The sequence below is a fragment of the Manihot esculenta genome, chromosome 6 (assembly GCF_001659605.2).
Source record: "Manihot esculenta cultivar AM560-2 chromosome 6, M.esculenta_v8, whole genome shotgun sequence".
Classification (NCBI taxonomy): domain Eukaryota; kingdom Viridiplantae; phylum Streptophyta; class Magnoliopsida; order Malpighiales; family Euphorbiaceae; genus Manihot; species Manihot esculenta.
Genome location: NC_035166.2, coordinates 944,145 through 1,088,323, shown reverse-complemented (window position 1 = coordinate 1,088,323; position 144,179 = coordinate 944,145). Strand labels below are relative to the sequence as shown.

Below are 144,179 nucleotides of genomic sequence, written 5' to 3'. Positions count from 1 at the left end.
TACTACTGCTGAATGTCGCAAATTGGCTCGCTTTCTTAAGGAGAATAATATGTCTTTGAAGACTGATACCTCTCATTCTTCAGCACCGATACCTGCAGTTAATGTTACTTCTGCTATGGCTGCTTCTTCTCCACAACAATGGTTGTTTGATAGCGGAGCTTCTCATCATGTTGTGTCGAATTCAGCTTCTTTGCAAAGTTATTCTGACTATGGAGGTCCTAAGGAAGTACAACTTGGTGATGGTAAAACGCTTGATGTATCACATACTGGTTTTGTGCAAATTCTTGCTTACTCTAAGAATTTATCATTGCCTAATGTGTTATGTGTGCCTCATCTGCGCAAGAATTTGGTTTCAATTGCTAAGTTATGTCGCACTAATCATGTTTCTGTGGAATTTTTTCCATCTTATTTTGTTGTGAAGGATCTGTACACGAGGGCGTCTCTGCTACGGGGAGAGAACATTGATGATATCTACTGTGCAAGTTTTTCCAGAGTTAATTCTCAACGTCCTCAACTGAATGTTACTACTCGGTGTCTGTCTTTGCTTTCTGAATGGCATCACAAGCTTGGTCATCCCAACAATAAAGTCTTTTTGTTAGTACTTTGAAATATTGGTCTTCAGTCTATGTCTAAATATGTTTCTAGTTTTCATTGTACTTCCTGCTCTATGAGCAAGAGTCATAAATTACCGTTTTCTGAGAACTCTCTTATTAGTAATAAGCCTTTGCAACTTGTTTATTCCGATGTTTGGGGTCCTACACAAAAATCTATTGATAGCTATGAGTATTACGTTACATTTATTGATCACTATTCTAAGTATGTTTAGCTATATCCCATGAAGAAGAAATCTGATACTCATGATTTGTTTATCCACTTTCAGAAATTGGTTGAAAATTATTTTCACACTAAAATTGTTTCTGTGTTCACTGATAATGGAGGGGAGTATCAAAAGCTTAAGAATCATTTTTTGACTTGTGGCATTTCACATTATACAACACCTCCACATACGCTAGAGCATAATGGTACTGTTGAACGTCGTCATCGATCAATAGTTGAAACAGGTCTTGCTATGTTACAATTTTCGTCTTTACCTTCTAATTATTGGTCTTATGCTTTCCAGGTTGCTGTTTATTTGCTCAATTGGTTGCCTTCGTCCGCTATTTCGTTTCAAATACCTTTCTCTAGATTGTTTGGTATGTCTCATAATTTTAAGAGATTGAAATCTTTTGGTTGTCTTTGTTTTCCATGGCTAAGGCCATATAATAATTCTAAACTTCAGTGTCGTTCATTGCCTTGTATTTTTCTTGGATATTCTCCAACTCAATCTGCATACAAATGTTACGATCCAAAGGCTAATCGTTTGTATTTGTCTCATCATGTTCAATTTGTTGAGCATATTTTTCCATCTGAAACTTGCACTAGTTCTCATCAATTTACAGATTATTTTCGAGATGCTTCTTGTACAGGTTCGGCACAACAACAAAATTCATCACCTGTTGCACCAACTGCAGTTGCTTCGGTTCCATTGGCAATTTCTATTCCAAGTGATTCTGATTTGTTGATTTCGAGTACTGGTTCAGAATCTATTACAGCATTATCAGTAGAATCTGATCAATCTGCCATGCCATTAATTAGTACTGAGCCTCAACAAGTTGAACCTTTGATGACTGAATCTTCTACTGCTGATTTAGATTTGCCACTACTACTGATTGTTTCACAAGCCTTAGTTCCAGCTCCTGTACAACGGCAGCAGCGACAAAGGAAGCCTAACTCAAAGTATTTTAATTCTTCTTTTGTTAATCTTACAACTAAATATCCTTTACAGGATACACTCGAGCCAAGAACAGTTAAACAAGCTCTGGCAAGTTCACTTTGGCGGCAGGCGATGGATTCAGAGTACAATGCTCTTTTGCAAAATAAAACTTGGGAGCTGGTTTCGAGAGACAAACATCATCTTATTAGTTGCAAATGGGTGTTTCGGATTAAGCGTAACTCGGATGGTACTATTGATAAGTACAAGGCACGTTTGGTTGCCAAAGGATTTCTTCAGGAACCTGGGCGTGATTATTTTGAGACATTTAGTCCGGTTACAAAACCGGTTACAATTCGGGTAGTTCTTACTCTTGCAATTTCTAAAGGATGGCAGTTAAGGCAATTGGATGTAAATAATGCCTTTTTACATGGCACACTTTATGAAAATGTCTACATGCAGCAACCTCCAGGATATGTGCAACCTGAATTTTCTGATTATGTTTGCAAACCGAAGAAGTCTCTTTATGGTTTGAAACAGGCTCCACGAGCTTGGTATCTTAAACTTACTTCTTTTTTGCTCAAACTTGATTTTCGCAAATCAAATGCTGATGCGTCCTTGTTTATTTTTTCCTCCAATGGGATTACTGCATATTTTCTAGTATATGTTGATGATATTGTACTTACAGATAATAATAATCATTTTCTGAATACCTATGTACAGAAGCTATCTGCTCAATTCTCTATCAAATATTTGGGAATATTAAATCATTTTTTGGGGGTTGAAGTGATTTCTACAGCTGCAGGATTATTTCTTTCGCAACATCGACATATTGCTGATTTGTTAGACCGATTTGATATAGCTAGAGCTAAAGAGGTGAATACTCCTATGTCTACAGGAGACAAGCTGATCTTAAATGATGGTTCTAGTTCGACTGATTCCACCGTATATCGCCAAATTGTTGGATCTCTTCAATATTTGGCAATTACGCGTCCTGATGTTTCTTTTGCAGTGAATCGGCTGTCACAGTTTATGCATGCAGCGACGCAAACTCATCTTCAAGCACTGAAACGTGTTTTGCGATATCTCAAAGCAACCATACATTATGGCTTATTTCTCAATCGAAATTCCACTCATACTCTGTCTGCCTTCTCTGATTCTGATTGGGGTGATGTCCTTAATAATGGGCGGTCTACAACTGCTTATGTTCTATATCTTGATTCTAATATTATCTCCTGGAAATCTAGTCAGCAAAAGACTGTCTCACGATCTTTTACAGAGGCTGAGTATAAAGCCTTAGCCAATGCTGCAGCAGAGGTATTTTGGGTTCAAAGTTTATTACAAGATTTGGGAGTACCAATATCACAACCACCAGTCCTTCATTGTGATAATCTTGGTGCGACTTACTTCTGCGTCAATCCAATCTATCATACTAGGATGAAGCATCTTGCACTGGATTACCATTTTGTTCGCGAGAAAATTAATGTTGGACAGTTAAGGGTTCTTCACATAAGTTCAAAAGATCAAGTTGCTGATGTGCTTACAAAGGCTTTGAGAAGAACTCAGTTTTGTTACTTTAGAACCAAGATTGGAGTCTCCGATGGCGCCTCAATCTTGCGGAGGCGTATTAAGGATAAAGACTAACTATAACAGTTTTATCTATTTGTAACTTGAGTTATAGCTGTATACTTATCTTGTATTTAGTTAGTTGTAGACTTGTATTATATAAGTTTCTGTAATACATTCAGTAAATATAACAAAAAACCCTTTTCTCTATAACCTCGACAAAAAAAAAGGTGAAAGAAAAAACTACACAAAACTCATACTGTTTTAAGAAAAACACGAGATTGCGCCCTTGTTGAACGTCAATCAAATCCACGCTGTGAGAGTTAAAGAGCACAATCCTCTCATTAGGCAGAGGGGCTCTGATTTTAAAAATAGTTGTATCGATCAAATCTCAAGATATAAACTTGAATAAAGAGGAAGTGGTGACTGAGAAGGGATGCCTTCCACTAATGGACGATAAAGCGGAGCTATGGGGCAAGGACGTAACTTTGAACAACAAGAAAAAAAATGAGATGCCAAGAAAGTGATAGCACTCGAGATTAGAATTGTCTATACTAAACTCCAAGGAAGACGGAGTGTTTTAAAATCGAAAGAAAGTGATTTAGGGTCTTTCAATTTCCTTCTTAATGAGTAAGACGTTTTGAATAGTTTTAAAATTTACCCCTTGCTCTTTATCATAAATAATCTCAAAGAGGGATAAAGTGTAAATTGATAATTCGGTGGGCTCTATATTGAGCCATCACAAATGCAGGACCAAATATAATGGGTAAGATCGACTTTAAGAAAACAAAAAAATCCAAAGATGAAGAGACCTTCGGAGGGGTCGAATAAAAGAAAATGGACTAAGTCCACTCAAAGACCTAAAATAAAAGAGAGGTCGAATAACGACTAATTCTCTCATAGTGCACGTCGAATCAGTCTTTGAATTGCAATTAATGCGCAATATATAAGGGCACGCCATTTATCGAAATTATTTTCGAAATAACGGATAAAATAAAATATTTTTAAGGACTTATTTCACTAAAAAATAAAATATTCCTTAATAGAAATAAGGAACGAAAGAACGCAAAAGGGATGAAAAACATCAATCACTAAAAAGCCTAGGCTAAACCCTTTTCGGTTATCAAACAGTAATTAGCTAGTGGTAAATTGTCTCTTTCTGCTTGTTTCATCCATTCCCATTTCTTCATTATTTCACATTTATGCAACTGGACCAATTATTAATTATTAATATTAGATATATCAACTAAACTGATAAATAAAATGTAATTTTTATTAAATTTAGTAAGATATAATTAAAGATTTCTAGATTTGATCAATTATACATGAATAGTTTTCCATGAAAGAATACAGAGTCTAAAATGAATGGGAAATTACTTGTGACGGATCAATTGGATAATTTTATTTATTTTCTGTCAAATTTTGAAAAAATTAAAAAAATTGATTTTTTTTAAATTTTTATATTTGGCAAAACCAATAGTATAAGAATTCAATTCTCTAAAATTGATTTTGAATTAAAAATAAATCTTACTAAAATTGTTAAAATTTTGTAAAAAATGATTTTACTAAGATTATTTACATCAAAATTACTTAATTAGCTCTTGAAAATTCTTTTTGTTAATTTAATAGTCACTACTAATATTTAATATATTTATAATTAATATTAAAATTTTATTATATTATTTTGTTAATTTAAAAAAAATAATTTTTATATTTTTAATGGTAAAAAATTATATAAAATTCAGATTTTAAATGTCAATGAATGTAATAAAAATAATTGTTATTTATAAGAATAAATATTTATATTTAGTTTAAAAATAATAAGAATGATGATTAAATTAAATCAATTTGAAATTTTATTATTAATTTCTCTAATATAAAAGATTTTAATTGAATTCTATTACATTTAAATTGATTCCAAATAAATGAATTTTATTATGAATAAAATTGAATTAAATTCTATTGATAGAATTTAATTTCTTTCTTAGAAGAATTACATACCAAACAAGGGCAAAATAATTTTAATTTTAATTCAATTGATGTACATAAAATGATTTTAATTTTAATTAAATTTAATCATGTACAGTGTACATAAGATGAACTGATTTTAAGCTAATTTACTCACTTTATCACACTAAAAGAAAGAGCAAAATTACTAACTGAAAATATTTCGTTACTGACAATAACAAAATTATTAACTGAGTTGAAAATTTATTTTATACATTAACGGAATAAATTTCAAAAATTGATACTGAATATATATATTAATAATTGATATTTATATCTACAATAAATTCATTAATGGATTTTTTATTGTTATAAAGCTCCTATTTTTATTTTTAAAGTTTAAAACGGATATTTCGTGAGTTAATATGGCTAACGAGTATATCAGTTATCTCAAAATATCACATGAATTCTACCTATTTCATAATTCTTTTCCAATTTTACCGATCCTCTTTCAATCACTTTATCCCTGCTACCGTCACTAACACAAGTTTTTTGCCGGTCTATCTGCCATCATCACTGTCACTGTATCATCAGTTGCAAGTTCCTTGCTTGACATTTCTCACACGATCGATTGAGGACTTATTCCCTGTCCTTGGACAGCTGCGTTCCCTGTCATCAGTGGCCAATTATTTCTTCTTTCACTCCTGCGACTGAAGGTAAGCTTTTTGCAGTTGTATAAGACTGAATTGGACATTGTTATGGGTTTTGGTGTCAATGTTGCGAATGTATTTGCTTTCCTTATTGTTTATTGAGTCTTTACTTAACAATGCCTCATTCGATTACTTGTCTATTTCTCCTTTTTAAATTTTTAAGCCTCATTGTATGGACACGTTTGCTGAGTCTTTACTTAACAATGTTGCAGATCTATTTTATCTGTTGTCTGAATACTTTGAGGCTTCTGTACAAGTCAAGTTGTTCCAGTGGGTTTCATGATGGCTAGTACTACGATGAATGATCTCTTTCTTTGTGTGAAGTTTCATGATGGCTAGGCTTCTGTACAAGCCAAGTTGTCGAGGATTTTGACTTGTTAACATATTTTTTAGCAGAAGTGATGAATTTACAGAAGCAGCTGTAAAAGGTGGCACTCATATTAAATCAAACAAGTTTCTAAGAGACATGGTATTTGAGCTATTGGCAGCTGGGAAAGACAACATAGGTGTTGGCCTTGTTGGCCTCTTATGACTCATTAGAAACACACCCGTCTTTGAAAAAAGATTTTGGAAGAGATCAAAGAAAATTTAGGAGAAAAAACTTTTTGCATTTGATCACAATTTGATCCATGAAAAAATATACTAAAATCTAAGCCACATAAATAATATTATTTTCCTTAGTTTGAATTCCCTTTAGTATCACAAATCATCTCATAACTCTTTCTTGCCAAAATACACTCGCAAGGACACAAATCTGCAGAATGGTTAAGCTCAAATTCATTTAATTAAATCAGATAAAATTTTGGTTGGTTTTATTTTTAAATTTGTTTTATTTATGGATTATGAGGAGCAAGATGGAGTAATTTATGGATCAAGCCCAATTCAAAGTTCAAGATAAAAATTAACGGGCCTTAAAGAATTTATAGTAGTTGGATTTTTTTAGAAATATTATTTTCTGTATTTTAAAAAATATATATTAAAATATTATATTAATTAATTTTTTTGCAAATTTTAAGTTAAAAAAAATTTTAAAATATTTTTAATATAAAAAAATATTAAAAATTCATAATTTTTAGTGCATCGCATCGCGTACATTTAAGAAATCTCAAATTCTATTTTTTCGATTTTCAATTTTATTTTTAAAAAAAAATTAAAATATTTTGAATATAAAAAAATTAATTAATATATATTTTTAAAAATTAAATAATTATTTATTAAATTTTTTTATAATATAGAAATTAAAATTGATCGGATAGATTTTGCACTCCGAAATTTAAAAATCTATAACTAAAACATCCTTTTTAAGATAATTAAACTGAAGTAATTCAATTTAATTTGTTAACGATAAATTGGATTCCTTATCTGGAAAATACCATGATGGTTAATATATTAAAATTATTTTAAAATAATAAAATTTAAATTGCTTAAATTTAGTAAATATATCTTACATTTTCAGTCTTAATTATCTTTTTATTTTATTATTTATTAGTATTAACAAAAATTTTAAAATATTATAAAATTTTACTTTGTTTTTAATCTATGTTACATCATATTACGACTTATAAGTAATTATTTTTTAAAAAATGAATATAAATATGTATAAAATATTTATAAAAAATAAAAAAATAAAATATTTAGTTAAATTATAATTATAAAATTTTTATTTGTATAAATATATAGTAAATTTGTTGAGCTAATTATAACAATATAAAATTATTAGCACCCCATTTATTTTACTGAAAATATTTTTTAGAGAGATATTTATTATGTTTTTTAACATTTAAAACTTTTAAAAAATTTAATCAATAAAAAAATTATTTTAAAGAAATTAATTTTTTAAAAAAATAAATCATTCTCCCCACTTGATATTTTTATTAAGATTTATATATAAAATTACTAATAAATTTTATTTTTTAAATTAAAATTAAATAATAAAAAATAAATTATCTCATTAAAAAATATTTTTCACAGAAAATATTTTTTAAATTAATTTTCATAAATAAATGGAGATTAAAAGTTTGAATTTCTTTAAGTTTTTAAAATATAATAGTTTTAAATTATGAAAAGTAAAAATAGTATTGAAAAATAATATTTTTATTATTATTTATCATAATATTAAAAAAACCTATTTAATTTATCAAATAAATGTTCTTCACTATAATTTATAACAGAGGATCATTTATCCTAAATGTTTTAGTGACCTAATAATCATTAATCACAGTCATATTGCCGCTGAATCTTATGGTGATGAAGAGTTGTGTACAAAGCAATAAAGAACCCTTAATTTATACTCTACATCCATAACTACTAATGACAATTCCATCTAAACCAATCAAACAAAGTATCACATAACACCCAATTACAGAATTTTCCAATTTATACTATAAATATTCAAGTACTGCTCTAAGCAAAAAGATCGTACTTGCTTTCTACAATATATAATTAATACTACGCTGAATTAACGATTGGTCCACCAAACTTTCAATCTAATATAAATTGTCAACTTTAATATCGATGTAAAATCTAATGTTATGAGCAATAGGAGGTTGATCCATCATAGTTTCCGCTCAATTAAACGTTAAGGGGAAAATATATTAGCCACTAAGCTACTTGCAAATTATAGAGAGTATTAAAAAAAATAAATTTTCACGTCTCATTATTTTAATTATTAATTCATTTTTCTTTAATAAGACGTTTCATTTCTTTTTCGTTATGAAATAACTATAAATTTTTTCTATGACGAAAAATATACAACCGACTTACGTTTTGTGATCAAAATTGACGAATTGATTTATTATTGTTATAGTTACTTTCACTGGAACAACATACCAAATGGATCACTATATATATATTTCAATATTATGATTTGAAATACTCCCACTATAAAAATAATTCCTTGTAAGTTTTATAGTAGAAGCAATATACCTATCTCACCTATTTAGGAATTCATTTTCTAAGAAAGTGATATTTTGTAATTTAAATTCAATTATTGTGGTACTATTTTATTCACTAATAAAAAATTATCCTTTTGACTATCATAATATTTTATATCATAATATCTTATAAAGATACACCTCTTTCACTTTGGACTTAATTTTCTATGTTTATGAGAAGAATTGAGAACAAAAATACCACAGCTCTAAGATTTTAAAACATTTAAGTTGAGTTTTTTTTATTTGTCCATAAGTCTTTCTTTCTGCCTAATTAGTCTTTTCTTTTGCAAAGTTTTCATCTGATTACTTATAGGAATTATCGACATTGTGATCCAATTTGTATCACAATATATCAAGTATTCCCTTTTATTGGATATTAGTAAAAGGACTATTTAGACTCCGTCAGGAGTTTCAACCAATGTCGTTTGGTTAAGACGAAATAAGAGAAAATATAAGATAAAAGACTAAAAGTCTTATTGAAATTCCTCAAAGATTGAAAAGTTGCTTTCTAATAGTTAAGGGAGGCTATTTATAATAGAAATAAAATCCTAATGTGCAAAATTATGAAAATATCCAAAATATCCAAAATATTCAAAAATAATAATTAAAATACAAAAGTTAGTACCGGTCAAAGTCTACCGTAAAATCCAAGACTAGTTGCTCAATGTCAGTTTTCATATGATTACTTATAGAAATTATCGACATTGATCCAATTTGTGTCACAATATATCAAGTATTCCCTTTTCTTAGATGTTAGTAAAACTAAACTTAATAACTTTATACATCTCTATATTTGCTTCACAAAGTAATTTAGGTTATTTCTTAATAATCAGAACCAACGGTAGATTAATCAAACTATAATTATTTTGAATCACTCTAAACAATTATTAAAGTGCATATCATCATTGGTATCTTTATAAGTATTGCCAAAATTTTTTATATCATATATAAAAAAATTAAATGCCAATAAAATAACTTGATTATATAAAATAAATAATTTTAAAGTAATATGGTGACTAAAAAAATTTTAAAAATAGTTAAAATAAATTTTGGGCAATTTATATAATTTTTTACAATAAAAATAAAAAAATAATTTTATTTATTTTTACAAAAATAAATAATATAAAAATATAAAGTATCCAAAACTTTATTTAAGGTCACCCAAAATTTTTTCATTAAAGAAAATTTTTAACTATGACATGTACCCTAGTATGGAATGCTAGCATTTTGAATTAATTTATTCTTTATTCTTTATTGCATTATTTTTATTTATTTATTTTAAATATCAATATTAAATAAATATTTTAAGTAGATAAAATATTTAAATTATTTTTAATTATGGTAGCTTATAATAATTATAATATTAAAATAATATAATATTTAACAAAATAAAATTGAAATTAAAATTAATAATATTTAATAATTTTTGAATTACTACAATTTAGTTAATATTTGAATATTTATTTATTATTCAATTTTATGAAAAAATATATAAATAAGAAGAGTAAAAAATTTAGATCTATTTAAAATAATTAAAAAGTTTATATTTAATAATTAGAAATAATCAAATTAATTTTATATATAATGTTGGTACTGTAAATATATTTATTAATTAAGATATTTAAAATCTATTAAATTTTGATTAGAAAATATGAAATTATATTAAAAAAATAAAAAAAAAATAATATTTTAATTAAATTAACATGAAAATCTGCAATAAGAAGTAAGAGAGAATTTAATGATATTTAAATCAAAATTAAATATTGAAAGATTGTGAATAAAAATCTCAATCGAAAGAGTATGTCTGTTCGATTGAAATGATATATTTTTTAAATTAAAATAATATATTTTTTCACTTGAACGACACATCCATTCAATTGAAATAACAATTTTTCAATTGAAAGGATGCCACTCTTTAAGCGAAACAATACATCCTTTTGAATAAAAGTACTTGCTATTTTACTTAAAGGTCATGTTGCTTCATGTGACCGACAAATCATTTCAAATAAAAAAATACATCATTTCATATTAAAATCACGATCTTTCAAATTTACTTTTAATATTTGTGACTTGTACGATCTTTTTACTGCTAGAATTGTTCTAATATAGGTTTCTATAGGGTGGAATTTTGAGATTTATTTTCAAATTTAGGGAGCAGTATCTCTCTCATTGAAAAATTTAATATTTTAATTACTTTTTAATAGCACAAATTTAAAGAAATACAAAATTCTCAAATAACATATAATTATGTTATCGTTATCAAAAAGTCTTGAAATAATTTTAATTTAATTTAATTTAAATATAAATATGTTAAATACATATAAAAGACTAAAAAATAAATATTAGGGCTTTAATACTAAAAAAAAATTATAAATTATCCAATATATATATTTTTTTATATGAATTTTAATTCATATATATGTATATAATACCCTAAAATCAATATCTGTAATACGAGTTTATAATATAATCACATGTATTTAATACGAAGTATCAAAAATTTCACTATCTAAATGTATATCTTAAATACTACATAGTTATTCGATAAGAGTTTCAAAAGCCAAACACTAAAACTTTTTCTTTTTTTAATTTAAATACACTCATACGTATGTAAAACAATAATTTAGATCCGTAATATATAGAATTCAATAGCTATATTAAAAAGATGTAATATTTTTATATTTAGCCTAACGACACATCCCTTGATTAGGGTATGTCTGTTGGTGGAATTGGATTAATTTACATGGGTGATTTATTTCAATTTCTAACAAGACAATATTTTATTTCAATTAATTATTATTACAAAGAGGAGGTGAAGTTGCTGATGGAAAGAAAGAGAAGTTGCTAGAAGAGAAAATAAAATAAAAAATAAAAAAATAATTTCCACATTCTAAAAATTTGAAAGTGCCACTCCTTTACTTTTATAAATAATAATTAAAAAATGAATGGGTACATATGGTATTGGAGTAATTCTTATCCAAACAAGAGTCCATATGAATGTGTGGTCTAAATATATGGGGGGATTTATATGAAATATCGTACATTTGTATTATAGATTAATATGGATCCATAGATAAATATTTGAAAAAAAGTACATTTTAATTATTTGTACTTTTGCGCTTTTACACTTTAAAGACTAAAATAATTTTTATTGCACTTTAAGGTCTGAACTTTTATATTGTTAGCAATTTGAGGATTTAGTGACTAATGGCGTTAAATATACTGATGTAACATGTTGACCTCATCGCCATGTTTGACATGGTATACTAACATCATCGCCAGATCTGACATGGAATGTTGGCATTATCGCCACATCGTTAACTGTTTTTTCTTTACGACCTTAGAGCAAAATTTTAAAAATATAAATTTTTGAATTGTAAATAAAATAAAGTTTTAATTTTTAATGGCAAAAGTGTGTAATTTTCAAAATGCATGAAAAAAAAAATAGGAAAGAAAGTAAGAGAGGGAGAGAAGAGAGAGTAGTGAAATAGGAAGGCAAAAGCTGACAAAGATAAAAGATCCTCTTGTTTTTTCTTTTGTACCTCTTTATCTCAAATTACTTTCGATGTAATTTTTTTTTTTTACTATTTTTATAATATTTATATTCAACTCTTTTATTTCATCATTTATTTATAAAAATAAATAAGAAATTTTGATAAAAACATAACGTGATATATTTCTCTTTCTTTCTTGCAATTGTCTCATTTTCCCTCCATCTCACTATATTTCTCTCTTCTCTCCCTCTCTCTTTTTCTGGCTCTCTTTTATTTTTTTCTCATGCATTTTAAAAGTTATACAATTTTACTATTAAGAATTAAAATTTTATTTAATTTACGATTAAAAGACTTTTACTTTTAAATTTTTACATTTAGAAAAGGTTTATAATATAGCGATTTCCACTTTAGACGTAATAATGACGTCAACATTACATATTAAATATAGCATTAGCCATTAACGTTAATATGTCACGTTTGTATATTTGACGTCATTAGCGAATGAATTCTTAAATTATTAACTGTGTAAAAGTTAATATTTTGAAATACGACAAAAGTTACTTTTAGCCTCTGAAATGTAAAAATAAAAAATAGTGTACAATTTCTTAAATATTTCAATGTGGTACGGTATCTTTATTGCATCATAAATTATGAGTTTTAATTTTTAGTTGGCTTCTCAACTGACGCAATAAATTAGGTTAGATCTTGGATTCAAAAAGCAAATAATGCATTATCCAAAGGTGAAATTATAACGTAATTTATATTATATTACGTTATATTATAATAAAAATATATATATTATGTAAAAGTTATTTTCTTTCATGTGGAAGAGTAAATATTTTTAATTATTTATTACGTCATAGAAATTATACATATTTTATCATTGGTTAGTAAAAAATAAGGTACGCTGTCAGAAGAAATTTAATAAAGAAAAAAGTGTAGGATGAGAAAAATTTTACTTTTAAAATTTTTATAATTATTAAGAGTAGATATGACCTTTTATATTTGATTGGTTGGACTAAAATGAAATTGTACGATCAATCATCTACCACAAACAGATTTGTGAGAAGTACTCATCAACATTTAGAATCTATTTGTACTTTTTTTGTTTTTAATGGTAATGGAAAATTGAAAAATAAAATTTAAAATTTTTTAAATTTATTTGGATGTATTTATTATTAAATTAAATATATGAGTACATATATTATTAAAAATTTAATTTTTATTTGTATAGATATTTTCTAAATATAAGTTATTTTTTATTTTTAATTAAAATATATACATTCTCAAAATTTTTATTAATAAATAATATTTTTAATCGTTGTGCATATATTTTGGAATTTTAAATAGATATAATATAAATATAAAATTTTTATATTAAAAATAACGAGTTTAAAATATTTTTTTAATTTATAATCTAATAAAAAAACAATGAAAAAAGAATAAATAACATAAAAAAATGAGAGTGATTTTTATTTTAAAATGTAAGTTATTTATAATAAAAAAATTAACCGTTATAAATTATTATAAAAATTTTAAAATAATATAATTAAATTTATATAAAATTTAATATTAAACTTACAATAATAAAAAAATTTTCACAAATAAAATTTTTAATAATAAAACTTATTTAATTTAAAAAAAATAGTATGAAAGCTTAACTTTTTCGTCTTCCTTACTAGAATATGGCTTTGAGGTGAAAGAGGTAAAGCTCAGAATAACTACAGAAAATCTAAAGATTTGAGTGCCACTCATCACATGAATACCAAAACAAGCTGAGTTGGTCAAAAGGACAACTCATTTATTTTCCAACAGGAAAACAAGATGAATAGGTATGTTGTCTTTTGCGTCATAATTTATGAATTCTAATTAGGTGACTTTCCAACTGACATAATTAATTTTTCCATTAATTTTTATTTGATTTAATTATATATATATATATATATTACGAATTAATCATTATTTTAAGATTAATTAATTTAAAAAAATTAATATTTATACATATTTATATTTTAATTTTAATTTTTTAATTTTAATTTAATTAATCTGTGATAATTTTATAATCTAATTAATATGCTACGTATATTATTATTATTATTATTAACTAAATGATTGAAAAAAATTTAATATTTATATTATTTTAATTCAAATGTTAAAATTTTTATTTAATTGGTCTAATATTTATATTTAAATATAATTTTAATTAATTTTTAAAAATTAAAATATAAGACTTTAAATAGAATGTTAAAAATATTTTAATATCTTTTAAATATAAATAAATTTTATATATGAAAATAATATTAACTCATACTAAACTATAGTTAAATGACATATTTAATTTTAAAGATAATGGTAATTTAACTATTAAATATATCGTCAACAGCTTTAATTAGAGATAGATTTTATTTTGTATTAATAATTATGAAAATTTTATAATAAATATATTATTTTTAATTATTATATATATACTATTATTTTTAATTAAATAATATATTTACTATAAAATATTCATAATTAAAATAAAATTTATTACGATTAAATATATAAACTATATATTTAACAATTAGATGATTTATATTTAATTTTAATAAAAATTTAAAAAAATTATATTTAAATGTTAAACTAATTTATTTAAAATTTAAATGTTGAAATTAAAATATAAAATAATATAAACATTAGCCCTTTTCGACCAATTGATAAATTAAAAATAATTATAAAAGACAATCAACTTGTTACATATACTATCAAATTTAAAATTTTATTATTCATTAAAATTATACTAAATTATAAAAATAAATTAATTAAATTAAAATTAAAATATTCAAATTAAAATGCAAATACATATTAAGTGTTTTGAATCAATTGACTTTATTTAGTTTTAAAAAATGAAAATTTTCTATTAACTTTCCTATATACCCATTTTCTAAAATTTATGTAAAAGTAGATAGAAGAAAAATAATAGGATTTTCATATTTGTCTTTACATATATTGGATGATTACAATTTTATTTTATTTTATTTTGTTTAAAATTTTAAATTTAATTAGTTAATTGTATTAATATACTATTTAAATTCAAATTAATTGAAAAATGATTTTTCACATTTAAATTCTACATTATTAAAATTTATTATTAATCTAAAACAAAATCTTATAAAAAAATTATTAAAATTTAAAAATGTGTACTTCAAAATTTTAAAATAATAGTTTTGTGATGAATATTTGAATTTGTCGCTAATAATCAGTTTTAGCGACAACCTAACTATTAGTAATACTATTGGAACCCTATTTATATTTATTTTATTTTCAAAAAATCTTCTAAAATATCTTTTAATATTTAATAAAATTTAATATATTTAAAATTGATATAACTAGAAAATTAATAAAAAATTATATTTTTTTAATATATGAATAAAGTGAAAAAAATTATGAAACAGTAAGAGTATTAATTTATTAAAAAAATTTTAAAATTCACAAGTTCATAATAAATTATACTTCTAAGGGAAGTCTATATGAGGGATCAAATTGTTTAATTTTTAAAATATAAGGATTAAATGGTAATTAGCTAGTGGTGAATTGCTTCTTTCTGCTTCCACTTATCCATTCCCATTCTTCATTATTTCTTATACAACTGGACCAATTATTGACACCATATAAATTCAACCAACCTAATAAATGATGCCATACAAAACAAATTGCTACTTTTAGTAAAGAAATTTTAAACACTAGAAAAAGTTTTTTTTAACAAAAAAAAATTAGCCACTAAATTATTTTTTTTATATTTGTCCAAATTTTTTAGCTATCGAATCTAATTTATTAAATTTTTCTAAGATAAAATTAATTAAAATTAAGTTTAAATAAAAATTTTTTAACACTCACATACTTAACCCGGTGATAAATGTATCTAAATAAATTTTACTCTTTTAATCTCTAATCTTCATTTAAAATAAAATTAAAAAAAAATTTCCATAATACGAACGAATAACCTCGTCAAGAAGCAACTCAAAGCGTAATTATAATGAAAATTAAACTATTTTCTAGATATAATAAGTATTTTTTTCTCATTTATTATACAATTAACTTATTAAGTAATTTAGGTTTATTTTAATTTAATTATTATAATTAATATTAAAATTATTTTAAATTAAAAAATTATGAGGAGTTAGTGAGTGTAAAAAAAGAAAAATTATATTTTCCCAATTCCTTCATCAATGCGTGCAACTTGACGAATTAATGCATACCATATCCACCTACACTAATTAAATGATGCCCCACAAACTTATTGCACACCATATTCACTAACCAATAAATGATGTCCACGTAAAAAAAATAGATATATTTTTTTAATCCTAATAAATACATATTCCTTTTTATATTTTTTATTAATAGGTAAACAAATTTATTTTAATTTTATAATTAAATAATTATATAAATTTATATTAAGGTGTTTTAGATTTTAGCATATTAAAATTTTTTTAATAATAGAATATAATTTTTACAATTTTTAAATATTATTTTTAATTAAAATAATATTATTGTGGCTTATTTTTATTTATTTTCTAATAATTAATATGATTAATTTTCATCATTAATTATAAATAAATATTTCATTAAATAATTATCTACTTTCAGTTATAAATTACAAAAAAAAAAAAGAGAGTATTTTTCTTAATGGTAATACATTCCTTATTTTTAGTTTTTAATTTAAAAAAATTAACTGTTTCAAATTCCCTTTAGAAAATTTGCTAAGAATTCACAAGTGAAGGTCCCAACATTTGGAGGAGGATTTTTCATTAATTGCATGCTTTTCATAAAAGGGATCACTTAAGAAAAATATAAAAAATAATAATAATAATAATAATATAAAGAAAAAGGAAAAAACATTTATCTATAAATAACTATAGGCCTAAAGACCATCGTAGAGTTGCTCATCCAAAAGCAAAAGCTACTCAACATACGTAGATTCGATGGCCACTGTTTTTGGGACTGCAGAGAAAGTAGCAGCATTCTTCTCCATTGTTTTTCTTCTTGTTCTATGGCTACGGTTGTGGGGTAGAAAGAGAATCAATATGATTCGATCGCTTCTTCGCAATTTCTCTAATATCCATGATTATACCACTTCTGGTCTTCGACGAAGTGGAGGCACATTGTCATTCAAAGGACCTTGGTTTACTGGCATGGATTTTTTGGTGATTAGCGATCCCATGAATGTCAATCATATTCTAAGCAAGAACTTCACCAACTATCACAAAGGTCCTGAGTTCAAGCAAATTTTTGAGCCTCTAGGAAATGGCATTTTCAATGCTGATTCTGATAGTTGGAGTGTTCAAAGAAAAATATTTCACTCTTTATTAATCAAGAACAAGAAGTTTGAGTTGGCTGTAGAGTTTACTTTGAAGCAAAAGATCTTACAAGGTCTATTTCCACTTCTGGAAAATGTCTCACAAGTAGATATACAAGATGTTTTCCAACGATTCACGTTTGACAATATCTGCCAGTTGGTTTTAGGGTTTGACCCAAATTCTCTTTCTATTGAATTCCCTGAAGTTCCTTATCAGAAAGCTTTTGATGACATAGAAGAGGCTGTCATGTATCGGCATGCAGTGCCTGGAAGCATATGGAAGTTGCAAAAATGGCTTCAAATTGGGAAAGAGAAGAAGTTGAAGGAAGCTTGTAAGATTTTTGATGATTTTTTGGAGCAATGTATTATAAGAAAGCGAGAACAGTCAGACCAAAACTGCAAAGAACAAACGGAAGGAGAATATTTTGACTTGTTAACATATTTTTTCGCAGAAGGTGATGAATTTGCAGCAGCAGCAGCAAAAGGAGGTATTCACCTTAAATCAAGCAAGTTTCTAAGAGACATGGCAACTAGCCTATTGGTAGCTGGGAGAGACACCGTAGGTGCTAGTCTTGTTTGGCTATTTTGGCTTGTTGGAACACACCCATCTGTAGAGAAAAAGATTTTGGAAGAAATCAAATCAACTTTAGGAGAAAAAACAGATGAAAAATGGAGGGTTTTCAGTATTGAAGAGGTAAGAAAACTAGTTTATCTCCATGCAGTTATATGTGAGGTTTTGAGGTTGTATCCATCAATACCTTTTCAGCATAAAGTGTCAATAGAGAAAGACATTCTTCCTAGTGGGCATAGGGTGCCTAAAAATATGAGGATCTTGTTCTCCTTCTACTCGATGGGCAGAATGGAAGAAATATGGGGTAAAGATTGTTTAGAATTCAAACCAGAGAGGTGGATTTCAGAGGGAGGAGGAATCAAACATGTGCCTTCTTACAAGTTCATAGCATTTAATGCAGGACCCAGGAGTTGTTTAGGTAAGGAATTATCCTTTATACAAATTAAACTCATTGCTGCTTCTATAATGTGGAATTATTCTCTTCAAGTAGTTGAAAATCATCCTGTCAGTCCATGTGTTTCTGTAATACTTTATATGAAAAAGGGTTTGAAGGTTAATGTTTTTAAAAGAATTGCTGCTTGAAACCAAAGCAATTCTTTATTTTATGTAATGTTCTGTATTTTGAAAACAATAAAAATCAGTGTGGTCGTTGCTTAATCTATATGCTTCTTCCTATAGCAATTCTTTAAAATGTTGTCCTTGTTTTTGTTTCCTTTTGCTGTCACCAAGAAATGGTATAAGATAGAAGAGCTACAAAAATCTGAAAGACTGATCAAGTTTTTAAACTGAAGTTGAACCAGAATGTCCTTGTTAAAACCACTACAAAACTAAAAACTACAACCCTGTCATAAAATATTAAAATAAACAAAATTGCACCGTACTTGCAAATTATGCAACAGTAATAATTACTTGGTTATTTAAAATCATAAGAAATGAAATTGATATAGCACGACAATACTTTTAAATAAAGTATGAATTGACATTTAAAAATAGTATCATGTGATAAGAGTAAATCGGATAATATTTGGTCCTACTAGCTAAAAAGACTACTCAGACACCGTAGATTCTAACTTTTTATCAAGACTTGTCCTCTCAACTATAGAACAAAATTTTATAGAAAGTTACCGTTAGTTGTTACAATTTAACAAATTTTCATTACACCTATAATAACGAGATCTCCTATCAATTAGCCAATATCAACTAAATTTTCAGAAAATATAATAATTAATTACATCTTCTTATAGTATAAAATCTAATGGTTCCAGTAATCAAAGTACCCATTATTACACAACTACTCTTAAGTTATAAACAATTCCTTATATTCATATTTTTCTTCAATTTACTGACTTGACTTAGCGTAGGAGTGATAGCCATAAGCACCAATCATCTCATGTTGTGTTTTTTTTTTTTAAATGACTAATTGCGGTACAGTTTCGTTTCAGTCACATAAAAAGTAAATAAATTTTAAAAAAAAAATTCTTTAAAACCTGTGTGCCTTCTATTATTTTTGTGCAAGACAAATGAGAATCAACACTCATCAAACTGTTTAATTGTGTGATCTGATAAGGCTTTGATAAAACATGATAAATCGAAGATTTCTCCATGTATATTCATGTTTATTTTAAGGTGCAATCTTAAATTAATTTAAATAAATTATTCATATATATTTGATAAAGATTTTTTTATTATTTAGTATTAAATTATTTTAAGTGGAGAACATAATATTTATAATATTACTTAATCATAAATGAATTGTTTCAATGACCAAATAACACATTTTTCAAAGTGTCTTATTGGAACATTGCAACCATTGAGAATTATTTGTTAATTGCAACGTACGCTCTAAGAACATTTTTTTAAAAATTTAATTTTTTTAATAAATAAAACAATGTGTCTTTTCAAATTCATTTTTTATACACAATTTTACAATTTTTTTTTCTTTTTTTTTCTAACAATTCTTGAGTTCTTCCTTTCTTGAATTTTATATTAAGTTCTTGCAATAGAAAAAAATTAAAACAATATTATTTTGATTTCATGATTTGAAATTATATTCTGGAAATAGAATTTACATTCAACATTTTGCATTCCGATATTGTTATCCTGAATATATATTTTGTAAATGTCTATTGTAATAAAATTCTCTATTATTTTTTATGAGATCGAAACGCAACTGTACTGTAATTAATCAACTTACAAGAAAGAGAATGTGAGAAGCATCTAAAGTCGCTACTCTAGGCACTCAAATTAGTAAGTTGAACACAAAGATACATGTAATATAATACTTTGAATTTAACAGTAGTTGTGTAAGAATTGTGTCAGAAGAGCATACATTGATCTCTATGTTCATCAACTTTTATATTTCTGAAGATGGAGTTAGTTATTCCATCTCCTGAAAATTTGACCGGTGTCTATTAATTAATAAGGGATCCCGCAATTATAGATGTAATGGGGACCTGCTGGATTGCGTTCTCTAACAATAACTTCCTGTGGAGTCTCGCCCTATAGTTGAGAGGGCAAGCCTTAAGAAGAGATGAGATTTGAAGCATCCGAATCTTTTTTTCTCTCGGTGGAACCAAGTATCACCTAACTAGACCCTTACCACGTGACTCTGTCTTCGAGTGCCAATACATGACATACTTTGGGTGATTATTGTGCTATATCAGAAGTCCCCCCGCTGGTCTTCAATTCTTCATATTCGAAAGTGCTAGTTATTTTCACGATCTAGAGCACGTGGCTTATTTAAATTAGCCTTTCGTGATTTTAATAAAAAGTATTTTCTCCCATATCTTGTCATTATTTTTGCTAAGTTTTTATATGCTCGATACTCGACCATAACCCCATCCAACCATAGCTAAATAATAATTTTTGAAAATTTACTAAGGAGTTAATACTCGGCCAAAAAAGAACATTACCTTCGTCAAAAATGACTAAAGCAGGCTCACTATACGAACATAATGCTCGGTCACTAGTCTAACTAGTGGCCATAAAATAAATAACTTAGAAAATGCCTTTGGAAAATTATAAAATGGGACTATTATTTGGATATGTGGCCTCGTCACGGTGTCCCACCTTGTGGCCTGAGCATGAAATGCCTTAAAAAAATTTTGTGAAATGAGACTAACACCCGATCGCATAGCCTGTCGAATACTCGTCTTGTGGCATGAGCATAAGGTGCCTTAAAAACTTTTTGTGAAACGAGACTAATTCCTAGTCATAGGCCTAGGTGTATACTCGCCCTGTGGCCTGACATAAAATGCCTTGAAAACTTTTTATAAAACAGAACTAACACCCGATTGCGTAGCCTAGTGAACTCCTGCTTTTTGGCCTTGGTATAAAATGCATTATTTAACGGGATTAACACTCGAATTATAGCATAGTGGATACCCGTCTTGTGACCTGGCATAAAATGCCTTAGAAACTTTTTATGAAATGGAATAACACCCAGTCATGGGCCTGGCGCATACCACATTGTGGCATGGTATAAAATGTCTTGAAAACTTTTTGTGAAACGAGACTAACACCTGGTTGCATGGCCTGGAGAACACCCACCTTTTGGCTTTGACATAAAATGTCTTGTTTAGCGCAATTAACACTCGAATTATGGCCTGACGAATATCCACCTTGTGGCCTGATATAAATTGCCTTAAAAACTTTTTGTGGAACGGGACTAAAACTCTGTTGTGTGCCCGCCTTGTGGACTTGGCATAAAATGCCTTAGTTAGCAGCACTAATATCCGAATTATGGGCCTAGCGGATACCCATCTTGTGGCTATGGCATAAGATGCCTTAGTTAACGGGACTAACACCCGAATTATGGTCTGACAAAACCCGCCTTGTGGCATTGGTATAGAATGCCTTATTTAGTGAGACTAACACCCGGATTAGGTGGTCTGGTGAAACCCACCTTATGGCATGGTATAAGATGCCTTATTTAGTGGTACTAACACCCAGATTAGATAGCCCAGCGAATACTCGCCTTGTGGCCTGGCATAAGATGTCTTGTTTAGCTGTACTAACACCCAGATTAGGTGGTCTGGCAGAACTCAACTTGTGGCCCTCTTCTTGTATCCACATATTCTCGCATCTCTGGCTTTTGGTTTTATTTTTAACCCGTCCTTTTATTCTCTCTCAACGCTTGGACTTCATCGTCCAATCTAATGTGATTCTAGGCTTTGTCTATTAGCTGTTGGTACGTAGCGGCTGAGTTCTTAATTAGGGAATCCTTGAACTTGATGTTGCGCGTTCCTTTTTTCAACGCTTCACATATTATCTCATGATTTAATTCTTCAACCTGTATTGCCTCTGCATTGAATGTATGAGATAAAACTCCTTAAAGATTCATCCTCTCCTTGGCAAATCTTCTGCAAGTCAGAGGATAGCTTTTTAGGAGGTATACAAGTAATAAATCTAAATTAAATAACATAGCAAATTATGTAAAGTTCTGAATTGAACCTGTGCTCAGGTGTTGATACCATATTTTATCCAAACCTGTGAGTGTTGATGGAAATACTTGGCACAACACAAAGTCGTTGACATCTTGGAGTTGCATTGTTGTTATAAAGATCGCTAGATAATTTCTGGGATCTGTTGTTCCGTCATCTTTGTCCAAATTTAGGAGTTTAAACTTGACAGAAAAAGTCTCTGCTAAAATCTATTCTAATACCCCTCATATTCCTTCTGGTACCTTTGCACGGTCCATATCAACTTCCAGTCAACGTACTTCGGAGCCTCGTCTGATGATTCTTCATCATCCAACTTGGACTTCCCTTTTGGACTGCGCTTGGATCGCTTCTGTCCCAGTTCTTGGGATATCAATGTAAGCGTCCTCTCTTCACCTGGGAGCCATAAATGAGACCTCCTCCCGAGTCTTATACTGCTCGAGAATGGCCTACAGCCTTTTTATATATTGAAGCATCTGCTCATTATTTAGGTTGCTCAGATTAGCCTCATTGACCATCAATGGGGTGTTTTGTCCACTACCAGGAGTGGAGAAAATAATTGCGCCCTTGTTCGCAGCAGACTTAGCAGCAGCTCGTGAATTGTCAACCATTTTAGAGAATAGAAAAAGGCATAAGAGACCTATTTTAATCCAAATGAACAAAGAGAATTCAATGGAGTTTTTGACAACGCAACCAAATAATGTGGTTGAAATAGAGCTATGCTGTAATTGACCAACCTATAAGAAAGAGAATGTGAGGTGGTGGACACCTATGGCAACCATTCCGACGCTCAAGTCAGTAAATTGAAGACAAGAATGTGTGTAACATAATGCTTTAAACTTAACAGTAGTTGTGTAAGAATTGTGTCAGTAGAGCATACCTTGATCTCTGTGTTCATCAGCTTTTATAGTATCAGAAGATGGAATTAGTTATCACATCTCCTGAAAATCCAACCAGTAGATAGGGGATCCCGCGATTATAGGTGTAATGGGGATCTACTAGATTGTATTCTCTAACGGTAACTTCCCGTAGAGTCTCACTCTATAGTTGAGATGGCAAGTCTTAACAAAGAGATGAAATCTGAAGCGTCTGGATCTTTTTTTCCCTTGGTAGATTTGAGCATCATCTGATCAGAATCTTGTCAGCCTGTCTTCGAATGGCATCTACCATGTGCGATTGTTATGTTATATCAATTTTATTTCTTTTTCTTTTACTTATCTTTCATATTCTTTTACTATTTTTTTTCATAAATTTCTACAACATAACATATTGTCTGGTTTTATATAATTTTTTTTAAAAAACATTGATTTTATTTTTAATTAAAAAAGCATCTTAACTTTGGTCTATTGCTTTTTGGTGGATATCTGGTTTTCTTCTTTTTTGTAAGTTTTAATATCTCTTGGAGTCTATCTTCTATTCTAGTTGGGGTTTTCTTTAATTACACATTCTTCACAGGGAAATTTAAAGCTCTCGATATATCAAATCAATAACTCGTATTTATTATCATATTAATTTAATTTTATATAAATTAATATTACATAATATATTCTACATATAGATATATAAGATGATTCTGTTTTAATTCAAATTTACTCATGGATATAAAATTACTTTTTATCTTCATTAAATTTAATTATATGTAATAAACGTAATATTATTTCAAGTTTAATTAAATTTAATTATATGCAATAGATATAAAATGATTTTAATTTTAATTTAATTAAATTATATATGATGTACATCAAATGATTTTGATTTTAATTTAATTTAATTATTTATAGTGTACATAAAAATATAAAATGAATCAATTTTAAGCTAATTGACTTGCTTTTATAGATAATATAAAGTGAATTAATTTTAATAAAATTTATTCATTTTATAATTTGCATACTATTAATTGATTATAGTGAATATAATATTATTTTATTTTTAATTAAATTTATTTACATATAATAAATATATTTTTACCTTAACTCAATTGAATCAAATATAATTGACATAAAATAATTAATTTTCATTTTAATTCAATTAAATAATATATAATATATATAAAATAATTTTAATTTTAATTCAATTTAATTATATGTAGTGTATATAAAATAAATTAAATAGAATTCCTCAGACAGGAAAGGTTTAATAGCATCCAGTTTCACAATACATTAGTCCAAAAATGAGCCACAGAACAAGAAGATAAACTATAAGGAGTCCACCTCCACACTCGGTTACTATGTCAACTATAAAATTAAATTAAATTTTAAAAAAATCATCTTATATTTGCTATAGGTTAATCAAATGAATTAATATCAATTTATTTTATGTTTGTATTTGTATATCTTATTAAATTAATTAAGCTTAAAATCATTGTATGTTTATTATATTTATTCAATTAAATTAAGAAAAAAAAATCTCAATTATATATATAAAAATTTAATTAAGATAAAATAATGTTAATTTAAATTGATTCAATATAAAATAATTTTAATTTTAATTTAATCGATTAACTTTATAGTAAAAGTTATAATATAATATAATATTTTAAAAAATAAAAAAAATATCTTGTGATTTCATTGAATTTTTAATTTAAATTTTATATTTTAATTTATATCAAAATAGTATCTTGTAATATTATATCTTTCCTAAAGGATGGTAAAGTCTAGACATTGTGAATAAATACTGAAATGATAAGTGATAAATACTGACATGATAAGTAATTAATAAAAATATTATTTTGATATAAATTCAACCATAAATTTTAAAATAAAATAATTAATTTAAATTAACTATTTAGATCGAATAGAAATTGAATATAAAATGTTATTAAGGTTAATTTTAACATAATCTGTAAAGAAAAAATTATCTATTGGTGGACTCGTCCTAAATATTAACAATCACAAGTCGTGGTTAATTGAATTATTATAAAACGCGTTAAATTACTTATCTCAAATTTTATTAATCAACTTTTTTTTTTTTGAAATAGTTATTAATCAACTTAAATTTATCATTTTGTCAATACAATTATAACTTTGTTTATTATTGATTTTAGGGCACATAAAATATATAATGAGATGTGTACGATAATAAGTGAAATATAATTATTAATAAATATTATTAACTTTTTAATATAGGTAAAAAATATTGACGTAATAAATAAAATATAATATTAATTAAAAAAATATAAATATAAAAAAATACTATATGCATTCACAGCTATAATTTAGTGATAAAATATATTTGAATAAATTTAAAAAATTTCAGATTCTACTCTCCGATTTTTTATCTCTATTTCAAAAAAAAATACTATATAATTTTATTTATTTTCATTTCAAAATTTATAATTTAATTTATATTAAATTAATATCTCATAATATAATTAACATATTTAATAATATTTAAAAAATTATCGCTTTCTCTTTCTCCCTCTCCTCTTAAAACGTCCTTATTATTTTTTTCGTCAACGAAATAATCCTTATTTTTTCTCACATCTATTCAAATGTCTTTGTCGTTTTTTTATCGTCAACGAAATAGTCTCTCCTCCTTCTCTAAAAAAAAGAGATGAAAAAAAAGAAGAAGAAGAATGAAAAATCAATGAAGGAGGAGGAGAAAAAAAGGGAGATAATTTGATTTTTTACTATATTTTTAACTGTAAAAATCGTTATCGAAAAAAAAATATTTTAATAAGTTTCTAAAAATATAAGAACTGACTTATTAATAATGATAATATTTAGAAACTAAATTGTAAATATTTCATTTAAAAAATGTAACAAAACTAAATAATAATTAGGTAGCTGTGATTTGTCTCTTTCTGCATCCTTCACCATTCCCATTTGCGAGGGCAACTTGACCAATTAATGCCACACCACATTCACCCAACTTAATAAATGAGCCGACGAAAAGCTATACACTCTCTGTTGTTTATTAACTCCCCTTTTAGTAATTTTTTTTTCAATAATTTGTCATTTTATTTTTATTTTTTAAAAGGCAGGTAATAAAAATCAGAGTGGCAAAAGCAGTGAATTGTCTTTTTATGCTTCCTTCGTGCAGCTTGCCCAATTAATGCACACCATATTCACCCAACCTAATAAAATGATGCCCCACAAAATTATTGCCCACCCTATTCAACTAACCTAATAATTGATGCCCATGAAAGACAGAACAACCATTTTCATAATCGCAATCACTTCATATATGCTCCTGTACTTTACTTTTCACATTGTCTTGACTAACTAAATTCATAAATTTACATTAAAATTTAGCCTATTAAATCCTATCATATTAAAATATTATTTAGGGAGGGAGGACAGGACATTGTTTTGAAAGTGACAGTTTACAAAAGCAGAAGTAAAAAGTGGCATTGATTTTAAATCAAACAAGTTTCTAAGAGACATGGCATTTAACCTATTGGCAGTTGGAACAGACACCGTAAGTTTTGTTTTTATTTAGCTCTTCTAGCTTATTGGAACACACCCATTTGTAGAGAAAAAAAATTGGAAGAAATCAAGCCAAATTTAACAGAAAAACTGATGAAAATGGAGGGCTTCTAATATTGAAAAAGTAAGAAAACTGGTCTACTTCCATGCAGTTATGTGAGGTTTTGAAGTTATATCTACCAATACTATTTCAGCACAAAGTGTCAATAGAAAAGGACATTTTTCTTAGTGAGCATAGTGTGCCTAGAAATATTAAGGGTTTTTGTTCTCTTACTCAATGGGCAGAATGGAAGAAATATGGGGTAAAAATTGCTCAAAATTCAAACTAAATAAATGGATTTCAGAGGAAGGAGGAATCAACATGTGCCTTCTTACTACTTCATAGCATTCCCTGCAAGACCCCAGGAGTTGTTTAGGTAAAGAATTGGCCTTTATACAAATGAAAATCATTGCTACTTCTATAATATGGAATTATTCTCTTCAAGTGGTTAAAAACCATCCTATTAGTCTTAAGTATTTATGTGAAAAACGGTTTGAAGGTTAGGATTTTTAAAGATTTGCTGCTTGAAGTTAAAGCAATTCTTTATTTTATGTAATGTTGTCTACTTTAAAAAGAATGGTTCTCTCAAAAAAGGCAGCACGGTCGTTGATTAATTAATATGCTTCTCTTCGAAGCAATTCTTTAAAATGTTTTGTTTGTTTTTTTATTCCATTTGCTCTGTCACCAAGAAAAGGTACAAGAGCCTATGATTTTTTAGGACATATCAGAACTACAGAAATCTGAAAGACAAATCGTGCCTTTTAAACTAGACAACCGTCTATAAACTCGAAATTTGTTGTTGAAGAAACTTTGTCTAAAAATTTAAGGGAAATTGTTGACTGTGATTTTTGCAAACCTTGAACTACATAAATCAGTTAACAATTAACCATGTTATTGCAAAAAACAAAGCAAGCTACAGAATTGACAGATCATAAGCATATAAAACCACCTCAAAACTAAAATTACAACCCTATCATAAAATATTAAAATAAACAAAATTGCACCATGCTTACAAAGTATGCAACAGTGATCATTACCCAGTTATCTAAACTCATAACGTATCAAATAAATAAATTTATATATATAAAGAAGAAGAAGAAGAAGAAGAAGAAAGAAAGAAGAACTCTTAAGACCTCTATACCTTCCATGAAGAAGGATTAGTATACTGTCGCTCCCGTCTCTACTTGTAAAGTGTGCTCTTCAAGCCAATTTTTGTGAAAGATAATTGAGAAGCAGCACTCATCAAACTGTTTAATTGTGTCATCTGCTGCAGAGAAATTGATGAGGCTTTGATAAAAACATGATAAATCAGAGACTTCCTCATTACTAGAAAGATGCATTACCTCTTAATCTCCTAACGGAACACCTTCCGTAATCTTTGAGCAGAAAGGGCTGCTCTTTTATTAGTTGGCTCAAGCACCAGGGCATATTTAAAATCTGCAGGCAAACATGTGTCCATGAGATAACATCCTAAAACACATTTTTATTGATCATAACAGAATAACATTACAATTACTATGAAGTCCAAGATATATAGAATATGAAAACCACTTGTGAAAGTGGAAGTATATTTTCACGTATCCTAAAAGAAATAGTGAACGACTTTCTGGAATGGATGGAGTATATTTTAGCCTCACATTTTAAATTAGGCCTAAATTTTAAATTTACTTTCCTCCCTGAACTTTTATAAAAACTTGAGGGGAAAGTAAACTAGGTACTCTGTGGTTTATGTATTTTATTATAAGGGACACAAGGGTTTATTTTTTTAACGCACACCTCCATGTCCGCGCATCCCTGCCACATCAGTACATGTTTAAAGCCAATACACGATTAGTCAGTTTGTTCCTTAAGACAATTATACTATAGGCCTTCAAAAAATTAAAATAAAACAAAATAAAGTCATTCCTTTTAAGAAAACGAAAAAAGCACAGGATAACAAGTGTACTTTTCGCAAATTATATCCTGACAATATATTATTTTTCCAGTTATTATGGGGACCAGAATTGCTTATTTTGAAACAATAGAAACTAAAGTGTATTTCGAGCAAATTTTTAACCCTAATCAATAACAAGCCATCATTCAAATAAGGAAATTAGTTATTAAAATAAAAAATAATTGTCAGGCTAACTTGTTTAATCAATAATTATTCATTGTTTTTGCTAGTGACCCGCATTTTTATTGCATACTCTGCATTGCTCTTTACAATTAAAATATGCAATTGCTTGTCACCTTATGTTACCTAGACCGGGTGCAAGTATCCAGCACTAGCAGTACATCAGTACATGTCTCATCATTTTGAAGAAAAAAAAAAGTGAGATAGAAAATATATAATAAAATATAAGCATGAAAAATAAAATATTTTTTCTCTTTTATCTAAATCACAATAAGCCAAGAAATCGTCTTGCTATAGTACTATAAATAGTATTCAATGAGGATGGGACAAATATATAGGCTGATATCTAGGAAAGATTTCAATTACTAAGATTAGGGAAGTACAATCAGTCGGTTCGGTTACACATAAAACTATCATGAATGGAAACTAAGCCAAACCAATAAAGTAGAAAAATCAAATCAATTGAATCAATTCAGTTTAGTTTGGTCCAATTCATCAATTTGAACAGACTGACATCCACTTCTAACACCTTCTCAGCAGCCATCAACCAGCAACCAAAATCAAAAACACAATAAACCAAGTGATCGTCCTGCTAATTATATATATATATGCAATTATATATGAAACGAAAACAACCCTAGAGGGGCACCTTGAGATACGAATACAATAAACAACCTGTTGAATAAGAAGAATCTGGATCGAGAGGATTCTAAAGGCTCAAGGGCAAGGTGTGATGTAGATGGCCGGGGGCACTGTGATGATGTGACAAGAAGGTGCAACAAAGAAGAATCGATGGCTGGGGGCAGTGCTACAAGGTGACAACAATGGCATGGAACTAGATTCTTCTTTCTCAGCTCCACTTCAAAGTGGGACTAGGTCAGCAAAAGTAGTGAAGAATAAGGAAGAATAGGCAGTGGGCAATGGAGGGTGGCAATGGAAGGTTTTTTACTTGATAAGTGGACCTGGGGCTAAAGGAGAAACTTTAGACAGGATATAGAAACATAGGCTTTGATTTGGTCTATTTCTATAAGTTCGATAAGTTGGTTTTTGACTAAGATAACCAAACCAATTTGAGTAAGCAATATCTACAGAAAAATATAAGCTGAACCATACTTGCTGAAAAACTGGAACTAGAAGATCAAACTATATCAGTTTGGTTGATTTTTCAATTAAAACCGTTTATTGCTTGCCCCCTAACTAAGATAACTCAAAAAGTGAAAAAAAAAGTGAGTGGAGACAAAGAAAGAGCTCAAACAATTTGAACTCCTATCTAATATCATGCTCCCTCCAAGATCAATAATGGTTATACAACTTATGTCCAGGATTCATTTCACACTGGAAACGAATAAGCATTTTCCATCAGATGCATTCCACTTTTCATGTTAACTTGGAATTAACTGCTGCAAATCATTCTTCTTATTCCATTTTTCAAGATTCAAAACAGACAACATAGATAACAAGAAAATAAACAAGGAAACATATATTTAACAGACAGAACAGAAATACATATATAATTTTTATCCTCACCTTCTATTGCCTCTTTATAATAACCAAGCATCTCTCTTGCTGTGCCTCTACGAAAATAGGCCTTTACATTCTGGAACAAAATTAAATGCAGGAAATGATGTTACAGTATTCAATAATGGCCTTTAGGCATTCTAAGACAAAGAACACAAGAAATAAAAGCCATTGGAATAATCAAAATTAAACCATAGGTCATAAGAGATATAAGGCATGTATCTGAAAATATGATGAGGGTAGGTGGCTTCTCAAATCCCTAACATTAAGGGGTTTCACTCGATCAAGAATTTTGAACAAACTTTATTATATTTGTTCCAATTTCAAAGATCTAAGCCCAATTGATCAAATCATTCAGGAACAGGTTCCAAGTTCAAAGATCTAAGACTGTAAATCCCCAAAGAAATTGTTAGTGGTGAAACGTTGCACTGTATGTAAGGAGGCAGAAAGCAACCCAAGTAACCAATTATGGCCTTTCATGTACAGAGCTCCCTCTAACAGTCATTACATGTGTATTACAATGATCAAACCATTAGCATCAAGAAATTGTATAACCAAATATATTTTCTGTCCATTATGAAATCACCTTCTTATCAAGGTTGATAGCTTCAGTACAATCAGCCTCAGCTTGAATGAAGCTGGAAGTACAAGCAGCAGCATGTTAGGTATTTTAAGTACATATTCAATAACTGATGAAATAAAAATGAAGAATACAAGCATACCTCCCTAGTTCAAGATAAGCTGCAGCTCTGTTACTATAATATGTAGCATTCTTGCCACTGAGTCTGATAGCTTCAGTGTAATAGCTGACAGCCTTCTGCCACTGTTTATCTTTGAATGCTTGGTTGCCCTAATCATAGAATTAGAAGGAAAGAAAAAGGTTATTTGGCAACACAATGGTTCTGGCTAAGCCCAAATATATTAGCTGGCAGCCAAAAAACATGGTTATTGTGTAGTATATTTTTAACTCTGTCTTCCTTTCAAACTAGTTCTCCAATCTAGATTGCAAACAACTAGCTGAGGGAATGCCATTTCTACAAATAGGCTAGGGAATCCAAAAAGAAAATGTGAATTCCTTCAAATATGTTTATCAAAGACATAATGACCTTTGGCATGTGTAAGCTTCAAGCTACAACCTTAACTAGGTTTGCGCCCAGTGAAACAAACACCCAATGGTGAAGCTACAGCAGAACCCACTTGAGTAAAAATAGCAAAATCTACCTAAATAAAATGGCTTAGAACCTCTTATAACAGACTGTTAGAACTTAGAACTATAAGTGAAAATAATTTAAACTACTCAGACCAATTAATGAAAATTACTAATTAGCCACATAAGGGCAGCCAAATAAAACCAAACCTCATCCATATCACTTCAAAAGACTGGAAGTGTTGGCAGATTTTACAAGTATAATATACATGGATTTTTACCTTTTCTTTAGCCATCTCAGCATTTCTTTCAAGACTTTCTGCATCAGGAGATAATTTGGACTTGGCAAGCATATCAACATGCTCTTGCAGAGATGCATACATGTTCTGTACAGTATCCAGCAAAAAGCGATCTCCCCCATGTCTGGCTATAAAGGATACTGAAACAGGACGCTTATCATAATGTCCAAGCGGAATAGTCACCTACAGCATAAAAATAAATAAATAAATAAATTGACAAATGTAAGTAATTCTATCAATATGAAAAGAACTAAAACCAAGGGTTTGTTTCAAAATCAAACATCTAAGATAGGAAAATACAATTCTTTTGTGTGTGCAGATCAGGTCAGAGCACGGGATAGCACTTCACCTGACAACAACCTGATAGGCTTGCAATACTCAATAGGCTATATGAACTAATCTGGTAGTCTTCTAAAAACATCTCTTTTGCACCAAGTTTTGGAGGAAGATAAGCAGTTGTAGGAATCACCAAAATTCCATCATCCTGAACCCAAAAAGTAATCAAAACAAATAGTATTGAGAAGAATAATCAAAGTGCAAGAACTATATAACCAATCAAGATGACTAGAGTAGAATCTGCTAGGATTAGTGCCTCAACACTTCCCACATTGCAGGCACTAAAGAGGATTATACATATTAGATCCCTTCCCCTTGCACTGCAAGGAAGAAGTCCCCATTGTTAGACCCATGACCACCAAGCCACCATGATCTTTTTTTATTTTTTTGTCGAAGACCATGATGAAATTCACCATTGCAGAAATGATCACTTTCATGCAAATGTTACTTATCTATGAAAAAGAAATCAGAATAAAATGTCTTAAAAGCCATCAACCCTAGCACAAAAGCATACCAAGTGCCATGGGAATTTTAAACTTTCAGAACACATAATAAGGGGGAAAACAGACAGAACTATAGTATCTTCTATGATGTTTTAGATTTCTAAGTACTTTTTTTTTTGGGTTCAAGATTTCTAAGTACTTCTAATTTTGTTATTTTTTTTATATAAGATGAAAGAATAATGTTTCCCCAAGTAAAATGCAAAATCTCTCGCAAACTGCATATTCACTTTTTCTTTCGCAGTGTTCTTCAAATCTTTTTCATTTATTCTCTCATAATGACAATTTTCTGCAACTAACCACAAACATTACCTTCAGAAGTGAGTCAATAGCTGCACGCATTTCATTTCTGATGGAATAACAAATTTCAATATCTTTATCTGTTATCTCTAGGGTGTCATTTATCTGTGCAGAGATATGATGATCAAGGTTCGGCTTCTCCACATTAATCCATTCCCCATGATTACATCTGAATTCATATCTGCCAAAAGACCAAGACAAACACATTATCCAAAAATAGTGTCAAGCTAAAAGTATAACAAAATCAAGAAGCAAACTTTTTCTGTATTGTGATTTATGTACATGAGAATCCTACATCATGAAAGTGAACATGACACCAGAGCCATCATCTTGACATTAAGATCCACAGGTACACCTGGCCTTGACATTAATCCTTATTGTGGTGAAATATAATTAGCCCTTTACTTTAGAATCCAAAGCTTTACAAGATTAAGATTAATTATGGAAGTCCACATCCTGAAGCTGTTGCTCTTGGATTCTGGGATGCAATTCAATGATGCCTAGAAACCTTTAAGATGTGATGCCTATGGAACCTTAGGTGTGACGCAAACACCTTTAATTTCCAATCCACAGCTCCCAGATTTTATTTTGCTGCCCAACAACTACTATAAGCTACCAGTTCTGGTTTTTTTACCTGATTTTCTATTCATTCTAGCCTTCCAATTACCTAAAATGTAGCCCCAATAGCCAGCCCTGCAATCTGTTCTATAGAAATATAATATTTGTTGTTATTTTTCACAATAGAGATTATAACCTATTTATAGATGAGAGACGGGAATCTAAACAGGAAAGAAAATCAAATCTATGATTACACAATCCTAAGATTAAGCAACTGATCCATCTATCAATATTTACTTCCTATATTAACATATTTACTTCCTATAATCTATAACACTCCCACTCAAGTTGGAGTATAAATGTTAATCACACCCAACTTGTTACATATATAATCAATTTCAGTCATAAGAACAACCAACCCTAAACAATCAAAATAAACAAAGGATCAGAAAAACAGAACCGTGAATAATAATCGATGAACAGTATCCGTGAACACTACCCGTAAACAGTACCCGATGTTTTCGAATGTAACGCTTTATGGGTAACCCAAATGAACAGAAACCCTAAGTCTCAAAATGTTATCCTTTATGGGTAATCCCGATAAACAGAGTCCTAAGTCTCCAAATGTTACCCTTTACGGGTAACCCCGATAAACAGAGCCCTAAGTCTCCAAATGTTACTCTTTATAGGTAACCCGATAAACAGAGTTCTAAATCTCCAAATGTTACTCTTTATGAGTAATCCAAAATGAAAAGAATCCTAAGTCTCCAAAGGTTACCCTTTATGGGTAACCCAAATGAATAGAGCCATAAATCTCCAAATGTTATCTTTTATGGATAGCTCAAATGAACAGAATCCTAAATCTCCAAATGTTACCCTTCCAAGCTAGCAAGTGACTTTTACCCTCTCTCCTACTAAATTTGTGACGTCCTCATCGCAACTAAATCGAATATAATTGCTAACCAGGACCGGACCCTCGGGTATTGTGGTTCGCTAGTACCTCGGGCAGCTCCACCTCGTCTCACACAGGTAACCCTTTCCTCGTAGGCCCACTAGCTCTGCACAATTTTTCTGATCATGGCTCTGATACCATGTAGAAATATAATATTTGTTGTTATTTTTCACAATAGAGATTATAACCTATTTATAGATGAGAGACGGGTATCTAAACAGAAAGGAAAATCAAATCTATGATTATACAATCCTAAGATTAAGCAACTGATCCATCTATCAATATTTACTTCCTATATTAACATATTTACTTCCTATAATCTATAACATACACATTCTCACACTCCAGATTGTCTCTTCTGCATGGAACTCAACTTCTTCTCTAACAACCACTAAAAATACTGAGGCATATGCTCCAATTAGATCAATAAGGACCACATCATTGGAAAGGAAGGATCATTTACAACTAGGAAATTTTCAGAAACTATTAGAATAAAGTATCCAGTTGAGAAATGAGAACTGTTTTTCAAGAAAAACCTTGTTTCTTCTCATTCCAATTGCAGACTTTGGAAAACTGCCTTTAATAGCTCTTCAAGTTTTCTATTTAATTTTTGAAAACTAAAAATGAAAAAAAGGTTTTCCTAATTTTAACAAAAATCCACTTAAATGTTAACTTTCTCCAGTGTTTTTACTTGGAGAAAATGTCATTTATTCCATAAATAAACACTTCTTCCGCATTTTCCATAAAATCTGAATTGGTAAGTATAGATAGAGCTACAGAAGAAAATTTATTTACTATAAGTAAACCCACATTTGGGGACCTGAAGAAGTTTAGAATTATGACCTAGACTCAAAATAGGGGCCTATCTATTTACAACAACATTTAGCAGTCCTTTCCGGCGTGAAGTTGTACCTTTATGTTAGTTCCACCAAATTAACTGAAAACTCTAGGGTTTTTGTGCTTTTAGATCAGAAATCGAGTTTACGTTTTTTCAGAGTTTGTTCCAAATTTACAAAATAAGTGTCCTAGTTCGGATATTGCATGTTTTCATAACCCCTTGAAAGCCCCTACCTGACTCCAATAAAGTGAATATCACAATCGCACGGAAGCAGGTTTATGGGTAATTGCAAACCCATCCCCCAAAACTTGCTATATACTTAACACACTATTTAGCCCCCAGCCACTTGCTACCTAATGCAGGGCAAGCAAGGACATGGCTTAGCTAGCCCATACTTGATCCAGTGCCATCCATACCAAATTTCTTAATATAGGCTTAAGTTTCTTATTACATGAATGTTTCATGTTTTTCCACGTTAAAAATAGTAAACTCTGTGACTATCCGTTTGGAAGCAGATTCTTACAGGTTTAGGACAACTCCCTCCATCATACATTAGATATGTATACAAGACATAAATATGCATTGGCATTGTTTGTAATACATTAAAGCTTAAATTTCAAGAAAGGAATGAACATCAATTTTAAAGAAATCAGAAGGCTCTGGCACTCTTTGAGATCGTTTGAAATGATTTTTGCATGCTCTAGGAATTCTATTTATGAAGCTTAACCCTTTTTTAATTAATTAAGGACAATAATTTTCTACATTTCCAAATCAAAAGTCTAAGTTCCTTGAAGTTGGAAAATCCATTCCACCAGAGCAAAAAATATCACTCAAAAGTTAGTCTCTTCTCAGCTTCTGCAAGCCATAATTTCCAATAATATACAGAAACTATGAAATAAGAAGGCTCACCTATGTAGAAGCAGCAAAACATTTGCAAGCAATCTTATTGAAGAATTTCTGAGTTGATCGTTTGTTTTTTTGTCGTAGAACTGTTTTAAGCTTGGAATTTTAGAAAAGAGAATATCCTCAAGATTTTCATGCCTCAATACTTGTCCTGAAGAAATTTCGCAGTTACAATTCAGGTATATTTCATACTTGAACACTAAAAGGCTGTATATAGCAACAACAATAAAATAACGATTTACACAAACACTTATGTCCAGAACAGGACATACTTCCAAAAAGCTTCTCAGTGGATTTAATCACCACCTGCATAATCCTGTCAACAGGAATCTTTAGTAGTTGAAAACAATCTTCAGATATTATAATTTGCCTAGGATGTCGTTGAATTCCAAAAGGCAGCTGCAAGAGCAAATGTCCAACATGACGCAAAACATTTGGATCCTTAGCAAACCATCCTGCAACATTATTCCAGACAGCCATCATCATAAAATATTGACAATGGCAACTGTATAGCATAGTTCAGTATACAGGTTGACAAATGGACGAGGGACAAATACAAATAGAAATGACACCATCTGTAAATAGTTGATCTTACACCAAATCATGATGAAAATCCACTGAGTTGAACTATATTATAAACTAAGAATTGTTCATAATCAGATTCCAAACCATGAATTAAGCTCAGGTTGCATAATGTAAAACACTTGGCCTGATTCTGCAATTATATGAAGATGTTACATATGAACGCATAATATATTAATTTCTCTTAACAAAATGTACAGATATACAAATGTTTCAATCTCAAACTTAGATTCAACTTTGATCACTATTACATAGAAAACTTTGTGGATTTCCATAACCATAGGAACTTTCAAACTGAAACTTTCCAGGTTCCTGTTATGAATAGGGGATACTAGAAGGAGATAAGCTGACTGTAATAAGCACGAAGTGGCCAAGCAGTCATTCTGTTACAACTAACAAATAGGAATTAGTATAAATAGGATGGTTTGTCCTCGTATTGGATATTCCAAAAGTTAATACAAATGCAGAATTCCACCTTTCCCTATTCTTCTATTCCTTCTCTCCTTTCTTTCTCTATCTCCTCTCTAATTTTTGTTCTTTCTGTGAGAAAGAACCTGGTTTCATAAAGATGGTATCAGAGCCAACGATAAGGAGGCCTAAATTCCAGGTTTTTCTTCTGTTCTTATTCCTATCTCTTTCTTTCTATTCCTCTTCTTTCTAAGATTTCTTTCTCCTTCTCTCTCATTTTCTTCTTCCTTCTCTCCCTCTAACTTCTTCCCTTTCTCCCTGAAATTTCTTTCCTTTCTGTTTCTCTTCTTTTCTGTATCAAGTCTTGTCGCTTTCTTCTTGGCAGAATCTGTCCTCCTCCTTCTTCTTGAAATCCAAATTTCTCCAGCTTTTCTTCCTACTGTCCTTTTTCCATCCTTCTTGAATATCTTCCTTCTTTTTCTTGAATTTCTAGGAAATTCAAGAAATATCAAGATTCTGATCATTTTCCTTCTCTAATTCTCTCTGATTTCTCATATTTCCTCTGTTTCCTGGTATCTTCATCTCTTTCTTCCTATTTCTTCTATCTTCTGAGTCTTTCTCATATTTCTGTTTCTCTTCTCAACTAATTTCTTTCTCACATTTATCTTTTAGGGTTTATATTCCATTTCTTGCTTCATGTCTGGTTCAGATCTGTTTCTTGTCCCAGTTGACAAATCCTAGAAAATATTAAGGAAATATCTGATTCTTAGCTCTCAAATTTCTAGTTCCTTCTTGAAATTTCAGTTGCTGGGACTTGATCAATTTTCAGTTCTTTGGAATTGAAATTATAACAAGTACAATGATGGTAAGGGTAGCAAATCGGAAGAACAGATGAAGATTCTCCAAGAAAAGGTGCAGAAGGATGCTGAAGAAATGAATGGACTAAAAAGGAAAATCAGGCAGTCCACCAAAGACAACGATGCATTAAGGGAGGAATTGCGAGCCTTCATGAAAATTATGATGGGGATTACTTTGGAAGAAGAAATAAGGCAGCCCACCAATGACAACAATGCATTAAGGGAGGAATTGCGAGATGTTATGGATATCATGATGAGTGATAAGTGCAAGGAAATCTGTAGCAGTAAAGAAGGAGTAGGAATGGAAGATGGAGAATCTGAGAGCAGAGAACTATCACCCATTTCAAGGGAATTCTTTAACTCCCATTCAAGAGATCAAGATAGTTCTGGAAACTCTTGGCATACTGTTGGTACTAATCAAATATTGCCTAAGAATGAATTAGTTACTTTTCGGAGCAAAGAACCTAATGATGTCAATGGTGCAAATGATGAGAACATTAAGGGTTTTGAGCATGAAAACATCTATGGAGCTTCCATTGTAAATTCAAGATATCAAGAAGTGGAGCTTGGAAATATTTCCGAAGAAAAACAGGGGGAGAGGTCGAGACTTGCTAATGCAACACTTGAAAGAAGGTGTCTTCTCCAAAGAAAAAAGTTGGGTCTTGTTCTTTAACTGAAGAAAATATTGAAAGTAGTCTTCTTGTTGTTGGAATTGTCGAAGTGTTTGAACATAAGAATGGTGTTTTTATTGAGAATATTTCAAATCAAGAAGACGATGTGGACGTTTCTGGCTACAGAAAAGATTGTTGGAATTTTGGGAATAGTATAATTGAGCTGGGATTATGTAGGCCTATAATACTCAAAGAGAATACATTTGAAATGTGGAGGAGGCAGAAGAAGAAAGTGCTATTCTTGTCAAGGGAGGATTTCTGCATTGAAATGTCAAAAAATACCAATAAGAGGGACAATAATACCTCTATTTAGAATTTTCTGTTCATAAATTGGGGCAGCTGGTCAGATTTAACAAGCATGGTCAGTTCCTCTCTCATTCTTGAGGACAACAATGGTTTCAAGAGGCGGGGAATGTTATGAATAGCGGATACTAGAAGGAGATAAGTTGACTGTAATAGGCATGAAGTGGCAAAGCAGTCATTCTGTTACAAGTAACAAATATGAATTAGAACAAATAGGAGGACTTGTCCTTGTATTGGATACTCCAAATTCAATACAAATGCAGAATTCCACCTTTATTCTTCTATTCCTTCTATCCTTTCTTTCTCTATCTCCTCTCTAATTTTTGTTCTCTGTTAGAAAGAACCCAGTTTCATAACAGTTCCAAACAGAATTATTGAAAATAGTATGTCTCAACTACAGCCAATTCCATCTACAGCCACTTTTATTCATATCCACTATAGGTGAAATTCAGTTCACACTGAAAAACAAAAAATGGTATTTACAAGCAAGAGCATAATAGATGAACTTTAACCTAAAACTGTTTGGATAGGTGATGACTGAGGATTTGGAATGAGGATGCATGTATTGTACACCTTGTTTACTTCATCAGAAGTATGCTTGGGAAGTCAAACTTCAGGTGATGTAGGCCAAAATATTGTCTTTGGTTCACCAAGAGGAACAAAGGCAAGGGGAAGTAGGACTTCCCTTTGACCACTCAACTTCCTCAGTAGAAATGAAGTAACTTACTAGTACAACTTCCATAGTACCAAAAGTAATACTCAAATATCTGCCTAAGCTTAAATTATGAATAACAAGGTATAATGTTGTATTTTCTAATACACTTCCCAAAGAATAGGTAAATGAAGAACAGCAACAACTAAGTCTTAATCCCAGCCCAGATAGAGGATGGTGGTTGTAGGTTGACGGCCAGCGTAGAACTCATCCATTTCTTATGTGTATGACTGGTAAATGAAACAAACAAAAAAATTAGTGCACTTCTTGAGAAAGAAACATGAATCAAACACTAAATATTGCAACTTCCTACTAAATAATTCCCTAATATATAAGGATGCTTCCAAAAAACAAGGTCATAGTTTTCTTCAATTGGGTTGGATAGATTCATTGAAAGGAGATTAAATCATGAATATATGATCTTGTTTTGAATATAAATTCCAAATAAGTACTATATGCCTCTCATATTTTATTAGAGAAGAATATTTCCTTTTTAGAAGTCTGATCTTTCATTGTCCTGGGATTTAAAATTTAAAATCCAAAAGCAACTAATTTAAAATCCAAAAAAAAAAAAAAAGAAAGAAAGAACGTATATTGATACCAAGTGAAGTGATTAGAGTAAGTTAAGCGTTTAGATCATTTAAAGTGCCCTCTTGACCCTCCTGACACTGAGTAAAAAAGTGATAAAACGTATATCTATATTGTGTTTCTACCAATGTAAATAAGAGCATATAGCATATGAAGCAAATTAGAAAGCAATTTTCCTTTCTTCCTCAACATGACAAAGAAAAAGCTAAGAATTATCAATAAACGGTCCAATTAGCTTATGATTAGATCTTATCATAAGAAAACACAGCATAGGACAGTCAACATAGCAATCTATCTGTTAACCTCAGTAAGTTACTTCCTCAACCAAAATACAGAACACTAACCATGAAACATGATTCTTAATTTCATTTGGACAGTTACATGGTAGCACGTCAGGATATGCTAATAAATTACCATCCACACATACCAACAGTATCCAGACTAGCTGAAACAGGCAAAATCTCAAAGAGAGGAATGGTGCCATATGAGGGTCGGAATCCTATAATGCCACAGAAGCCAGCAGGTACTCTAACACCACCAACAGAATCAAGACCTGTCATAAAATGTTTGCATGAACGCAATATTCAAAACAATAACATGGTGGGTAAAGTATTAATAGACCATTTAATAATAAAGATATCATAAAGCAACCAACAGTATCTCATAAACATCAATGTGTTATGGCACCTATTACTTCCTGCACATCCAAATAGCCATGTCCACTCAGATGACTACTTGGCAAGTGAAATGCAGAAACCCAAGTTCAGAATAAGGTTTTCCAAACAGCAATTGGAAATTGCAGCCACTGAGATGAAAAATGATGGTTAGCTTATGGTACAGAGAGCCACATGAATCCAAGAAAAGATTTGGATATCCAGGTCTAGTGAATATCTGGAAAATGTTAGAAGACATACTTTACTGTACAGACAGCAAAAGAGAAGATTACCTAAAGAGAAGTCAACAAGATTAGCAGCTACTGCAACAGCAGCTCCACTACAGGATCCACCAGGTACACATGCAGGGGCTGCAGGATTGTTTGGCGTACCATAATGCTTATTTTCTCCATTGATACTGAAAATAATGCATTCACAGAAGAATTGAAGTCTGGTAAATGAAGGAAAACAAAAAAATGAACTCACACTTGGCATTGCTAAAGCTATTATCACACCAGCAACAGAGAAAAACAAATATGGGTAAGTTGAGATATAACCACTCAAAATACCTCATAAAAAACCTTTTTAAAGGAACTAAAAAGTAATTATAATCCACAGGTGAAAACTCTTATCTCAGTCAAATACTGTGAATATATACACAATTTACACCAATGAAAATAAATGAGATAACCACATACCTATAAGCCAGTTCATCCACAACCGTTTTACCAATGCAAGTGGCACCCCCTTCAACAAGAGCTGAGACTACAGGAGATGTCCGAGAAGCTGTGTCATGTGTCCTCACCCAATCTGGATGACCAAATCCAGTCACATATCCTTCAATGTCAAATCTGATCATCACAATGCCATTTTAGAGGCTATACAAAAGGAATTTTAAAAAACACAAATTTTGAATGAACAAGGAAGATTAAAAAGACAACAGCATGTTAAGCAGAACCTCAATTTTATACAACTCCACCGGAAGACCACTTGAACTCAAATATCCAATCACGCAAATCTAATTTTCAAGACCACATTCCATCCAACAAAAATAAGTTAAAATAATTCAGCTGTACTTATCAATTTCCTCGAGAAGAAATTTAAACATAAAGTCTTTAGCCTTTCCTCTTCTTTCATAATTCTTATACGTAAAACAAGGAAATGAATTTACTATTTATTAATAATTTGTCAGTAAAAAGGGCTGTACAGTTCTTATACTTCAGCTGTCTGACTCTTCTAAACATTCCAAAGGCGTAATTTTCAAGTTCCTTTAACTTTCTCGATCACCAAAAACAGAGGCAGCAAACGCATACTCAAAGAAACCCAATTCTTTTTTTATTTCCAATTTCACATTTCCCCAATTTTTATTCCCAATAGAACAGAACTCAGTATTATCTGCCAGAAATAATTCCTTTAAGTCCAAACTAAAACCTCAACCCCACCAAAAAGCTCTATGCGCATATAAACCAAATAGCAACTTACACATCAGAGACAACAAAGGTGAGGCCAGTGAGAGGATGGGGAGCTTTCGGCGGGGCAGGCTGCGGCGGAGGAAGGAGCAGAAGCTTCTCGACAAAAGCGCCAAAATCTTCCCTCATCGCTTTCTTTAACTTCCTAGTCATTAAGAGAATCCCAGCGAGCCCCAGCCCCAGTAGCACCCACAGATTAGCGGGATTGGAGGCCATGTTTCTCCAATTCTCTTACGGCTATAGTATTCCGTCGTTCTTTCCTCTGGAAAAAATCCCTGGAATCTATGTTCTAGAGAGAGATAGAGGGGGGGCAGGGCGAGGGAGAGAAGGTGAAGGATTATAGATAATGCAGACTGCAGAGTTGAGGCTGGCGGATTTCAAGAGCGACGGAAACTTTTTTTTTTTCATTTTCCACGGAAAGCCACGGTCGGACCGGTCTGGTATCGGACCAAACAGCCCGTTTCCATTCCTTTAGAGTTTCTCTAGCAAAATTTTATTAAAGAAAACTAGTAAGGCAATTAATTAAAAATTTTTATAAGGCGATCAATTCGTAAAAAGGAATTAAGGTATTTTTCTTGTTAGAAATAAGTTAGTCAAAAACAAATTACTAAGTCGATTTATTATTAAAATTCTGTAAAGTAATGCTTTCTTTAAAGTGATTTATTCTCAAAAAAACTTACAAGGTAAAAATTCTTTTAAAAAATCTTTCAAAGCAAAATTTTCATCATCGACGATGAATTTATAAGATAAAAAACCTTTGTTAAGAAACCTCACGAGACGAATTGTTAAAATCTCAAAAGCAATTCTTTATAAGGAATTTAAAATGTGATTCGTCATTAAAATTATAAAGGCCATAATTGTTAAAAACTTATGAGTGATACATCATCAAAAGCGTAAAGGTTAAACATTATAAAAAATTGGAAGGCTGATCATTATGAATATTAAAAAGTGATACATTATCGTTTTTTAGTTGCTCTTTATCTATATGCTTTGCGACTCTAAAATAGTTATAGCGATAAGTCATCATTTAAAGTTTAAGGTAGAAATAATATGCCTGAATCTTTTAGCATTAATACTAAAATATATTAAATTTGGGTCTTAATAGATAAAAATACTTCAATTATTCAAATAACTCATAGTTTTTCTAATAAAGTGGTAGAATCTTATCTATAATAGGCATTATACATATAAGAATAATAGGCAAAACGCGTAATTGCATACTTGTATTTTAACATTTTTGCTTATTAAAGACTTCAACTTTAATTGTAACCTAATAAACACTTAAATTTTAAAAAAAATTACTTTTAAACACATAAATTTAAAAAAAACAATTTAAACACCTAAACTAAAAAAAAGTCTAATTTTAAACATAATTTTAAAATTATGGATTTAAAAAATTACTTTTAAACACAACTTAATACTATAGATTTAATCATGGATTTGAAAATTTTTAAACACAACTTTAAAACTATAAATTTGGCAAATTTGTGTTTAAAAGTATTTTTTTTTTAAGTTTAGTCGCTTATTATATCACAATTAAAATTGAGATGTTTTATTGTTAATTGATTGTTAAAAGTACAGATGCGTAAGTATGCATTTAACCACAAATAATATCTATGTAGAATTTCATATCATATCTAGATTCAATATCTTGTATTTAATATAATTCTATCATCTCATACACTTTTAATAATATTCAAATTATATCCAATCTACTATATAAGGAGCTCATAGTTTTCACAATCAAGTATGTAAATATATTTCTAGTCTATTTTATTATTAACTCATTTTCCATAATTTTCTTTTATTTTATAGGTTTGTATTTAAAAAAAATATGATATAAAAAACATGAATCATCTTAATTTATGTATTATTTTTAAAAAAACTTTGAATTATGCTTAAATCATACTCTTTTAATGTAAAGAAGCGATGATATTACATCTAAACTCTATTAATTTTTAATTCATTTTATGAAATGTATTTAAAATAATCTATTATTTATTATCTAATTAAAATTAAATTTCAATAAAAATAAGAGATGAACTAATTAACACAATCTAGACATAATAAAAACATTAAAATAAAATTAGAAAGTTACAACAAAATTTAAATATATATATATATTATGTAAAATATTTATTGTATTATATAAATCTACATTTATAATCTATCTGTAATTAGTTTAAATTTTTGTATGAAAATGTAACTTTTGACGCTAAATTTCCCTCTGTAGTCTTTTTGTGGCTCGATACTCTCACATTTTTCTTTTTCTTAAACCTAACTTCTTATTTCCCTTTTCCATGGAAGACGATCTGTGTCAATTGACTATCAATGAAAAAGAAAATGTTGTTGTCCCAATTAAGAATTTCAGAGATATTTCGATTATCACTTATGATTTCTATATGGTGGGGATATTTCTCACATACAATCCAATCAATTTTCAGACTATACAGACGTCTTTGACAGATTTATAGCATCATTTAGAGGGGTATCTATTATGAAATTAGAGACAAAAAGATATCTGTTTCGATTTTTTAATAATGTTAATTTTGAAAATATAGGGAATGGCGGCCCTTGGTTGTATAATTGATTCCTACTTGTTTGGAAGTAGATACAAGACAATGGACAAGGATTGGAATGATGCATTTCGTTAATGTGAAAAAGTCATGTGTCTGCTATTATGATTGACTTTTTTTCAAATTTTATTAATTCGGTTGTTTCGAAAGGTAATATTCAATGGAGGTTTATTAATTATTATGGGTTTTCGGAATCGCAACGACGACGTCAGTTTTGGAATCTTATTCGAGTTTTATCTCCTATAAGCTCTCTTCTATGGCTTTATTCGGGAGATTTTAATGATTTATACTTGAGAGATGAAAAAAAAAAGAGAAACATATTTGCCAAATTATCTTATACAGGGATTTAGACAGACACTTGAGGAGCATTTTTGTCAAATTATTTTATACAGATATTTGATTTTGAATAATTTTAAATATTTAGTAGACTCTAGAACTGATATTTCTTTTAGGTATAATCGTCTGTTTTGGATGATATCCCTTTTTGTTTGATAAAATTTTATTAATACAATCAGTAGTTTTACTTAAAAAAAAAAATTCTATCTATAATTTATAGTATATATTATTAAGGAGATAATAGTATGATGGTAAAAAATATTTATGATAACTTTCCATTATAATAATGAAGGACTAATATTTATTTATTTAATTTCTCTAATAAGAAGGTAAATTGATCAATATATTATAATAAATTTTAATTAATAAAACCCTAATAAGCAATTGAAAATCTATTAGAATTTTAGAATTTATGATAATGAAGGACTTCAAATGTAAATGATTATATAAGTTATTTTTTATAATTTTATAATTGAATATTAAGGGTATTTATAAAATTAAATAAGATAAGTATATATTAAATATATTAAAAGTTAAATATTAGACAAAGTATAAATTTAGATCAAACAAGGTTTATTAAAATAAGGTACTGATTTTAAGTATAAATATTCTTGATCAGTGATTTAAACAACTAGACATATGTTTATCAATAGTTTAAATGATTAAATTTAAGAGTTAATCGCCAATAAAATTTTATATTTTTAATTTTGTTGTAATTATATCTTATATTTTTTTATTAAATTATAATTTTTTAAAATTACTCTGGACAATCAATTATTTGTGTCATTAAAAATTAAATATAAATATTTTATGTGGCATGTTCTATGTGGCTAAAAATAAATGAGATAAAAAGAGAAATTTTTGAACTGCAAACTTAAAATTTGTAAAATGTCCCAAAAGAAATAAAAAACTAATTGAGTATGGTGTAAAATAGTTGAGATGAAGTCAAATTAACAAAAGTGTTAACTGGATATCTTCTGATTTTGATAATGAAGCACTTAAAAGAGTGATTTTATGGAGAAGTAATTTTAAAGAAAATGAAAAAAAACCTAGAAGCAAAACAACTTCAAATTCAGTTTTTACTTTTTAAGGTACAGATTTGCTTTGTGAATGATAAAGATTAATATATGGGTTGTGCTCACCGCTCTAACCTGGTGATAAATACAAATCTAAGAGATTTTAGATTTTATTTTTTTAATTTTTAATTTTCAGTTAAAAAAAATTAAATATATAAATTATAATAAGAAAAATATTCTCCACGAGGGTCATTCTAAATGATAATAACATGTATAGAAAAAATAAAATTTTTCTTTGCAAAATAAAAAAAGACAAAACTAAAAAGTAACAAAAGTTGGAGACATTTTAACTAGAATACACAGTTGGGATCTTTCCAAATGAGGTTTTCAAAGAAAAAGCATGCAAGTATTTTGGTATACCAGATCAGGACTCAAGAAGAAAGTGTGTACTAATGCTAAATATTGAAGAAAATGAAAACTTCAAGAAAAAGGGTCTGGTGATGATACAAATAGAGGATTTTCTTTTCTTTGAACAAAAAAGAGAGATTTTATGTGTGCAGTGGTGAAACAGAGAAGCAGCCAAGTGAAAGAAGAAGAATTTTATTTGGGAAAATTACTTTTTAGTCCCTGAGGTTTAACATAATTAACACTTTTGTCCCTCTATTTTGACGACCCAACACTTAAGTCCCTCACTTTCTTTTCTGTCCAAATTCGTAGTCCTTCCGTCTAAAATAGCCGTTTGGGACACGTGAATTGACAAAATTAATCATCTTCTTCTTCTTCTTCTGGAATTTCACATTGAAAGAAGGGTATTTTTGAAAAAAATTATCACATCTCACCTTTGACTCTTTGACCAAGCGGTTTAAATGGACGGAAGGACTACGAATTTGGACGGAAGAGAAAGTGAGGGACTTAAGTATTGGGTCGCAAAAATAGAGGGACAAAAGTGTTAATTACGTTAAACCTCAGGAACTAAAAAGTAATTTTCCCATTTTATTTTTGGATAAATTACCATTTAATCCATCTAATTTAATGAAATGTCTACTTTAATCTTTGTATTTTTAAAATTCTATAATTTACTCCTCATCATTTGAAAAAACTATAATTTAATTCTTACTATTGGAATTTCAATTAACTTGCCATTTATTGTAAAGAAAATGACTAAACTACCATTTAGTATATATTTTTAATCTAAAACAATATAGTCCCTCAAGTTTAATTAAATCTACAACATAGTCCCTTATAATTTTTTAAATTGATACCTATATTTTATAATTATTTAGGGACAAAATATTAAAATTGATCCTTATATATTTAATTATTTAAAAATAATCCTGATATTTTATAGTTGAATCCCTATAGTATATTTTAAAATAAGTTGTTTTAATTTTATAAATTAATCTCTAAATAATTATAATATTTAAAAATAAATTTCATACTTTGTATGAATTGATCCTATAATATTATAGTTATTTATTAAAGAATCTAATATTTTTATAAATTAATTTTTAAATGTTATAAATATTTATAAATAAACCCTTATAGTTGAAAAGTATTAAAAATCAAACTAAATAAAAAAACTGTAATATTATAGTTATTTATCAAACGATCTTATATTTTTATAAATTAATTTTTACATTATAAATATTTATAAATAAACTCTTGTAGTTTAAAAATATTGAAAATCAAACAAAACAAAAAAAATTAAGGATAAGTATTCCATCGAACTGACCAAACTTAAGACTAATCAACATATTAAAGAACTTCAAAATAATGCAGTATTAAATTTTAATTCAATATGATTTTTCTTTGATTTTAAATATCCACAGCAATCAAAATTTTGATTCGATAGTTCTGAACTAAATGATTTTTTGATATGATTTTTTCTTTGGTCCCGAATCGAATTAGGAAAATGGAAAAATTAAAAAGAGAAATCTTGAACACCGCAACCGAACTGAAAATAGATGAAACCAAATGACATCGATTATGGCGGTTCCGTACATAGATTCTGTCATACTCCAGATTTCAGAAAACACAGAAACATCATAAAACAAAGAAACATCATTTCTCACTGTAGAACAAAATGCCTAATATCCAACGATAGTTCAATTTCATTCATCAGTTTTCATTCGTTTGTCGTTCTCTTTGATTGGTTGATACCTGAGGGTCACGTTTAGGGAAAGAAGAAGCACAACATTCACCTGAAGGTCTCTTTGCAGGAAGACACAGTGACGTCGTTCACCAAGTCTGTCATTTAAGGGAAGAAGAAGAAGGCATCTGATGGATGGTGTGAGTGAGCTTTCTATCGTTCACAAGGGAGAGTCGATCACAAGAGAGAGAGTGGGTAGGGATAGGGATGGGGTGAGCCTGCACAAAATATTAGAGAGTGAGTTAGGGTTTTTAAGTTGCTTATATATATATATATATTCGGTTTTCTCATTAATTTCAGTTTATTAACCCAAATGAATAAAAATAAAAAAATATAAAATTATTAATTAATTAAAAATTTAATTTTAGAGATTAAATTATAATTTTTTTAAATATTAAAATTATATTATAAAATTTTAAAAATATAAAAAAATAACGTAGATATTTTATTAAATTAGAAGAATTAAATTATAATTTATTTTATATTTTTGTTTTTTTTTTTGAAAACCAATGCTAATTAACAAGATAAATTTTTTTAAAATTATTTATAGTCATGTTTTCTCTCCTCTGAAAATCATTGGAATTTTAGCTGAATGGACCGTATAAGAAGAGTGTTTAAATATTATTAATGATTTTTTTAAAAAATAAATTAAAATTTAATGATTATAATAAATTAGCGACTAAAATTCGGTTTAAAATTACCCAGGAGAGAACAGGAGAAAATAAAGGAAGAAAAAAAAAAAAAAACTTTTCCTTTCCTTATTTTCCTTCCGCCCACCGTGAAATATCCAAACAGTGTAATAGCTAAAACCCTGCAGAAATCCTTTTGCCGCCTTCGAGCTCCTCAGCAGACCTCTCTCGTCCTTGCGCAGCTTCACTGTTTCCTCCTACTAAAGAATCAAAATGGCAGCTTCCAAATTGTTATTCTCTCGCAGTTTACTCTTCCGCTCTAACGCCCACACAGTTCTCTTTCCAATCCCTTCACTTCTTCCATCCAAATCCCTCCAATTCCATCGGCTCTGTTCCTCCGCTGCCCTCCGCTCTGATACCACTGAAACCTTAAATTCCCTTCAACAACACCACCCCTGGCCTGAGTGGGTCTCCTTCGTAGACCGACTAAAGTCCAAGGGTTACTTCACTCCCAATGTCACAAATGATGATGCTACTGAGAGTATTTACAAGGACATGAATCAATTGAAAGACCCTTGTCTTAGCTTTGCTCGGGATAGATATGATTTATTAAAGTATCCCCAGATTCCATTTCTGGTCATTTTTGCTGTTGTTAATTTGATTTTATTGGGTTTCGATGTAGCATTGCGTAACTATTTTCCATGCAGGTCATTGTCTGTGGGGGAGATTCAAACAGTTCTGGAGGGTGGATGTCCCAATCTTTTTAGAAAAGTAGTGAATTCTGCGAAAAGGTTGAGGGCCTACATGGCATTGGATGAAGGAGAGGTTCGTTCATTACCTCTTCCTTTCCTTTTTTTTTTTTTCGGGGGGGGGGGGGGGGGGGGGGGAGGGAGGCGAGAAACTATAGTCTGAATGTAATTGTCTTCACATGTGAGGTTAACTTGACTACTGCATTAGGAGAAAAGGCAGTTTTGGCACCCGGACAAGTAATGCTAGTTCCATTTTAGTTCTTGAGCTACCAGTAATTAAAACTCATAATATCCAATTCCATATTTATGATTGATCTTAATGATTGCTTAGAAACTGTAATAGAGAGGGAAATGTTTTCTGTTAATTTTTTAATATACTATCAAATACTTGGACAACTGTAAATAGGTTCAAGCTGTTTGATCATTGGGTAAGTTATAATTTAGTTCATGTGGTTTGACTAAATTAATGACTTGGTTCCTGCATTTCTAAAATCAAATGTGTTGGCCCTTATCATTTTACAGTTTAGTCCCTCTGTTGAGTTTATTTACATTTTTCCATTACTTACTGCAGTCAAGGGTCTAAAAGAATTGTCAAGTTAACGAAACATATTTTTTTTTCTGAAAAATGAAAAGGAAGATTTCTGTTGTAAGATATATTTTATTTGACAAATTTACACTGCCTTCCAAGTAAGCATGCTCCATTGTGAAAAACTTTTTAAATGATAAAGGTTCCTTTTAGAAACTTCCTAGAAAAATTTTAATTCTCAAAATATTATTTTTTTGAAAAATTTTTTCTTTGAATTATATATTTTTTTCTGAATTTTCTAATTGGAAAATTTATTTTCCTTGATAAAACATTTCTTTTCTTGGAAATAAATGAGTGTGGAAAATGAATTATTTAAAAAATGTTTTTTTAAAGAATTTTTGTTAATGTATAATATTTCTAGAATTTGATATATTTTTGGCCTTTTGATTGCTTTTTCTAGTCATTGACTATCAGAAACTTGAACAGAAAGAAGGAAAAAAGTGTTAATGAAATGAAATATTAAGGATCAATTAATTCGGTTTTACAATAAGGAATAATTGATTAATTTTGTTAAACTTTAGGGACTAAATAGTAATTTATTAATAATCCTTTGAATCTCCACAAGAGTTGACAGCAATTTGGTCAATTTAATAATTTTCTATAAATTGTGGTGCTGGAATTGGAAATGTTGTCTATTTGTCTTTGCTTGTTATTATAGGTAAACCTTGAAGTCTTTTGTGTAATTTACCCATTAACCAAGGGGGTTGCATGTTTCTCTTTTTGGTCGGTTCTCCTTTGAGTTTGAGAAATGACTTTTATCCTCGAGGATTGTGGTTTGACTACACACTGGTGTTCAGGTTTGTGGGGCCTGCGATCTGCGTGGATCTTGTGACAGGGCTTATGTGATACTGAAGGATGATGAAGGAAATGCTCGAACTGCGGATATAATGCGAATTCTAATGTTCTATGCACTAGATCCACTCGTTATTTCAGGGGAGGAAAAGCCTCCTGGTAGAGAAGTTGTTGAAGCAGCTGTAAGAAAGCTGCTCTCTGAGTTGATTGAATTAAGTGAAAAAACCCCTGATCCACCAGTACTGATGCCTGCTCCAAAAGCTGCCCATCAGAAGAAACAAGAGAGGAGATTTAGGGATAACAAGGAGCCTCCTTTATCTGATGCAATATTAGATGAAAAACTGTCTCGCGATGTTGAAATGAAGAGGGGAGATTGGAGCTGTGCCAAGTAAGTATTATTAGAAGACAATGGAATATACTCCGTAACTGGTTCATGTTTCGTTTCTGCATTTCTTTGGATGAATAAGTATTTTCCATTGCATACAAAAGACTAAAAGACTCATATTGGAATGTCCCGTGTAGAAACAGAAAAATGCTAAATTTTCAAGAAGATGAGTATTACTGTAATATCAAGAAAATATTAATAGATAAAATTAAGATAAGTTCATTTAAGAGCTTTTGTGCGAGGATGAGCATCGGCGGAATAGTGAGAATGTTCCTTAACTAGGCTGTCACTCGTTTGAGCTGCAGAAACAGCCTCTTTGCAAAGAAACCTGGGGAAGTCTGCATATGGTAGATGATTCTCCCTTGATCCTCAGAACTCTGGCTCCTTATGCACTGAGGACGTCCATTAAGAGCTTTGTTAAAGGGAAACCATTGAGATGTGGAACTCATTTAACTCTTTCTTTGTTCACAGTTCACAGTCAGAGTTTTCTGCTTACCTTACCTATGATTTATCCAACTTTCATGTGCTCTCATACTCTGCTCATCAAGCTTTATTATAGACATTTTGTGTTATTAGTTTTTAGCACATGAGCTCATCCTATGTTTGTGTTATTTTATCACTTAGCACAAAGGTTAGTTGTACCATCTCTCTAGCTACCTAGTTTAAGGTAGTCATCCCACATGCATGTATGGAATCTTGATGGGTGCGTTAGATTGTGTTTCTCCTAATTCATTCTAAGTTTGATTGGGTTTCTCATCATCACTGTCAGTACATCTCTGAAGCTTTGTGCATTTTGGAACTTAAGAGAACTTTCTTTATTTGCAACATACTTCTTTATTTCCAGTTTCATTCCATGTAAGCCCAATAATGAAGAATTGCAAATGAACTGCAACTTTCTTTTAATTACAATTCTGTATTACTCATTTGTTCTGCTTATATATCTGATAGCAAAGCATTGCATTCATTACTTGCAATTTCTAGTATGTTGGGTTCATTTAATTGCTTACAAGTTTATCAATAATAAGTGGATTCCTCCAACGATGAATAGTTGATCAAATATTTCCAATGTCTTACGAATGAAGACATTGCTCGGACATTATGCTTTAGTTGTTGAGGAAAAACAAAGGCTGTAGTGTTGGATTCATGGTTTTAAATAACGGTCGTTACGTAACATAACGGCCGTTATGTAACGGGTTTTGGGGGGCCGTTACCCGTTATCCCGTTATACAACGGCCCCTCCTGATTGGCAGGCGTAATGGCCGTATACCGACCGTTACATAACGGTAACGGCCGTTATCGATCGTTACATAACGGTAATGGCTTTTACCAATAATTAAAATTCTTTTATATCCTTTATCTTTTGCTCCCTATTCTTATTTTCATTAGTTTCTACACTTTTCAGCAGCTTCAAAGACTATATTTTTTAAGTTTTCTCTTCCCTTTTTCTTCCCTGCATATTTCTCGTATAAACTTAGATCCATTATAAACTACTTTATTTTCAAACTTATTTCTTCTAAAAAGTTAGTTAAATTTTATCTATTTTAGTTTTTAATTGTTGTTTTTTTTCCTTTTTTTTGTAAGTTTTTATGGATCAAAGTGTTAGTTTTGAGTTAAAATTGTACTTTGAGTTATTAGTTGACTCGATCTATAAAGATTATGTTGATTTTTCTTATTTTAAACTATATGATGTTTAACTTAAGTTAAATAATCTATATTTTATATATTTATGTTTATTATGCATTTGTATACATTGTTCTAAATTAAATTTAATTAATATCATTTTATTTATGAACTTTGCAAATTTTTTCGCCAGGCCGTTATCGTTACGTTACGGCCGTTACAGGTTTGTTTTCGTTACCTGCGACCGTGAACGTGGCCGCGACCATGATTTAAAACCATGGTTGGATTGCCAACAAGTCAAAAATTCAGGTCTTTGTTTTTCTTCATCAACTTTTTATTTTTATTTCTTTTTAATTCTTTTGAGCTCCTTGGCAGGCTCATTTAGTTATTGTTGAGCATTCTGTACTGATTGCCTTTATTTAAATGTTCTGTTTATGAGCTGATGACATGTGTATTAAGAATTAACCATTAAAACTATGGATCTATTTTTTACATTATTGTTAGAGCTGTTGTTAAGAAATATTTTCTTAAATTGACATTTAAAATTAAATTTAACATGTTTGATTATTAGAATACTAAAATAAAAAATATATTTTTTTTCAATATATTATAGTGTTGTTTTTTTTCCTGAAAAGCTGTTTATAGATATTGAATCTTAATGTCAAACAGGCTTACTTCTTGTGATTGAGCCTTAGTTTGATATAAAAGGTCAATTGTTTCAAGATTTGAGGGGCTGAAACTGGATTGTATGATCCTATCACTTCCAGTTTTGATCAAATCCTATAGTTATTATTCTTTAAAAATTTCAAAGAAAAATTGTTTTTGAACCTGGAACATAACTGAACCAACTGGATCCGGCAGTTCAAAATCAATTTTGATTGAAATGCCCTTGATCAATTTTAGTTATGGGCTGTGCCAGTCCAGCTCTATAGTAGAGCATGGACTAATAGTCACTAAAGGTAGGACAAGGCAAAGTCTTGGATGGCAGCTGTAAGGGTAAGTCTTATCATATGACTAAAATTGTACATGTGGAAATTTTATATTGCATCTACAAGAACACGTATCACATCCTGACACTTGACAATTTCATGGAGAGGTTGGATTTAGGTCAATCTAGCATGACTAATCCTAATTTATCCATTTTTTTTTTTGCATGTGTGTGTGTGTGTAACTGGATTGAGACCAGGTCTAAATGGTTTATTTAAAATAAGTGTTTCTATGCATACACATGCATGTATGTATAAATAAGTAAATATGGAAACATTTACTTTGAATATACCATTTAAATTGGTCACAATCGAATTCAAACCGTGAACTAGGTTGGGACTGTTATTGGGGTACCTTACTAGCCTCCCCTTCTTGAACCAGGACTGAACCAGCTGGTTCCAAATTGGAACTAGTCCATTTCAATTTTTTTCCCCTTGTTTTTTTTTTCAAGTTGTATTGGTTCCTTTAATTCTTTTTACTATATAAACTAAATACATAATGTAATATAAACCTATATTTTATATTTTTTTATGTATTATAATTTATAGAATATTAATTTCTTGTAGCTTTAAAAACTTTGATATTGCGCCAAACCGAAATTGGAACTGAAACGAAGCCATTTCAAATCGTAACTATTTTGAAATGAAATAGTATCAAGCCAACCGGAACTATAACCTGCCATGGCCTAGGCTAATACCATTTGCTATTAACTGTTAACAAGACTGTTTAAAATCTATTTATGATGCATATTACAACAATATATGATAACGATATTTTAATAATTTATAAATTGTAAAAATTAAAATGGGAATACTCTGCCCCGCTCCTCCCCCCCCACCCAACCCCCAAAAAAAGCCATTCCTAAAAAAGAAAGAAGTTGGTACTAGACTAGTAAAATTGCCATCTCTGCTAGTACTTTGCAGTATCTTTGCACCTTGGACTGTAAATATGTTCTTTTAAAAGGGCAGATGGGATGTTTCAGCTTGTAAGTTGAGGCCACAACTGATGCAAGATTTGGTATCATAAAGCTCCAAGACAAGGGCTTGGTGCCTGAAGTCCTGACTTGGATGTTTTGTCATTATTGTTCTCACTTCCCACATGATGTCATTATTGAGGGCTGGATATCTATGATTGGGCTGTTGGATGTTCCTTGATTATCCTTTAGATATTTTCTGCATTTGGCCTTAGTGATGTTGGAAACAAAGAACACTCAAGAGGGAAGGGAGACAAATCTCAGTTCCTTTTTTTTTTTTTTCAAATTAATTCTCAATTGTCAATATCAATAATAGTAAGATCTTTATAGAATACATAGATGACATAAGTATTTATAGTATGATATTAGTCCTACTACTACTAGGATTAAGAATCCCAAAGTAAGAAAATACTAATCTAATCTAACTAGAAAAATGAAACTAACACTAAGCAAAAAATTTTAACCATAAAATCCCTGAAAAATTAAAATATTACTTGCAATTAAATTGTCTAACAGTAGAAACATAAACTTCCTCATTCTATTATAGAGTCTGTATGAAAGATCTAAATTTTACAAATAAGAATTACATGAAAATAATTTCTAAATGAAGTTTTCCTTGACTGCATCACTTAGCTTGCACCATTTGTCTTTTAAATGGGGAAGAGGTTTCTATTTTGTTAGCCCAGTGGTCAAATTGTCTAACTGATCTGGGATTTGACATCTTTCCATCCCATGTTTGCAACTTAAAAGAATGATCTCTCTAGCCACTTTCTCTAATATTCACTTCACTTTTATATGTTATTATTTTTATGATTGACATCCTTGGAACTTTTTCTGAAGATGCAACTTTATGAACTTCTCTAAAAATATACGATGCCTAAAATGTAACGGAGAAGGTCCCAAAAAAGTTGATGTTGACGCTGAAATGAAGCAAGGAGATTGGATATGCCCCAAGTAAGTTCCTAGTCTTCTTGTATGGCTATCCCTTACAGTGCTTTGCTTTCTGTTTTAGAATACGAATACTATAACAATATGATCCATATATATGGTGGTATGATTTTTGTGAGATGATGAACTAGATTCTCATACCTGTAGTATTATTAGACACTTGCATCTCTAGCTTTATACATTTTTCTTACAATCTACTGACCAGAGCCCGTGATCTGCATGCAGGTGTGATTTCATGAATTTCTCTAGAAATATAAGATGCCTAAAGTGCAAAACAGAGGGTCCAAAGAGAGTTGCTGTAAATGAAGCACAAATGAAGCCAGGAGATTGGAATTGCCCAGAGTAAGTTACCTGGTCCTGCTAAGCACAATACTGTAATTGAAAATTGTCTTGTGACTATCGTAGAATGTAAAGTTTGGTATATTTTGTCCAACAACCTGTCTTTTAGGCACTTATGATGTGGGTTCCTGTGTGTTTTGGCAATCCTGATTGTGAGGCTTCATTAATAACTTATAGGAAATTTATATTGATAAATTGGCTTGGAAATTTGTTCTAAGAATGGCGTCTTGAAATTTAAGTGGCATAACAGCCGGCATCTTTCAGGCTATGCCTGGTTGACAGTAACAGCTAGTTTAAGCAAAGATATTTCTCGTGCTATTATTATTATTATTATTGTAAGTTATAGCTGACTGGCTGCAATATGACATGAATATTTTTCTCATCATATTGGTAATTTGTGAAATTATCTCCTTGACTTTCATGTGCAGATGCGGATTCATGAACTTTGCAAACAATAAGATGTGTTTGCGCTGTCGAGAACAACGGCCTAAGAGACAGCTGATTCCTGGAGATTGGGAATGCCCAGCGTGAGTCCCTTTCTATCCATTTCTCTGTTGTGGTTAACTTCAAAAGATACAGTGAAAAGATTCTTAACAAACGGTTTTTGTATTTGTTATGTAGGTGTGATTTCTTGAATTACAGTAGGAATGTCTCCTGCAGAAAGTGCAATCATGAACGTCCAAAAGAAGCAACAACAGAGTCAAAGTATGAAGAGCGGATTTGGAGGAGCCCTCGTTAGTTGGGAAACTGAGCAGTGTTCTGTCAATTTTGGAGATGATCAAGGACCGTCACAGTATGATGTATAGCTTGTTTGGAATTGTAGTTTATACTTATTCTTTTCTTTAAAAAACATTTGTAGTTTTATATGTTGTGGGAAAAAAAAGGATGTAAACTTATTTGAAATGCTCTCCAGTTCCTGTTGGAAATTATTAGTACCATGCCCCTGTTAAGAAACAAACTCCTCTCTTTCCCTCGTCTTACTCCCACTTTGTAATTTTGATTCTCAATTATCACTCGCCCATATTATATCCTTGCTTAAATTTCATTCAGTCCTATTTAGGAATTAAATTTTTATAAAATTCAATCGAAGCATTTTTTTTAAAAAAAATCAATTATCATATCTGAAATAAGAGTTTTTTTTAATTATAAATTATTTTTAAAATGAAAATAGTATATAATTGTGTAAAAATTTAATTAAAATTTGAATAATTTATAATATAGTATTTGAGATTTAATAAAATTCATAGTTTAGTTTTTAATTTTTTTTAATAATAAATAATTTAGTTTTTGAATTTTTATTTTGTTAATAAAAATAGTATTTTTATTAAATTTATTATTAGTAAATTATAAATTAAAGCAATTAATTAAAAAAATAAGTGTTACAAATATTAAAATTATAAGAATAAAATTATTATACATTCTTAAAATTAAAAAGAATAAATTATGATAAAGTTCAAAAATAAAAGGTTAAATTATTATAATTTAATAGTGAATTTTAAAACGATTATTTTATTAATAAAATGAAAATTTAGGGATTTTAAATCGTAAATTTTATTATATTTTATAAATTATATTATAAATTAAAAAAATTCAATTAAGCCCTTTTTTCCTCATAGATTAAATAAAATTAATTTAATTGTAATTAAATAAAAATCAATTAAGCTTAACTGAACTTTTTTGTTTATTTTTTTAAAAAAATTATTTCAAAGAGGGTATAGATAAGACAACCTTTGCATTCGCGGTCTAATAAAAACGGATCAATTGGGTTTGAGTGAAACCCTAACTTAGGGTTTAGGCGGAGAGAGAGGGGTAGAGAGATGGGGGAGAGGGACGATTACAAGTTTCTTCAAATAAGAGATGCAATCGCTTCCATTAACCAGAAAGTTAATCTCATCGGCGCCATTATCGAATTCGGTTTACCCAAGAAAACCAGAGGCACTGGTACTAACACTCCGCGTCCTCTTATTTTCATTCCTTCTTTCAGCCCATATAAACGCAACTGCTAAACAAATCGTTATTTTTTGCTGGCGATGATGACAAAAAGGCCGGTCTTACGGCTGCTACCTCTTTTAACTTCTTTTAACTGGGTTTTGGTAGTAGATTGATGAATCATCTGGGTAAAGGTGTGATGTCTGAGCCAGCTTTCTTTTCTAATTTTTGAAATTATTTGTTCAATCAATTTTTCGTTTTTAATTTTTCAGATTGGTTCTGTACGCTGAAAATAATCGATGAGTCATATCCCAAACCGGGAATATCAGTTAATATATTCGCATCAAGTATGGAAAATCTTCCTCGTATTTCTTCGCTTGGAGATATAATTCAGCTTTCTCGTGTCGTGGTATAAGCTTATTTGTGTTCATTACCTTGGAATTATTAGTTCGTAATGCATGCTTGATCAGTTTTGTGCTTATTGGCATTGTAGGATTTTGTTTTAAATTTTTCAGAAAAAAAAAGAACAACGTGTTGCTGAAGTAGATAGTTGAGAGATTCTGTGTTTGACATTTACTCTTGTTTTCAGTTTTTTAATTGCATTTTGGGTACAAAGCGTTGTCTATGCTTATTGCATCTTATAATTTTCTTAATGATTTTTAAGTGAAAAACTGGGGTATACATGGTTTTTGTGCAGATGAAGACTCATCATGGGGAAGTAAATGCTGTTTTCAACAAAGCATTCTCTTCTTTTGCTTTATATGAAGGAAAAAATGGTGGAGACTTCGTTCCTTATCAATGTTCTACAAGATATCACCATAGAGACCGGGACTCGAAGTTTGTATTAGGCTTGAGAAAATGGTTAGCTGACTTCCAGGTTGATGAAGGTAAGATGACGACTGAATGTTCATTTGTGTCTATAACTCTAACAGAACAATTTTCATTTCTGGAGCTCCTTTTTTAGTATTTTAGGAATTTGTGAAAAGGAGGAACCACTAGATATTTACACAGCTTACTTTTTACTAGTTTGTGACTAGTTAAATCACTGTTGATTGAATTTTGCTGGGCTGTCTATGGTTGTGAGCAACCATAGTAATGTACCCGTTTTGTATAAATTTCTCTTTTATTCAAATAGATTAAATCAATTAAAAAAAATGGAGTTCTCATAAAGCTAATCCATGGTCTTCTTAATTGAAGTGAAATTAACCTTTTCAGTTGCACTGTCAGTGTGTGTGTATGTATATGTGTTTATTATTACTATTGCAACTATAAAATGGAAACCAATTTACTTTCTTAGTGCAAAGTAAGTGAGCTAGGGTCTAGGGTGACTTTCAAACTGTAAAAGGCACATATGTTTTGGATACTAGTTGTTTATCATGTATTATACACATGATACATAAGGATGTCCTTCAAAATTTATACATTTATTTCTATAGGTTCAATTAACCCCGTGTGTGTGTGTGTGAACTAAGCTGCTTTTTTTTGTTGAGAAACTTGAGCTGCATTTCTTCTTGCAGAAATAAAATTTTTTATAAGGTGATGCTGCAGTTCAATGTGCTTGATTTGAAGTGGAACACTGAATTTTTGTCATTGTAATAGCAGATACATTTTTGCTTGTTGCAATAAATAATTGAAAAGGAATATTCAGATATTACATCTGTACATTGCTTTAGCTGGTAAGAAATATCTCTTTTTTTGTTATTTTAATGCCGTATAGATACATAACCTGATGTGCTCTTGATCATTATTTGATCTGCGCCAATTACAGTACTGCTAGCTTTATTGTGCCTGCTATATTTGATAGTGTACCTGTATCCAGTTACAAAGCTGATGTTACATGTCTTTGGCAGGTCCAAATAGCTTCTTGTTCCTCAGAGAGATAAAGGAAGGGGAAAGAGCTAATTTGGTTTGCAAGGTGAGTCAACCATATCATCATATCCCTGTTACCATCAGAGTTTCAATTATTGCCATCATCCTTGAAGATGTTAACAGCAAAATGGTACTCTGCTATATTGTTACCCCCAAAGTACTGATAAGTCTGCAACTCTAAATGTTTCACCATTTGAAGGTGCTTCATATATGTGAGATTTGTGAGCATGAGTGGATGGCCTTTGTTTGGGATGGAACTGATTCTCCACCACTCGGCATTGAGACGAAGTAAGTTGCTGAAAATGAACAATATATTATTGGTTAATTGTTATCTTCTATACTGACACAGGAAGAGTGGCAATAGTCTTTCTTTGAGGCCTTTTTGAGGTTCTGTTGTTGCATGTTAGATGAGGGCCAATGACAATACAAATCGGTAATGAAGGTGTTACTCAATCTGCTAAGCACTGGAAGTCTGTAGATTTTCAAGTATTTATTTAATTATCATCAACTGTTTCAGGGGTTGCTAAAGTATTAATCATACTTTTGGTTTGGAATGTAGTGTTTGATTGAACTGCATACTGTGCTGGTCTATACCAAGAAATAGACCAATTTATTGGCTTAGTGCTTTCTGGTTTTTAACAGATAGATATTTGTGATGAAAATCATTAGAAACTAAACCAAACGGTCAGTACCTCAGGAGCTCGATTTCTGTGGATGTTCTTATCTCAAAGAATATCAGTGCTTAATGATTGATTTTCTTTGGCAAAGAAAAAGGGGGGACTTCATTTTGTATCACTGACTGGAAGTCTTTTCCCAAGTTGCTTAATTCATTATTTTCTATTCATGAAACGTAGATGAATCTTCTGGTTATGTGTTGTAGCAAGTGCCACATACTCTTGTTTTGAGAATTACACTCTGCACAGTTTGATGCTACAACACTATGGCAGTGACTTCTTAAAAACTTTGGTATGGATTCTAAAAAGTTCTATTGACTTTACATATATGTTATTTGCTCAACTATTAAACTATTTTACATTCGCCACAACACCTGCTTTTTATTTTTCATTTTGGTGTTTTCTGAACTAGTTATTAATATTCTCATTCCAAATCTATTAATATCGTCTGCTTTGAATCACAGGCTAGAAAATGAAACGGACAATCCACTTCCCTTACAAGTTGAACCCAAACCTTTGCCAAGAGATTTGTTATGTACATTTCCAACTGTTGGAACAATACTAAGGGTAATCATCGACAAAGGCAACGAGAAGCATGTTCTCCACTTATTGACTGCTGGCAAATGGGTGAGATTTCTCAACATTCTTTGTGAAGTGCATGAAGGATTATGGCATGGTGTGTTGACACCTTTCACAAAGATTCGTTACATGTCAGATGACAACCGTCTCATTGTAGGGTGCCAGAGGTGACTGCATATTATCCAAGCTTGTATCTGTGTATTTACTTAACTCATGCACACTCGCATGCATGTTCCCATTTAAAAAATAATGCTCAAACTACATGTTTATAATTGAAGTTTGGCAAAACATGTATATCTATTAAGACTGTAATGATATTTATGCGAGCCAGGTCTTACAATGAACGCTTGTCATTAGAATTGGGGCGCATACCATATTGGTGTTTTCCTTGGTGTTCACAACTTACAGGTTTCACATCGTTGACTTGTTGAGAATGACTGTATTCCTTGTTTGGTTTTTCTTATTTGTAGTTGTGTGATTCACTCCTGGAAATTTTCATCTCTGTGGTTATGACTTCGTGATGGTGATGACTTTTCATGATTTCCTCTCTCAGAGGTTGATTATGACCATGTGCCTTTTGTTACGATAATGGATGTCCTCACCTGTTCACAGGTATGATATTTGATTGCACCAGAAAATTTAGTTTTTCTTGCATGGAGGTATTATTTCTTTAAACTTCATGCAGGAATAAATGAGATTTTTAAGAAGCAATACTTGATCGAGGGTTTCAATTGTCATTGTTGATAAAGTTCATTCTGAACCTTACAATGTTTTGAATTATGGGACACATTTCTTATTGAACCCTGAAGTCCAGGCCATAGTATGGAATTTAATTATTCATATATGTTTTTACCTTTTAAATGTCCTCAATATGACCTTGGTTTCATAATAATGATGGAAATTCTAACTTTCAACCCTTTGCTTTATTGATGGGTGAGCAGTTACTGAAAAAATTGGTAATTACAATCTATCACTAGTTATAGGAGGAATTTGAAAATTTATTTTTTTGGGACCTATTTTGCATTTGCTATTACATTTTAATGCCTCATTGGGAAGTCTCTTTGTGATTTTTTTGTTCATATCTTTAATAAGCTCTTTCAATAGGGTCCTCAAAGAAATCTCTAATGAGCTCATTTCTTACAAAACTAAATGTTTTGGTAGTATAGTTAAAAATATTTTTCTTTAGATCATCTAAGGCTTCTTTCAAAGTTATTTCACATAATAGTTTTATACTTTCATAGTTTATAGGTCAAATGAAAGTTTATTGTGTGAATAATTAATCTGTCAAGCTTATGTTGTTTAATGAAAAAGATCGAGCTTTTTTTTTTTCTTAAAAATAAAGGTCAATAGTTTTTGGTTCTAATTGTTAAGGAAACTAAAGGTATATATTGCAAATTTAATGTTAAGATTCCAAGTTGATTGCAACTAAAGATCAGGACATATGATATAATTTATCCAACCTAGAAGTTTGACTAATTGTTCTGGAGATACTCCTAGTTAGTTTCTTGGAATGTTTAAGCAAGTGGTAATAATCTTCATACTTGGTCATTCTCAGGTTGTTTGATTGTCATTATTGAAAAGGTCTTGTGCATGCCAAGTGTTTTGGTCCATTGTGTTAGGTCAACAAAATATGCTTTTTCGGTCGTAAATGTTATTTTTGAATAATTTGAAACTGACACAGAACACATACACACCCACGTGCATGTAGAGAAGGCACATGATGATAATATATAGTAGCTGCATGCAGCTCAATATCTTACGGTTCATCAACTGTCAAACCATGCAGGTGACAGCTAAATTCAAGTGCATAGTACGGGTAGTGGCTGCATTGCCATGGCGTGTCGAGGACTTCTGCTCTCATCTTGGAACATACATGATTAGATTGACCATAGAAGATCCAACTGCCAGAATCCATGCCTTTTTATTTGATGAAGATGGGGTGAGAGAATGTTTTTACTAAATTTTTATCTACTAAGAATCTATGTTTCTCGGACTCGGGTACTAAGTGTTGGGAATGAGTATGTATCCCTGTGTCTAACTTGTAAACTTTCTAAATGAAAAATATGGGGATATGGGTCTAAATATAGGCATAGGTGTTCAAATTTGTTATGTAAATAGAATAGAATAGAATAGAATGAAAATATAAAATTGTGATAATAACTATAGTCTAGATATGTAATCAACTACAACCAAATAACTATTTCTATTTGAGGAAAAGGTGCTCTATTAACCATGCTCTTTATCTTGAGAGAACGTAGTTCTCTATTAACTATGTTTCTCATCTTTAGAGATCTGTCACTTGAGTATGTGATAGTATGAAGGTATGTCAACGCATATTCCATGTTGGACCCTTTCATGTCATGTCGACACGGGTACAGTATGATGAAACGAAGAGTCGGATTATAAAGCAAAGAATTAAATATGGACGTGTGTCTGTCTACTTAGAGATTGCTATCAAATTCTGATCAAAGTCAATTTGAAATGGCTTCAAGAAAACTTCCCACATTTAGGATTGCTCCTTTAGGTGAGATCCAGGTCGAAGTCAGTGTAGGATAACAATTACTCTCTGCATGAACTTTTATATATGTATCTGTGACTTATTTCTGATTCTGTAATATTTGTTCATTATAGGATAAGTTTTTTGGCGGGCGTTCCTCCATTGATGCATTGACAAGAAAGCGAAACAAGTTGCTTGGTGTGGCTGTGAATGATGATGGCAAGGAAATTGAGGATGCTGCAAGAAAACCACCATGGGTGCAGTGTTGCATAAAATCCTATTACCTTGATAAAAATAACACTTGGGGAACTAGGCATTATAGAATTTTTGGTACCAAGCTTGTAGATTAATGAAGTTAGATTTAGATTTGATGTAATTATCTAATGTAAATAAACTGTAGGCACTTGTGTAATAATCTAATATATTGTGCAGTTAGGAATGTAAATAAATCAATTAGATCTAAAATTGATTTTAAATCCAATTTAAAACTACCTCGTTTGATTCAGTACAAAACAAAAATTTATTTCCTTTCGTAGAAATGAACTTGGTCTGAACAACTGAATAGTTAGGGTTTATCATAGCAAGAAAAAAAAAAGCAGCACGCATGCAAGCACAATGGAAAAGCTCATTCATCCCATATCAATTGCTCAATGTAAATTCACTCAAAAAAACAAAAATGAAAGGCCTTGAGGGGCCCCGGACCAGATCAGCAGTAGTAATGATAACTATGCAGAAAAAGGCAAAAAGGGGAGGCTGGCAGCAGCAAAGGAGATCAGAAAAACTAGCCTTACGCTAAATGTGAAGACCAAGAACATAGAACCATAAGCAATCATAGGAATGAGATGAGACTGCATCATTAAGACAACAGTGAGCATAATATTTGGTGTCCAGAAACAGTGGACAAGTGATTAGTCAAAGTTACAATTTTTGGAGGGTGATAAATTAACCTAAAACTAAAGCAAAGTAAAATCAACTGAATTATCAGCAAAGCAACAGGGTTCTTGCCTCAAATCAAGTATCTTCATATGAATTAATGGTCAAATTAGTACAACAAAAGGTCATGCTTCCCCCCCAAAAAAAGTCAATTCCACAGAACTATGTTGAATACATTTTTCTGCCAATGCAAAGGTACAAAACTGCTGCTTATTTCTGCCTCACTTTAGTAGAGTTCTATGGTAACATGTGTCTGAAAAGAAAGCAGCTTCTCCCTGAGACTCAAAAGCCTGTACATCGTATTGCAGTTGTAAATTTTACTTTTTCACAAATATAGAACAGCAAAAATTCTAGATGTTCCTGCAGACCATCACCATCGCCAATTAACGGGGTACAGCAGCACCATGTTCAAATTGCTGTTGCGGTGGTACACCAACATCACCACCAACACCAGCAACATGCCTGCGCTGTCTCTCACGAAGATAAAGGACAGTAAGGAGACAGGCGAAAAGGGTCAGTATTGTCGCATTTCCTTCCTCCATTAATACGTTCTCCACCCATTCTTCAACTTTTGGATAGACTCCAGGCAATGAATCAATTAAGTCGACCTAAAGATAAAACAATACCATACTGGATCAGTTAAGAATATAGGATACTAAACATAATCGGTGCAACAAACAAAGTGGAGCTTAAGTTTTTACTCCATTAAATTGACAGCACTAACCCTTTAACTGAACTTGATATAGACTTTTTATTGGAAGACAGGTCAATGATTGAAACTTAAAAATCCAATTTAGAGCTTTTCAGTTTGACCATTGCAATGAATGGAATTAGGAAACATTACAGCTTGAGCATAGCATCAACCCCTTGACCAAAAAATCCCCCCTGGTGGGGGGTGGGGGGGGGGGGTGGGGGAGGAAGGGGAGGCTATTAACTTCAGAATATGTAAAAACAATGCAATGTACATAGGACAAACAGAAGCTTTTTTTTTTTTTTCAAACTGAATCAATATAAAAGAAATTATGAATTTAAGATGTGTACAAAGTACGAGAATAACATGAAGCAAGTAGATCATGAGGACTGAATGAGGTGAAGGTGCAAGTGCTTGAACTCAATGAACCAAAGTTATTTGTCGCAAATTATTTATCAGAAAGGGATTTTTTCTGATTATGGAGCTCTAAGCTTGGTGCTATTAGCTTTCTGCAATGAGAAATCACAGGGAGAAAAAAGAAATCAAAATTCCTACAATATCCCCAAAAGGCACTAATTTGTTATGTAATCATGAGATCTTAACCCATTAAATAAAATTGAAGAACAGCATAATATCAATTCTTATTTTCACCCGAGCTGAAAATAAGCTGTTGGGAAGCTTGGATTAATAACATGTTCCACAGTCTTGCGAGAGTCAAAACATGTAAGGGGGCAGGTAAGATATTAATAATGAATGGTGAAAGAAGAAAAAAAAATAAATTTAACTCGCATATGCACAGGCATTTTGATGCATCTAATAGAAGTCCAATGCCTGATTTTCATACTGATACTTAGAAAAGGCAAGGATGCAAGCTAGTGAAAGAAACTCACCAAGAAACTGTCTGCATAGTTCCTCCGTATCCACAAGCTAGACAGAGCCAGTGTAACAGGCAACTTTGCTGCTGGATCGATCTCTAGGGCTTGATCATAATAACGCTTAGCAAGATGGAGATCAAATGGAAGTCCTTGACCATGCTCATGCATGTATCCAAGGTTGAACATGGCTTGTGCATTAGATTGAGATTTGGCATGCATGTAAGCCTCAGCAGCTCGTTCATAGTCCCTCTCTGTACCCTGAGAGGAAAAAGAAAACAAAAAAGAGAACCTAAAAATTAGAAGAAGTGGATGATTCAATCATTCAAATTTGATAATATCCTAAAATAGCAAAAAGTCAGGAACTAGAGAAACGTACCCGACCATAATAATATGCATCACCAATCAGCAAAGCAGCATGTTCATTACCCTGCTCAGAAGCTTGCCACCAAAAAGAATGTGCCCGCTGATGCCTTTCTGCATCTGTGCAAAATCCAGACTCTCCCATGCACATGCTGCGCTCCCCAAATTTATCAAGAATCCATGCAGCATTACTCTGGGCAATCTCGTAGCCCAGTTCAGCCATCCTTGAATACAGTAGCAATGCCTTGCCTACATCACCCTTTAGGTAAGATTCCAATGCCCATCTGGACAAGGTACTCCATGGACCCCGTTCTGCAACCAGTTTATATAATGCAGTAGCCTGGAATGAAGAAGAGATTAGATGTACATGGATGACTCATACATACTAATACCACCTACAACATTTTCCGTAGCATACATTCTTAAAAAATAAAAACATAATTAATTTAGCTAGTCCAATTTTTTACTTCAGGTCACCTCAGGATGGGCACACATGCATGTTTTCTTTTACATCATTAGGTTCCAAAATGAATGCTTAGACATGCCAAAGAGCTTAAGAATTGAAAATCAATGGTATGCTTGGCCAGTTGTATTTGGCAGTTGGAACTCATATTTGTGGAGAAATCAAAGTCAAAGAGAACTTATCCTACGTGTAGCAGAGGATCAGTTGAAGGACAGTTAATAGTATCACCATATTACAAGGTGCCTGAAAATCATACACAGCTACTTACCTAGATAATACAGCCAATATATATGATGCAGAACTACCAGATATTTAGGATCTGACCAGCAAGAATCAAACTCAAATGTATCCAAAAACTGACCAGAAAACTAAATACAATTTTCAGAAATTCAATATACATGTCCAATATTCACACACCAAGACAGAATCCATCCCAAGACTATCATATCCAATATTCTAATTATCCATCAAATATCAGCTTAAAAGTACGCAGTCCTCTTATTTGAATAGCAGTGACAAGATTTTTGCACATATATATATATAATTGATTTGGAATTCTTGGGGCTTCTCCCTCCCCTCTCCCTTCTACTTATTTCCTCATGCAGCTACTACCCATTGCTCTGCAGCTCAGTACCTTCAGTACTGTTCACAGAGGCAACAATCTCCTACCAGTTTAATGAGGTCAAACTTTCATAAGTGCATTTATTGGTCACAAGGATATAAATTATGAAAAAAAAAACAACTGGATTTACCATAACTAGATCCTTCTTAAGTCCTACACCCGTATGGAACATCTTTGCAAGCTGGTAAAATGCCTTAGGTTGACCTGCATTAGCAGCCACTATAAAATATTTACACGCCAGCTTCACATCTCTCTTTACCCCAATTCCTTTAAGATACATTACTCCAAGATTGTAATGTCCACCAGCCTCTTCATTGTCAGCAGCTTTCTCAAAGTATTCTTTTGCCTGCAATGGAAGGAATTGATTTGTGACAAGTTAGTCAGAAATTAGGGATTAAAAAAGAAAAGGCCAGTATATAACATTATAACCCAAATGATATCCATATATTACCTAGCTTTAATAAGCTCACAATGAGATAGCATAAAGGCAATGATAAAATACTTTAGACAACTCACTCAGGCTTTATCTCATTTATATAAGAATGCATCCATACAATGCATCTATGCCAGAAGTATTATCAAGCATCATGAAGGAATGATATAATTGCAACATAATCAGCTGAAAGTTGAAAGACAGGAGATGTGAGGCAAATGATAAAATTTGACAAGAACCGTTAAAGATAGTTGATGAATTTCTTTTCTCCCTTGCAAAATATATCCAAGGGGATCCTCCAATTTCTCCACTGTCATTAAGAATAATACACGAATTTTCAGGAAGACCACTGAAACGTCAATTAACTGCTTAAAGTGCTATTGTGTTTGATTCTACAACCAAAAACAAGTAAAGCTTGAGTTATATATCTGCTCAAAATAAAAATGAGCTTACTTTGGTATAGTTCTTCTTTTCCACTCCATAACCTTTCACATACAAATACCCCATGCCATTATAAGCTGAGTAAAGTTGCTGCTTTGATGCAAGTGTAAGCCACTCAAGCGCTTTAGTGTAGTTCCTTTCAACTCCGGCTCCTCTTGCATATATCTCACCAAGGAGTTCCATTGACCTGGGTTCCCCCTTCTTTACAGCCTTAGAGAACCATGATAATGCCTTTGCATGATCGCGCCTCAGTCCTCTTAATCCAAAGTAGTAAAACAGTCCAATTTTGTACATAGCTCCAGCATTGCCCTTTTGGGCCTGATATTCCAAAATCTGGAAGTCTTCATCTTCCTCCCCTCGCGACTTCCTCAGAGCCTCCTTGTTCTCCTCAGCTCCATTGTGAATTCTAACCGGTTCAATCACAGGTGAATCCTTTGAGATCAAAAAGCTGTTCACAGCTACTTCAGCTAACTCCGCATATAATTTAACTGCTTTATCATACATCTGATAATAAAAAAAAAAAAAAAAAAGCAAATCAATCATCAAACTATAGGAACAGAAAAAAAGATTGACAACATGAAAAACTAAGCTCAATTAAGTTTTGGCACTATCAGACCTAATTGAATTACTCCCTCTATTGTATTTACATATCAGAGAGGCAACTGAAAGAACTAATCAAAATTCTGATATAATTGTCCAAGGAATTCAATAAAAACATTCGGAAAAATGTGAACTCACATCTTGGCGCGAATAAGTGTATGCCAGAGCCATCTTCGACTGCATGTTACCTCCTTCAGCCGCAAAATGATGATAAAGAAACGCCTTAGCTTTATTCCTCTCCTTCATCTGCCCTAGCCCGGACAGAAATCCCAACACTGATTGCGCATGTGGATTCCCAACCACAGCTGCCGCCTCAATCTCCGCCGCAGCCTCCTCCATCATCCTCACCTCCCCGCCGCTCACCGCCCACATCATCTTCTGAACAACGGAGTAATACTCCGCCAACATCGAGTCCTCCGTGGTATCAGGAGCAGAGGAATCAGGCTCAAAGATTGGGCGCCAGGATCCAGGGTCGAGCTCGTGCTCCGGCTTTGAATCAGAGTCACCGAATTCGTCCCATTCCGGCGGAGATTCGGAAGTTGAATCGGCGTCGGAGTCGCCGGGGGTGGAACCATCTCTGATATCATCTTGGGAGAGAACGAGAACGAAAGGCCGAGCGAGGAGAGAGAGAGGGAGGAGAGAGAGGATGAGGAGGGAGAGAGCGAGTCTGTAACTCGTTAAACGACGCATCTTGCTGCCGCGGTTGAAGGAGAAAGGATCACAGATAAGCGCCTGCACTGTGATTTTGATGTCTGTTCGAAGGAGGGGTAATTACGGGATTTTCATATTTAATTTGTATATGTTTCCACTGCCACGTCAATTTCCGTCATTGGGCCAATGATTCCTTGACACGCTACAATTTTGTTTCATTACCTTCTCTATAATATTATATATACTTAAAAAAAACAGGTTTTACTCCAAAAAATAAAAAAAACAAAGGCAAAATGTCGGTTTAAGTCCTAACAAGTATGAGATGATACATCGGATCATCAGGAGTATTTAATAATTTGTTTGATTATATATGGTAAGAGATATGAACTAGAGCAAATATAAATATAGTATATAAACAGAAAAAAATCATGAAAGTGCATGGGAATAAGAGATGTTGCCATTCTCTGTTTTGCTGCAATTGAACTTCTGATGGAAGTTTGGATAGTACTGAGGCATTTGAATGAGAATTGTCGTTGGAATGCAGAGGTGAGTTGAGCCTGGCACACAGTGGTCAAGAGAAGCAACGCAGATATAACAGGATGGTGGAGCTCACAAGAGGCACCACTGCTCGTCAAATTTTAAGAATGTCCTTAAACGGCTAATTTACTATTTAATTTCTATATATTATGAAAAAATTTATCAATTGATTATTTAATTTTAAAAAATACATTAAAACATTATTAAAATTTGATTTATAAAGTCTCATTTAATATTTATTGTCGTCACTAATAATTGTTTTTATTTCTTTCAGGGGATTGAAAAATGAAAAAAAAGTACATTGTTGCAGATTGAAGAAACTTCTATAGTAAATAGAGAACCTGCATACAACCAACCACAATCCAAAAATAACATAAATCTAAGAATTCTCATAATGAAAATCAATCAACAATAGAGTACCAAGAAGTCAATATCAAATATATATATAACCAATGATTGGATTGAACGGGAAAGTCTGCAATAAGTGACAAGGAAGAAAGATGAGCCCCTAGATTTGCAAACTTCAGAGAAAAGTTCTTTTTTTTTTCTAATTACAATAATAACAAAAAGTATTGATAACAACCACGAATGTTCCATATTTTTTTTTCTTTTTACTTTTAAGGTTGAGTAGAATTCAATTTAAATCAATATGATCAAGTATTAAATTGACTTTTAATTTAATTTATTAAATAATTTTATTTTATTTTATTTTTTTCTAAATTAATTTAAATAGTTGAGATATCACTTAAGTCTTTAAAATAAATATAAAAAAGTTCAAAATACAATCATCAAATCATTTAATTCTTATTCTATTATATTCCTCCCATCTTATAATTTTCATTAAAAATAACTTATCAGCGGCGGAAAATTTCATCGCTATCGCTGTAGTCTAAAATTTGTTGTTATTACTTCCATCGAAAAAATTAGTGACAAAATCATACACCTCCTCTCTTTATTGCTTAACAGAAATTTCAATCCACTTCTGCACATCAAAAGGGAATGAACTTTCAGATTTATCTTCAACAATAAACTTCCTATATAAAAAAATAATAGATATTTCATTAACTATATACAATTAATAATAACATAAATATTATATATTAGAATACAAATAACTATTCATTTCATATTAACAATACCATATATTTAATAAATATTACACTCAATCAACATCGATTTAACAATTTCTATCACTCCAACAAATATGATTTTTAACGATTAAATATTAACAACTAAATATGATTTACAAGAAATATGATTTTTAGATGTTATACTTAACCATCATTTTTCATGACCCATGTATTTAGAGTTCTTATCTTCTTGATGAATTATAGAAAAGTTAAAACACAGGCAATACAAGATCAGATTTGAGTATTACCATACATGAATCTAGGTTAATCATGGTCTGTTCAATAAATGAGCCAAGCATAGATAACTAGATTGTACTCATATTTTATTCTTAGACCACATAGCCTAACAACTTCAAAATTACTTGGTTTTAGAATTAGTAATTAATCACAAGTACAACTTTTTGAATGAATCACAAGCAGACAAGACACAGTATTTAGATGTTCATTCATTTACCTCGTTTGAATCAATTCTTCTACTGTGCATCAACCATTCATCTCTTAAGGGAGAAATAAGTAAAAGTAATTAAATAATTACAATATTTAATAATTAAATGGCAATTTAACTTCTTTTTTTTTTAAAAAAAAAAAGCAAAATCAAAACACTTAATGATTTAATTTTTAAAATACAAGTATTCTTATAACTAAAACTCCATGAATTTCTCATTAGATGATCAGCCATTCATTTGGGATCAAAGGGTGAAAATCATTGAAACGGGGTGAGAAGACACATCCGGACTATACCTCTTGGAACATGCTTTAACTGTTATATAGGATCTCGCAATCCATGCAAGCACCATAACTGGAACTCCATAATCTGCAATAAATCCTCGTAGCCAACCTTGAAAAAACATGAAAAATAAAAAGAAGCATTATGAAAGAGCCAATAAACTATATAGCTGATTGTGAAGTTTTTCTATAGACTTGAAAACCAAATAAAGGTGATTACTTGACTCTATAAAATAAAATGCAAGTGAACCACAAAATCAAAATTGCATAATCAAGGATGATACCGTTATAGAACTCAACCCATAAGATGTATTTTTCTTTATTTAAATAATCCATATAGGAATTCCAATGCAATGTCCCATAACACCAGGACCTAGCTTTACGGCTCCTAAGTGCAGTCCAATAAGGCCAAAGGATAGAACCAATGCAAACATTCCACTGCCAAGTCACCAAGAAGGTTGGAGTGCAGTCTGATTAGGATTTTTCCCTGCCAAACTCCATCACAAATCCCTATAGGATTATATGGCAAAAAGGCCATTTCAATTGATATTCTGCTTTTATCAAGGTGCTTTAGAAAAAGAAATCATGATATATTGAATCTAATATTGCCTTCAGAATACTGAAGAAAACAAACTACCATGGAATTTCATTTTTACAACTATTCAAACAAATTTGAACTCTCATAATTGAAATGGATCTATGTTAATGCCTAGTTAAATTGAGTTGATGTGAGTGCTCACCCTTATGGCCTATTGCATAAAGAGCATTGCAATAAGCAGACCAAATAATTCACCAGCAACATGTGGGAATCTGTTGATTATAGAGCAGGCACACAATACTTCCATAAGACAGCAACAAGGCTGTCCTCCACATGTAAACTCTAAGAACCAACTAAAGTGAAGAAAATACTTGAAAATCACCAGTAAACCACCTCGAGCATAATGGCTTAGTAAAGATTGTGCAAGTAAATAACATCCAGTCCAGGCTAAGAAGAGCCTTTGCCCCAAATCCTTCTTGTCCATAAACTGTTTAAAACACTAAAATCATCCGAAGTCTTATCTAATTCGTTAAAATCCAAGATAAGAAAATAAAGCAGCAACTAAAGCATTCAGCTAGAAATACTAATTAAAAACTCACAAGGATAGTCTGAAAATAAAAACAAGCAGCAAACGAAATCCCACTAAATCATACCAAATTCACCTCAAGCTGAATCCATTGGTTAATCACCCTCTACATAAGCAGTTTCAAGGTGGGCTTGCTCAGCTTCTTGAACCTCCTTCTTAGTCTTACTTCCCTTCTTGGACTCGCTAGGTACTCATGAAGGTTCTAACAGCTCCATATCTCCTCTTGCACTGCTCATACAGTCTAGCATCAAACATTCTCTAGGAATTCTTCTTGCTCAGCTCAGAAACTGCATACTGCGGCTGGAAGCCATGATTCTCAATCAACCAGTCCTCCATTCTACAAACTGCCTCAGCACCATCAAACACCTCATCTGAATCTACACGCTGGGGTATAATACACTCCAACATCTGTGTTCATTTGAGCAAAGGGGTATCTCTCTGTCTGAGCTGATGCTCAAATCGTGGCTCAGGGTACACCACGGTGGCAACAGTAAGAGGAGAAATGGCGGCAGCGTGCTGTGGCTCAAGGTGGTGACGCACAAAGGGTTGCTGCAATGGTGACACCTTCGCTGCTAAAGCACGTCTGAAAGTTACTGCTGAAGATCTGTATCATCGATAATATCGTAGTTGTCTTCGGTCAGAGCGGAATCGACGTCACCGGCGGGCGGGGGAGATGCTTCAGTCAGCGACTTGCGTGGGGGAAGGGAAAAAAGGGCTAGCGGCTGAAAATGAAAAAGTGAGAAAGAGATGTTTAGGGCTTTTTCAAGGGAATTTTAAAGTTTCCGATGCATTAGCGACGGTATTTTTTCCGTCGTTATTACTCACTTAATCCTTCGTAATACATTACAAATCTGTCGGAAATTTCGGAAATGCATTGTTCGTCGCAAATCCGTCTCTTTTTCCGTCCCTAAATTTCCAACGGAAACTAAATACATGGCAAACTTTGTCGCTGATATATTTTTTTATGTGCATTTTACTTTTTTCATGCGGATTAAAAAAACAATTTTTTTAATTAATTTTTTAATTATATCTATTATAAATGCATTAAATTTTATTAAATAAATATTCATTTAAAAAATAATAATTAGAGAGATTATTTTTAAAATAAAATTGAATTAAATAGATTATAATAATTAATTTATATATATTATTATAGTATAAAAAAATAGAAATGAATAATAATATTGAGATAATTAAAAAAATAAAAAAAAATCTAAAATGAAAAATAATATTCTTTTACTAAAATTTCATTTATTTGTATAAAAGAATTTGTCTTTGAAAAATATGCTTCATAGAGAATCTTTTTTAGACAATATCTTTCAAAAAATATTTTTAATAAAATAATTTATTTTTTATAATTTAATTTCAATTTAAAAAATAAATTATATTAATAAATTTATACATAAATGTATTCTCAAAATATAAAAAAATTAACTTTTAATATAACTTAATTTTTTTTAAATAAAAATATTTTTTATTAATTAATTTTTCTGAATATACTAAATATCAAAAGATATAAAAGAAAAATTCCACTTGTATACCTCATAAACATCTTGAAACAATACAGAAAAGCTCATCAGGTCTCCAAACTGTTTTTCACATCTAAAACAGTTATAGATTAAACCACAATAGAGAACATGCTGGAAGTCCAGTCCTAAACATGTAGCATATATTTTCCAAGTGAAATAACATAGAACTAAGTAAAATGCCAAACATCTAGATAATTGGGCCGAAGGGAGAAGGGATGGATGTCATCCCAAGCGCCTCACACTCCTTGTTCCCCACCAAGTTAGCAACTTTGGCTTGATCATAGTAACGCTTAGCGAGATGGTGATCAAGTGGAAGTCCTTCACCATGCTCATGCATATAACCAAGCTTCAACATGGCTTCTGCATTAGATCGACATTTGGCTTCCATGTAAGCCTCTGCAGCTCGTTCGTAGTCCCTCTCCACACCCTTAGAGAAAAAAAGAAAAGAATTTTTTTTTTTTTAAAAAAAGGAGAACCTAAACTTATAATAGAAGAAGGGATGATTCAAACTTTACAAATCCTGAATAGCAATTGAAGGGAGTTTTGGAAGTCAGAGATAGACCTGGTCACGGTTCAATTCGAACTGTGAACTAGACCAGTTAATTGATTTCTAAACCGGACAAGAACCCTAAATCAAGGAGGCCGATTAAAGCTCCTCTTTTATACCAGAATTATAAAAGAATAATAGACAGTCTAATTTGATTTTAAATTTTTAAAATAAATCATTTCATAAAATTGTTCCACTTCAAATTGAAACACAAGTTTTTTTTTTTTTTTTTGGTCAAACATAGGTTAAGTTATTTAACTAATAATTGAGTTCAAGTTCTTTTTTTTATTTGTAAAAAATACTATTTCCAATTAAATGTATTTTATTTTTTATATTTTTATCCGTAATACTATTTTATTTTTTATATTATTTTGCTTATTTATTCAATTATTAATTCAATAATATTTAATATTTATATTTATTGCTTTACTTTTTTATTAAAATTTTATCTAAATTTTTTAAATGTAAAATCTTTTTCGAAATAAAATTAAATTGACCATTTAGAATTTGGACTCAAAATGTAACCATTTAAAATCAGATCAAAACCATTAAAAAAAAAAAAAAAACTAAAACCATTTTCGTTAAAAATCAGACTGGTTTCGATTTGATCTGCAAATCAGGTCAAACTGCCAGTTCCAAACCGAAACCAGCCTTCACCAGGCCTAGTCGGAGATTAGAGAAACGTACCAGACCATAATAATATGCATCACCAATTCGTAAGGCGGCATGTTCATTGCCCTGGTCAGACGCTTGCCACCACAAAGAAAGGGCACGCTGGTGCCTTTCTGCGTCTGTGCAAAGTCCAGATTCTCCTATGCACATGCTACTCTCCTCATGTTTGTCAAGTATCCATGCAGCATTGCCCTGAGCAATCTCATATCCCAGTTCAGCCATCCTTGAATACAGTACAAGTGCCTTGCCTATATCACCTTTTAGGTATGCTTCCAGTGCCCATCTAGACAAGGTACTCCATGGACCCCTTTCTGCAACCAGTTTATATAATGCAGTAGCCTGGGATGAAGAAAATATCAGTTGTAAATGGATGATTCAGACATACTAATACCACCTGTAACATTTGCTGAAATATTCATTCTTGAAACATAAACATAATTAATGGAAAAAATTTTGCTTATGCATTATATCTCCATAAATACTTGTGTAAGTTAGCTATATATATAAAATAGAGTTTGAGTAATTGATTTGGAATTCTTGGGGGCTGCTCTTTCTCTCTGCTGCTTAGTGACTTGGGTAATATCCACAAATGGAACAATCCCGTACCAGTTTAATGAGGTCAACCTTTCATAGGATATAGTTCAAAAATATTACACACAGATATAAGTTTGTAAACAGGCAGCAAAAGTGAAGGATAAACAACTGGATTTACCATAACGAGATCCTTCTTAAGTCCAACCCCCATATGGAACATCTTTGCTAGTTGGTAAAATGCCTTTGTTTGACCTGCGTTAGCAGCCGCTATAAAATATTTGCAAGCCAGCTTTACATTTCTCTTTACTCCAATCCCTCTAAGATACATTACTCCAAGACTGTAGTGCCCACCAGCCTCTTCATTGTCAGCAGCTTTCTGAAAATATTCCTTTGCCTGTAATAGAAGGAATTGATTTGTGATACATTATCAGAAATTAGCCATTAAAAAAAGGCCAAAACTAATTGGAAACAACCCAAAAAATATCCACCACATGCACCTAGCTTTGATAAGTTCACAGTGAGATAACACAATGGAAAGAATAAAATGGTTTAGACGAATAACTTAGCCCTTTATCTCAATTTAAGAATGCAAAGTATACCACACATTACTCACTAAAAGTTTTCATAAACTAATAGACAGATGCTTCATGCTAAAAGTTTTTACAACCATCACAGGGGAATGATGTAATTGCATCATAATCAGATGAACCTTGACAGACAGGAGAGACAAATGGTAAAATTTGACAGAACCACCTCAAAGATAGTTGATGAACTTCTTTCCTTCCTTGCAAAATTTATCTAAGGGGATCCTCCAATGAATAAGAATAAGAAGCCAAATCTCTAGAAGGCCACTAATTCCATCACATAACTGCTTAAGAGTGGCATTATGTTAGTTAGACACAATCAACCACATCAACTAAAGTTCAGTCGTATGTGCTCAAAATAAAAATGACCTTACTTTGGTGCAGTTCTTTTCCACTCCATAACCTTTCACATATAAATACCCCATGCTGTTATAAGCTGAGTAGAGTTGCTGCTCTGATGCAAGTGTAAGCAATTCAAGTGCTTTGGTATAGTTCCTTTCAACTCCAGCTCCTCTTGCATATATCTCACCAAGGAGTTCCATTGACCTGGGCTCCCCCTTCTTTACAGCCTTCAAGAACCATGACAATGCCTCTGCATGATCACGCCTCATTCCTCTCAATCCAAAGTAGTAAAATAGCCCAAGTTTGTACATGGCTCCAGCATTGCCCTTTTGGGCTTGATATTCCAATATCTGGAAGTCTTCATCCCCCTCCCCTCTGAACTTCCTCAGAGCTTCCTTGTTCTCCTCAGCTCCATTATGAATTCTAACCGGTTCAATCACAGGTAAATCTTTTGAGATCAAAAAGCTATTGGCAGCCACTTCAGCTAATTCAGCATATAATTTAACTGCTTTATCATACATCTGAAACAAAGCAATAACCAATCATGAATAACCACAATATCCCATGAAGAACTAAGCTTGATTGAGCAAATTTCAGCACTATCAAACCCAGTTGAATTACTGCATTACATTACAGATTCGAGAGGTAACTGAAAGGATTAATCATTATTATGATATAATTGTCAAGAAATTCACATACCATCATAAAATATTCGAAAACAAAACGCTGAAAATACTCACATCTTGTCGAGAATAAGTGTAAGCCAGAACCATCTTGGACTGCAAATTACCTCCTTCAGCCGCAAAATGATGGTACAGAAACGCCATCGTCTTATTCCACTCTTTCATCAGCCCTAGCCCGTACAGAAACCCCAACACTGACTGAGCGTGTGGATTCCCAGCCACAGCTGTCGCCTCAATCTCCGCCGTAGCCTCCTGCATCATCCCCACCTCCCCGCCGGTCACCGCCCACAAAATCTTCTTAACAGCAGAGTAATACTCGGTCATCATCGGGTCCTCCGTGATATCAGAAGCAGTGGAATCAGGCTCAAAAATCGGGTGCCACGACCCTCGGTCAAGCTCGTGTTCGGGCTTGTAATCAGAGTAATCAAACTCATCCCACTCCAAAGAAGAGTCGGGGGAGGAGTCTGCGTCAGAGTCGCCGGAGGTGGGAGCATCTTTGAACTCATCTTGGGAGAGAACAAGAACGAAAGGGCAACCAAGGAGAGAGAGAGTGAGGAGCGAGAGAGCGAGTCTGTAACGACACATCTTCCTGCCGTAGAAGGAGAAAGATCAGTGCATGAGCTGTGAGTGTGCGTTTGATGTATGAAGGAGAATGAGATTGCATTGAAGTGACGCCATTGACCAACATCTTGAATTGACTTAGACTTTTCAACATCTCCTTAGACTTTTGCTGTGGGGTTGGTGTCCTTTGCTTTGTGATTCAGTCCACCATTAAAGATGTCCATATCTGATAAACTGGTAGATGATTGAGCCTCTTCTAACCTAAATCGATTGTCTCTTCTCCTCTATTCGTGTCTGTTGTGCTAGACTTAAACTCTGGTTTGGGTTGCTTTGCCTTCATTGTTGAGTTCTCTCAGCAGAGCTTCTTGCTGTGGTGAGAAAAATTCCCATTAATCTACTATTTAATACCTCCGGTTCTAATCCTTTATTTTTTCTAAAATACATATATATTAAAACGTTTTTAAAATTAAAAAAAATTTACTAATATATTTTTTTAATTTTAATAATTAAAATTTTATTATTATATTTATATTTTATATTATTAAAAATTCATTAGTTAATCTTTAATTTTTTTTAAAAATGTCTACTTTAATTTTTAATGAATAAAATTAATAAAACCACTAATTAATATTTTTTTACTTTAATTTTTTATAATTCTTATTACTAATATATTTTATAATATAATAAATTTTTACTAGTATAAATGAATATTTTATTAAATAATATTTCAATTTTAATTATAAAAAAAATGCCAAGTGATGGCCTAAAATTATATAGCATGATTAAAAATATTAATTTTTTTTTCAGTCTAAAATCACTTTTAACTTATCACTAAAACTATAAATAAACTTAAATAGATGGGAAAAAATATAGTTTACATCCTTAAATATAATAAATGATGATGAATTTAATAACTATTAAAGGATAAATTTGAATTAAAAATGAAATTTGATGTTTTAAACTTAATTTAAGGTAAATTTAAACAACTAATCATTTAAAAATAGCCATCAGTACAACTGAGGTTTTTTTTCTCTCTCTTTTTTGATAATTACCACTGAGGTGTTTAATGTTTATGACTTACGAGTAAATCAATGACAAATTTAAGTTTATCTAATTTTTATTTTGCTAACAAAATATTAATGCGTTATATCGCTATTAATTGGCTACAGTACCATCTGAAATTGATTAGATTGTATTCCACTTATGCTATAATTTTCTCCATTTGATATTTTCTAATTTTTTTAAAAAAATTATTATTAGATCTTGAGATTTTAAAAAAATTTATTAGTTTATTTTAATTTTAAAATTACTCGATTAAAATATTAATATGTGTGGTAAAATTGAATTTATTAATATTTTATTAAAGAAATCGTCAAGTTAATTTATTTTAATTTTAATTAAAATAATTAAATAATATAAATATTTAAAATTATAATAATATATAGTGTTAAATTAGAGGACTAAATAATTTGAAAACTCAAAGTCGCTAATCATTTTTTTAACAGAATAATTTAGAAGGTTAAAAAACTCAAAAATCTAATTGTATCAAGGAAGGAAAGAAAATTGGAAGGTAAAGTAGAATTACAGGTTATGAGGTTATGTTGATTGGGGTTTTACAGGGACTCAGAGAGTATAGTAGGCTTGCTACGGGTCCCGACGACCTTAAATCGATCTGAATCCTAGCGCCGGTACCGGTCCGATTTCGAATCGTTACAATAACCATCTCAATTATTATCTTTTTTCTTGTTTAGATAAGAGTAAAATAATGAAAGGTTTTATCTACGAAAATAAAGAGGAAAGTAAATAACATATAATTTTACAATTTTACGGTTTAAAAGTTCTTAAAAGTTTCAATAAGTTAATGAAGTTCAAATTATAATTTAATGATTAATAATAACTTTTCCCAATTGATGAAAGAGGGATAATAAAAGCTATTTTCCTTCCTTTAGTTATTTTCTCTCCTTAATCAAACAACAAAAAGTTTACTTTCCCACGATCCAAACAAGGGGTTAATGTCTGTATAAGAATAAAAGGAAGGCCAAGCCACAAAAATTTAACATATAATTGCATGGAATCAATATTTATACAATTTTCACTTCTTCAATGAAAACTAACCCACACAAGCCATACGCCCACAGGTAAACACCAAATTATGAAAACTTCACACAAATTTCTTTTTGAAATAAAAGCACTTGCCCGCTTGTTGGGCGATGAAAAATCATTGGACAAATTGTTCTACTTTTTAATTATTTCCATTTTACACTTAACAATTTTTTTCTATAGAAAACAATTATTTAGTTAGTACTTCCTAACGAGTTCCCAACTGGATACCTCAGAAGTGCAACTTTAAACTAAATCTTAAATAATTTAACTATAAATAATCTTTTCCAAACTGTTTTTACTTTTTTCTCTCAACAAAAAGCAAATTTAAACCACAAAGTCTAGTCTTTAAACATATTTATCCAATCAACATCAGAAGTGTCGAGAAAAATTTTCCAGGTGAAATAACAGAGCAGAAAAATGGCTAATGTCTACTCGTACCGATGGGATAAGAAATGGGTGTCATCCTAAGCTCGTCAATCTCAACAGTCCCTTCAAGCATTTCAAGTAGCAATCTGCCAAGGCTCACAGTGAACGGGTAAAAGACATTTACAGGAATAAATCAGATGTTAGTGTATAATACAACTTAACCTAATTACTGTTTTGCCCCTACACAATTTTACAGTTCCACCAAACATAGTACCCTACAAAATCCACGTCTCTGTATAAAGATAAGTCTTTGGACTGCTGAAGTTAAATACTTTACATGGTAAGAGCAAAATACTATATTTACAGCAGAACCTCATTTGATCACTTCATTAATCCCAGAGGATACTTAAGCTGCACCCGGAAATAAAAAAAAAGATTAATTAGTGAAAGTGTACTATCATCGTCATTGAAGTTCATGAATTGTATTTAGTCAATATGTTTATAGCAGAAAAAGAAGAAAATAGCTTACGGTGTAACCTTATTCTGCATTATGAGATTGATCGTGTTCAATAAAATCTAATGCATCTTCCTTGGAGACCACATTGACACGGCTCACCCTGTTCTTGTGTGTGACGCCATATATCTTATCAGCAACTTTCACGAGCTCTGATCTGAATGTTGTAGTTATAAATTGTGTATTTGCCATGTCAGCCAGGCGACGAATCATATCTAGCAAACAAATGGTCAAGGATGTTCCATCCACAAAAGATACCTCTGATGAACACAGATTCACAATGCTTAAAGAATGCATACACAAGGTAGTATTTCTATCATCAGTGCATGTGCAAGTGTATATCTTGCCACATAAACAGACCAGCACAATCTGAGGAAGTTTAACACATCCACTGTCACCGAGATGCCTAACTAAACAATTATCAGATATCATTCAAGCAATAGTGCTTTCACGATGACTTCTGTTAGGGGATGATTCTCAACAACATAAACCAACGATGATTAGTAGGAAGAATATCAAGAGAACTTGCAATCACTAACTAGCCATGACATTTACAAAAAGCTGACTGCTGATTGCTGATACGTGATGTAATCACTATTGTTCCCATTGATTTCTCATCATATTGAGGAGAAGCCACATGAGGTATAGTACATATCTTCCTATTCATGAGTAAACAAACACAAGGCACAGGTTAATGCAACTAGAGACAAACTGACTCCATGAATGGAAAACAGATTTAAACAGGTATGCATGTAGCTATATAAAACAGATAAAAAAAACAATGGAGAAGAAAATCAACTTCTCATATGACGTGCCTTAAACCAATTGCCAATGATCAGAGAAAAAAAAATTAAAGAAAAAGAAAAGGTAAGGTCAAAAAATGAAACATAAATTGGATACTTCCAACAGCAGTTCTGTACTGAGGGTCTAGGGCTGCATCTATCTCATCAAATAGATAAAAAGGGGCAGGATCACATCGTTGTATGGCAAAGATCAATGTCAGGGCAACAACAGTTTTCTGACCTCCTGACAATTGCTTCATAGATTGTGTCTCACCTTGCCCTGTGAAGGAAACCTAAACAGCAAAAGATAATTTTAATTGCAAGATCTTTAAAATTACATCTTACACATGTCTTAAAGTACTGAATAGGCCATGGAAATTTAAAATTTCTTTCATTGTCCTATGCTTCCCCATTCACTAAAAAGTAAAAAGGAAAAATGAAGAATAAAAAATATAGGATTTAGAAGAATTTTGTAGATAATATCTAATTCAACTAGTAATGAAATTCCCAACTTATTATGCAGGCATTTTTTTTTCCTAGAAAAAAAGAGTGCACCAACAGCAATTACTGTGCATCTGATCTTCATATAAAGAATTGTACTTTTCAAGAGAAAATAAATCTATCACCAGTAAAGTAGTAAATTAATTAAAAACAAATACATGCCTTTACTTTCACGCCGATGTATTTCTCAACTCTCCCTTCCAAATCTGCTTCACTAGGACCATCATCATCATAGTCATCATCACCTTGATCGCCATCCTGCAGAATATGCAATTCAATGAATAACACCTTCAGATTAAGAACATATATCACCAATGAAAGGCATCTTTCCTTCAATGCACAATCAATTTTTTCACAGGTTGTAATAGCTCAAAAAAAATATCAGTTGAATTCGAACATCAATAATAATTAAAAAAAAGGAACCATAATATGGCCATGATAAAAAAAAAAAAAAAACAAGGAAATTGTTGAATCCCACATCGGTAATGTGCCCCTTATATGAGCTATAGACACCCCTCTCCCTTGAGCTAGCTTTTGGAGTGAGTTAGGCCTGACCCAAATTTAACATGGTATCAGAGCATCCCATCCGATGTTGCGCCTCCCATAAATATGTTACGCACCAGTAAAATTCTGGGCGTGAAAGGGGTGTGTTGAATCCCACATCGGTTGTGGAAAGGGGTAATGTGCCCCTTATATGGGCCATAGGCATTCCTCCCCCCTTGAGCTAGTTTTTGGGGTGAGTTAGGCCTGACCCAAATTTAGCAGAAATCAAATGTTTATGCACATTAACACATAAATTAGGATATTTCTTAAAGAAATTTGATAAGGAACATAGCTACGAACATGAGAAAGGAACAAAGTAAATTGTGAACCATCTTAATGAATTTTTTGCTTTTGTACATCCAGTTTAAAAAGTACTTGTAAAGAACGTATACATCAGCAGACTACTATTGTTATTCTCATACAAGGGGAAGAAGGGTAGAGCTGAGAAGAAAATTGGTCAGGAAAAAAAAAATTATATCAACGAGGCGAACCATTTCACAATAAACTGATGCAACAAATGAACTAGGATTACTTCAAAGGGTAAATTATAGAATGACCCTTGAGGTTTGCCAAAAACCATAGGCTGGTCTCAACTGTTTGAAAATTAAACAATTTAAATCCCTTAGGTAACACCCATTCAATAAGTTTAAGAAATGCCTCTTCTGACCAGGGTTGCCACTAGAAAACAATGAAGAAAAGAAATCTTTTTTTAGAGAAAAAAAAAAGCACCCGGGGGTGGGGGGGTTTGGTGGTATTGTGATTCACGATAGAGTAGAGGAGATTTTTTTTTCTCTTCTCCGGCCAGCAAAGAGTGGAGGAACTCAGATGCTTTTGCTAGCGCAGTTGTTCAAAGCTTTTTCGATTTTGTGAATTCATTGACCTCAATTAGCTTGTGAATTTTATGTATGATTTGTTATTCTACAAAAGCAAGGAAAAGTAATTTTTCTTTTTTGATTTTGCTAACTTCCGCTTTTTGCGATTTTAACACAGAGAATTGTTTTCTCTATTGTGGTTTTGTTGAGCAGCTCCTGCTATCTTGAGAGAGGGGAGGAGAGAGTGCAAGAAGGGGGGGAGGGAGGGAGAGAGAGAGAGAGAAAGAGGGGGGGGGGGTGGGGGTGGGAAAAGGAACATAGGGAGATTAGTTTACCAGGGGTATTTGGTCTTTCACATCTCAATAAGCTTATTTGACTTGTACTTCAAGGGTTTACAATAAATATGTTGAGTTATAAATTATAGTCTATTTCAATTTTCTTTTAGCAGCAGGGCAATTGGATCCATGGTTTTGCTTGATGGTTCTTGTCAGCTACAATATTAATCATAAAAAGACTAGTCAGAAAGGTTTCCTAAGAAGTTTAGCTGATTCACAAGCATCCTATTAGGGACAAAATCGTGGAAATAAATGAATAATAAGTTTGCCATATGAGCATCTGATAGAGCAAGGAGCCAACTGAAAGAAATGAGTTAAAATTTGACAAATAACAAAAAGAAAATATGCAGCAGAGAAGAGAATTATATCGAAGCCAAAGGGTCCAAGTGGAATAAGATACAAACTACCTTCTTCACACTCCAGCAGTATACTCACTGCCCCCAAGTCAAGCAAGCTGGAATAAAATACAAAATTCAAGTCCTCCACTCCCTCTCTCTCTCTCAATTTATAGATCTCTTATCCACCTTTCCAGCTGTCATCACATGCCCATAGCACCTCATTCTTTCTATTACAATTTCCTCTAGAAGTCTCTAGAAATCTGTAGCCTTACTCCACTACCCTATCAATACCACCCCCTAAAAACTAGCCTTCACCTCAAGGCTGTTTTGAAAAGACAAAAAATATGAGCCTTCAACTATAAGATTCAAAGCCCAATTCAAAACAACGGTTATTCCTCCACCAATGTCTCCACAGTTTAATGGATATATTGATTTCAAAATCCAGAGGATAAAACCCATTCCTATTAGATATGCAATTTCACAGGAGCCAAGAAGCATAGCACTCATAAATCCTAATTTTCTTGGGTAATAATCCTTTGCAAGAAACATTCCTGGTTCTGCAGGACGTGAGATTTTAATGGCCTTGCTAGAATCCAAACATGCTCCAAGTTGGAATTTGCTGGTTGAGTTGGCAGAAAAACTACAATATATTTTCAAATATAACATGCAGCTCCACTTTGATGGATCCAGATGCATAAAAAATCTGAACTGAGAAAACTTTGAACCCAAGTGAGCAGTAGCAATTGCACTTGCAAGTCACCCTAGAAGCATGGGAAGAAACTTCTAGAATCTTCAGTTTACCATATGTAGTGAATTGGGAAGTTTGTCTCATAGCTTGTGGATTAGAGGGAAGTATATGAAATCCCATTGAAAGAGATGAAAAGGAAGGAGATGAAAAAGAAGAATGTGATGGAGACACGAATTTCTGCCATGGCACATGAGATATGTGCGGAGGCTTTGGAGGAGGTCTAGTGCAAATTGTGGATTGGTGTTTAGTGAGCCAGCATGTTGTTTTGTGTCCCATACAACCACAGGCCTTACCCCAAAGAAATTAAATCTCAGCCCATTATCGAATTTCACCCATTGTCGTCTTCCTCAATAATGTTCCAAACAGACCCTTTTGAAGTTCTCTGGTTATCTTTATCACCAAATCTGCTGTGCAAAATTCCTTTAAAATATCGGTTGATTGCTGCTGCTCCCTGATGCCATCTCACAGCCCAATAATCAAAGAACCCAAACAGTGAGCATCAAAGGGCTTCAGTACCTGTTCTACTTTGGAGACAAAACCATCGTCAAACTCTATCATTGAGTCCTTTTGATAATCATCGACTATATTTTCAAAGGAGTTGCGATTGTCTTCACCAAAATGTTATAGGAGCTCTGATCTAAATTGTTCCCAAGAGAGGCAAGGGCTCTTTTGAAGAAGGCCCCTAACCACTGGAGAGGAGCTCCCTCCATGCAATTCAAAACATAATACATCTTCATAGGCTCATAGGTTCCTTGTATTACAAAGTATTTCTCTATACGAGAAAGCCATCCAATGGGATCTTCACTGATAAAAGTAGGAATTTCTAATTTATTTGAAAGAAAAACGGTGAGTTTGGTGCATGGTGGATTTGAGGATGGGAAACAAAACCCTGAGATATGGGTTCACGAACAGGGAAAAATGGGTTGGTGATTTCTGTGATTTCTCTTTCATCTGCAATAGCTATTCTGCAGGCAATGGTTGATAAAAGATTTTCAATCAATGAAAGTTTAGAGTGGATTTGCTTCTTATCTATTTGTAGTTTGGAGGAACCATCATTCAACAAGGCAAGATTCCTCTCTTTCTTTTCAAGACGAGATTCCACTCTAGTGTTTGGCAATTTGTGGGTAGATCGGACCAATTGATAGTGTTGAATCCCACATCGATTGTGGAAAGGAGTAATGTGTCCCTTATATGGGCCATAGGCACTCCTCTCCCTCAGACTAGCTTTTGGGGTGAGTTAGGCCTAATCCAAATTTAACATGGTATCAAAGCCTCCCCATCCGATGTTAGGCCTCCCATAAATATGTCACGCACCAGTAAAAATTCTAAGCGTGAGGGAATGTGTTGAATCCCACGTCGGTTGTGGAAAGGGGTAATGTGCCCCTTATATGGGCCATAGGCACTCCTCCCCCTTGAGTTAGCTTTTGGGGTGAGTTAGGCCTAGTCCAAATTTAACAGATAGAGTAAGGAACCAATTGAAAGGAATGAGTTAAAATTTGACAAATAACAAAAGGAAAATATGCAGCAGGAGAAGAGAATTGTATTGAAGAAAATCCAAAGGGTCCAAGTAGACTAAGATACAAACTATCTTCTTCACACTCCAGCAGTATACTCACTGCCCCCAAGCCAAACAAGCTGTAATAAAATACAAAATTCAAATCCTCCACTCCTTCCTCTCTCTCAATTAATAGATCTCTTATCCACCTTTCCAGCTGTCATCACATGCCCATAGCACCTCATTCTTTCTGTTACAATTTCCTTTAGAATTCTCTAGGAATCTCTAGGCCTTACTCCACTACCCTATCAGCATCTGAACCTTATAGCATATGACATGTATTAGTATGATACAAGAGACTTTCTTTTTCTTTTTCCTATTATCCTTCGCTGTGTCGATTGACCCCGATTTCAAGATCATATATTCCCAAAAAATAACATATATAAGCAAATCTAGGTTTTCACTGTCAAGGGAAAGCCAATTATTATATAAAGAATGCATCAAAGCCAATATACATGATATTAACACTAAAAACATCAAAGCCAATATACATGATATTAACACTAAAAATCCCATTCTCAAAATGATGGGACAAAAATGTTTTTCCAACAGAAAATAAGTTAGCCAATTAGGTACAATTGGAGATATCTTCTCCAAATATTTGTCACAAACAAATTGAAATGTTAATGAAATTGAGAAACAACACGGGGACAAAAACTGAGGGTATTAAGGTACTAAGGTAAAATACACCATGTAATGATGTGGAAGCAGAACAAAAGAGAAGTCATTCAACTAGTCAAAACACCAAGTTACCATCTCACATGCAAACTGTAACAGAGAACTAATGCATATGAGTACAACGTAATCTAGCAGAAAAAATCATCTTTTAAAGCATTGGGATCCAACAAAAACATCTCAAAGTTTTAAGGTGTGCAATCTAAATATTATAGATTTAAAGCATACTTTGCTTTAATAAACCAAATGCTTAGTCCGTAAGATTATAAAATCTTTTCTGCTTATTACTTGCAAAATACTAAATCATATAAAAGAAAAATTTCATCCAGGATCCATATGTTTAAATAAATTATAAAGCAGTTTCCGGCAAAACGTAATCAACTATTTATATCCATAAAATATTTTAAGTGAAATAAATGAAGTAGATGACATTATTTATATACAAGCAATGCTCTCAAGACAAATGAAACAAATAAATGATCACCAAATTTTATGAACCAAAATCATGATACCACAATCTAAGATTCATAGCCAAAAAGTCCAGATCAGCTAGAAAAATTGTAAAGTTAACGAAACAGTAGTTAGAGATGCAAGAACAGATGTGGTTAAAAACCTTTTTCTTCATCATCACTAGATGACCATGTCCACCTTGCACAAGTTCAGAGAATACTTCTCGAAAATGTCGAGCAACACCTTTAAAAGTACGTTCTATAGATTCATCCTTCCGTTGATCCAGAACAGATATAAGTTCTCTAATTTTCTGCAATGATGCATTAAAGACAATAAAACTGAAATATTAAGCACATGTTACATACAGTAAATACAACATGAAGACTTGAAGCAATAGATGTCACATTAATACCTCATCACCTGCATCAAGTTCAGCTTGCCTTTTCTGAAGTTCTTCTCGTTGCTCAGTGAAGTTCACATACTGATCTAGCGCCTTTTTATTGACATGACTAAACTGTTGCAGTTGTTCATTGCACCTATGAAGCATTTTATGCAACTCCTTAATGCTCTTCCGCTTGTACCTATTATATGCATTGTTGAGAACATGTTAGAAACCAAGAACAAAAGCAAAATTATGAAATTTGATTGAATTCCTTTTGCTATGGATACACTCCAAGATGTCAAAATTATTTTCCTTGTTTGGCCAGTAGAAATGCAGATTAAGCACTATTAAATCATCAAAACATTTGATTTTAAAAGATTATGAAGTGTAACAAACTACTCCATATCCAAGTGTAACACACTGAACTGAAGATGTTCAGGCTGATCATTTATCACATTAATGTAATAATGAAGAACATTCAAAGTCCAGATGGAAGTTATACGTTTCAAAAGCATCCGATGACAAGGGGCCCAATTCCCTAATTTTGTTAGAATACTCCTCTTGTTTGGCTTGAAGAATATTCCTTTTGCTCAATAACTGCTCTAATTCTTTTGCTTCATCCTGAAGAGTTCTCTCATAGTTGTCTTCCAGAGCCTGGAGAAAGAAAAGAAAAAGGGTTACAGATTTAGCTACAAAAATACTAAAGACCAACTGTGTTTGGGAATTGGAAGCCCGTGAAAGTTTGGGAGAAATTGATTTCCTCCCAAAACTCTTCTTTCCCTTATTTTCTTCTCCCAAACAACTCACCTTTAACTTGATCTTTTCATCCTTGATCTTTTTGAGTTGCTTGGTTATTTCATCTATACTGTCAGAAACTCCTGAAATAATAACCTCAGTCAATGCATAGACCTTTCCTTTAAGCTTCAAAACAGAATTTATAAAATTAATGTGAATCTCACTTTTCATTTCCTGTGTTGTAACTTCAACCAATGATTTAGCATCTGTCAATTCCTGCCTCTTCAAATCAGCTTCATTATATGATAAATCAGTCTCTGCAGACGATATTATGGCTTCCAACTCTTGCTTTCGCCTTTTCAGATTAGTTGTAAGATTAGTCTCTAGCTCTGCTTTTCTTGTTTCAGTCTATGAAATGGAAATGTACATCATGAGAATGTAATTGCATAAATTTAACATTATGAAAAGAACGAAAAGGATAAGTTTCCAACCTCAATGCGATCTGTTCTACAGGCGATAAGCTTCTCTTTGAGATCTGCTATTTCAGGGTTCAATCGTGATAGAAGATCTTTTTCTTCTGGTGATAAGTGATCAATGAGCTCTGTTCCCATCTCAGCTTGTTTCATGGCCATACTGCCTTTAAGCTGATCTATTTGAGTTCGGACATCTGCAAGTGACTTTCCCTAACAGTGATAAAAGATTAAACTAGTAAATATATTGACAGGAAAAGTATAAGGATCATTGCCCTTAAAACAAAAGGGTAATTTCAAGGTCTGAAAGTACCTTCTTTTCAAGAGCTTTTGAAATAAATTGTTTCTGCTTATTAGCATTAGCAATATCCTGCTTCAGTTGTTCCAACTCTGATCTGTCATGAGATCGCTTGGCATCAATCTTCTGCTGCTCAGTTACACGTTCAGTAATTTTCTGGTCTATATGTGAGAATAATTAAGTGAAAGCAAAAAGATAGTCGCATTAATGGCAATAGCAACCAGCAGCACACCAATACCAACATTATGTATTGTAAGCACAAAACATTTCAGGAGTTAGCCCAAAAGAGAAAATTGAGTAGTAAGATGGCTTTGTCACTTGTAACATTACAAGAATTCAAAGCCTTCAATCAGCAACTCAGGCAGCCCCAAAAAGCCTGATTCTAAAATGAACCTGGACATTACTTTAACAGCCTTTTCCCCCAGTTCTAAGGGGAGGGGGGGGGGGGCGCAAAGGGGATGGTCCACCTCCTTGCTGCCGCCATAAATTGTTCAACTGATGCTGCATATCCTAAACCAACCATTTACAAAGTGGAGTAAGGAAATTATTTCCCCACGGAGGACATAAAAATTAAAAATTACGTCTAAGTTAAACTCCGACGAATAAAGATCCAAAGACTTCCAGGTAAAATGGAAGCATTTGGCGAGAAATTCTAAGTTGTGAAAGACATTATGCATTACTGCAAGGACAAGGAAACACCATGTTGCCAGTTTACATGATTGACCTTACCATCTAGGTATTGCAACTGATAGCTAAAGGCCTAGAACTATTGGTATTAAAAAGGGTAAATTACACTAATCAACTCAGCAATATTCTTAAATATACACCAGAATCCATCAAAACTAAATGCTAATGGCACATGGCTGCAAGAATTACAGATGCATGTAGCAACCATCCAAAAGCAAAACAATGCCACTGAAGGGATAGTATAAAGCATTATTCAAAAGGAAACAATAAAGGACCAGAAAAAGGATATCTTGTAGCATAGATCTAACTTTTTCCAACTCTTCTTCCTTGAGGTTGATGGATTTTGTATTCTGCATAATTATATTCATGAACTTCAGTTTTGAACGTCGATGGTCATAAAAACCACCCGTCATACCACCTTTCTTGCTTACTTGATCACCTGATATAATGTTGACTTGTTAAGGTATTGCAATCGATCATGGGGCAGCAGGGACTCAATGAAAAAGATTACATGTATAAAAAAATGTTGAAGAAGCAAACCTTCTAAAGTTATACAGTCCAGATTATCAGTTCGAGCAACTCTAGTGGCAACATCTAAATCTCGGCAAATCACAGTTCTAGCAAATACCTGTAGGAGAATTAGAAGCAGTAATGAAACAAGCAACACAATATCCTGCCCCACTTAGGATATGAAAATTTCCAAGTAAAGAGTTTTAACTCGAACAATTTTCAAAATGTACAGGTTGTTTGCAAACATTTCCACCAACTGCAGCCATGTCCATATAAAATAATTGAGCACATAAAATAACTATCAACAGAAAGCTCAGTCATCCATAGAAACATGGCAATCCCATGTTATATATGCAATTGTATGTTTTTGTTTGTGTGTTTTTCGTTTTTGTTTTCGTTTTTTTTTGTTTTTTTTTTTTTGCATGTCTGTGTTGGGGGAAGAAGGGGACAGGATTTAACTACATGATTTGCATGAAAAATTAAGTAATCCACAAGGTAGCCCAGTGTGCCAAATAAGAGGAATTAAGCAAACACTCATGCGATCTTATTTTTTTTGTTCCTGAAAATGTGAAACATAAGTTCCATAGAATTATAGCAAGGTCAGGCTAACAATATTTTATGGGAATAAATGGTAGGAATCTAAGGTACAACATACCCACAGGACGAGTTGAGGTGAAATAAGGATATAAAATTGATGTTGCATGCATAAAGGATAGAATGAGAGAATGGATTAAAATGTTTTTAGTCATGTCCAACATAGACAATTGAATGCCCCAGTACAAGGTGTAATAAGTTAGTGGTGTAAAGGGTGAGAAAAGAAAGGGGAAGAGAGGAAGATCTAAAATGACCTGAAGGAAAGTAACATAAAAAGTATTAAATTTTCAAATCTTGGCGCAGAATTAATTTTAAATGGAGCTAAATGGTGAAAAAGGATTCATATAGCCAACCCCCAACTAATATCATTAAAACTTAATTGTTGTTGTAGTTATTTTTTAGGAACTCTTTTAAGTGTACACATATAACTATCAAGTCAGAACTTCCTCCCCATTAACAACCTTTAAAACCAAAACTGATCAATACAAGGTTCTCAAGCCAGAAATAAGGCTAAACTGAGATTTATGAAACAAATGAATAATGGACCATTTCCAATCATCAGTAACTAGCAAAGAATGACATTGAAAGTTGATCTCCTAGAATAAAATCAACACTACAACGACCAAGTTTTAGCCATCTTTAGCCCCAGACACTTGCACCACAAACATCTACCAATATTTCCACAATGAGTCCAACAATATTTCACTCACCTGGGAAAATGCAGGGGTGAAATTAGGAGAGAACTTTAATTTCTTTAGCAGAGGTATCACATCAGAACTTTGCGGATAAGTTACACGTGGAGCCTTAACCCTGTTCAGTGGTATGAAAGTAACACGTCCACCTTTTGATGAATTAAGGTGTCTAATTATCTGGGTTGATATTTCATCATTCTCAACCACCACATGAAATAAGCTGTCCAGAAATCATAAGTTATTAAAACATGATATTCCAAGGAATGGATGAACAGCAAAAGCTTAAGACGTTTGGAAGATGCAATCAACAAAACAATCGATACAAATAGTTATAATATAAACTTTGCCTACCTGTTTCCAGCTGTGACTTCAACAGCAGTGAAAAATTTTTCATCACAATCAAGCAACTCAATAATTGGACCAAATACTCCATTGATCTTATAGTCTCTACATATCCGCCGAATAGAATTTAGACCTCTTCTTACATCCTGATAATATGGAACAAGAAATGGGCAAAAAACCAAAAAAAAAAAAAATCAATAGTATTAAAAAATGAGCAAGTACATTCACCCAACATCAAACCTCAGCTACAGGCTTGTCTGTGCCCAGCACCACAGCCATTAAACTTAGTTAAAATAAACAATCAATTGTAAGCCCTAAATCTTCTAGCACTTAAATCTGCTATAAACATTGCATGTTTATTATAGAATCGTATTTTTGGTTTAACATAAGTTAAAAATGGCTTTTGATTGCTAAAGCTAAACTCAGGTGGATAAAAAATGTACCAGGAGGTCCAGGACAAGTTAGTCCCATTCAGACTCGGTCCTCAACAGAAGCCTCCCCCCCTCCCCAAAACAGAAAAAGCAACAGACATACACATGCACATCAAATGAACTTTAAGCTAGTCAGCCTATTCAAGCAAACTATTGCATGGGTTGGGCATGAGGATTAAGCTTGATTCAAGACACAATAAATAATAATAGATACTAAGCCAGAGATGTTTGTGAATATCTCTGCTCATCTGCAGATAGGCAGAATAATGGACCCACTAGCTCAGAAGACAGAAAACTATTATTAAGATCCAAAGTTTTTGAATGATTGAGTTCATAGAATCAGAAGCCATCTCCAAAAAACAAAAACTTACACCAGGGGTTGCATGATCAAGGCTCTTCTCAGCCTTCTCAACTTCTGCTCTCAGCTTATCAATTTCAGCAATAAGTGCACTTTCTTTTCCCCACAATGACCTGCATAAATGAACAATTTCGACATTAATAGACAATTCAATGGAAGTCGCAAAGAAAACCAAAAAGAAAAGAGAAAAAAATATACTTTCGCTCATCCTGCAGCTTGTCTCTCTGTGCTTTATGATTATTAAAACCTTCACGGGACTCTGATATAAGAGATTCTAATGCTGCAATATCAGCTTTTCGATTCTCAATGTAGGCATCTCGCTCTTCCAAGTCCACATGAAGCTTAGAAATTTCATCCTCAAGTTTTTGCTCCTATAGCATGTGCAAGTATTGAAAACAAGGAACCAGGCAACATCAAGGCACTGGGACTTGAAACAATATAACTAGAAACTTAATATCAAAGACTAACCAAACCACGTTATCAAGTTCTGATAAATCAAACAAGAAAACAAAAACCTCACTGACAATTTACATTCTAAGGTAGCCAGTACTAAAATTAATTGAGCAAGTCACTGAACAATATGGACCCAAGGGCTGATGCCCTAACAATATGGAACAAGGGCTAATGAACATAAAAACCACAGATCAGATCAAGACAAAATGATTGAAAGGAGAGAAACCTCTTCGAAAGAAAATTCAGGAATAAAAAAGGAAAAATGGCATTACCATATTTTGTAAATATTGAATGTATGCTTAGTTTGGTTTCCTAAAGGACACTTCCATGCCAAAATAAGTATTTACTTCCAATTCGATTCCACTTTGACTTTGATCAAAACCAAGAGTTCAAATTATTTTCAACTTTTTAAATAGGAAAAACCTTGTTTTGAACTGTACCAAACCGGAAGATTCCAGTCTGCTTCAAGGCCAGTTTCAATTCCAGTTCTGGGTTCTGGGTTGGAACAGTCCAGTTCCAAAACAAGCTACGAATATAATTGGCTAATCAACAAAATAGTAAGCCCTCGCATGCTATTTGCAAGGTGCATTCAGACAAGACCATCGCAAAAACATCTTTGATAACAGTTTGAGCCCCAGATGAAATGAATGCAAACAACTACCTGAGCCAAATTTGAAGAAAGAACACGTTGTAGATCATCAATTTCCTTCTGCAGCCATTTATCACGAGCAGCTTTGCTGGAGAATTGGGTGGCACGACCCTGTTTTTGGTAAAGAATGCTAAGCTGCTTTTCGCGCTCCATGATTCTGCAAGTCACAAAAGCATTCATGCCAAAAATATTAACATAAATAGTAGGAACTATTCTTCAAACAGCAGGTTGAACAATACTAAAGCCTATGGGATGGAAATATAGCCTCATTCACATATTCCAGGGCAAATGTCCACAGCAGTATCAACAATTGGAAAGAAAATACTACACCTTAGGAATGCAATTAAAAAAAGAGAAATTTGACAGAATCATGGGTCATCCTGATTGCCATCAAAATCTTTTGCATATTTGCTTAAGTATCCAGTCTCAAGAGTCAAGACTCAAACCACACTCTCCCAGCAACATGAGAAAACTTCAGGAATATACCATTGAGAGTAAGAACAGCCTCAGTCCATCTAAACAAGCATTATATTATCTGTAAGGCATACCCTTTAGTGATATCCTTTTCTTTTGTAACTTGGTTCTCATACAATGGGCTGATTTTGTCAAGCTCCTCCATTGAATCTTGTATTTCTCTTTGAAGCATATCAAGCTGCTTCATTGCGTCCTCCTGAAAGCATGCGCATGCATCAAATAAACACAAACAGCATTCTTTTACTTGAAACTAATCAATACATTAGCAACATCAGGAAGATTACTTTAGCTTGGACATTTCCAGAAATCCTCTCTTGCAGATCCTTTACATCAAGCTCAAGCTCTGTCTGTTTTTTTATTGCTTCAGTTTGTCGCTTCTCCACTATCTCTTTCTCTTTGTTCAATCCTTGAACCTCTTTTGTAAGATCTTTAAGCATCTTGTCCAAATCCTTGGACCTTTCATGGGAATCCAACACGCTATTATACATCTTGGCTGATGTTTCAGAAACCTTGTTTCGAGCCTCTTCTACCTGAATCACAAGAGAAATAAACCTCACTTAAGCATGTTAAGAACATATGATGCTCTTCCATTTATTGCTTCCCACTGATTATATAAGGAACAAGTCCTCTTCCCAAACAACAAGAAGGGAGAAAAGAGAACAAAATAGAAGAGTTCATATCCTAGTATTTTACCTTTAAATGGCAAAATATTTGGTACTCCAACAGGCATAATGATGAAACACTTTTACAGACACAAAAAGCATAAATAAAAAACCTTCCTGCATGCTCAGGCATCTAACAGATACTGACCTCCCCCAGCTTCTGCCGAGCGTCATGGAGTTCCTTATCATAAATGGTATATTCTAAAGATTTACGCTGTCTATCAAGCTGCTGATATTTTCTGAGCTCCTCTTTCTCTTCATCCAGCTCCTTTAGCCTCTCATCCAAGTACTGAACAACTTGAATTATCTGCTTTCTTTTGTTTCCTGCTTGCGAGGGAAAAATACACATGAAACAAATGCAAAATACAGCAGGAAAACAGCTAAATCAATTATGACTCGCCTGTTTCTTGCATAATTTTCAAACTTTCACGGCGCCTCTCCTCATATACTCGAGTTCCACCAATTTCCTTCAGTAAATCCAAACGCTCCGAGTCTTTCATCAATGTTAATGATGCTATCTATTGAAAATAATGTGAAATAGAAAAAGACATAAGAAGGTGAAAGGAAAAGAACCCTGTAAATTTTAAGACGATTAAGACTATAACTGTGTAGATTCAAGTGTTATACTTTTCCTTGCTGCACTACATAGTATGGATTGGAACGGGAGAACCCAGCACTTTCTAGTAGATTCATCACTTCTGTCTTCCTGCAATTATGTTATCCTCTGCCATTAAGTAAGATGTAGCAGTAATAACATGCACAAAGAACACGAATCTTCCAAACAAGAAGATATACTTACGTAATGTGCTTCCCATCCAGAAAATATTCATCCTTTTTCAAACCAATTGTTCTACGCAGACGTACCTCCTCCTTATCAACCTGTTGAGAAGCAAAAAGTATGCTTGAAATATAAATAAAAGGAATTGACAGATGAAAAGGAACCAAATTTCATAATCATATCTATAGGGAGAAGAGCATAAGAAAAATAATATGACTGAACAAGGACTTCTTTTCACATGATCAACTTGATTGATCATGATGGATAATTGAAGATGGAATGTTCCATAAGACAATTAAAAGAGTTATCACGTATGACACCTATATGGGTACATCACTATTTCAAGCGCCTGTAAACAGTGACAGTCCTGGTTTCTGTTGGTTGAGACAGTGAAGATCTGATGCAAAGTCATAAGATAAGAGGGTGCTTGACTTGATGGGTAACTTACAGAAAGCATCTCTGGCAACAACTCAAATAAAATATAATAATTATTATTATAATAATAACTTATCTGGAACTGGGAATGGGTAAATATCCAAATAAGAACATGGCTATGAAGGTTAGGCATTCTCGAAAAAAGAAACTAACCAAAGCTTCAACTTTACTCTTGTAAAGGATGGATAAGGGGAAATCTTAAAAGAAGTTAAATGGCTGCATTTGTTTAGTACTTATCCTTTTCTTTCCCTAATTTTCTAACCCAAAAAAAAATGAGAAGATAGAGGGAAAATAATGGTGTACCATCCTGACTGCAAGAAGCTAATTTGTGTCATTATGACTACAATGACAAACAAACCACATGCCTGCCTTCTAAATGAACTCTCGCATATATTGTAGAACATTAATCTTCCACTATCAAGATTAAAAGATCTAAACTCTCATCCACTACTTCCAGGGTAAAAAAAAAAGCGCAAGGACATACCGGAATGCGATTGTCATAATTATCGAACACAATCTCCACAAAAGCAGATAAAACTTGGTGCCCTGCACCTTCCTGTTCAACAATAAAGTTTCAGAGAGAGAAATTTTAAAATGAGTAGATATCAAAATAAGAACTCTATCTGGTAGCTTGAAAATGAAAGACACTATAATCACACTTACATGGAGCAGTGCATGCCTATCTTCACTCCGCAGGTTTTGAAAGAGGTCACTCAGTACAAAACGAATGGCTGCAGAACATATATATCTCAAAGCCCATAATATAAGTTCTTCATCATATTTTCCTTAATAAACCTGTTACCCAAAAAAACGATAAATAAAGCATATAAAATGAAAATTCACTCACCGTGAAAGAAGTTTGTTTTTCCGGACCCATTAGCGCCAACTGCAAAAGATTTGGATAAATATAAAAATTTTAGAAGAGTAAGTAGCAGAACATTCCATCTTAGAAGGACTACCAAGTCAATCATCAAATACACTGATAAAATTAAAAGGCAGAACAAAAGTTCTTTAATCAGGATATTGGACATTACACAGAAGCGTGATCTAATATTAAAGCAAAAGATAGTGAAGATCCTAAAATGAAGCCTCTAATATAATGAGTTCCTTTTCCAATGGTAAAGGACTCAACACTGAGACGTCAGGAGGAAAAAGCCTTGAATTCTATTTCTACTGAATGAGAGCTATTGTTAAAAATTATATTCAGTTGCAAAAAGTTTGGTTGGTCCTTCATTTTGACTTGTCCATGAGCATGTTTGGGATTGTTATTGCTAATGATAACTTTTAGACAAAATGTTAGAAGCAATTCTGTATGGTAACAGACAACAAACTTTTAAAACTCGATTTTCAATTGCCAAAAGCCAATTTTTGGAAAGTTTGATATTTGAAACTTTTGCAAATAGCTATTCATTCACTACTTGTAATATCTGAAAATATACAGTTGATGTGTCAAACTTTTGCAAATAGCTATCAATTCACTGATTGTAAATGTAGTATCTGATAATATTTGTTTCGATGTGAGTAGCTGAAAAATAGACCTAAGTTTGAATCAGATAATAAAGGACAATTTAGCAGTGAATCTAAAAAATGATAATAAGGAAACGGGAAATTTAAAAGCAAAAAAGTTGTGTTTGGATTATAGTAACAGAATAGTAATAAAGTACAAAAATCTTAATTCATCATTCCTCAATCCATATAATTCAGAATCTATATATAAAAGAATTTGGAAGGGAAAAACAAACTTACCGACACAATTAATTTTTGGACTGAAAGGCTCAGTAGCCACTTGTTCTCTGTAACTCTTAAAACCCTCAATTATAACCTACATTGGAATCCAAAAATTAGCTTTCACAACATTTAAAAATTACAAAAAAAAAAAAAAGAAAAAGAAAACTTGGAATATCCATACCTGTTTTATATGCATGCTGAAAATACTAAATTATCCAGCCTCTGCAGAGAATTCAATGAAAAACAACCATCAATTTGCACCAGCCCAATGACAAATTTAAGAAGGATTAATTGAAAGAACTATAAAAAAAGCCATTTTAAATCCAAAAATAAGTCTTCAAAATAATCAGCCCTTGACTTAATTTCCATAAAAGCAGTCCTTCATAAGTTCTACCATGCTTCCTAACTACATTGCTTATGAATCTAGCAAATACTAGCCACTGTGTGAAAAAATGAAGCGCAATTTGTTGAGAAGAGCAGCAAAATACTAAAGGCAGCATAAACCAGGCGTTTATGCAGGAACTGCCGGAATTGCAAGGCCATGCTACTGAAACAGAAGAATATCAACATTGGACTAAGAGAATGTAGAAACTAGAAGCAAAAACTTACTCAAATTGAACATATATGGCGTCGGCGACTGATAACGGCGATGTCAAACAGAAAAGGAGCGGTGTAGGGTTTCGGTGCGCGACTGTGCAAGTGGTGTAGAACTACTGAAACGAATTCCAGAGAAAGGAAAAGCAGCAGACCAGGGTTAGGGTTTGCAGTGCTCGTGGAGAAGGCAGTGTTTGACGGAGAGAGCAGAAATGAAAAATGAGAGAAAACAGAGTGAAGGTCGACTGATAATCTCCCGGGAGACTGAAACGACGCCGTTTTGACCCTCCAATGGAGGCAAATCAAAATTTGGTTAAATTACAATTTAGCCTTTAAAATTTAGTTAAACTTACAACTTATTCCCTATAATTTTATCACCAAGAGAAAACAGATTGACCCCTGTTTTTTTTTAATAAAAAACGTAAATTTCATTAAAATTTAACAAAGACCAACTCAGAAATATAATCAGAATATAAAAAAAAAATTTTAACCAGATTCAAAATATCATAGCTAATTCGAATAAGCGCATGAATTATATCATTAGCAGACCTATAAATAAAGTTAATAGAAATATAAATTATCTCTGAAATAAGAGATTTATAATAAAAAATAAAATTATTAAATAATAACAAATTCTAATAATTAGGATAAACGTCTAATTCCACAATAACCGAGAATCAAACATCATTTTTAAGTTAATTATCAATAAAAATATATTAACTACTAACAAGAACAGTTAATAAAAGTCGATTATCCATCAAGGGTGCAATTGCAGTTTGAAACAATATAATTAACTAGTTTCATATTTTTACGTTTTTTTTCATAATTTTTATTTATTTTATTTATATATATATATTTAAAAATTATTAAATCAAATCAGTTCCTTGGATTATTTCGATTTTAATCGAATATTACTCACCCTAATGCCATGTGGTGCTCTTTTAAAATGGAGAAAATTACTATATATTTTTATGTCATTGAAAATTTTATTAATTAACTTTTAATTTTGAAAAAATATCAAAACGCTCAGGATAATTAAAAATTTTATTAGTCTTTTCATTTAATTATTAAATATTTTATTATTTTATTTTTATAATTTAAAAAAATTAATTAATTTTTATATTTATAAAAAATTTATTAATTAATCTTTTTAATCTTTTAATTTTTTTTATAATAAAATAATTTATTAATAAATTTTTTAAAATAGCAAAAATATTTTAATTTATTTTTAAAATAAAAATTAACTAATAAAAACTGAATAGTAATTTTTCTTTGTATTTTTTTTAAAAAATTAAATTTATTTCTATATTATATAGCCTTTCAAAAATGTTTGCTTCAATTTTTTTATTTAAAAATATATTTTTAAATTATTATTAAACATAAATAAAACACAAGACTTTATTTAGTAATAAATAAATCTAAATAAATTGAAAAAATACCCACCACTCAGTCCCCAGTCCCACAGCCACCCATCCACCTACTCGCCAAAGTCAGAGTCTCTTTTCTCCTTCGCCTCTCTCTCTCACGGCCATTATTTATGGCTCGAGTCTCTCTCTCACAGGCGTCGCTCATGACTCGCGTCTCTTTCTGATGGCCGTCGCTCGCATTTTTCCCTTACAATCGTGGTAAATTATAATTTTAATATTGTTTGAATTATTTTATAATTTAACCATTATATTTGATTAAGTATATTAGGTTAGAAGTTGTTTATTAATTTAGATTTTATGATTAATTAATTGGATTTTATGATTAATTAAATATATTAGGTTAAAATCAATTTTTATTAGGTCCAAATTATATTATAATTCAATAAAATAAGAGAAAAGGTCAAAACCGATTTCGAACCGAATTGAACCGAATCACTTCGGTTCGATTCGGTTCAGTTTTCTATTTTATTTGGTTCGATTCGGTCTATAATTTAAAAAAATCAATTAAATCGGTTTTGGCCGGTTCGATTCGGTACCGAACCGAACCGACCGATGCACACCTGATGGCATAGTACGCTGGAAACTAAAAAGCACAAGGATTGGTTTCCGTTTCATCCCCTCTCGCGACTCTCTAGACATATTCTCCTTGATTCAGTAGCTTGGCGTTCTCCTAATGTCAACGATAGACCTCAAGCTTTCTCGATCCAACCGAATCTATCGCTCCTCTGTATGTTCTCTTTTTCTCCATACACAAACATGTATGCACAGATCTACAGTTAAAAACGACATCGTTCTGTACACTTTCAGGAACCTCTTCAAGGCAAAATTGTCATCAAGTCTCCATCTTCACTTTCTCACTATGGAATTCGCCTCACCATCAATGGATCTGTTAACATGCAGGTTTTCAATTCAGTCCTCTGTTTGGTTTCTGACAGAATGAGAAGCAAAATTTCAATTCAAAAGATTATTTTAGCTGTAAAACTTTCTTGGAATGGATGGATTTTTTTTTGTTTAGATTGTCGATTCAATTTGGCTGCCTTTACTTTTGGTACTGATTTGTGCCTCAACTTTTCGATGTTAAAATGTTTGCAGATTCGGGGAGGATCTGCAGGAGTTATTGAATCCTTTTATGGTGTTATAAAGCCCATAACCATTGTGTAAGTTCTATTTTGGATGTTTATTTAATTGCAAAAATACTTTGAATTCCTCTTCCCAGCCCTTAAACCAAAAATAGTAAACATCTGCGCGCATGCACACAAAAGGGAATTATTTTCTTCAATATTGGAATTGGGTAGCACTTGGTGTCCTTTTGCAGATGGTAATTTTAAGAAGAGAAATTAGTTGACAGTTCTGTGATCAATTGTGTAAAGCAAGAAGAAGAGGAGGAAAAATAAAGGACACTGCCACCCAAAAACTATACTTAATAAGATAATCTGCTAACATTTATTCAATATAGAACAAAATGAGGTTTATGTGAAAAAAAAAAATGAACCCACACAAACACACAATGTTGATGATAACGAGTCTTGTCAAGCTATTAATTGATATCAGATAGCCAGCTGAATTAGATTAAAATAGTTTATGTGCTTATAAGAGTACAGAGAAAATAATACCACCAAAATGCATAAAAATTCAACATAAGCACACGCACTTAAAGCAAACCACAAACTGTCTTCTTTAGCAAATCATAGATGGTATCATGTTTTGGAATTGATTCTACAATTATACTTGAACGGGAAAAGTTTCTTTGCAATATGCAAAATGCACCGAGATAAATAATATTCTCTCTGTCCCACAAAGAGCCTCTATAGTTATTTTTACGTGGATTAAGAGAATATAGTTATGATAGTTAAAATAATAAATTTTATATTATTTTTCTTAATACACCCTCCACTTATTGTTCCATTACTAAATCATTCTAAGAACTAATAAATTTTATTTTTTAATGCTTATTAAATAAAGTTATATTAGAAAGCTAATAAATAAATTGTCATAGCAAAAAGAAAAGTGATCTATAACTTCTGACAGATTAAAAAGAAAAGTAAACCTATTTTTTAGGATGGAGGGAGTAATTAGCATGCTTCATTTAGTTTTCATTACCTTTGATTTTAAGTAATATTTGTCAAAAAATTTATATGTATGGCTCTTACCTATATCCATAAAAGTGAATTGTTTTTTCACTTGGTAATAGGAATAAGAGCTTCGAGATTAGATCTTCAGGCAAGATTGATTCAGGTACTTCAGAGGTAGATATAATTTACAGTAAATTAAATTTGAATGATATTATCAAGTTCAAGCAAAATTTTTTCTTGTGATGGTGATTGAATGCCTATTATGTCGTTATTACTCTCAAGTCATTTGGTTTCTCTTGTGGGAATTATCTTCTTGCTAGTTATTAGATCATTGTAGACACTAATTTCCTCATGCAGCTTCTATGTTTTTCTTTATTTTACCAGCCAATATGCAATTTGTTTTCTTTGCGATTTTATAAAGTCTTTGCTTCTTGTGGCAGATACCATTTTCTGTAATTCTGAAACAACCTGGAGAAGAAAGCTTAGAAAGGTTTTACGAGACTTTCCATGGAACAGACATTAGCATCCAGGTGAATATTTACTTATAAAAGTGACAATATATTTGTTTGATATTTTTCATTATCTCATTGTTTTTATGTTTTCTATTTTTTTCCTCCCTTTTAATATCATCTCTTTTCTTTCACCATTTTTTTAAAAAACAAAAGTTTCTTTTATAACTTGGATGATTAATGAGATCTTTCAATAGTATTTGGTGACTGTAGATATATCGAGGGGGTACCTGCATAAATCATTGTCTACAACCATGGAATTTATAGTTGAAAGTGATAAAGGTGAGATTGTGGTGTTCTATGTATTATTTGCCACTGTTTTTTTGTCTCCAATAATTGAACTAAATATCTTCTTCCTTGCTGTTGCTCTCATATTTTCAGCTGATCTTCTTGAGCGATCAGTTTCTTCTGAGATGGCTATCTTTTACATTACCCAGGACACTCAGAGACATCCACTGCTTCCTGAATTAAAGTCAGGTCTGCTTCTTATTGTCTGTCCTTATTCTCTTCTTTCTCATTCATTAATATAATTAATATAAGTTTGTGAGCTGTTAATTTCATCTCTAGCTCTTTTGTCATATAATATAAATATATATGCAGTACGCACATGTCTGTTTGTTCATGTATGATTTGGAGGATATGAATTCCAGCTGCATGCATTAGTTGTTGTATATATGTAGCTTCATATTGTTCAAAGATTTGTTAACTGTGTGGTTTTGGACTTTTTGGTTGAACAGGTGGTTTTCTGGTGACTGGAAGGATATCCACTCAATGTTCATTGTTGGATCCTATTAGTGGAGAGCTAACCGTAGAAAGATCTGCAGTTCCCATTTGCTCTATTGACATTCACTTGCTTCGAGTAGAGTCGATTCTCCTTGGAGAGAAAATTGTGACTGAAACCTCTTTGATTCAAACCACACAGGCATGACACATTCACATCTCAAATTATTTTTAACTGAAATGATGTTCATTCTTACCTTTTTCCTTTTACATTTATCAGATAGCTGATGGAGATGTCTGTCGCAGTATGACTTTGCCCATCTATGTTATCCTGCCCCGTCTTTTGACTTGTCCAACTGTCTTAGCTGGGTGAGCTTTGTATTCTTGTTTGATCAAGTTATTCTGGTGAATGCATGAAGGTGACAAGCAAAAGGACCCTTGATTAGATTAAAATCAGTACTTTGCTGAAGCGTTCAGCTACTACTCAAATTATATTTACCATTTTGGTCAGTTCAAGTAGATTTTAAGCGCTATCTCACCTACCATTTAATGCGTGGCTAACATCCTTTGTTTAGCTCTGCAGCTTCTCATGATTATAATTTCATTTAGACGCCTTAATAATTTCCTTTTCTTTGTCTTTCAGTCCATTTTCAATTGAGTTCAAAGTGTCCATTGTTATCAGCTTTCAATCAGAACTGTCCAAGTTGCATACAAAATCTGATCCAAGAACTCCAAGACTCTGGGTAAGCATTATTTTAAAATTTCACTATAGAAGCAAGCTATTTTTACATCTAAATGTCTTTTCAATTTTCAGCTGGCAATGGAAACTTTACCTTTGGAACTCGTCCGTACAAAAGGATGAGTTCCATATGAAGGCAACCATTCACTGATATGTTCGAGCGTGATTTTTCTAAATTGTGCCCTTCAAGTACAAGGATGGCAGTGCAAGTGCAGCAGTAACTGAATTTTGTGGGTTATTTGTGGTCAGCTTCTGCTTCCCTCTTGTGAAATATGTTCTGTATGCAAAGAATTAACTTTAGTGTAAATATATAAGTCTACTTCCAGCTTGGAATCATGTTATTTGCATTGTGAAGCTGTGATCCAGCAGGAGCCTGGTTATGAAGATCCATGGAGTCTATTCTTCTGGTTGACATGCTCTAATTGATTGGCATTTTCTGATGTTTTTTTGTTGAACTGAGAACTTCATGTTTCTGTAGTTTCTTCTACTTCTCTTTTTTTTTGAAAAATGTTTCTCTAGTTTCACCCCAAATAAGGTGTGGCAACTTTTTGGTCGTACATATATACTCAAAACAGGATTTTAAAGGGGAAAGCTGAAAAAGAAGAAAAAGACCATCTCAGAAAAGAAATCTGCTTTGTCTCTTTTTTTTCCCCCTTCAAAGGTAAATATTTCATTGATTGAAATCTCAAAGCTCTATTGCAACATAAAGAATCAGGGCAAAAGCCATATACAACAAACTCCTAAAGACCCATAACCACATGTGATCCGATTTTCAGACCCAGAAAGAGTATCAGCAAATTACCGTTCTTCCTCACTGGAAAAAGCTCAAATAACCGCTGCCCACAGAAAGATTAACATACAACATTGACCCTCACAACAGCAGTCAAAGCCCTAACAATAACTTGAAGGACGGAAGAGTCAACAACAATAAAGAAGCAGAACTAGAGCCTTCCAGAAGAAGAGAGAAGCAACATTCAATTGTATGCAACACTGGATTTGGAGCAGACGGTGATAAACGAGACACTAAGAGAAAGGGAGTCTGAAACCTTCGCGATTGGGTTAAGCCACCACTGCTAGGGCCATAAATATCGTTCTCTAGTTGATCAAACCAACAAATGGGGAGATTGCTTCACAATCGACGTTGTCCTCCTTACCGACCTTGATAAACATCGATCTAGAAAAGCAAAAACCGAATCCACCTGGAAACAACCCAAGCAGGCAAGCATGAGAGCTCCTTTATAGTAACCATGGCTTGCCGTAACAACAAAGAAGGAAAACACTGGAATAGAGAAAACTCTCTCTCTAATCTCTAAGAGTGAAAGAACACTATGCTTTGTTGGAATGATAACACAAGCAATAAATTAGTGGATCTAGAAATAAATTTATTTAATGCAAGAAAATCCTTTGAACATCAATAGAATATGAGATGCGTCCAGTGGCGGAGCCACGTGAGAGCTAAGGAGGTTATGAATCCCTGAAATTTTCAAAATTTTTAGAACTATTTGGATATTTTTTCTTTTAATTCTCAATAAATAAGTAAAAATCACTATTAAATTCTTAAGTTTTTTAAAAATTTATTAATTAGTTATTTGCAATTTGAAAATTATATAATTAAAATATTTTTTTTATTTTATAGAATCAATTTTTTTAATTTTTTATCAAAACAAGTATTAATTATCTTGAATATTTATATTATTTAAATAATATAATTTTAACTATACATATTATTTAATATTTAAATTTAAATATAATTAAGAGTAAAATAAATTATCTAAAGGTCTTTGACGAATTATTAAATAATTTAATTTTATAAAATATAAATTTACTAAGTAATTTTAATATAGAAATAAATTAATAAATTTTATAAAAATTCTGAAACTTGATAATAATGATCTCATATATAAAATCACTGTCTCAAATATTATTTGTACAGAGACTATAAAATTTGCTTTTATTTTTTAAGCTTTATATTTCAGGTGTTTTAATTATTTTTTTTAAATATTTATAAGATAAGTCATTCACTTATTATTTAATTTATTTTTATATAATAAAAGTGGTTGTTTTTTAATTTACTTTTATTTATATGATTTGAAATTATATATTAAATTATTTAAATTTTTATAAATAAAATTTAAAGTTTTAGGAAAAAAAAAGAGTTTTATGAGTTGTGATTAAACTATTTAATAGCTTTTATAAACAATTTAAATTTTAAAAAAAATAAATTTAGAGAAAAATGAGTTTAATAGGTTACGACTCATATTATTTATTTTTTAAAAAAATCTTAAATATATATAAAATCAAATAGTATTCATACAGTAAAGTTAAATTATTTAAATTTAAAAAAACTTTAAAGTGGGCAAATTAATTCAACTTGCAAAATTTTGTAAATATGAATTTTTTTAGAATTACTTTGAAACTTCTTCAGAACTTTAACTTTAGTATTTATATAGATAAAAAATTTAGATAAATTTTTTTAAAAAATAACTAAAAATAAGACTCCATTGAAAAAATAAAATTAGACTCTACCTAAATTTTTAGATCCGTCGCTGAATGTACCCTTCTTATTCTTTTCCTCGAAAACCAATTGATTTGCCAATGAAGTTTAATTAGTATATAACATAAAGATGAAGGGAATAAAATTGCCATGTATCACTTAATAGTGTTGAATCCAAGAACATCAGCTAAATTCCCTTATAGATCAAGAAAACCCAGACTATTAGCTACCATTTTTGTTAGGTACGGGCAAGGAAGTAAAGTTGGAACTGAGATTAGTGACATGGACGAGTAAGGTGCCATTGTTGAGCTAGCCTCAAACAATGATTCCAGGTTTTGATCTGCCATGGCTTGAGAAGCAGAGGTCTGAGATAATGAAAGTATTATGTTGTAATTTGTAAGCTCAGTTTCTTTTTGTATTGCACTTAATTAGTGATAACATGTGAAGTATAGACTCCTATTAAGATAAGTGTTCCCGGTCCAACCGACTTTTAATTGAGCATGTTCCACCATGATATAAACCCAATCGGTTAGGACTTGAAAAAAATTAGGGTTGAATGTCGATCTCTTGCAGATCGATCATCTCCTCAGTATATCTCTGAAACCATAAATGTGTGTGTGATGAATTAAACTTATGTGATGTATAAAATAAACACAATATAACCAAGTTGGTTTCTCATTTATTGGCCAAATGCACACGATCTCTGTCCAATATGAGAAAGTGTTGCTGGTCAGAGCGACCAATAGTGTATATATATCCTTAGCAAGCATGAAAAGGTGGATATATACTGATGGACCACACAAAAACCACCATTTTACATTTCTAAAAAAATTTAACCTCTTCAAATATAATACCTAACCCAATCATTCTCATTTGCTATCAATATTTACTCTCTTTTAAACTAATCCCAATTTATTGATTTTTTCATTAAATCAAACCAATTATCTAAGTGTCCAAATCCCATGCCTCTAAATCTCAAGTTCATCAATCGGTACCCCTTTCTCTCATGCCTTTATAGTATTGTTCTTTTTTTAACTATTTTTTTTTATTGTAGTTCTTTCGAAATTTATTTCTAAAAAATTATAGATTTTTATTCTATACATTTAATTGAATTGAAAGTATCTAATTAAAGATTAATAACCAAATATATAATTAACGGGATTTAACTCATTGATATTAGAGTGATTTTCATACTCAAGAGGTATCAAATTTGAATATTAGTCAAAGCCAACTGTAAAAAGAGGAAAAAAAAAAACATATATATACACTTCACCTCTTTGTCTTGTTTTCTTACTGTTTGTCAGCCAAGAGATGAAGTAATTTCTCTCCTGTTAATAGAACCGCTGGTCTCATTTTGGTCAGTTTATATATCCTTCTTTCATGAGCTTTCAAGATTGCCACCTTTGGCTTTCTGCACACTTGCATGCGTATAACTGGTTTAGGTTTTTTCAGAGTGAAAATAATCATTTAGTCCCTCAAACCCATTAGTTAATTTATTGATTTAAAAAACTTATTAAAACTTCCATGAAATATTAAAAAATCTACTAATCAGTTTTTTATTAACTTTAGATATTAAGTATTCTACTATATAAACAAATTTAGTGTTTATAGTATGAATAAAATTTATTAGTTAATTCCTTAATTTTATAAAAATTAAATTAATTAGTCTCTCTAATTGATAATATTTTAAATTTTTTTAATATTTAATTATTAAAATTTAAAAAAAATTAATTAGTAAATTTTTTAATACTTAAAATATGTTTTAATATATTTTTAAAAATTAATCAACTAACTAGTGAACTAAATAGTGATTTTTTTTTTCAAGAATCTTTTATTTATTCAAAAAAAAATTTTGGATTTCAATGGACCCACATGGGCGTCAATTCCTTCCCTGCAAAAGTTAGTTTAATTCTTATTTTATGGGAGATCTTATTGTTACCTAATTGAAAATGAACTTACTTTGTTAAGAAAATAAATTAAACTTTATGAAAATTATATATATATTTTTTTAAAATTGGAATTGGAAAGTAGAATTTTTTTCTCTCTCACATTTACACAGATGAACTTACCAATTTATGTGAGTGATTTATTTTTTTAAATTAATCATTTTATAAACAATATATTGTTGATTTTTAAATATATAAATACTTTTTTTAATTAATATAATATAATTATAGTAAATTATTAATAATAATAATATTAAAAATAATACTTTATTCTTTTATTTATTATTTTTATGTTTCAAAGTGTTAGTACTTTTTATATTTCATAAAAATGCTACTACTTTTTTATTAATAATTTTTCATAAAAATGCATTTTTAATAAATTTATAGAGTAAAAATACAAATAGTATAAAGATTTTTATTTTTTAAAAATTAACAAAAAAATGTTAATGTGTATATTTTCTTTTGAATTATTATTATTATTACTATTCAATTGGTTATATTTGATTTGATTAACTTTTTCTTTTCAAGAGTTTGATATTTGATTTGATTATTTTAATAAAAAAATTCTGAACTGAGTTATTTTTGTTAACTCAAGGTGTAATTTATGAAGTTTATAAAAGGTTGGCAAAATAAAAATTTATAAATTAAAAAGGATAAATGAAATAGGGCCAAACTGATAAATCCAACTGAACTTTTTTAATTCAAACTAATTAAACCCAAGCTTCAATTCGGTTCAACTATAAGTATTTCTTATCCTGTGTGCTTTTTTTTTAAGGTTTATTTATTTATTTATTTTTATTTTGATTGAATTTTTTATTATAATTCAAATAATTATAATAGACATCATATGATACAATAAAAGTAAGAATTATTTAATTATATAAAAAAAATACTCATTTCATTTCTTTATATAAACTCAAAACATTGATTGATTTTTATATTTAAAAAGTGAAACTCTTAATTTTTATGATATTAAAAAATTCAGGTCTCTTTATTTTAAAAATTATATTAAAGAATTTCTAATATTTTTAAAAATTAATTAATTAGTGTTTCTATTAAATATTTTATTATTTAATTCATTTTAAAAAATTTATTAGTTAATTATCAATTTTTTAAAAAATTCATTAATTAATCTTTTTATATCAGAAATATTTTAAATTTTTTATAAATAATGAAAAAAATTAAAAAAAACTAATTAATAATTTTTTAAAAAAATTAGAAACATTTTAATATATTTTTAAAATAAAAAAATTAATTAATAAATAAGATTAAATAATTAATTTTTTTAATTTAAAATAAGCGAGTACAAAAAAAAAATCCACATCATTCTACTCCTGGTCCAGACTTTGTCCCCAAGAAAAGAAGCGGCAAACAGGTTCCTTGTCAATGTGGAAAATGTAAGAAAAGTCAAACAAGAAATTCAAAAACTTGATTCCCAAGTAATATTTCTATTTCCATCTTTGGCCTCACACAGACAAATGAACCATAGCTTTAAGTCCTATATATAAACATTATTTGCACACTTTGTCTAAGTATCTTTCTGTGTTTGATTAGAAAACAAAGGAATTTACAATGGTGTCACTGAGGCTGCAGAAAAGGCTAGCAGGCACCATATTGAAGTGTGGAGAGGGAAAATTGTGGCTTGATCCCAATGAGACCAATGAAATTTCATTGGCCAATTCTAGTATGTATTTCCTCTCTTTGCTTCTTTTCTCAAGTATTATTCTCTTATTTTGTTTTTCCTGGGAAAACCCTTCTGTCTTACTTTGCAAAGGGTAAGGTGGTAAACTATAAATCCTTCTTCTGTTTATTTGATCTTCACAATTTTTCAACAGCTCTAAACTTGAGTCATTGAATATAAGAATATAAAGTTTTTCATTTTCCTTGCATAATAGTTCACAACATTTTAAATTAAACCATATTTTAGTATCTCAAAAAATCTTGAAATTTCAATTGCATCAACTATCCGGTTCATTTTCAAATCAAACTAAATTGAAACATTAAAATTCAATTTCACTTTTTTATTAAATCAAATAAAGTTATTAGAAAACTAAATCCGGTAATAATAAGATACTAATAAATGAAGAAGTAATAATGAAGCAGAATGAATATGATATTTGACGTGGAAATGCAGGGATGAACATAAGAAAGCTGATAAAGGACGGTTTCATAATGAGAAAACCACAGAAAATCCATTCTAGAAGTCGGTGCAGGAAGGTGAAGGAAGCGAAAGCGAGAGGGAGGCACTCAGGCAATGGGAAGAGGAAGGGAACAAGAGAGGCAAGGTTACCTTCAAAGCACATGTGGATGAAGAAAATGAGAGTTTTGAGGCGGCTGCTTCGCAAGTACAGAGATCTTGAAAAGATTGACAAACACATGTACCATGAAATGTACATGAAGGTTAAAGGAAATGTTTTCAAGAACAAACGTGTGCTTATGGAGAGAATTTACAAGTTGAAAGCTGAGAAAGCTAAGGACAAATTGGTTTTGGATCAATTTGAAGCTAAGAAAGAGAAGATTTCATTGAGAAAGGAAGAAAGACTCAGCCAGGCAATATGTATGTGTTAAAGTAAATAAAATTTCTCAGTTCTGATGAATAGTAAATTATGTGATTTCGTACTGATTATGTACATTTTTGTGGTTTATCATTGTCTAATAATATGTAATGTTTATGTGTACTCATGAGGTTATTTTAATATGACCTCTCGTTTGTTTTATGAAAAAAATTTTTTTTTTATATTTTCTGACATTTAACATACTAAGAGAAAATATTTTTGCTAAATGTAGCGCACCACTTGACAAGAGGAGGCAATAAATAGAAAGAAAAACAAAGATTAAAACGCAGAGAAATATATAGGAAAATTTTGGTTTTATCATAACGCGGATAAATATATATGGAGTTCCATGAAACAATGAATGAGGTAGCAGCTAAATTTTGCAGGTTGGGATCCTTTACGATAATAAAGGAGGGAGAGAAATTACGCTTTTCCAGATGAACCAAACAAACGCATCTTTTCTGAAATCACAGCTTCCATGGCTTCTTTTGCAGAAGCTATAACATGAACCAAATCTTTCTTGGGGCTGCTCAGCGATTCCATGTAAGCCTTGCGTACCTCCGTATTCACATTGAACTTCCTCACACCTCGTTCTATGCACGCCTGCGTGAAGGTATTAATGAAGATTTTAATGTTTCGGCCAAAAATGTTCAACCACTAGTGTTGATTTTCCCTTTCAGGAATCCAATAGAATAACACATTGCAACTGAACTCCATTTAACTGTCTTATTCCACAAAAGCTTCAAATTCGCTTGTATATGTGGGAAGTGTACCTTTACAAGTTCCTTGGGCAAGCCAGAAGCTCCATGAAGCACAAGAATGACGCCTTTCTTTGAACTCAAGGCATGCAAATCCTAATAAAAAGAGACAATGCTCAGTTTGTTGATCAGTCAAATTAAATAAATTCTTGAACTGGCAAGCACAGTTTAGTATGCAAATCTACTTCTAAAACTACATTTTTTCAAGCTACCCTGGTTATAGGGAACCCCAGAAAATTGTGAGATATTGTATCATGGAAAACTCGACCCCTACGCAATAGAAGCAGATTTACGTGGTTACAAAAGTTCAATATTTTGATAAGGAATTACTTCCCCACTCACTATTTAAAATGATAATGCCAGACCCGTAATGAGTTAATTAGAGGAGCAGGATTCTGCGGAACTAGAATCTACGAAACAAGTTTACTCGCTGTTTTTTTTCCCTTTTATACTTCTTAAGGTACAAATTCGTTTTTGTACCCGGTGGAATCATCATAAAGTCCAAAGACATTACTTCATAACAACTCCTGTATGCTGTGCGCCTGTGCCATCCTTAACATACTAGAAAATGCATGACCGTGATTGAAAAGGTGAAATCTGATGTGCAGAATTCATGGACATTAAGCAAATTTTAATGCGTTGGCGAATGCTGATATATGATACCTTGAGCAAATCAAGCCTGAGATTTGGGCCACTGGCAGGGTACTTTCCATGCACGTTTCCAATGCACACTGCCAAAGCATCTATGCCAGTCTCGTCGATGAATTTTTCAGCCTGAAATTCAAGTGAAGCCAATTGCATCACTTCATGGTATAAAAAATTTATGAGAATGATTATTCCTGTCAATAGGATTAGGAAGCACAGATACCTGATTAACATCTGTCAGCCTTGCTTCATAATCTTCAACAGTCAAGTCGTCCTCTGTTCCTGACAATCTCCCTAGTTCAGCCTCCACCATTAAATCTCTGGAATGGGCCAAAGCAGATATGTACTTCGTGTATGATATGTTATCCTTGAGAGAAAGATGCGAACCATCTACCATCACTGAATCAAATCCCTGGAGGATACCAAATTTGTTACCAAATTAGCATTCTAAGGAGACGAGGGATGTTTGTTCATAAATGAAAAGCAACTCACCAAGTCGATAGCTTCTACCAGTTCTTGTTTCGAAGTTCCATGATCAAAATGAACAGTAATAGGAACCTGCATAAACCAACGATTAACTTACAAGAAAATTTGCAAGTAGAAAACGTTGTAGAAAGGATTATCACTCAGTTATAGTCCTGCATACGCAGGACCCTGCTAATGTCCCACTCTTCAGCATTTTGTACAACAAGAAATACACCCAAAAGCCAAGATTTTGCCTTGCACAATATAAGATGCTAAGTTCCTAACACAACTTTCTTTCAATGGCTCTGTTTCTGTATATCATAATGATATACCATTTCACCAAGAAGCAGGTTCTCTCTCTCTCTCTCTCTCTCTCTCTCTCTCTCTATATATATATATATATATATATATATATATATCACATTCGCCCCTACAGATATGCATGCATCTCAATAAGCAAGGAAAGGAGAGGAAGGGAAAACAACTTCCTAAGATCCTAAAACATTGAGGTGTGATTAAAAGTAACAAATTAATCATCAAATTATTAAAATCCCTTCACCTTTGTCTCCTCATAACCTTTGTCCCTCAACTTCTCAATTATTTCAACCCTAGATGTATAAATATTGCCTCCAATGGCAATTGAATATCTATGCTACCATAGTTTGCTTATAGCTGATATGGCTCCAAACTACATATCCTTTTCTTCTCTAGTCCTTTCCTTTATTTTCTTAAGATATAAAAGACACTTACATTAGCCTGCTCAGCAGCAGAGACACAAGCAGCAACCAAGGGAATTCCTCCTTGCTGCAAGGCACTAGGATGTATCTGTAGATAGAATAGTTATCATTTATGAATTCATTAACCAGCATCTGAAGCTCATAGCTATCTATGTCCATAAGATGTTAATTCCATATTTTGGTAACTTCTACTTTGCTCAAATAACTTCCAACTCTCATTCTAACCTGCAGAATGGCAGGACTATTTTCTTTCTCAGCTGCATCAACAACAGCCTCAGCTCCTTCCATATTATAAACATTGAATGCTCCAACAGCATATCCTCCCTTCTCTGCATTCTTTATATAGAAAGAAACTGTCAACATATATATATTAAAGCAATTAAGTTTTTGATGTCCTTACAAGAAGGAGCTCTTTCGTTGATGAAAGTCTAGAAGGACGAGCCCAGGACTTCACTACTTCTGCCAAAGCTTTACTGTCACCAACATTACCTGCAAAACCATCTTAATAAGTTAGACATTTATTTTTCAAATTTATGGAAATAAAAGAGGTTTCAAAAAATAATATGAGAATTCATTTACCTGGGAAAACAATGTAAGGTACTTGTGGATGTCTACTTTCAGGACCTAGCAGCCACAAAGGAACACCAGCCAGAGCTTGTCCAACTATTTTGGCACATTTTGCTTCTAGGGCTTTTGTAGCAAGGTCTGATGAGGTGATTCCACCCTAGTACAAGAAGGAAATTAGTAAAGTGGCTGTCTCTTATACTTTGACCAGGGGGCAGAGTCTTGAGAAAGGAGGGAAAGTATACCCCACAATATGAAAACAAAAAGGCCCCAAGGAAGGGAAAAAGTATCGTGGCTGGTGGAAATATGCCATTCCGTGGAAGTATGACAATTTCTTCTAAGTTTCATAGTAACAAAGTATAAGTCATATAGGCAATTTGATACAAGGTAGCCTTACTTTTGTGAATCTAGTCATGTAGTGTAGGTCATGAACTTAAATAATATCTGTTATATTACTTCACAGCTGTTATTTAACAGATTTTATGTTGAGTGTGTGTTGGGTTACTGTACTCCTATGTATACCAAAATTTTGCAGCCCCTATGACAATCCTTTTCGCCCCTATGACTATCCTTTTCAGTTGTTCTTCAACTCAATCCTACTGCATACTACATGAGACAAAAGTTTGATTTCACCTGGTAAGGAGGAGCAACGGAACACTTTTCACAGTTTCCCAGAAATAATTGAGTTAGTTTTAACCTTTTTTGTTGCTTACTTGCATTTGCAAATTTATTAAAGCATTTGGTTTGTACCACTCATCTACAATTTATAAAGGGAGTGGAGTTGTCATGATTTGAATCATTAATCTCAAACTATAAGGTTCTGGAACTCCTGCAATATCTATTTCAACGTGTTTTACATTTTTTTTTTTTACAAAAAAAGCATACAAAACAGACCCATTTCCAATTCCTGTTTCCACTGGCAAGATCGTTCAGAAGAAGATTGGTTAAGGAGCCAATTTGAAGCTACATGTACATTTATGGATAAAGGATTAAACATACCAAATCAAGTCTCAAACAAACGATGTAAAACTAATTACTTATATGAAATGGGAGATTTAGGATTGAAGAATAAAAAACTGATCAATTAAAGCATAATCAAAACAAACAAAAATTTGATGCTTTAAATAAACTGAAATACCTTAGCTAAAATGTATCTAGGCCTTGTTGATATCCGCTGCACAATTTCCACCAAAGCAGAACTCACTTTAAAATTGATTTCCAAACTCTCAGAAGGAGCTGAGACAGAAAGCAATAAAAGATGGGGCATTAGATGACGGAGTTCAAAAGAAATATCTTATTCCCAACAATGATGTTATTTTTAGTGCTCTATGCCTATTTTATAAAAATAAAAAAAGATAATGAAGTGTCGATCCGACTGCATGTTGCTGATAAAACGCAATACTAAGTCCAATCATATTATGTACAAAAATGAAAATGGTTGGTGTAATGAGTCACTACAATTCCATACTGACTCTAATGACTGCAAAAAAATGAAAAATCAAATATAAAAAGTGAAAGATGATTATAGAAAGTGAATGAAAAAAACATACAAAGTGTAAATCATATAAAGTGAATAATAAATTACAGAAAGTGAATAAATTTTATGAAAATTATATAATAAAAGTGAATCACTGCAAAAACCAGCTGTACGGAGTCAGTATACCCATCAATCTTCATGAAGAAAAAGGGTATGATCTGTGTTTTCTTCGTTAAACCATGAGATAAATCACCATCAAATGAACAATACCAAGAGAGACACACACACACACACAGAGAGAGAGAGAGAGAGAGAGAGAGGACATGACTGACATTTTCCAGTGATGAGCTCTCGACTGGTCATTATTAATGTGTCCTTGCGAGCTCCAAGGAAAAAATCTGCCATCTCAGAAGCTCTACTAATTTCCTCCTCCCTCTCTTCTTGAGACTTCATTGCAAGTTTATCAACAGAAACCTGTTTATGACAGAGAAGGAAATTCAAATCCCTAACACTAACAATACATACGTGTGCTCACACTATTTTATGGGATTAAACAACGTAAAAGGTAACATCATCATGCATTCTTTCAACATTATGATCAACAAGATACAGAATCATTAGGCATTGAGATCACCTCAATGGTTCTTAAGATAGCACCACATTGTATTTTTAATTCTTCAACCTGTGAATTTCGACACATAACGGATGTGAATTGTATACAAAATATTGGCATCTCAGTGCTTAAATAGAAACATAAGGAAATCAGAGATCAGTAGTTCAACCTGTTTTGTTGTTTTTGGAACATATGATCCCACAACAATGAGTCCACCATTCTTGTCTTTGTTTATTCCTAGATCCTTGGGCAGTATTGGAGCTTTTGGGATAATTCCAATTCGGGTAGAAACAAAACTAGCAGCAGTGCGGCATAAGAATGACTTCCCCTTCAACTCTGCCTGCTTAACAAGCAAGAACTTATAAAAATTTTGAAAAGGCTAAAGAATATATATATTTTTAAATAAAACAGAATATGAGGGCATTTTGCCTGGATCATTCCAGCTGCAAATACAGCCATGTCTCTTTCACTTGCTGCATTGACTATACAAGTTGAACCCTGTTTCATCCAAAAAAAACAAAAGAATCATCAGTGAGCAGTACATGTCCACACCATAAATTCCTGGTGATAATGCAGTCTACAGATTCAAAAGAGATCTTTGGAGGCATTATGCATAATAACTTGAAAACAATACTTCCACTAATTTGAATAGGCTTATCAAATACCCAGAATGATTCACATAGCTAGCAGATAATTTTTCGGGGACCTTGCACCTGGGGATGGGGGACTTACCTTTGCAGTAACAGAAACTCAAAAGCCAAGAAAAGAAGACCACTTTAGTTAGAAAGTCATATTGTTTCTCATTATAGGATGTCCAAGAAAGTCCAAAGGGAAGACAAACGCATAGAGTGCAAAGATAATAGCTAATTAGGACAACCATACTTGTCATAATGAGGCAAGGATAGAACAAGCAGACTAAAGAGTACCAAAAGATTGTGCCAATAAGGCAGGGGTAAAATTAGTATACCAGGTACAAACCAATTATGGAAATTTCACACCACATTCCTAATTATTTGTACCTTCTGCAAGCCACAAAGAAGCTTACAAACAGCATTAGGTCCACCTTTCCTCAGAAGTTGGATAGATACAGATGTAACACTAGAAGCTGGAATACGGCCTTTAGTTTTCTCCTCCACCCACTAAAATTTCAAACAGAGTTGCAAAATTACTACCAACATTAACATCTCAGCAACTAGATATAAAAATGGAAAAAGGGTAGACCTCTCGTAGGTTGGAAGATTTAAAGCCAAAAGCCGCATCTTTAGCAAACTCTGTGTCTCCAGCAGGGACAAGCCTATAGAGGCAGTGGTTACCATGTTAAATGGTAAGAAAAAAAATTGAATAAGATCAGTATGATAAAATAAAAATTGGAGACCAATACCGATCAGAATCTGCAACATAGTGTACATCTTCGATGGTATAACGGCCTCCTTGAAGGAAAAAAGGGCAAATGATCCATGCATCCATTTCACCAAGTACAGAAACAGCCGCATCCGCTTCCTACATAAATCACACACTCTTATCTCATGCTGTGATTGGTAGAAGAAAGTCAGAGAAGCAGGTGTGGAACTAGACTTTTAAAATTACGAGGGGGAAAAATATATTTATTATGAAAAAATAGTTTTGATTATTAGGTTTAATGAAAAGTTATGAATTTTAAAGGGACCATATTTATATTTTCTGGAAAAAAAAAATCAAAGGGGCCATGACCCATGACCCATGACCCCTGTACCCTTAACACCTAGTTCCACCCCTGCACAGAAGTTCTCTGTATAATAACACTACTTATAGGTTTCTGTCCTTGCCTCTGGAAAATGACCTCTTAATGTTGAATCCCCTCTCAAAACTACTGTATAGTCAACATCTTCAATTGATTTAGCTGCATCACTTAGGTTTCTGCAGATATCTTTTATCAGTGCACTTGCCTGTAAAAAGTATTTAGGTTATTTGTAAGTACAAGTCTCCACAAACAAAGTTTATTCCCACCAGCAGCTAGTGAATTCTTAATGAGAAATTATGTCAATTTTCTGATAGGAATCAAGCTTTAGGAATTTAATAACATTCATATTGAACAATGCTATTTACCTTCTCAGAACTCAGTGCCCTGGAGTTGGTCAGAATGAAAAAACATGTTGGCTTCTTCTTGAACTTCTCAACCAGAGACCCAACACTCCTGAAATGTACAGAACAGAGTTACTTATATAACTGAAAAATGTGTTCAGAGGGCTAGTCTGTTACATAGATATGACAGTGTAAGGGCTTCACACAGGATGGAACTAAAAAACAAAGAATGTTAAACCAGTGACAAAGAGGAAAAACTTGCCTTAGGCTGTAAAAGATTCATTATTAAAAATATCTAGTATTATTTAGACAATCCATTTTGCAAAGCAGTAATGTACATAGGCTAAGAAATCACCATTCTGTTAATACTTCAATATCATGAACAGTTTGAGTTCCTGTTGGATCATCATCTAGAACAACCAATACTTTTGAATTGCTCTGATTCAGCCTACGTATATCATCAATGGGATCCAAGGGCCACTCAGCTGGAAGACATTTCAAAACAGTTTCTTTGTTAAGAATGGGGAGTTTTCCTTCAACTCTAACACCTGTGAGACTCTCATAATACTGTGGAGATAATTGGAAAATTTGCTGTTAAATTCCAATCAACTATATTGAATATGCATGATGTAAATCTTGCAAGTGATTACTTTTGTATACCTTGACTACACCAGCATCGTCTTGACGACCCCAGCCAGCAGCAGAACCTGCAGAAGAGTGAAACTCAAGTATTATGCAAAGCAAACGGAAATACATATAAAAGAAACCGCATTAATCAACTAACATAAGAAATATTTTAAGTGCGTAAACAATTACATTAAACTCACATATGATTTGGAGGTGCAATTTTAACAGTCAGGGTAAGGGAACTGGAAAGACCAAATACAAATACCTTTTTGTTTGTTATCCACGCCTAAATGCGCTAAAATCAAGGATAGAGATTCCATAACCCGGCCAATTTCAGTATTAAATTGTTCCTGAAAATTATCAAGTCGATGATCAACTGAGTTAAGTTTCTGATCAAATTCCTTCCCCCATTCAGATAATTCAGCGACTTGTTGTTGGAGGCGCATAAAATCATCATTATTAACCATGTTTTCCAGTAGTTAAATTGCTTCTGCTTTTGCTTCCTTAAACCCAACAATAACTCAATATGGCAGCACAAAATAACGATCTTTAGTTCTAAGATAAACTGAAGTTCCGGCAGCTGTTTACGTCAAACAGCGGCCTCCCAGGGGGCGTCGAGGCGCGTGGACAATGAAGAAAGGAAAACCGATGGTGGACGACCCTGATTATGGTGATCCGGAACTTCTCCGCCGAGATCCCAGCCCGTGGGCTATAGATTAAGAAAGAACTCTAAATTCCAAGTATGTTGATGGCAGTTCCACTCTATGGGAAAGTTCGACAACAATGAATAGGGTTCGTTGTCGATTTTCCAGTGAGATTCAAGCAAGGAGTGGCAGGAAGTTGGGTTGCCGGTGCAGCAGTGGCGGACAGGTCCAAAGGATGGGTTTTGAGTACTACACTTGGAAGAGGGCATAGACATTTGACGCGATATGCATGGCAGTGTCATCTCTTTCAGTAGCCCTTGTTGGGCATTAAATTTACTGTGTATAATTCAATTTAACTTATTTTCTGTGTCTTAGAAATTTGTATAAACAAAAATGAGATTCTTTTTTTCTGTGGTTTTGTACCGGGCTTTTTATAGTCTTTTTTTTCACCCGCCTGAAATAAATTATGAATTTGAAGGATAAAAAATAACAACAAATTATTAGTTAGAATAATTTTAAAAAAATAAAAATATTAATAAATCACTCTTCTTTTTTTTTTTTTGTGGACTATGGCCCGTTTGGATTATGGTTTTGAGGAAGTAACCATATCATTTCACCCTTTAAGGCTTTAACTATTTGGTTGGATGCTTAATCGTGTAGTGAAAAGAAAGGGCAATTAAAAAGGGGAAATAAAAATAAAGAAAACAATGAAATTTTAATTTGTTTTATATTATTTGAATATATTATTAGCAAATGAGAGAAATACAATTTATTTCTCTCTTAAATAAAAATAAAAATGACTATTATATCCTTACAATCTCATCTAAAAAAAGACACTTGGAAGAAAAAAAGAACATTATGTATATATAACATTCATTTATCTTCATTTCTATTTATTTCTCACTATATTATATTTCTTGGTTGTTAAATTCAAGGTGTTAGAGAAATATGTTATTTTCTCTCCTTATTTAATGTTCAAAAGAGAAAAACTAGAAAAATCAATTTTATTAAAAAGAAAGTTAAGAAGAAAGGAATACAAGAAGAGATGAAAAAAGCAGCGGCAATCAGCAGAAGAAGCAGAGCATTGATATGAACCATATTAATTGCTCAAGAATTTGAATTATCTTGTTGCATATCTTGAATATAGTTTCTCCCTGTTTTTCCCTCTTTGATTTTCTTCCTTTCTGCTGTGTCTTGGATTTCTACATTAAGCATCGACACAAGAACAAATAGAAACGACAGACCGATGTGAAAAGAATAAAATAGGGCTCTTGCGATTTTCTCTGTGGGTTAGGTGGGACTCCTGTTTTTGTTTTCTATGCTAAAGTGGGCTTGTGTTGGAACCTTGGAACATGAGAGAGTAACATGTGCAGTGAACACTCTCGATTAATTTGCATCTGAATAGGTGTGTTTTTTTAAGAAATATATTTAATTATTATTATATTTTAATTATTTGGTATTGGATTATTTTAATAATTATTAATAATAACTATAACATTAATTTTTAGATGGTATCTGTATTAATTTAAAAATAGTGTTATATTAATTATTTATATTAAATCGATATAGTTAGCTTTTCTATAAATCCATGCTAAATAGAAATTTTTTTAAAAGAAAAAAATTACAAAAGTTAAATATAAAAAAAAATTACTACTTAATCTTTAAACAATGAGAAAAACCATTAGTTAGTTTTTTAATTTTAAAAAATACATAAAAATATTGTAAAATTTTAAAAAATCTATTAATTAGTTACTTCATTAATTTTAACCATTAAATATTATATAAAAATTTAAAATATTCTTAATACAGAAGGATTAAATAATATACATTTCAATAAAACTAAATAATAATTTTTTAAAATATTATTTATGTATTCATACTACAATCTAAGGATAATGCCTTTGGTGTAACTATACGCATTGCCGCCAAGGTTACTGCTACTAATATTTCATGGATCATACTTAGATCCAACATTTCAAATCCTTTTATCTAAAGCCCTGTCAATTTCATCCTTCCTGTCAACAATTAATCCAAGATACACAGAAGTAGTAGCTATAGTCCCCAGTTTTACTAGAAGTTCCATTCTGTCACTGGCTTCCTAAACCTGCCCTACAACTTGTGATTCTAAATTCCAATTTACTACTCCTATCATCAAACTTATGACTATCCACTTCATTCCGCCAACTAAAAGCCTAAAACCTCATGCAATGCACTCAAGATGCTACTTCATCTTATAGACTCAGATAACAGTAATTACAAAAGAAAAAAAAAAGAAGAAGAAGACCAGACCTGCCAGGAACAGCTGGTGTGCAACAGTTGCAACATGAAGTGGCACTTTATGAGTTGAGCATTCGTGAGAAACAATGCCCTATAAATGGTTTAAGGCAACTGTTGTTAATAGCATGATAATTAATTATTTAAATGGTTATTCTTATCTCAAACAAAACGCATAAAACAGAATCACATTAGGTCTAACCAGATCCTTCACAAAGATATCGAGGGCAGAATATGGGGTATAGTCATTATCCAACATGTGTGGAACACGATTCTCAAACATCCTGCAAGGATAGCATTAAATTCAACTTCAAAGCTGGCAAGAGTATATTTCAGGTCATTTAATTAGAGAACATATAGCAAGTCTGCAGAGCATTTCTTTGGATTTTGTTTCATTTCTCATAGTTGCTTAGAAAGGAAATCTCGTTGCTTTTTTTTAGCCATTTTCTATTTTTTCCTACTTTCTCAAATGAATCACAAAATTGTAGGAGAAAATTTTGTGAATTGACAAGAGTTAAAAGAAGTTGCTAGCTTTGAAATTTTATTTTCCCCACAGTTGTGAGTCCTATCAACTCTAAATAATTCTACCCCATATTATCTAGTACAATGCCTGATGGGCCCCCACAATCCCCCACCCAAAAAGAACAAAAATCTGAACCATCAATTTTCGAGGACTGGGAATACTCACGCTTACACAAGGAACCTTATTGCATTCGAATCAAAGGATGAATGAAGTTTCTAAAAGACTTATGGTAAAAAAATGAATCAAATACTGTGAGAATTATTAACAGAAAATTCTTAACACCCCCCCCCCCCAAAAAAAAAAAAAAAAACAAGTCTTCTCTTCTGTCTTTTACTCTCTCTTTTTCCTGTTCATTATTTTACAGGTTGGTGTTTCTTCTCATCACTAGCAGCAAAAGGTAATACTTATTACCATTTCCCATAAAGCATCATTTGAATCTAACCACCATCACAACGTCAATAAAGATGACTTTTCACACTTGAGCTAATTGTGAAGAAACCATTGCATGTTAAATCGCTAAAAAAAAGCATTTGAGAGGATTAATATGTTTGTTTTTCAGATCAGCTCAATACAAAGAATATCAACTACATGAAGGGAAAAAGGAGAAGCGCAGGATAAGTGACACAAACCAGGATGTTCCTCCACTATTTGCAATGAAATTAAACAGCATCCTGGTGTTGAGGCCTAATCGAGCTCCAAATGCCATTGCCTCAGCTGCTGAAGCTATATGAACTCCAGCAAGCAACTGATTAACCATCTTTACACCACTGAAAATAACAATTTGAGCGAACAAGATAAATCTTTTTCACTTCTGTAAATGTTAAAACAGAACACTATATACGTTAAATATAAATATAACTTTTCTTAATACAAATTGATGCTGAAATACCTTCCAGCTCCACAACCTCCCTTTATGACACAGAGCCTCTCACTTAATGCTGTTTACAGTTAACCATTGATTTAAAAAAAAAAGCAATGTAAAATTTCAGGAAATTGTTAAATAAAAAATTAGAAAATTTACAACTGGTTTATTACCTGAAAGGACTGAGCCAGTATGTAAAAGAGCTTCCTCAGTACCCGAAGCCATTATCTGAAATTTTTTTTAAAAAAAAAAAACTGTTACATACTGTCAAGAAAACCTATCTCTTTGCTCAATAAAATGAGTTATTGTCAAACCGTAAGTGTTCCATCTGATGCCCTTTGGACACCACCAGAAACAGGAGCATCCACCAATTTCAAATCTTTGCCTTCATCTATCACATTGGTAGTTAGATTAATATGATATTGGAGTAGAATATAGAAATAAGGTGACGGGAAGCACATCTATGCCTTCATCTAATACATTGGTAGTTAGACTAATACTTCAAGCAAATCATAAATGTGACAATCCGACACATCCTAGACAAGATGAAACCAACAGGTACCCTCCAATTTGTGGTGCCAAACATCTATCATGATTCCGTATAAAAGTCAAAGCATCCACATTTTTTTAATACATTATTGAAGAATATTCTCAATAATAGTTGAACAGAAAATGTCATAGGTAATAGATCCTGATTTTCATCTAGAATAGGACAGAAATAGACATTCTGTTTCTGCCTTTTATAACAAAAACAATGAAGCAATATTTACTGGTCAGGTAGTATTTAAGAATTATCATAAGGAGACAGGAACTTAATCAAATATACTCTCTCCTAGAATTCGCCACTTTCTCTTCCTCTCTTGCTTAATGAATAATTTGACAGTTGTTCCTTTCTCAAGGACATCATATTCATCAACAAATCCCATTTCCCCATCACGAAAAGGAACATTTCACTATATTTTGCTCCTCCACATTAGAAGTTATAGCAAAATTCATTCCGTTTTATTTTAGATATTTGTCGTTGAAAGTTCACATATGTTTAACGTATCTTGGATTTATTTGCAGGCACTTTATAGTGCCAGTCTGCCAGATTTGTGAATGAACAATAAGCTGATAGAACATCACCACCGTTATGATTCATATTTTAATACCTTTTTTATGGTTTCTCATGGGTCTTATTTTGAGAGGAAAGAATTGTCAGAAATCCAGAATAGAAAATGCAAAAGAGTTCACATGTGAAATCAGAAAAGCACCTTGTATAATTTGTAACAAGGAATATTTTGGCAAGAATTCCATTAAGTATAAAAAAGGAGGAAAGAATTGGGAGAAATCCAGAGTAGAGAATGCAAAATAGTTCACATGTAAAATCAGTAAAGCATCTTGTATAATTTGTAACAAGGAGCAATGTGGTTTTTTTAACTATCAAGGTTTACCTCTTGTCCTTTGCCTTCTAAAATTTCACAAACTGTGATCTATGCAATGTCCCTTCAGTATCCCAAGGAATACAATAATATTGTTCCCAGATATGGCATGTAATTATATATTTTTCTCGAATGGCAGTTTAAATTTTCACCTCAATAAAATAATTATTCACTTATTGCAACTGGAGTTAAAATATAAAAGCCAAAACATAGAAAAATAAAAATAAATATAGGACATACTTTGCAATCGCCGCTCTAGTTGGATCACAAATCCAGGAGATACAGTAGATGAAAGGATGATGGATGATCCCGATGAAAGTGCTACAGCACACAAAAATAAAGTCAGTAGCTTTCACCAAATTGGTTGATATTATTATACTGTGGATGGTACCTGAAATTGCACCATGATCTCCAAACAAAACACTCTCAGCTTGAGTCTCATTTGTGACCATGACTACAAGCACATCAACATCTGGAGAAAATAAAAAAGAGCTATTACCATTTACAAAATAACAAAATCCACCACTCTACCCAAGTACCATATACGACCTGATCATAATTCCCTGCTAATATGATTATGCCATCAATACAAAGTAGCACACATGTAGATTCACAAATTCATAATGCTCTATCATATAAATCTCAGAAAAAAAGAAATATAAAATTAGTATTTAGTAAAGAATGTCACACCCAGCAAAGGTAGTTTCCCAAGAAACATCGTGAAGTAGGGAACATTGTACAACGTATTAATGTGCCTCAATTACCTTTGCATACTTCTGCTGGAGTGTTCCCAATCAAGCCACCAGCATTTGCAAATCGAGTCAGTGTCGGTTTATATACCTGCCACCCATGAATAGACGTATCTAAATCGAAATTTCCAAATGCAGTTTAAACAGCAAAAAAAATTCATGTAGTAACAAACATACACCCAAATGTATACAAGTACATGCACTTGCATAACTATGATACATGTGCACTTCGTGAAAAGGCTGCAGAGAACACTAACACAAAAGTATGTATCATGCATGCACACATAATTTCTTGGAATTTGTATTAGCTGGCAAAATTCTGATATTTCAAATCAGCACAGTAATTTTTCAAAACAAACCATGAATTCAAGATAATCAAATTTCTTTAAATACAAAAGAAAATCCAGTGAATAAACATAAAAATTCAGAAAAAGGTATAATCAGCTCTAAGCCACAAAGCTTCAGAGATATATGGTTAGTTAAATACTAGAATTACAAAACTCTTGTGCTCTGTGGAGTGTGGATGCAATATGAATCACCATCTCAACTCTTACAATTGGTAAGAAAAGAATTTTAGAAGATAATCTAAAATATAATAGCTATTTATTCCTTGAAATTTTTAAAAAGAAGGCTATTTATTTTTCTTTTGGTTCAATCACCTCACACCTGGTAGAATTAAAAATTTGATGGATCCATATCAAATTAGAGTTGGCATGAACCAGTATACTACACCCAACTAAGCATACAGCTAATTGAAAATTTTGAAACTCTTAGTTTCAATTTTCCACAATTTAGACAGTTATGCAGGGAATCTAATGAATATTCTCGATCTACTATATACTGCAAGAAAGATAAATAAACTTTGTTCGAGTTGTTGACAAAACAATAACTGTATTAATCCACTTCTCCCACCTCAAAAACACAATAGAGTGATAAATAGCAGGAGGGATTACATCATAACCAATGACACAAAAATTGGATTTCAGCAAGTGAGTTGCCATGCCAAATCCCATTGCTCCAAGACCTATGAAACCAATCCGCTTCACAGCAACAGATTTAGAAGTAATTTGGCATGCCAATTGCTCAGGGATGTAGGGTTCTGCGCTGGCCGCTTCTTGAATATTTACTTGAAATACATTTTCCCAAACCTGGAGAAGAGTTGTAGGAGGTATAGACAACAAAGCAAAGAAAACATCTGTTAATCCAATTTTTCTGTCAATGTGTTGAGAAATCCACATTCCACAACCAAACTGACAAAAGAAATTTCAAAAAAAGAAAGATGGTTGTGGGGGGGAATTGACCTTGAGCAATGTGATACTGTTATCATCTCCAGCAGCATATGTAGACCCTACTAATCAAAATTTACTGATCAGGAACTTGGTTGGTTTAATAATATTCAACATTCAGCACTTTAGATGGTAGTTTTACCAGCAATAAGCTGTTGGTGAGCAGCAGCCAAAAGTGGAAGAGGAAATGGCAATGATTTGGCCAAATCCAAAATGACACCCTGAATTTCCATAAACTCATGTTGTAAAAAATTTAACAGAAGGTTTAGGCTAAAAGGATGCAATCACAGCGCAATTTCATTAGCTGCATAAGGTGAAATAAAAATAATAACAACAATAAAAATAATAGGTAAGAAAAGGTTATCAAAATCCACATGATCTTAAAGTAAACAAACAACATATGTTATGCCATAATCTGAAACCAGTTGGGTCGGCTATATGATCTTAAAGTAAAATATTAGCCAAAATTTTCTACTTAGATTGCAAGGTATTAAACCTTCAAACAATTAAACCTTCAAACAAAGTCCTATTCCTTCATGATGAAAATGTTACAGAAAGTCTCATAATACAATTCAGAGTTCGTTGGGATTTTGTTTAGCCATTAGCATTTGGACCCCAACCATAAGTTACTAATTGCAAATATTCAATTGTTAAAAGTAGCTACCAATAGCTAACCACAATCACTAATCTAAAAATAATCTCACTTGGTTACTACATAAGAAAATTAGCTACAAATCTATAAAAACATGAAGATATTGACCTTATTTAAACACAAATTTTAAATCGCCATTATCCCCTTAATATTCACTATCAATCTGACATCAAATTAAATGACAAAACTGGAGATTTTTTTAACTTTCAAGGACTCAAAATACTAACATTTTTGGCATCTATTATTCTTTTCAATCACTATCATGCGGCTACTGCCATTTTAGTCTAGCAGTAGCCAATTGTTTAACTTTTTGAAGGCCAATTATTTTAAGCAAAGTGAATCTAGCACTAGTTCTCAACAATTCAGGACATGTTGACAATGTAAATATGCAATATATTAAATAGGTACTGAAAATGCCAAAAAAAACTTGGAACATATATCAGCACAATGTGTCTTACCAATTTCTGGACCACAATATTGAGAAAATGGGGCTTGATATCCCCTCTCAACAACTGAGGTATATGATTCTTGAAAACCCTGCATTAAAAAAGTCCCCATCCACAACACCAAAGAACAAGAATTTCTTTTAATATATAATATATATATATAGGTAAAGGCACTAATAAAAGAGGATGACATAAATAAAAGAAGAGACAAGAAAGCTGCTAGCCCTAACTAAAGGCCTTTTCATGCCAGCAATAATTACAAAATTATTCTTATCAGGAGTCTTTCCAACTTAGAATTCTAGAACAAAATGTACATAAAGGAATGGTAAAAGATATGTGAATGTAAAAACGCACCACGAATTTCCAGCAGCATTGGATATTATGTCGTAGACCATCCATGGATTAGTTGCAGCTTGACAGCCAAGAGAAATAGCCTCCACTGAAGCGACAAGATGAATGCCCTCAAGCAGCTCATTGACCATTTTAATTTTACTATTAAGAAAAAACATATATATGTATAGACTTAACACAGTTGTCTAAAGGTCAACCACAATATCTAGTAATACTATAATTGAGTTCGTAATTGGGATAAGAAGGCTGCAAAGAACAAGGAAAACACACCTTCCAGCACCAACTTCACCCTCAAAAGTGTACAGCTTTTCACACATTACTGTTGAAAAATCACCATGATTTGAATTAGAGAATGATATACTGGCAAATTTAAATATGAAGCTTAGTGCTTCAATAAAACAAATAAAAATGATTCTTACCAGAGAGAATAGGACGAGCCTTTGCAATGGCTTCAGATGTCCCTGAGGAACTAATCTAGACAAGGCAAAAGTAATCAGGGTTATACTCAAATGGAATTAGTCAACAATAAAGACGAATTTCAACTCTTCATGCAATCATCCACTACCAAGCAAAGTATGAGAAACAATATGTCATGCAATGTAATAAACAATAGTACCACGATTCTTCCATCTAAAACCTCAGACATTCCCCTGGAGACATATGCATCCACTAAATAAGCTTTCACGCCATCCGCTGCAAGAAAAACAAGTCTGCCAAATTTACTGTAGGTTTTCAATTATTAGTAGAAATATCAGGGCTTCAGGCACAAAAACATTTGAGAAATACTTAAAGAGTGATGGTTTAATATCCAAATTTTAACCAGTTGATTTATTGAAAAATGAGATTTTACTCATTATGAGATGTCTCCTGTGCCTCAACACGTATAACTTTGGAATGACGTAAAATAAACGAGAATCAACGGAAGCCAAAAAGAAGTGTAACATTTACAATCTAATCTCAGACTTGGTAAGTTTGAGTGCATGCTACACTCATATAAGCTAGACAAATATCAGTAGAGAAGAGAACAAAAATTAAATATGGTTCATCAGTAGCTCTTCAAACATGAAAGATATCAAAATTTGAAATTCATACTCAATTTTGATGCAGTGGAAACACTTCCAGGAGAATGAATTACAATACGGATATGAAAACATTTGCAGATACATTACCCACGAGACTTTTCTCTAGAGTTTGTACATGTGATGGAAAAATAGTTGAGCGTAGGATGATGACTGCCCCTTTCTGCAACCCTGCATACCCTTAAATTATGCATCTATGGATAAACAACAAGGAGAAAAAGAAAAACATAATATTCCATACAGAGCTTTATAAAACCTTTTAAGGCACCCTGTTGACCAAATATCACATCATTGATTTGATCAACATGAGATAGTAAGATAATCAACGCTGCAACATCTGAACACCAAGAATAGAACCCAAAGAAAAACTGTATTAGTTAAAGCAAAAACTCCAGAAGGCATTAAATTTTAGTATCAGGAGTCAGTCCCAAGACAATGCAGCTCACTTGGCAGTGGCTAAAGTTATAGGAAACTATTAATGCAGAAAGGTTATGTGAAGCAAAGACTGACAGAGAAGAGATTTCACGCAAATATCTCTAGAAAAGGGAAATAATGAAAATCTTCTGCATATTTGCAAATATTTGAATAGAATAAGCATTAAAAGGAAAAGTTAAATTAAACTACTCTATGACACTTTAGATGATTAAATTAATATGTGAAGAATTAATGCATTATCTTTTTATTTTTTATTTTTTACCTTTCCCAATCTCATGTGGGCTGGCACATCTAACTCCCCCCAGATTTGAGAACTTATCCACCAGAGCTCCTTCTATCTATAAAATGAGATAAATATTGTTAAACATCACAATCCTGTAAAACAAATATATTAATACATCATCGGCAGTTCAATTCAAACTTAGCTCGGGTCAATTGATCTTTCCACCATTCAGCCCAACTAAACGTTTAATCATCTCATAACAAATGTTAATTGCAAAATAATTCACACTGTCCTATGTCTAGAATTCAGAAGAGTCATAAACACATGCTCTAATCCAGTGGTTTGAACCCAATTCCTTTTATGGAACTGTTCAATCTCCAATCTTTTGTATAAATACTTTCTATAAGCTAGCTGGTTTCCCCAAAACTAAATTCAAAATAAGCATACAGATATATAAATGCATTAGATAATAGCACCTACTATGTTGGTGTTTAATGAATATTACATATATATAGCATTCTGCAAAATCGTCATAATACACAGACAAACTAGTGATGAATGGGCAAGATAAATTGTAGCTCTAATTAACAAACTCTTTTGAGGCTTTGATCAAATCTTTTTCTTTTTATTAATAAATTATTAATACAAAATGCGCTATTTCAAAATTATTTATTTTGGTCCTGAAACTTTTTTTTTTAGTTTGTTTTCTTTGGTTGATGTTTAGTTCCTGTACCCACACTCGAGTGCTTATAATTTTAATTACATTTTGGTTTCAACATTTTAGTTTATATAGAGAAAAGGGTTTTTGTGTTATTTACTGAACGTATTACAAAAGCTTATATAATACAAGTCTACAACTAACTAAATACAAGATAAGTATACAGCTATAACTCAAATACTAAAAATAGATAAAACTGTTATAGGTAGTCTTTATCCTTAATATCTACAACTAACTAAATACAAGATAAGTATACAGCTATAACTCAAATACTAAAAATAGATAAAACTGTTACAGGTAGTCTTTATCCTTAATACGCCCCCGCAAGATTGAGGCGCCATCGGAGACTCCAATCTTGGTTCTAAAGTAACAAAACTGAGTTCTTCCCAAAGCCTTTGTAAGCACATCAGCAACTTGATCTTTTGAACTTATGTGAAGAACCCTTAACTGTCCAGCATTAATTTTCTCGCGAACAAAATGGTAATCCAGTGCAAGATGCTTCATCCTAGTATGATAGATTGGATTGGCGCAGAAGTAAGTCGCACCAAGATTATCACAATGAAGGACTGGTGGTTGTGATATTGGTGCTCCCAAATCTTGTAATAAACTTTGAACCCAAAATACCTCTGCTGCAGCATTGGCTAAGGCTTTGTACTCAGCCTCTGTAGAAGATCGTGAGACAGTCTTTTGCCGACTAGATTTCCAGGAGATAATATTAGAACCAAGATATAGAACATAAGCAGTTGTAGACCGCCCATTATCAAGGACACCACCCCAATCAGAATCAGAGAAGGCAGACAGAGTATGAGTGGAATTTCGATTGGGAAATAAGCCATAATGTATGGTTCCTTTGAGATATCGCAAAACACATTTCAGTGCTTGAAGATGAGTTTGCGTCGGTGCATGCATAAACTGTGACAACCGATTCACTGCAAAAGAAACATCAGGACGCGTAATTGCCAAATATTGAAGAGATCCAACAATTTGGCGATATACGGTGGAATCAGTCGAACTAGAACTATCATTTAAGATCAGCTTGTCTCCTGTAGACATAGGAGTATTCACCTCTTTAGCTCCAGCCATATCATATCGATCTAACAAATCAGCAATATGTCGATGTTGCGAAAGAAATAGTCCTGCAGTTGTAGAAATCACTTCAACCCCCAAAAAATGATTTAATATTCCCAAATCTTTGATAGAGAACTGAGCAGATAGCTTCTGTACACAGGTATGCAGAAAATGATTGTTATTACCTGTAAGTACAATATCGTCAACATATACTAGAAAATATGCAATAATCCCATTGGAGGAAAAAATAAACAAGGACGCATCAGCATTTGATTTGCGAAAACCAAGTTTGAGCAAAAAAGAAGTAAGTTCAAGATACCAAACTCGTGGAGCCTGTTTCAAACCATAAAGAGACTTCTTCAGTTTGCAAACATAATCAGGAAACTCAGGTTGCACATATCCTGGAGGTTGTTGCATGTAGACATCTTCATAAAGTGTGCCATGTAAAAAGGCATTATTTATATCAAATTGCCTTAACTGCCATCCTTTAGAAATTGCAAGAGTAAGAACTACCCGAATTGTAATTGGTTTTGTAACCGGACTAAATGTCTCAAAATAATCACGCCCAGGTTCCTGAAGAAATCCTTTGGCAACCAAACGTGCCTTGTACTTATCAATAGTACCATCCGGTTTACGCTTAATCCGAAACACCCATTTGCAACTAATAAGATGATGTTTGTCTCTCGAAACCATCTCCCAAGTTTTATTTTTCAAAAGAGCATTGTACTCTGAATCCATCGCCTGCCGCCAAAGTGAACTGGCCAGAGCTTGTTTCACTGTTCTTGGCTCGAGTGTATCCGGTAAAGGATATTTAGTTGTAAGATTAACAAAAGAAGAATTAAAATACTTCGAGTTAGGCTTCCTTTGTCGCTGCTGCCGTTGTACAGGAGCTGAAACTGAGTCTTGTGAAACAATCGGTAGTGGCAAATCTAAATCAGCAGTAGAAGATTCAGTCATCAAAGGGTCAACTTGTTGAGTCTCAGTACTAATTAATGGCATGGCAGATTGATCAGATTCTGCTGATAATGCTGTAATAGATTCGGAACCAGTACTTGAAACCAACAAATCAGAATCACTTGGAATAGAAATTGCCAATGGAACCGAAGCAACTGCAGTTGGTGCAACAGGTGATGGATTTGGTTGTTGTGCCGAACCTGTACAAGAAGCATCTCGAAAATAATCTGTAAATTGATGAGAACTAGTGCAAGTTCCAGATGGAAAAATATGCTCAACAAATTGAACATGACGAGACAAATACAAACGATTAGCCTTTGGATCGTAACATTTGTATGCAGATTGAGTTGGAGAATATCCAAGAAAAATACAAGGCAATGAACGACACTGAAGTTTAGAATTATTATATGGCCTTAGCCATGGAAAACAAAGACAACCAAAAGATTTCAATCTCTTAAAACTATGAGACATACCAAACAATCTAGAGAAAGGTGTTTGAAATGAAATAGCGGACGAAGGCAACCGATTGAGCAAATAAACAGCAGCCTGGAAAGCATGAGACCAATAATTAGAAGGTAAAGACGAAAATTGTAACATAGCAAGACCTGTTTCAACTATTGAGCGATGACGACGTTCAGCAGTACCATTATGCTCTGGCGTATGTGGAGGTGTTGTATAATGTGAAATGCCACAAGACAAAAAATGATTTTTAAGCTTTTGATACTCCCCACCATTATCAGTGAACACAGAAACAATTCTAGTGTGAAAATAATTTTCAACCAATTTCTGAAAGTGGATAAACAAATCATGAGTATCAGATTTCTGCTTCATGGGATATAGCCAAACATACTTAGAATAGTGATCAATAAATGTAACGTAATATGCATAGCCATCAATAGATTTTTGTGTAGGACCCCAAACATCAGAATAAACAAGTTGCAAAGGCTTATTACTAACAAGAGAATTCTCAGAAAACGGTAATTTATGACTCTTGCTCATAGAGCAGGAAGTACAATGAAAACTAGAAATATATTTAGACATAGACTGAAGACTAATATTTCGAAGTACTAACAAAAGGACTTTATTGTTGGGATGACCAAGCTTGTGATGCCATTCAGAAAGCAAAGACAGACACCGAGTAGTAACATTCAGCTGAGAACGTTGAGAATTAACTCTGGAAAAACTTGCACAGTAGATATCATCAATGTTCTCTCCCCGTAGCAGAGACGCCCCTGTGTACAGATCCTTCACAACAAAATAAGACGGAAAAAATTCCACAGAAACATGATTAGTGCGACACAACTTAGCAATTGAGACCAAATTCTTGCGCAGATTAGGCACGCATAACACATTAGGCAATGATAAATTCTTAGAGTAAGCAGGAATTTGCACAAAACCAGTATGTGATACAGCAAGCGTTTTACCATCACCAAGTTGTACTTCCTCAGGACCTCCATAGTCAGAATAGCTTTGCAAAGAAGCTGGATTCGACACAACATGATGAGAAGCTCTGCTATCAAACAACCATTGTTGTGGAGAAGAAGCAGCCATAGCAGAAGTAACATTAACTGCAGGTATCGGTGCTGAAGAATGAGAGGTATCAGTCTTCAAAGACATATTATTCTCCTTAAGAAAGCGAGCCAATTTGCGACATTCAGCAGTAATATGCCCAGTATATTCACAAAATTGACATACCACATCAGATCGATAAGAACCTCGACCTCGACCACCAGAGTAAGAACCACAACCACCACGTCGATTTCCAGAATAATTGGAGTTTTGTGGAGATCGATTATAATTGCCATTCTGATTTTGTGAACGCCCTCCAGAACGTTGAGTGTAATTGACAGTAGCAATCACTTGTGACGTAGCTGAAACAGTTGTGGAATCTTTTTCTTGTAAGGATCGTTCATGATCAGTAAGTTTTTCAAAGAGATCAGAAAAGGTTATTGGGGTTTCACGAACTTTTAACGCAGCAACTATGGGACTGTAATCATCTCCCAATCGCGTGATAATATAAACAATTAAGTCATCATCACTCACCGGATTCTGGGTAAGAGCAAGCTCATCTGCAATAGCCCTCATCTCATTGAGAAAAACAGCAATCGGTTTGATTCCCTTAGAGTTCTGTGCTAATTTAGTTTTTAAGGACAGAATTCTAGAATGAGAAACATTAGCAAAACTCTGGTGAAGCCGATCCCATGCTTCTTTGGCAGTATTAGCTGAAGAAATCAAGGGTTGAATAGTATCGGAACAACTTCCTAAAAGAGCACTGATCAAAATTTGATCTTGTCGAAACCATAAGGCGAAAGCTGGGTTGGCTGTTTTGTCTTTTTCAGAAAGAAATTGTGATGGTGCAACCCGTGAACCATCAATAAAATCAAGTAAATCAAGACCAATTAAGGTTGATTGGATCTGTTTTCTCCAAATAGGAAAATTTTCTTGAGTAAGTTTAATTGGAAAATGCGTTGGAGCATTTAATTGAATAACAGTATTGGATGACGAAGCCATTAATCAAAGTTTAAGAAAATTGAATCAGAAAACTCGTGAGAGCAGATCTGATATACAAGTCTACAACTAACTAAATACAAGATAAGTATACAGTTATAACTCAAATACTAAAAATAGATAAAACTGTTAGAGGTAGTCTTTATCTTTAATATCTACAACTAACTAAATACAAGATAAGTATACAGCTATAACTCAAATATTAAAAATAAATAAAACTGTTATAGGTAGTCTTTATCCTTAATAGTTTAGTCCCACAGAAAACCTTATAATTAAAAATTATTTTTAATTTACAATTTTTCGAATGGTGAATTACGCTTGTACTTTATTAAGATTAACTACTTAGTGCTATTTCTAAATCAACCAATTAAAACGTCATTATTTTGTAAACTTAATTGCCTAAATGCTTAAACTTTTATCAAATAAAACTTGGTTAACATATTTTAGCCTACTTTTTAAATTTTATATTATTTAATCTCTACAAATTTAACTATACATTTTTTCTTTATAATTTTAAATATATTCTATTTAATACATCTTAATAATATTAAAACAAATTAATTAATGTTTTGTTTTTTCTGATTTGTTTTTACTATATACCCTTCTGAGATTTTTCTTTTTAAATAATGTATTTATCTCCAAAACAATAAAAAGTATATTAGACCTTTTAGCTTGGTGGATCCAATTGACCTTCAATAAATATGGATTAATTTAATTCGTAAATCAACATCCAAATAAGCAGCACCTAGTCAAATTTTTAAAAAGATAGATAATAAAAGAAAAGAAAATAAATAGGTAAGTGGTGACCTACGAAGATACGGCAAAATTTTCCGTTTCGACGGTTTTAATGAGAGAAGGTAGGCGACGCAAACGTTAACGAGGGACAAAGAGAATAAACAAATTAGAAACATAACACGCAATTGCTTGCTTTCCCTATTCCGTGATTTGTGAAAGAATCAAGTGGGTCAGGTGTAGCTGATCATGCCGCACCAGATTTCCCCTTCCCCCCACCCCTTCCATGAGAACCTCCCATTCCCAAGTCCCAAAGAAGAAGATTTTTTTTATATATAATTTAATTTTGGAAGAACCTGCCAGCATATTTTTCTTTGAATTAAAGCCAAGCAGTCGCAAAAAACGAAGAAAATATTTTTCTCCTGCACAAAAATTTGTTCTGATCAACCCAAAACTGCCCCTAGCGGTGAAGGCACGTGCAACGCATGCACCGTACATAAGTTCACGTGACATCAATCTCCACTATAATAGTACAATTTCATAGTTCTGCTGGTGCGGAAACGACCCCACTGCTGACAAATTACCCGATGTATTCTTGGAAAGAAAATGAACCTTTTAACGGTGAGGAAGGGTAATTTAGTCATTTAATATTTTTTAAAATATTGGAACTGTAATTTTATTAATTAAGACATTATCATATAATTAATATTAATTACAATTACAATTAAAAAATAAATAAAATGTTCGTTTCCTTCTTCCAGGCCCAAAATAGTCATTAAATTCTGGTTCAAACTTTACGCAAAAAAAATTTCCATCACAGACGAAGAAAAAGTGAAGGATTAATCTAAATATAGTTCATTTTCCTATATCCAGCCAGCGGATTTTTTTGACAAGAAAACAGGAAAACTTGGATTTGATCATTTGAAGAAGGAAAGCATAAAAAGAAAATTCAATTTCCATAATCTGCTTCTTTTTTTCCTCGCAACCAAACAGCATGAGAAGAAATCCAAATTGCAAAAACAAAAAAAGAGCATGAATTTACCTCAAACGCCTGGACCTTATAACCAGACCGAACAAGCGCAGCTGCCATCTCCAAGCTGAGCTCGTCCAACCCAACGAATCCAACAATACCAGCACCATCACCACCAAGACGTTGAGACACCATTTCTCCGATTAGCTACGTGTAGACGATTCTCGAAATAGAGCTTCTCTACGGCCTCTCCAACTTTTCTTTAGTGAGAGAAAATGGAGTTGTTTTAAAGAGTTAAATATCGCTAATGAAGAGATGACGATGTTGACGATCACTAAAATGAATTTAATCAGATATATATATAAGACACGAAGAAAGGCGAGGGTCGAAGTTGTACGGCAGCGAATTGGTGAGGCTGAGGGACCAGGGGACCGCAGTATTCCCTTTCAGCAGCAGAGAGTTATTTATTTATAGGAAAATTACTAACCACAGAGATACTCCATAGTTAATTTTTTAAAAAAATACATGATAATGCTTTTTACGTTTTAAAAAAGTGTATTACTTTAATTCTTTCGTTAATTTTATTATTTAATTTTTATAATTTTTAAAAAAATTATTAATTAATTTTTTATATCAAAAATATTTTAAATTTATAATTTTTAATAATTAAAATTAACAAAAATCTAACTACTATACTTTTTAAAATAGTAAAAATATTTTAATATATTTTTTAAAATTAAAAAATTAACTAATAAATTTTTTTATATTATAAAAATTAATAATAAATTTATTTATTTATTTATTATTTCTTTGATTTCATTATTTTTGTTCATTTATCTTTTAATTATCTCAATATTTATAAAAATATATAAATTAAGAATTATAATACAATTTTATTTTATTTTATTTTTTAATTTTTTTAAATATCGATTAATATTTAATAAAATTTTAATTTAAAGAAATATAATTAAAAATTAATAAAAAAATTATACTTTTAATATGTGTGAAAAATAATATGGATAAAAATTATAAAATGAAAGAAAATAAATTTATAAACTAATTTCTATAGTATGCAGATAAATTAGTCACACTATTTTTAAAATTCAATAATTTTTATTTTATAGGTAATTTATAGTGTAGTCAATAAGATTTACCAAAATATATAAATATTTATTTTATAATAAAATAATTTTTTTTATTAAATTTACCATTACTCAATCATAAATTGATAAAAATAATTTAAATTAAAGAGATTAAATTATTAAAAAAATTAAATTATAAAAATTAAATTTTATAAATTAAATTATTAATTTAATCTATTAAAAAATTAATTTTTTATAAATTATTAAAATTAAAAATTTTATATTATTATAAAATTAAAGTTTCTGAGATTTTATTCTATTAATAAAATAATTATTTTATTAAAATTTATTATTCAATTAAATAATTTAATTTTTTAAATTTATTTTTAATAATAATTTTATCTTTTAATTTTAATAATTTATAAAAATTTTATTTTTATAGTTATAATATTTATAACAATTTAAATATTTTAATCTGAGTTGATTTTTTTAATAATAGTTGAATAACCTAAAGGAAAGAAAAAGATGAAAGTATGAAGAGAAGGCAAGACATTTACATTAAGAATTTTGTAATTAATTTAATTTAATTATTTTTCTTTATTTTGATGAAAGCATTTAATTTTGCAATTTATTTTTTTTTACTTTGAAAAAAAAAGTAGAAATCATGTGAAATGTATAATAATTTATTTGAATTTTTTACTTTATAAATGAATTAGTTGAAATTTTTGGAATAAATTAAACATAACTTTGTTAATTTAAGTTTTGAAATGGTATAATATCAGAGCCACCTAATCTGTGAGGAGATGAAACCATTTAAGGCATTAGCGAATCAAAATATCTAAGGATCCGGTCTTTATTAATAACTGTATTCAGTCCTGATTAGTAATTATATTCGAATCGATGTGACGAGGACGTCGCAAATTTAGCAGGAGAGAGATGGAAATAGTTCTGTCCAAATAACTTTTAAATCACACTTTCCACTAAATTTAAAATGATTAATTCAAAAATGATTAATTTAAATTATTTAATATTTTCATACTAACTATTATATACAATTCAAAATTGCTAATTTTCTAATGTGGGACACAGTGCAAGCAAGTAGTTCTAAGTAAGCAATTGATTTTTAATATAACGTCGAAGTCTATAATTACATTATAACATTTTTATGAGTTTTATTTTTTAAATGTATTTATGAATGTGAACATTCAGTACAGTTTGATTTAATTTAAATTGAATTAAATAAATTAAAAATTAAAATTTTGATATTTATAAAAATTAAACCGAATTAATTTTAATAAAAAATTAAACCGAATAGAACCGATTTGATTCGATTTAATTTAATATGATTTGATTTGATTGGCTTTGATTTGATCGGTTTAAATTTTTAATAAATTTTTTATTTTTATACTTTATTTTTAATATTTTAAAATTTAATTAAAATATTTTAATATTGATATGATCTAATTTCTCTATATTATTAAAAATAATATATTATTATTCGGTTCGGTTTAATTTTTTCAATTTTTTTTAATTTAAATGAACTGAATCAAATTAAAATAATGAAAATTTTTAAAATTAAAAATTAAATGAATCAAAATAAATAAAAAATTAAATTAAATTTTTTAAATTAATTTAATTCAATTAATTTTTTTAATTTAAATCGAATTCTATTTATCCAATCTTTAAACGTGCCCATTAAAAATACACTTTTACTGCTTTGGACTCTATAAATGTTTAGCAAATGGGCTAATTGGAGATATTTTTTATTATTGTTTTTTTATCTTTTAAGATATAAAAATATATAAAATATTAAATTTGAATTTTCGTATCTATCTATTTTACTATATTGATTTTTATAGTGAGAAAGAAGAATATTACTTCCGTTTGTGTACCACATCAGACTACAGTAACAGAGACAAAGTCTAAAATTATATATGGCTCAAAACTATGAAAATAAGGAAGGAAAGATCAGCATCCATCGTTCCATAAATTACAGGTGAAAAAGCAAGAAGGAAGGAAAGATCAGTACGTAATCTTGTGGGAAAAACAACGAAAAGCAAATTTGAAGGAAACAACCGTAAGAAAATGACAAATTCTCGTACGTAAACCCTATGCAGCTCTGACCTGTTTCTTGTGTATTTTTTCGAAATCACTTTGACGCTCCATTTAAACAATAAAATATTTTTTATATTTTTTTGACATTTGAAAAATTCAAAAAATTTAATAAATAAAAAATAATTATTTTTAAAAAATAACTTTATTTGAAAAAAATATTTTTACATTTTAAAATTTTATATATAAATTTATTAATAAATTTTATTTTTTTAATTAAAATTAAATAATAAAATATAAACTATTTCGTTGAATAGTATTTTTTAAATAAAATTTCTTTTTTATAAATAAATAGAGTTTTAATATGAAAAATATAATAAAATTATTTTAAAAATTTAAAAGATTACTGATTAATTCAGTTATTAACTTTAATCGAAAAAAATTTAAAATATTCTAAAATTTATTAATTTATAGAAATTTTATAAAATTAAGAAATTAATTAATAATTTTTATTATATCGTAAAAATTAAATAATAAAATATTTAATAATTAAAATTAATAAAATTAAGTAATAAATTTTTTTAAAAATATCATGAATATTTAATATATTTTTTAAAATTATAAATTAATTAATAAATTTTTTTATATTACTGAGATTAATCTATATGAATCCACTAAATTGAGTGTGATGTCTATGTACCTATTAAATAAGCATGGACGGCTTCGTTGAAACTTGAGACTTGCATTCTATTTGGAAAAAAAATTTAGGAGTGATATGTTCGGTACTCGTCCAACATATATTACAGGATGGCAACCTTCTATTGATTCGAAACATGTATATATTTAAGAAATTTAAATATTTAAATTGAAATATTCAAAATATATATGAAAACTCCACTCTCATAATTAAAATATCTGATTTTGATAAAACTCGCACATAGACATTGACAGAGTGTTTTTGATTCTTACTATTGAGAGTTGTTATTAGACAATCTCAAAATTATAATTATTATGAGATTTTTTATTTATTAATTGGTATAAAATTGATTTTCAAAAAATTATTTTTAAATTATTTCTGACAAGGACAATAAAAAGTGAAATATAAAAATATTTTTTATTTTATATTTCCTTATATATAGATAAAAAAAGGTAAAAAATAAAAATAATTTTTATAATTTGAAATGATTGATACAACTCTGAGTTAAATTTCCATATTGCTAGATTGCAAGCGGCTGCCATAACAAGCAAAGTTTTGGGGACAAGAGATAACAGATTGTCAAGTACACACCCGTTGGCTGTGGGCTTCAGTAAGGATAACATTTGTACTCATAAGTAAATTGCAATCGGAATTTCTTGTTATTCAGGACAATTGATTTTTCGAATCCTAAATTATCTATCAAGATGTATTTTTTTTATTGAATAATTCAAAATATTGATATATAATTTAATTCGATAAATCCGAGGATTACAAAAATGAAAGATCTTAATATGAAAAATGTGGATAAAATGTAAAGTATTTTAGAGTGAGGGCTTAAAAATAACTTATTTTTTAAGAATTTTTGTATAGAACCTAAAATATTTATAAATAAACGTAGTTTATATGTATATACATATATAAATGAAGAGGCGATAAGTACGGTTTAAGCAGGTGCAAAAGAAAAGAATAAGCGCAAAAACGCTGCGGCCACGCACGTGCTTAGCTGTTAATGTTTTATTTATTTTTATAATTAAAAAAAAATAAATTTTGTTTTTTGTTGGAAAGGATATGTATGAAGTGCTGTCGCCACGCACTCAAATTGCTAGATTTATTCCATCGTGGTATTCATATTTATATTTTTGTAAGACGTAGTCGAAAGTCGTACGTCAACTTGGAGTTTTTTAAAAAGTTGAAATTAGCGTGCAAAGAGAAATGTCCTGCAACTGCAAATGGGCCCTTTCATATTTGTCGGATCCTACACAGTGAATGATGTTGCTATTGGCGGATTCACGTAGTAAACTAGTAATCCTCTTCTACAAAAATGGATAATTGGTGTTGTTGAATTCAAATGAATGACGTGGTGGAAATAAATTTATATAGTGTTAAATCTATAAAAAAGAAAATATGAAATGATTTGATTTAAAAAATAAAATATGAAATGATGGATATTCATAATA

At 31.7% G+C, this 144,179-nt stretch overlaps 10 protein-coding genes and 1 non-coding gene across 32 annotated transcripts; 6 read left to right on the top strand and 5 right to left on the bottom strand.

The window, feature by feature from the left end:
* Window positions 1–17,295: 17,295 nt before the first annotated feature.
* LOC110616847 (alkane hydroxylase MAH1) lies at window positions 17,296–18,970 on the top strand. Its single transcript, XM_021759346.2, has one exon. The coding sequence runs from the start codon at window positions 17,365–17,367 to the stop codon at window positions 18,889–18,891; it is 1,527 nt and encodes a 508-aa protein (XP_021615038.1). The 5' UTR covers window positions 17,296–17,364; the 3' UTR covers window positions 18,892–18,970.
* An 8,036-nt stretch (window positions 18,971–27,006) lies between these two features.
* On the bottom strand, window positions 27,007–43,347 carry LOC110616651 (outer envelope protein 64, chloroplastic). 4 transcript variants are annotated; one of them, XR_002488241.2, is made up of 15 exons: window positions 42,936–43,345; window positions 42,152–42,304; window positions 41,747–41,871; window positions 41,228–41,353; window positions 36,952–37,134; window positions 36,686–36,830; window positions 33,441–33,609; window positions 32,642–32,776; window positions 32,275–32,475; window positions 31,569–31,696; window positions 31,433–31,484; window positions 30,856–30,925; window positions 28,559–28,652; window positions 28,357–28,479; window positions 27,007–27,566 (listed from the first exon to the last, which is right to left on the bottom strand). XR_002488241.2 is itself a non-coding variant. In XM_043957196.1 (14 exons), exons 1-13 carry the CDS (start codon window positions 43,136–43,138, stop codon window positions 28,570–28,572), a joined length of 1,773 nt encoding a protein of 590 aa, XP_043813131.1. In that variant the 5' UTR covers window positions 43,139–43,346; the 3' UTR covers window positions 28,169–28,482; window positions 28,559–28,569. The 4 variants fall into 4 exon arrangements, 2 of the variants coding, with proteins under 2 accessions (XP_043813131.1, XP_021614779.1); XM_043957196.1 differs by lacking the exon at window positions 27,007–27,566 and having other exon boundaries at window positions 28,169–28,482; window positions 42,936–43,346; XM_021759087.2 differs by lacking the exon at window positions 27,007–27,566 and having other exon boundaries at window positions 28,169–28,479.
* Window positions 43,348–49,741: 6,394 nt separating this feature from the next.
* On the top strand, window positions 49,742–57,965 carry LOC110617576 (zinc finger protein VAR3, chloroplastic). The gene is made up of 7 exons (XM_021760454.2): window positions 49,742–50,242; window positions 50,336–50,453; window positions 51,761–52,143; window positions 56,561–56,674; window positions 56,894–57,010; window positions 57,436–57,534; window positions 57,629–57,965. The coding sequence occupies exons 1-7, from the start codon at window positions 49,902–49,904 to the stop codon at window positions 57,744–57,746; spliced, it is 1,290 nt and encodes a 429-aa protein (XP_021616146.1). The 5' UTR covers window positions 49,742–49,901; the 3' UTR covers window positions 57,747–57,965.
* Window positions 57,966–58,747: 782 nt separating this feature from the next.
* Window positions 58,748–65,024, top strand: LOC110617733 (protection of telomeres protein 1a). Of its 5 annotated transcripts, XM_021760712.2 has the most exons (11): window positions 58,807–58,948; window positions 59,052–59,130; window positions 59,209–59,345; window positions 59,634–59,823; window positions 60,787–60,851; window positions 61,005–61,093; window positions 61,944–62,225; window positions 62,390–62,466; window positions 62,612–62,670; window positions 63,845–63,997; window positions 64,690–65,024. In XM_021760712.2, exons 2-11 carry the CDS (start codon window positions 59,112–59,114, stop codon window positions 64,903–64,905), a joined length of 1,287 nt encoding a protein of 428 aa, XP_021616404.1. In that variant the 5' UTR covers window positions 58,807–58,948; window positions 59,052–59,111; the 3' UTR covers window positions 64,906–65,024. The 5 variants fall into 5 exon arrangements, with proteins under 5 accessions (XP_021616405.1, XP_021616403.1, XP_021616404.1 ...); XM_021760711.2 differs by lacking the exon at window positions 59,052–59,130 and having other exon boundaries at window positions 58,749–58,948; XM_043957621.1 differs by lacking the exon at window positions 59,052–59,130 and having other exon boundaries at window positions 59,209–59,283.
* Window positions 59,033–59,148, top strand: LOC122723934. The gene has a single exon (XR_006351129.1). It is a non-coding gene; the product is annotated as a small nucleolar RNA snoR113 (small nucleolar RNA).
* Window positions 65,025–65,404: 380 nt separating the features above from the next.
* LOC110617732 (ERAD-associated E3 ubiquitin-protein ligase component HRD3A) lies at window positions 65,405–70,753 on the bottom strand. The gene is made up of 6 exons (XM_021760710.2): window positions 70,112–70,753; window positions 69,386–69,877; window positions 68,630–68,845; window positions 67,431–67,754; window positions 67,070–67,312; window positions 65,405–66,096 (listed from the first exon to the last, which is right to left on the bottom strand). Exons 1-6 carry the CDS (start codon window positions 70,661–70,663, stop codon window positions 65,872–65,874), a joined length of 2,052 nt encoding a protein of 683 aa, XP_021616402.1. The 5' UTR covers window positions 70,664–70,753; the 3' UTR covers window positions 65,405–65,871.
* A 1,212-nt stretch (window positions 70,754–71,965) lies between these two features.
* LOC110617739 (ERAD-associated E3 ubiquitin-protein ligase component HRD3A) lies at window positions 71,966–79,930 on the bottom strand. 10 transcript variants are annotated; one of them, XR_006351044.1, is made up of 7 exons: window positions 79,090–79,830; window positions 78,382–78,870; window positions 77,602–77,817; window positions 76,905–77,228; window positions 73,758–74,863; window positions 73,033–73,129; window positions 71,970–72,143 (listed from the first exon to the last, which is right to left on the bottom strand). XR_006351044.1 is itself a non-coding variant. In XM_043957619.1 (5 exons), the coding sequence occupies exons 1-5, from the start codon at window positions 79,615–79,617 to the stop codon at window positions 74,732–74,734; spliced, it is 1,689 nt and encodes a 562-aa protein (XP_043813554.1). In that variant the 5' UTR covers window positions 79,618–79,830; the 3' UTR covers window positions 72,806–74,731. The 10 variants fall into 10 exon arrangements, 3 of the variants coding, with proteins under 3 accessions (XP_043813554.1, XP_021616412.1, XP_043813553.1); XR_006351047.1 differs by having other exon boundaries at window positions 71,973–72,143; window positions 74,209–74,863; XR_006351043.1 differs by having other exon boundaries at window positions 71,966–72,143; window positions 73,033–74,863.
* A 2,294-nt stretch (window positions 79,931–82,224) lies between these two features.
* LOC110616807 (structural maintenance of chromosomes protein 3) lies at window positions 82,225–100,813 on the bottom strand. Of its 2 annotated transcripts, none has more exons than XM_021759300.2 (30): window positions 100,603–100,813; window positions 100,175–100,215; window positions 100,012–100,087; window positions 99,113–99,151; window positions 98,929–98,996; window positions 98,750–98,821; window positions 97,852–97,931; window positions 97,680–97,758; window positions 97,453–97,570; window positions 97,201–97,376; window positions 96,675–96,920; window positions 96,465–96,586; window positions 95,929–96,073; window positions 95,013–95,185; window positions 94,828–94,927; window positions 94,035–94,171; window positions 93,702–93,903; window positions 92,428–92,515; window positions 92,177–92,326; window positions 91,216–91,367; window positions 90,924–91,115; window positions 90,657–90,840; window positions 90,505–90,575; window positions 90,200–90,351; window positions 89,728–89,896; window positions 89,479–89,625; window positions 84,022–84,117; window positions 83,477–83,651; window positions 82,592–82,791; window positions 82,225–82,473 (listed from the first exon to the last, which is right to left on the bottom strand). In XM_021759300.2, exons 2-29 carry the CDS (start codon window positions 100,187–100,189, stop codon window positions 82,601–82,603), a joined length of 3,615 nt encoding a protein of 1,204 aa, XP_021614992.1. In that variant the 5' UTR covers window positions 100,190–100,215; window positions 100,603–100,813; the 3' UTR covers window positions 82,225–82,473; window positions 82,592–82,600. The 2 variants fall into 2 exon arrangements, with proteins under 2 accessions (XP_021614992.1, XP_021614991.1); XM_021759299.2 differs by having other exon boundaries at window positions 82,600–82,791.
* Window positions 100,814–102,586: 1,773 nt separating this feature from the next.
* Window positions 102,587–106,509, top strand: LOC110616634 (vacuolar protein sorting-associated protein 26C). Of its 2 annotated transcripts, none has more exons than XR_002488236.2 (11): window positions 102,587–102,741; window positions 102,822–102,914; window positions 103,107–103,171; window positions 104,206–104,260; window positions 104,527–104,616; window positions 104,793–104,877; window positions 104,977–105,072; window positions 105,333–105,517; window positions 105,596–105,821; window positions 105,959–106,058; window positions 106,130–106,509. XR_002488236.2 is itself a non-coding variant. In XM_021759068.2 (11 exons), exons 1-11 carry the CDS (start codon window positions 102,688–102,690, stop codon window positions 106,175–106,177), a joined length of 960 nt encoding a protein of 319 aa, XP_021614760.1. In that variant the 5' UTR covers window positions 102,587–102,687; the 3' UTR covers window positions 106,178–106,509. The 2 variants fall into 2 exon arrangements, 1 of the variants encoding a protein (XP_021614760.1); XM_021759068.2 differs by having other exon boundaries at window positions 105,596–105,684.
* A 5,513-nt stretch (window positions 106,510–112,022) lies between these two features.
* LOC110616635 (60S ribosomal protein L19-1) lies at window positions 112,023–113,229 on the top strand. The gene is made up of 2 exons (XM_021759069.2): window positions 112,023–112,178; window positions 112,629–113,229. The coding sequence occupies exons 1-2, from the start codon at window positions 112,067–112,069 to the stop codon at window positions 113,060–113,062; spliced, it is 546 nt and encodes a 181-aa protein (XP_021614761.1). The 5' UTR covers window positions 112,023–112,066; the 3' UTR covers window positions 113,063–113,229.
* Window positions 113,230–113,346: 117 nt separating this feature from the next.
* Window positions 113,347–139,334, bottom strand: LOC110616633. 4 transcript variants are annotated; one of them, XM_021759064.2, is made up of 42 exons: window positions 138,964–139,334; window positions 131,981–132,056; window positions 131,540–131,620; window positions 131,374–131,454; window positions 130,821–130,897; window positions 130,624–130,678; window positions 130,475–130,523; window positions 130,208–130,345; window positions 129,866–129,944; window positions 128,898–128,976; window positions 128,771–128,820; window positions 128,423–128,617; window positions 127,485–127,560; window positions 127,112–127,192; window positions 126,961–127,041; window positions 125,614–125,690; window positions 125,473–125,527; window positions 125,327–125,375; window positions 125,067–125,204; window positions 124,117–124,198; window positions 123,930–124,008; window positions 121,030–121,076; window positions 120,725–120,936; window positions 120,394–120,481; window positions 120,114–120,233; window positions 119,690–119,808; window positions 119,530–119,602; window positions 119,328–119,447; window positions 118,738–118,806; window positions 118,478–118,648; window positions 118,330–118,377; window positions 118,028–118,169; window positions 117,357–117,454; window positions 116,234–116,378; window positions 116,055–116,143; window positions 115,880–115,990; window positions 115,668–115,742; window positions 114,945–115,010; window positions 114,676–114,864; window positions 114,471–114,581; window positions 113,823–113,903; window positions 113,347–113,652 (listed from the first exon to the last, which is right to left on the bottom strand). In XM_021759064.2, the coding sequence occupies exons 1-42, from the start codon at window positions 139,084–139,086 to the stop codon at window positions 113,473–113,475; spliced, it is 4,155 nt and encodes a 1,384-aa protein (XP_021614756.1). In that variant the 5' UTR covers window positions 139,087–139,334; the 3' UTR covers window positions 113,347–113,472. The 4 variants fall into 4 exon arrangements, with proteins under 4 accessions (XP_021614756.1, XP_021614757.1, XP_021614758.1 ...); XM_021759065.2 differs by having other exon boundaries at window positions 128,771–128,817; XM_021759066.2 differs by having other exon boundaries at window positions 130,824–130,897.
* Window positions 139,335–144,179: the final 4,845 nt, after the last annotated feature.

Excerpts from the sequence above, each read along its gene's own strand:
- LOC110616847 (XM_021759346.2), top strand. The coding sequence starts at position 17,365 with ATGGCCACTGTTTTTGGGACTGCAGAGAAAGTAGCAGCATTCTTCTCC.
- LOC110616651 (XM_043957196.1), bottom strand. The coding sequence starts at position 43,138 with ATGGCCTCCAATCCCGCTAATCTGTGGGTGCTACTGGGGCTGGGGCTC. Across the intron at positions 31,697-32,274 it reads CTGAGATGGCTAAAGAAAAG|GGCAACCAAGCATTCAAAGA; the intron begins GTAAAAATCCAT and ends TTCTATGATTAG. Across the intron at positions 30,926-31,432 it reads CTATCAACCTTGATAAGAAG|AATGTAAAGGCCTATTTTCG; the intron begins GTGATTTCATAA and ends ATTTTGTTCCAG.
- LOC110617576 (XM_021760454.2), top strand. The coding sequence starts at position 49,902 with ATGGCAGCTTCCAAATTGTTATTCTCTCGCAGTTTACTCTTCCGCTCT. Across the intron at positions 50,243-50,335 it reads GATAGATATGATTTATTAAA|GTCATTGTCTGTGGGGGAGA; the intron begins GTATCCCCAGAT and ends TTTTCCATGCAG. Across the intron at positions 56,675-56,893 it reads GGAGATTGGATATGCCCCAA|GTGTGATTTCATGAATTTCT; the intron begins GTAAGTTCCTAG and ends ATCTGCATGCAG.
- LOC110617733 (XM_021760711.2), top strand. The coding sequence starts at position 58,825 with ATGGGGGAGAGGGACGATTACAAGTTTCTTCAAATAAGAGATGCAATC. Across the intron at positions 62,226-62,389 it reads CTCATTGTAGGGTGCCAGAG|GTCTTACAATGAACGCTTGT; the intron begins GTGACTGCATAT and ends TATGCGAGCCAG. Across the intron at positions 63,998-64,689 it reads TTTTATTTGATGAAGATGGG|GATAAGTTTTTTGGCGGGCG; the intron begins GTGAGAGAATGT and ends TGTTCATTATAG.
- LOC110617732 (XM_021760710.2), bottom strand. The coding sequence starts at position 70,663 with ATGCGTCGTTTAACGAGTTACAGACTCGCTCTCTCCCTCCTCATCCTC. Across the intron at positions 69,878-70,111 it reads ACACTTATTCGCGCCAAGAT|ATGTATGATAAAGCAGTTAA; the intron begins GTGAGTTCACAT and ends TTTTATTATCAG. Across the intron at positions 67,313-67,430 it reads ATGCATATTATTATGGTCGG|GGTACAGAGAGGGACTATGA; the intron begins GTACGTTTCTCT and ends TTTTCCTCTCAG.
- LOC110617739 (XM_021760720.2), bottom strand. The coding sequence starts at position 79,617 with ATGTGTCGTTACAGACTCGCTCTCTCGCTCCTCACTCTCTCTCTCCTT. Across the intron at positions 77,818-78,381 it reads TGGAAAAGAACTGCACCAAA|GCAAAGGAATATTTTCAGAA; the intron begins GTAAGGTCATTT and ends CTTCTATTACAG. Across the intron at positions 77,229-77,601 it reads TTAAGAAGGATCTCGTTATG|GCTACTGCATTATATAAACT; the intron begins GTAAATCCAGTT and ends TCTTCATCCCAG.
- LOC110616807 (XM_021759300.2), bottom strand. Across the intron at positions 96,074-96,464 it reads GAAAAGGATATCACTAAAGG|AATCATGGAGCGCGAAAAGC; the intron begins GTATGCCTTACA and ends TGTGACTTGCAG. Across the intron at positions 83,652-84,021 it reads ACATCGGCGTGAAAGTAAAG|GTTTCCTTCACAGGGCAAGG; the intron begins GCATGTATTTGT and ends TTTGCTGTTTAG.
- LOC110616634 (XM_021759068.2), top strand. The coding sequence starts at position 102,688 with ATGTCAACGATAGACCTCAAGCTTTCTCGATCCAACCGAATCTATCGC. Across the intron at positions 102,742-102,821 it reads ACCGAATCTATCGCTCCTCT|GAACCTCTTCAAGGCAAAAT; the intron begins GTATGTTCTCTT and ends GTACACTTTCAG. Across the intron at positions 103,172-104,205 it reads ATAAAGCCCATAACCATTGT|GAATAAGAGCTTCGAGATTA; the intron begins GTAAGTTCTATT and ends ACTTGGTAATAG.
- LOC110616635 (XM_021759069.2), top strand. The coding sequence starts at position 112,067 with ATGGTGTCACTGAGGCTGCAGAAAAGGCTAGCAGGCACCATATTGAAG. Across the intron at positions 112,179-112,628 it reads AATTTCATTGGCCAATTCTA|GGATGAACATAAGAAAGCTG; the intron begins GTATGTATTTCC and ends GTGGAAATGCAG.
- LOC110616633 (XM_021759064.2), bottom strand. The coding sequence starts at position 139,086 with ATGGTGTCTCAACGTCTTGGTGGTGATGGTGCTGGTATTGTTGGATTC. Across the intron at positions 119,448-119,529 it reads AATCTTCCAACCTACGAGAG|TGGGTGGAGGAGAAAACTAA; the intron begins GTCTACCCTTTT and ends TTGAAATTTTAG. Across the intron at positions 114,865-114,944 it reads TGGTAGAAGCTATCGACTTG|GGATTTGATTCAGTGATGGT; the intron begins GTGAGTTGCTTT and ends GGTATCCTCCAG.